We start from the raw sequence: 144,179 nt of genomic DNA on the forward strand, positions 1-144,179 counted from the left end.
TGGGGACTGGTGTTTGTGTCCCCTGTGAAACCAAGTGAACTTTCAGTTATTTTAAGCTGCATCACCACCATGTTTCTACTCCCTAACCTAACCTACATAACTTTACGTTAAATATGTAACATGATGACGCTCAACCATGATTCTTTTCCTAATCCTAACCTTGCTAGTAGGGGCGCTAAATTGTTAATCAGGGTGTTAAGTTGTTAAATATTATGTGAACCACTGTATGAGGATATGTTACTTGGGGAGTACTGTCATATTTCAGTAGCATGTGGTCCTTCACAGTTTCAGTTTCAGTTGTTACCCTGCAGTTGTAACTGTAAAAACATCAATCAATCAATCAATCAATCAATCAATCAATCAATCAGTTTTATTTATAAAGCCCAATATCACAAATCACAGTTTGCTTCACAGGGCTTTACAGCATATCACATCCAATGAAACATGCAATGACTAATGCAAAAGTGCTGCCTACAATCTTTGTTTATGTCCCAAAGAGTGTACTTTTCTTTGCCCGATGGCGGTGTTTATATGTTCGGATATTATTGGCCATCGCCAGAAATGTTCTGGATCTGAGGGGGAAAACTTTACACCGAAGAAATGTTGCCAGATTGGTCAATTTTCTGCCCAATTCAGTGGCTAAGGGTCCTAATCACACCAACATAAGTTGCTAGAAACAGGAAACCACTGAAACCGTGAAACCTTTAGCCCTTTTTACACAAAGATCATGCTGTAGGGCCACTACAAAGTCCCTTCTTTATGCCGTCTTTGCATTTGTAGCAGCATCCTGCCACTGCCTTGTGTGATTTGACCAGCAAAGTTGCAGGTGACACCATCAGCCGGCTTGAGTGGAGCTCAGACCAGCCAGTTCACACTGACGCAACTCTTCTCTGCAACGTTCTACAATGGTTTCGTCCCGTCACAAATCTTTGGTCCGAACTGGGCTTAAGAGATAAATAAACAGAAGTAACCACTGTAAGGTTCTCACTTTCTACTCTTTACTAAGCTGCTTTCTGGCTTGTCCATGACATTGAATGAGACAATGAAAAAAATCTGGTGGGTATATGTTTATATTTTATCAGAACTGCTTAGTTTTCCTGTCTGATCTGAGTTTTCAGAGAGCAAGAGAGAGGAGCGGCTTGTGTCCTCTGTACAAATGAATGTTGTCTTTTCAAAGTCAATATTTATGTGGTTATTAAGTATATTACAAAAAGAAGGCTGAAATAAAATATATATTTAGAGCTAAAAAACAAACTAAACATCTAATCCCAGATCATTTATGTACAGTCCCTTTGTAAAACTGGTGTGAACGATTTGTCTTTGTAAATATTCAAATGCTCAAATGGCACAACTTACAACATCCAAAGCTCTATTTGTGGTTGACTAAACTTTGATTAAAACCTCATAACTCCAAGCTCTCAATTTGGTGTCAATCCATCAGGTGTCATTTATTTGCACCCCACGTTTGCCACATAAAGTGCAATTCAAAGTGTGCTGACAACAAACAGCATGTGAGGCGTGAGGACTTTGACACACCAGATCAGAGGGAACCACATCTGTGCTCCCTCTCACACGGATATGCCTACTCATAAGCTGTCATGCAGCGGAAGGTCTCAAGTGGCTCGCTTCAGTGGCGTCTCATTCCGGGCGGAGCGCGACTCATCCAAGAGAGATCTGAAAGATGATTTTGTCCTTTAGTAGATAGCCTACTTTGGTGCACAGATTGTCTTTGCAGCTTCGCCTCATTAGCCCTCTCATGGCCTGCATGAACAATCAAGGCTGGGCTGCTGAAATATTGATTAGCTCTATAGTGAGCGGGGAGATGTTTTTTGGTGTGGGGCGTTTTGGTGCATATAGACTATTTGTTGAATATAGTTATTTGTCTTCAGTGGCTGTTTACTCCTGAGGGAAAACAATGCCTTCCCTTCAAAGTCTTGCTGGCACATGCAGAGAGGATACACTGATCGCATAATGCTGTGGTTGTGTGCACGTGTGCTGCAGCCTGCCTTCTGTATGTGTGTGTGGAGCCTGTGTACTGTATGAGTGGGTGTGCATGGTGTCCCCTCATATTTTGCGTTGTTTTATATGAGACATGTGCTGTAACGTTCAAAGAGAATTATATAGTATTGTTTATGGAGGGTGACTCCATAAACAGGGGAGCTTTAATGCTCTGTGAGAGAGGAACCGCACCGCCGAGTTTACTGCCAGCTGGACTTGTGTTACCTGTACAATCCTCTTTAGTCACATTAATATAGCCCCGCGCCATGCTCTAAATAGCACTGCGGGGACTTGAAAAAGCACGAAAAAGTCGAGAAATCGAGAGAGAAATGCGAAAAGGTAAGATGGAAGAGGAGTGGGAGAGGAGATAAGAGAGAGGAATTACAAAGTAAGTGAGAGTGGGAGTTCTGTTGCCTATCAAATAGGCAAGTTTAAGAAGCGTTTCCACCTTGGCTGCTAATGCACTCGGTGATTGTCTTGTGTGACTCACAGAGTCTATAAAGTAGGTTAGTGGGTTATTGCTTAAAGTTAAAGAGCTAATAAGCCTTAAAATGTTTTTTTCTTCATGACGGGGAGTAAAGAAGCCTGTCGCAAAGTTTGTCTGTGATGATGAAATGTGTCATTAAAAATAAAGTGCTGTAGACCCACACAGCATAAACACTACTTATTTGTTTGCTAGACTGCAGATGAAAATCTTTGATCTCATCAGGAGCACTTTATGTGTCTGATCAGTATAAAGGAGGCGTTTGAGCAGAGCAGCGCCTTCTGTTGTGACAAATGTAGCAGTTCACAGCCTTTTCAAACGGAGGCTCTGACACCAGAGCAGAAATTCAGCAGAGAGTGAAAGCCTGGTCGCCAGAAGAAAATGTTGGCTTTGTACATTTCTGAAAACCATGTATATATTTTGTATGTTTCAAACATATCATATAAACATTTCTAAGATGATGTAATATATGACATGACTTTGTCATTGGGAGGTGGAGGTGGTGGATGGCATGTCACCTAGACAAGAAGCCTGCCAAGCTGTAGACAGACAACAGATCTGGTTGTTTTTTAGTGAGTCACTGTTGTGTTTCCAGCAGCTTTCAGCCCCCAAACATGGGCATTTTTCAGGGATCCGCCACTGCTTTTCCAACTGCTTTTCAGGCATCAAACATGGACTTTTTGGCAACCTGTCCCTGCTTTTCCACAAGGGATAGTACCATGAAAATCAATTGTTTTTTAGCAGGTCACTGCTGTGTTTCCAGCAGCTTTCAGCCCCCAAACATGGGTGTTTTTCAGGGACCTGTCACTGCTTTTTCAGTCGCTTTTTAGGCACCAAACATGGATTTTTTTGGCAACCTGTCTCTGTTTTTTCACTGGGGACGGTCTTAGGGCTGCTGTGAACCTGTGCCATTAGGGCAACAAAAAAGTTTTTCATGGGTGCGTCGGTACAACGGACAACCAAGAAAGGATGGCCAGAGAAATACCTGCACACAAATTCAACTGGGCTGGACGGCCACAAAAAAAGGTTAATAGGCTAAGATCAATCCCAAAAACATGTCAATTTATTCAGAACATCCTTGCACAAAAAAAGGCTGTTAATGAGCTAACAGGTTACATCCTTTAATTCAGTTGCCTGTGTTGCTTACATTTTGTGAATCTGAGTATTGTTATTCTGATAAAATTTGGTTATACATTATATACAGTCAGACTGTCGTTATGACTCTCGTTTAATTAAACATTTAAAAACATGCCATGTACCTGGCAGGTCAACATCTTCATTTGTGTGTTGCCATGTAATATTGGTCCTGTTTTTGCCCCAGTAATGTTCAAAGTGCATATTCCAAACTACTGGATTACAAAAATGGACAAAATTAGCCGCTCCCCCATGGACACAGGTAGTTTCTGTCAGGTTTCTATCCATCCATAAAGAAATGCACTTCCTTGTGATGGACACTAGAGGTATCATCCATATATTTAAGGATCTATGAACATCAGTCACATACGTAAGTGGAAACGAGGCATAAGCATAAATGAGGCCTTAGTGCTGCTTGTTAGCATGCTAACATTTGATAATTAGTACTAAACACAAGGTATAATCAAAGCTGTCATATGTTTTTCAGGTTTTTGATCATAAGTGACAAATAAAAAATTTGACCTGGTGATGCCGCCGGATGACGCGTTATTACAGTTCTTCCTGAGTCCATCTGTGGAGCTGCAACTCTCCTCCTCAAAGTAGTCTGCTGACATAGAGGGACCACGAGGTGCATGAACTAGACACCTGGTCTCTCTCCAAAGTTATCAAAAACTGGCGTTTGGTTAGTGATTACTAGCGTCAGACACTGACGAAAAAGCCGAGACAACGACAAAAGTTAAGGTGCCGTAAGTCTGAGTAGAGCAGGTGTGTGATGGATGGGTCCAACAATCGACTTTAATGCGAGGGGCCAGTGTTCACTTCACGTATGAATGTAAAGCCAAACCCTGTTTTTTTCCTAAACCCAACCATGTGCATTTGTTGTTGAAGGAAACAACGTCAATTCGCAGTGTTGTACCGACGTAATGCATTTATTCTGACAGAGACTGTGTGCAAACTGTATGTTTCCTGTGAAACAGAAGTGTATTTTGAAAACAGACAGGCTGCATGTAACAGGCTGAAGTTACCACAGCGTCCCAGAACGTCAACAACCAATGCACCCAGGGTACCTTGCACGTCATATCTGGATGTGGAAAGTCCATGACCAAATGTCAATATGTGACGAGGTTGGAGTGAAAATGTGTTTAACAAGAAAGAATACTTTTGTCATATGAATGTTAGCATTACATATATTGGGCTGTTTTACCGGAATTTGTCTCAAATGTGAGGAAAGTGAGCTGCATGTTCAAAATATCACAGCTAGAAAACTTTAATCAGATGAAGCACTCCCAATCTTGTTGTATATTCTTCTTACTATGACAATAAAGCCTTTCTATTAACCACATTTTTACATTTAGAGTCCGATAAACCTGGGACAACACATCTGTTCAAGATCTGATGACTCAACATCCACTAGTTGTTGATATGCATGACTGAAAAACTTTTACTGTTCAGTGACTGCCTCTCACTTGTCAGCTCTAAATAACTGTGTGTGATGGAGCTGATCTGTTTGCGGAGCAGCTGTTAAGAAGTGTTCCTTTAATACTCTTATATAAACACTGATCTGATGCTCACAACTGAGCTGAATATTCATCTTTCATGCAGTGATGCAGAGCGTTACGCCTCTGTTACGGCTGTGTCTACAAGATTACTAATTTCTCATCACCAGGCTGTTAAGTGAGCCATTTGGCCAGGACAAGTCTTCCCTATAGATCCCTGTGAGCCTCACACAATGTCCCATTGATTGATGAATTATCACAGGCTCTTATGGCGACCAACCTGCTTTGGGCTACATCAAATGCAGCTCATCTGCATGCTGGGGGATTTTTTTCTTGTAAGCACATGGAAGCGCATGCAAGTGGAGAGAAGAAGGGGAGACATAACTTCACATGAGTGATATGCAGACGCCTGCCATTCCCTTCCTCCATGCTTCTCTTAACTCATCCACCCCCATCTGTTCATCCAAAGCACGGCACAATCTGGCGCAACCATCAGGTGTGCGCACAGAGCCCCTCCTCCAGCCGTTCCTCACCTCACGCACTAACTTTTACATCCTGTTTGTCTTCACCCCAACGAAATAAGGAGAAACCTCTGCCACACTTGGTAACGTGTAACTCCCCTATATATGGTCCCTTTATTCAGGCCTGATGTGTGAATCTTTATGTGCGCTCCTCCTGACCTCCCCTGAATCGCGCTCCAGAATGCCGGTGATGGAAAACAGCTCCAGACAAAAGCGGATGAGACTCAAAAGCAGTGAAAGGAAGAATGAGAGGGGAGGTGGGAGGAGTTTGGAGGGAAACGATCCTGCGAGCTTTTAAATCATCATTGAAAAGTCATTAGAAAGCTGGCGGGGCCGGGCGGAGACGGCCGCAAAGATTGCGCGCTCCCGAGCACAATACCGGTAATGAAGTGGAAGCTAAGAGGGAGTGTCCCAGCACAGATTTCTTTGCACTGGTTACTCCACTGGCCCTAAAGTTTCCCCACAATCTGTGTGTGGGGTGTAAAAAGCTGCATTCATGAGATGTTAACCGCTTTGTTTGTCGGGAGGAATTTATTCAAAGTGTTGCAGCTATCAGCGACAGATGGGCTGGAGGGTGATGGATCGGAGCAGAAGTTAACTAAAGGAAAAAGAGATGGAGAAAAGAGAATAAATGTTTAATGTAACTGGACGTTATCAATCTGGTGGCGTTCTGGTGCCAGTCCGTGCCTGCTGCTCCATTCAGATCTGCCTCACTGCGGTTCACTGCCTGTTGCACCATTACATGTGCACTATTGGTCCCCTGCTGGCGCAATCAGCATGCAAAGTGCTCTACCAACATGTCTGTTTAATCTGGCATCAACAATTGTGTTGTTTGCCTTAAAACAAGCATATTTACACTGCAGTTTGGTGTGTTTTGTTGTCTTTTTATTCTTCTATTGTGAAAAATTCCATTTAGATATTAAGGTTTAAATTGGGCTGACCAATTCTGTCAATTAAACACTTACACTCACCTGCCACTTTATTAGGTACACCTTGCTAGTACCAGGTTGGACCCCCTTTTAAATTCTTGGTGGCAAAGATTCAACAAGTTGCTGGAAACATTCCTCAGAGATTTTGGTCCATATTGACATGATAGCATCACACAGTTTCTGCAGATTTGTCGGCTGCACATCCATGATGTGAATCTCTCATCCCAAAGGTGCTCTACTGGCTTGAGATCTGGTGACTGTGGAAGCCAGTGGAGTACAGTGAACTCATTGTCATGTTCAAGAAACCAGTTTGAGATGATCTGAGCTTTGTGACATGGTGCGTTATCCTGCTGGAAGTAGCCATCAGAAGATGGGTACACTGTGGTCATAAAGGGATGGACACGGTCAGCAACAATACTCAGGTAGGCTGTGGTGTTTGAACCATGCTCAGTTGGTACTAAGGGGCCCAAAGTGTGCCAAGAAAATATCCCCCACACCATTACACCACCACCAGCAGCCTGAACCGTTGATACTGCTATGCATGCTCACCTTTTTTTCCCCTGATAACTGAAGGTCTGCTCACAATTTTTCAGGTCCAGATGTTGAAGAGGTTTTTACCGGGAGCTTAATTATCTGCAGAGGTCTCTTCCTCTCCAAACAAACGGACCAGGGGATTCAAACCTGTAAAGACACAGAATAAAGCAGCTTCATGTTACAAATCAGTGTTTCTCTGATGCCGTTTGGCACGTCAAAGCCAGGCAGCTAGCCCAGCTCCCGCTAATCTGTGCTCACCTTTTTTCTCTGATAACCTAAGATCAAGATGTTCAGGAAGCTGAATATTCTGCTGAGGCGACACATTCTCACTCCGACCTTGTCAGATATCAACATTTGGTCATGGACTTTTAACATCCAGATGTGATGTGCAAGGTACCCTGGGTGTGTTGGCTGTTGATGTTCTGGGACACCGGGACAAGTTCTGCCTGTTCTTTCAAAATACACTTCAGTTTTCACAGGAAATGTACAGTTTGCATACAGTGTCTTTCAAAATAAACCCACTAGTTCGGTACAACACCGGTTACATTTTACTAACATACACGTGGTTGGGTTTAGGAAAGAAAAACAGGGTTTGATGGTCTGTAATGGTGGTGTTGTGGTAGTGCAGCAGGAAGTGAAACCTTGCGAAATACCAGAAATGATGTAGTTTGAAGGACCAATCATAGCTCTTGCAGTCTGCGCTGGGTCTGTGTTGCCTCGACGCGTGGTTACAATTATTTGGAGATGCACGTTGCGTCTCTGCGTTGGTCACAGAGGGACGCAACGCCTCTGCAAAGCCCTCTGCGTCATAGGTATGCAGAAGCATAAACCTTGCTTTACTCAGACTTTTGCTGCCTTAACTCTTGTCCTTTCCCCCTGGTGCCACCAAGCGCCGTTAAACTATAACAGCGACTGGCTGCACATCATGCCAAGGTTAAAGGAGGCCTTTTGACATCAGAGTCTGATGCCACAAGTCACTGCCCAAGCGCCAGTTTTCGACGACTTCAGAGTGAAACCGGGTTGGCAGAGGTCTCCTCCTCTCCAAAACAAACAGACCCGGTGATTTGAACCAGTAAAAACACTGAATAAAGCAGCTTCACGTTAAAAAAATCAGTGTTTTCTTATCATGAAGCAGCTTCTAATTACGGTGGCAGATGCAAAAATGCAAATGCCCCCCACCCCCCAATCTAAAGCCAGTGTTTGGTTTGTCCATTCTAGGCTACTGTAGAAACATGGCAGTGCAACATGACGATCTCTGTAGAGGAGGACCTGCTCTATGAAGATATACACAGCTCATTCTAAGGTAGCAAAAGCACAGTAATTCTTATTTTCAGGTGATAAAGAAAACACATGTTTCATATTATATATCCCCATAAGTCCCTCACACTGGGTCTTTATTTTCCTGCATTCTGGTGATTTTTTTCTGCATTAACTTATGATGTAAAAGTTTAATGTTTTTATTTGATGCACATGTTAAAATAAAAAATACTGAGGGGATATGCACCTCCTGAAATCTACACATTTGACTCTGGGAATGTTTTTTTTTTTTTTTATACAAGGTGAAAGAAGGTTCAGCCCACTAACCAACTTAATAACTGTCATACAGTCTCTTATAGAGACGCATAGAACCAACGTTTAGCTTTATAAGAAATAACATTATGTGAACAATTCAAGTGGATATTTCACTGTGAAATGACCTTAACAGAAGTGCAGTCCTCTGGGTCTCAGACAACAGCCTTTATGTTTGCTCTAAAGTCCACACAAAGACGTCTAATTAACCTGCACACCACTTTATCATGCTTTCAATTTTCGCCCAGAGTTCAGGAATAATAGGCCTTCAGGTTGAACGCGAGCGTCACGTCTAGTGCGCTCCTCTCTTAAAGACCTCCATACAGGGCTGTGACACAAGTTTCTCAAGTGTTGCACTCCGGAGCTGATGGGCGCATTCACTCCTAATCATTTCCATCAATAGTGTAGAGGATGAGGCCATTACCCAGACGAGCCCTGGAGTGCGGTGCTCCGGTGGAGAGGCGATAATTGGATAATTAGTGCGGGGAACCAATTAGGACTCTGTGCTTGTGATGGCACGCGAGTTAAGCAAAGGTTAGCAGAGAGGGGGGAAGGTGGGGGATGGGGGGTGAATTCAGCGCTCTGATCGATTATCTTAGACACCCCCCTCCTCTCCTATCCCTCCTTTCTCACCCTCCTGCTCCCTCTCCTTCCACCACCGCTTATCTGCTGGACAAAAGACACCAAATCGCCTATTTCCATCTCAATGAGTTAAGCCCCAACGAGAGGCAGGGATCGGGCGACCGGCTTCAGACCCCAAAATACCCGGCGATCACTAGAGCAAATGGGAGCACAATGGAAGAAGAGAAGAAAGAAAGGAGGGGAGGGGGGAGCTCTAAAGATATATTTATATACGTTAAAGAAAATGCTAATAAGTCCCGTGAAGAATAGAAGGGATTTTGGAGACTCTCTCTAATTCTGCTATTGTTGAACTCGCGTGCAGACGGGCGAGATGGACACGGTGGTCACGTGAGAGAATTATTTTTTTTAGGTGTGTGTGTGTGTGTGTGTGTGTGTGTGTCCTTCAAATGACAGCTTTGCTTTAAGGAGTAAGGAGTCTGTGTAATGCACGCGCACACGCACGTGCAGGGGAGTTTAATCCGCGAGGCGAGACTCAACATAGTGTAATTTGCTTTTGATTGCTGTGTCTCTCAGCGTGTGTGTGTGTGTGTGTGTGTGTGTGTGTGTGTGTGTGTGTGAGAGAGAGAGAGAGAGAGAGAGAGAGAGAGAGAGAGAGAGAGAATGCAGAGTGGTGTTAGAGGCCTGTGTGCTCTGAACACATACAGAAATGAGAACAAACAGGACGGTTCTCACACGGCCACACAGTGAGCACATTACGATGTCTGAGGTGCAGAGGCTCTCCGCCTTCAGCTGGGAAACACTGATCTTCTGGATCAGCTGATACAAATTCATCAGTAATATATTACATATCAGTTATAACCTTTAATAAGAGCACAATTTCAGGGTTGACAGGCTGTGAAAAATGTCTGGTGCATATTTCCAAATGCCCATAACACAGTTATAAATGTATATATTTTCGGATCATTTTAAGTGGGGTTGTATGAGGAACTTATCCACAGTTAGTCAGTATGTACATGTAACAGGGTCCATTGTGCAGCAGTAGCAAGGTCAGATATGCATTTGTTATATTAAGTATTGTAATGGCACAAAACTTGTTTCAGTCATTATCACCTGACATGCTCAGGACTCCATAGTCAGTATGTGGAACCTTTGACACTCAGTTTCTGTATCCCTACGTTCACCTTTGGGGGTACCCCACCTATGAAAGGGTGTCTCCCGCCTTATCTCTCCCCTTTCACTAGCCATGTTTCCATCAGCCTGTTTAGATGCGCATCTAGAAGTATGGCATCAGAAAATTATGATGGAAACACCAAAATTCGAATTAAAATCCCGAGTCGCACAAACTAAAATACGCTCGCTTTAGTCGGGTTTTAGTTGATTCGAAAAAATGTTGATTCGCAAAACGGGGGGATGGAAACAGTTATGTTCGAATTAAGTCTGAGGTAGTGCACCTCTCTCCATGGTGATATCCACACTCCAGGTTGGGGAGGCGGTAATGCATTTACAAGCTGGTTGCCAACCGCCAGAAAACGTAGAAGAAGAAGAATGCGAGACTTGTTTTGTTTCCGGTTCTGTGGAAAACTCGCGCGAGTTCGTAGTTTTCACCAAAGTCCGTACATTTAATGGAAACACACAGGATTCATATTTCTTTTAATGCGCATTTCCCAATGATTCTAATCACTTTTGGATGGAAACATAGCTACTGTTGTGCTCCATGGCAGAGGTAAGCCACCTTGCTCTTGTAGTTTGTTTATAAGCTAACATGCTAACATATTCCTGTGTCACTTAATTTGTGTAGGGACTTGAGTTTATATGGTTGTATTTGATGGAGGATTTTATTTTTACCTCTTCCTGTCAGGCATGTTTTTTGTGTTTTATCGTACTTAATTGAATGTAACATGTCCGCCTTTCTGCTGTTGTGCTCTCATGGGAGAGGGGCTTGAGTTTATATGATTGTATTTGACAGATCATTTTGTTTTCATCTCTTGTTGTCAGCTATCAGGAATAAACAGAGATCGGCTCCGAAGATATCCACCGTCTGGGCCTCTTCATACCAACACAACGCAGACAACACTAAAGTCCACCTGTTACATATATGCACAGTTGAGTGGAGCTATGGTTACAGGCCATTTAATTGGACTACTGTCCTTGTCCCAGTATACAAACACGGGCAACACATTCTCACTCCATCCTCATCACATATCAATGTTTGGTCATGGACTTTCCACATTGAGATACGTCATGCAAGGTACCCTGGGTGTGTTGGTTGTTGACGTTCTGGGACACCGTGTCAAGTTCTGCCATGCATTGCCTTCTTTCAAGATACACTTCTGTTTTCACAGGAAATTTAATATTTTCATACTGAGTCTTTCAAAATAAACTCACTACGTCAGTACAATAACACGAATTGACGTCTTTTTCCCTTCAACAACAAACACGTGGTTAGGTTTAGGAAAAAAGAACAGGGTTTGGCTTTAGAATCTTATGGGACGCAAACACCGCTCTCTTGGGTGAAGGTCAGTGTTTGTTGGACACATCCACCTCCTCTACCGCCTGCCCCATTCAGACTTTCACCCCCTTAACTTTCGTCCTTGTCCAGCCATATTTCCCCCTGGCACCGCTAAACTATAAGGGCAACCGGCCACGTATGATGCTGAAGTTAAAGGACGGCTTTTATTCGTCGGTGTGTGATGCCGGAAGCCACTGCCCAAGTGCCGGATTTCGACGGCTGTGGAGTGAGACTGGGCTCCATGGTTACGTTTTGCCACCACTCACACGGTTGGATTGAGGACAAAATAATGGGGTTTGGCTTTACAATCTTACTGGAAGCGAACAACGGCCTCATGAGTTAAAGTCGGTGGTTGTTGGACCCATCCACACCCCTCCTGCCCGCCCTACTCGGACTTTCGCTGCCTTAACTTTACTTCTTATACCATTTCAATGCTGCCCCCATCCACAGCAGTACATTGCTCAAGTTCGGTGTTGATACTCCTGCCTGCTTCTCCAAACTGGGGGCCTGCCGACTGCCATACTGTAGGTAATACACTGATGATGGATAATCACATCAAAAAGACATCACTTCAAAAAGTCCCAACTGTCTCTTTAAAAACGTGGACTGCGGGTAAATTATTAAACTCTCCTCTTGAGTTAGATAGAAACTGCAACATCCTCCAACAACAAAAATGTTTTTAATCGTCAATTTAAACTGTAATGTCTGAACAGGAGTTCTAACACTAATAAAACTTTAATCATCTGTCTTTTAAGTGCAACATAATGAACCATCCTGCAGGTTTTGATGTAACTATTATTGCAAATGAGGGCTGAAATAACATGTAAATGCAGGAGGAGAAAAAGGGACCCTCCCTTTCTCTAATGGATCATAACTGATCTATAAAGTTAGATTTATTAACCATTAATAACCCCATTAGTTATAACATATAAACCCTTGATTAGTGGTACCAATATTTCTGACAGTTCAGCTGTGATGTCTTTAATTAATCACAGGATGGTGTCTCCTTATTGCCGAGGACAGCCCTGACTGTGTCTAACTATGCAAGCTGCCTGACTAGATGTTGTCCATTCAGGTGTCTCCTATTTGACTTTCTGTGGCAGATGGGTTCTTTATAGAACATGCCAACTGATATTAGCTTCTACTGCAAGGCAAGTGTTGCCCCCGAAAGGCTGTGTGTGAGTGTGTGTGTGTGTGTGTGAGGGGGAGGGAGGGGTGAGTGAGGGAGAGAGGGAAAGAGTGAAAGAGAGTCCAATGGGAAGAATGAGAAAATCTCTTAAAGAGCCGTGACGGGGCCCCGGTTGCTCTCTAAATGTATTTTAATAGGAGGGACCCTGATGTCCAGGGCAATTCATCTCCCATCTCCCTCTAATGAAAGGAGTCGTGGCCGGGGCTGGGGCAGGTCTGGGGGAGGAGGGGAGAGGGATGGTACAAAGGCTGCATGTGGCTTTGCCTCATTATGCTGCAGTTAGACGGAGGGCTGCATGGAGGCAGCGGGGGTTAGGGTCCCCACAGACCAGCTCAGGGGCCACAATACCGGCATGGACGGCTGCAAAGGGAGACCCTGCCATGCCATTATCCCGCCGCTGCTAACGAGGGCTTCATACGCCTTTGATATAATCTCACTATTGAAATCCTGATAAATCCCCCCTGCGTTTACAGCCAAATCCCATTTGTAACGGGTTCGTGGAAGACTGTGTGAGTGCGTGCGTGCGTGACCGCCTGTGAGTGTGTGCGTCGACTTCACCTGCGCCTCTCTGTTCTGGCAGGCGAGGCCACGGAGAGTCGCATGTTAAACCGGGGCCGTTACACCGGCTTTAATTAAAAAATCCCCCCCTCTCAGTCTCTCTCTTGCGCACAAGACATCTCGTGAGCCGATCTGAGCTGAGACCGAATTAGAATAAAATCAATGTTTAAGTGGATATAGTCCTCTTCTAGCCTCAGATATGATCTGATAGGCAAACAATTACTGGATTACAACACACTGGGGGGATGAATAATAGAAGACAGAGCAAATTTATGGAATTTATTAATGAGAATAAAATGAGCAATAAAACGACGCTATTACCACCAGTTACACCACATTCTTTGAATCCCCGGCCCAGTCATTATTCAGCATGTTAAGCTGTCTCAGCATTATGGGTCCATCGCAAGTGCATTATATGAAATCTTATCTGTCTGGGTGAGTGGATGAGGGCGCGCTGAGGCTGCACAGAAGGACAAATGGCGTCATATTTGACCATGCATGAAGTTATTTTGCAATCAGAGGTGGAGAGGTCACCTCAGCCTGACTGCTTTTACGCCACAGGACACGCGCGTGGGGATGCAACCGAGCAGTGTTTAAGCATAAATCTCTTTACACTGAGAAGTACGCCTGTATATGGTATCCTGAACAGACACTCCTATTCAAATGCTTTGTCCTCTAGCTCAGGGACACTGCGCATCTCTCCCGGTGCGCAGACTCATTTAACAGCCCGAGGAACATAAACAAGCAACGGAAACTATAGCTGTATTAAATCAAGCCGCGCGTTTAGCCCACATATTGGGTGCCAAGTTTCTCCGCACAGTCCAGGAATCTCTAAACAGGGTTTAGAGGTCTTTCAGAAGTCCCCCTTTTTTCCCCCTCTCAAAGCCCGGATTGGTCACAGTGCGGCTCATTTGCATGCCTCGCCGTATAAACCCTCCTGCAGACACTGCAGCCCTCTTGCGCTGAGAGAGCAGCACACCTCCAGTAGAGAGAGAGAGAGAAAGCGGAGCGCATCCAGAGTGCGCATTGAAAGACATATGGAATATTTATTACTGGCTTTTTATACAAAATAAACAACCCCGGAGAGTCGTGGACAGCCGGGGAGGAGCAGCTTTTTTGTTTTAACTTCAACTCGGACTCTGAGCGGACAGTTTGCTGAATTTCAGATTATTTTGGAGTGAAGGTGTCAAGATGGGAGAAATAGGGTGGAACGGGCTGTTGGTGCTAGTGTGCGTCTCTTTGGCGAGCCTGGCTGCTGTCACACAAGGAAAGACGGTGAAATATCAGACATTTGAGGAAGACGCACCGGGGACAGTGATTGGAAACTTGGCCAAGGACATCTCCTCCTCTGCCTCCTCATCAGGGGGCTCCAGGACCAATTTCAGGATGATGAAACAGTTCAACTCCTCTTTCATCCGGCTGAGGGAGAGCGACGGGCAGCTGACCATCGGGGAGAGGATAGACAGGGAGCGGATCTGCAAACACACCCTGCACTGCCTCATCGCTTTCGACGTGGTCAGCTTCTCCAAAGAGCAGTTCAAACTCATTCACGTCGAGGTGGAGGTCAAGGACATCAACGACAACTCCCCCGAGTTCCCCCGGAAAGAGTCGAGTCTGGAGATCTCCGAGAACACAGCGGTGGGCACGCGGATCCCGCTGGACTTTGCCGTGGATGAGGATGTTGGGGTGAACTACATCCAAAGCTACCAGATCTCCGTCAACAGCCACTTTTCGATTGACGTGCTCAGCAGGGCCGACGGGGTTAAATATGCGGAGCTGGTCCTCATGAAGGAGCTGGACCGGGAGACGCAGGCTTCTTACGCGCTGGAGCTGGTCGCCATGGACGGTGGCAACCCGTCCCGCACCGGAACAACGCGCATCAACGTCAAGGTGAAAGACTATAACGACAACAGCCCGGTGTTCGACAGGAACAGCTTCTCCGTGGACCTGCCCGAGGACGCGCCGGTGGGCTTCCTCCTGCTGGACCTGAACGCGGAGGATCCGGACGAGGGGCTGAACGGTGAGGTGGTGTACGGGTTCGGTAACCAGGTGCCCACAGAAATACGGCAACTCTTCAGAGTGGACAGGAAGACCGGGCGGCTCACACTGGAGAGCCCGATTGACTTTGAAAGTAAGAACACGTACGAGTTTGACGTCCAGGCCACCGATCTGGGTCCGAACCCGAGCCCGGCCATCTGTAAGATCGTAGTGCAGGTGCAGGACGTTAACGACAACGCACCGGAGATCTCCATCACTCCTATGACGTCCATAACGGCGGGGATAGCGTACATCACCGAGGCGGCGGCCAGAGAGAGTTTCGTGGCTCTGGTCAGCACCTCGGACAGAGACTCTGGCGCTAACGGGCAGGTGCACTGCACGCTGTACGGACACGACCACTTCAGACTGCAGCAGGCGTACGAGGACAGCTTCATGATTGTGAGCACCAGCCCGTTAGACCGGGAGAAAATCCCTGAGTATAATCTCACAGTGGTGGCGGAGGATCTGGGCTCCCCTCCCTTCAGGACCATCACTCAGTACACCATCAGACTGACAGATGAGAATGACAACGCTCCGGTGTTCAGTAAACCGGTGTATGAGGTGTCCGTGGTGGAGAACAACGCACCTGGCGCGTACATCACCACCGTGGTGGCGCGGGACATGGACATGGGGTCAAACGGGAAGGTCAGCTACAAACTGGCGGACACATACTTCATGGGCTCCCCCATTTCCACCTTCGTGTCTCTGGACCCTGCCAGCGGCTCACTTTACGCGCTCCGGAGCTTCAACTATGAGGTGGTGAAGCAGCTGGAGCTCCGGATCACGGCCAGTGACGGCGGCTCCCCGCCCCTGTCCGGCAGCGCTAACGTCTATGTGAGGATAGTGGACCAGAATGATAACGCGCCGGTCATCACTCAGCCGCCTCTCAATAACGGCTCCGCTGAAGTGCTCCTGCCCCGGGACGCACCGACCGGCTACGTCATCACCCGGGTGGAGGCGCGGGATGCGGACGAGGGCGTAAACGCAGAGCTGTCCTACGGGCTGGCCACCGGTGAACCCTCCGTGTTCTCCGTTAACAAAGCCACCGGGGAGATCTACCTCAACCAGGTGCTCAGCCACGACGTGGACGAAACTCTGAGCGTGACCGTGACGGTGAGTGACAACGGGAGGCCCGCGCTCACCTCCACCGCCACGCTCCACTTCCTCATCATCGCGGGCTCCCCGCCGAGCGACAGGACAGTGTACCAGTCCGGCAGCGGGGACGAGGTGCACGCGCAGTGGGACCTGTCCGTGGTGATTATCGTTGTCCTGGCGGGGAGCTGCACGCTCCTGCTGCTCGCCATCATCCTCATCGCCACCACCTGCAACCGGCGCAAGCGGGACAAAAGCGGAGAGGACAGCGACTCGTACGGGGAGAAGGGCACGCTGGAGAGGGGCAGGACCCACGTGGCGGACAACCCGCTCCTGCCTCTGCACGGCGCCGGCGCGGGAGCCGGGTTTGACGGACACTCGTACAGCAGCCAGCCCGGCGGGTTCACCTCTGCTCACCCGGGGGGCAGCGACATGTGTTCGGCCTCAGAGGACGGCAGCGAGGTGCCCTGTGTGTATGACTCAGACAGCAACAGCAAGCCTCGAGGGAATAAACACGAGGTGAGCTGCACCTTTGTGCTCGAGAGGGTTGGGGAGGGGAGGCGTGGGGTGACGCACAACAATGAGTAATCTGCGATGAGTTCATCCAGCAGACGCTAACCTCTGTTTTCTTTCTTTCCTCTCTCCTCCTACAGGGATACTCCACTCTGCCTGGCTATGGCAACGGCAAAGAGGCGGTGAGGCCCATCACCATCTGGAAGGGGAACTCATACACCACCATCTCTGCCAGGGATCCAGCCTTCAGTGGCAAAGACAGCGGCAAAGGGGACAGTGACTTCAATGACAGTGACAGTGATGTCAGTGGGGACACTGGGCTGAAGAAAGATGGAGCAGTGGTTCCTCCAATGGGCGGCCAAAATGGTAAGACTAACACATATGAGAATATCAATCAGTGTCATGCTGTGGTTCCAAATCTAACTCTATCCCCTCCTCTATCTACAGCTCTGTGGGCGTGCACCAGTGAATGTAAGGTCCTGGGTCACTCAGATCGCTGCTGGAGCCCCTCAGCAGTAAGAGCTAACGCAGCACCATCTCCGGCCCCCACCCTCTCCTCCTTCAGCAGCCTCTCCAAGACGGCCTCTCTGCCCCGGGACCCCCACCGCAGGGACAACTACTACCAGGCCCACATCCCCAAAACAGTGGGTCTGCAGAGCGTGTACGAGAAGGTGCTGCACAGAGAGTACGACTACGTTCTGGTCACCCCACCCAGGCCTGTGAGGGTGCAGGAGATCAGCGATATAACCATCCCTGTCTACACCCCCACCCCAACACACTGTCCCAACGATGACGTCTAAAACACACGCACACACCTAAAGCTCAAAGAAATGTATAGTGTATTCAAAGTTTTAATTTATGATTAATTGACAATGAGAAAACTGTTGAAGTTATTTGTTGCTGTGGGGAGTGTGCATATATCAGTTTATATCCTAATATTTGTGTGTGTTTTTGTTTTATTGTAAGAGCCACATTTGATGGCCAGTCAATCACTTTGAGACATTTTGTTGGACATGATGTGTAACATATGCAAGTTTTGTACATAGAGAGATTATATATTTTTTATAAAAATAATAATTAAGCAAAGATATGTACATATGAATTGTAATTATTGAAATTTACGCACGCTGACTATTTAAAAATGGCCCCAGAAACTGTGCAGTTGGAGGGCCGGTGACCCACAATGTATCAAGTTGATAACAATGTATGGAGTTATTTGAATGCAATAAGTAATTGTACAGATTTTTTTTAAATCATCACGATATTCTGAGGGAAAATAAACTTTGAAATACTGTTCTGAACATGTGAGTGACGCGTCTGTGCTTTAAGCTTTAAGATCCATCCAGGTGAGGTGAGCAGGGTGTTAAGGTGAAAGCCTTGCAGAACATCAGTCAGGCCAGTCGCTAGTAAAAGCCAACAGGCGTCGCTGTTATTGCAGCAGTGAGCTCCTGTCCTTGCAGCCCACCGTAGAAGGTCAGTTTAGCTTTTTTTTCCCTTTTGTGAATACGATTTTGCTGGTGAGCTGCCAGAGCAGACGCCAAGGTTTTCTAGCAAATCACTCTCACACCTCATGCATATCAAGAGCGAACACTTTCAGAGTTATTCTTTCTCATTTTCATGGACGTAATAAGACCTGCATGTTAATACAGGAATTAAAGATATGCTCAGCAGGTTTCCATTACATAAATCATTACCACCTGAAATGTGCGCACAGTAGAAACATAATGAGATGCGTAAAGGCGCGTTTACTGCTCGTCTCCAAAGCGAGTTTACAAGCATCAGTCTAACAGCCTAACAACCTAAGTTTGATAGACATCCAAACTCAGCTGATTTCTGTCAAAGAACAAGAAGTCCTTGTGAGCAAACCCTCCTGCTATCCTGTCAGGATGTTTTTTTGTCTATCTGCCAAATGCGCACGCTGCGCCCCTTACGTAATCCCCCCCATTATCATTCATGGGTTCAGGGCATTTTTCATAACAGCAAAGCGGCTCTGGACTCGGATAAAGAAGATATGGAGGAATAAGGCCCCAGTCTGTCCAACAAGCTGCCGCGTTTACACACTGTCATGTAAATATAGTGTCTGCGAGCTGGAGAAAACATGCGACATTCCGCCAGAGTCACCTTTGACCTGCAGCAGACTGAGGAGGCATTGAGAGAGAGGAGGGAGGGAGAGGAGGAGGAGGAGGAGGAGGAGGAGGAGGAGGGGTGTGTGCTGGGGTGATCTGAGGAGAGAGCCTCACCTTTCCTTCATCATCTGCTTAATTGCTGTAAAGTCCACACACAGATGTTGCCATAAAGCTTAATCCAATCACTCCTGATGGGCGGACCGTTCTTTTCACAGTATCGGTTCCTTTGAGTTGATTCATGCAAACATATCAAGCCTTTTGAGTTTTGATACTTTTTGCAAGATACAAAATCAGTTTCACCTTGAGCTCTGTTACAGTACATAAACGTTCAACAGCGAGAGCAGCCCGCCCCCACAAAACTTCTCTTCAATGCATTATCAGTCATCATGTATAAACATCCCGCTTGTATGTAGATAGGCTAGTTGAGCTCAGGATGTGTTTTACCACCCCGTTCTCATTTGGAAGTCGTCAAATGCCACCACTTTGTCAGACATTAACGCCAAAAGCCACATTTTGCGGTGGTATGATACGCCAGTGGCAGCATCAGTTTATAACACGGACGGACAGAACCATTCTGGGTGTTAAGATCAGCCTCGTCTCATTACAAAGTTGTCGCATACCGCTGCTTTGTCATTAATTTTGGCGTCAGAAGCCAACGCCAAAAGCCACCTTTTGCAGTGGTATGATACACGGGGGGCGGTGTCAGTTTGTAATGTAGATGGACAGAACCTTTCGGGGTGTTATGATCAGCCCGTTTTCATTCCGACGTCATTGAATACCACTGTTTTGTCAGCAATTTCTGTGTCAGACACCAGTGTCAAAAGCCACCTTTGGCGGCAGTGCGATATGCGACCCAGCGGGTTTGTAACGTGGCCAGACAAAACCTTTCAGGCAGTTATGAACAGCCCATTTTCATTCCAAAGTCATCGAATACTGCTGCTTTGTCATTGATTATGGCGTCAGAAACAAATACCAAAAACCACCTTTTGCGGTGGTATGTTGCCGATGGCGTCAGTTTATAACACAGACAGACCGAGCCTTTCAGGTTGGTATGATCAGCCCAATTTTGTTGCAAAGTCGTCAAATACCACTGCTTTGTCAGCAATTTCGACGTTAGACACCTGATGCATAAAGCCACCTTTTGCAGGGATATGATACGCAGCCAAGCGGTGTCAGTATGTGACGTGGCTGGACTTAACCTTATGCAGCGTTATGATATGCTGCTGGTTGGCCGGACTGCACCTGTCATGGCAGCATGATATGGTGTCAGGTTGAAACGCCGTCAGCCCGTTGGGAACCACTGGTCTAATTTACTAGATTCTCACTTGTTCATTCACTGCCACTGTTACAGCACATTAGGGATTAATGAGCACTCAGGCGTTAGACAGGCTGACACTGTACACACCGTACACTTAAAAGATTCATTCAAAAATACTAGTTCGTCCATTTTCGCCCATCACTCCAAATTACATTCTGAGGATCATAGCAGAAATCAAACTCATGAACTTCAAAGAGAAAACATGATGAAAGAAAGATTAACTTTAACTTTAAATGAGTGGTTTCTCATAATGCGGTGATCTCCACCTGGATTTAACTTTAATTTATCATTTTAAGTCAAAAAACTTGGAAAGGTTCAACAGTTTCAACACTACAGCGTCAAACACGACCCTCCTGTGTGAGAGAGCAGGAGTGACCATCCTCCTCCTCCTCCTCCTCCTCTTCCTCAAAGAGAGGGAGGGAGGGAGGGAGGGAGAGGAGTTAGTGGACTGACTGGGGTTCCCTCAGGTGTTTGGCTCCAGTCATGGCCGGGAGCTCAGAGAAAGTACCGATCGCCTCGGCGGGACCGGAGGACCTGCAGCACTTCATGCCCCCGGTGAGTTTTCATAAAGATCAATATGGAGATCAATATCATAAAACACGGTCTGTGGATGCCAGTCAGAGGCCACCTCCGTTATTGACCTACAAACCACTCCAGTGTGAAGCTGTGTTCATGGACATGTTGTCATGTTCTTTTGGGGGGGTATGTTTGTTTTACCGTGCAGGCCTACTCCGCTGTGGCCGTGAAGCCCGCCGCCACCGGCCGCCTCCTGAAGGCCGGGATCGCGGTGCTCATCGCCGGGGCCCTGCTGCTGCTGCTGGGGGCAGTCGGAGCTTTCTACTTCTGGAACAACAACGAGAAACACGTAGGACACATATTTTACTGTTTCTTTTACTTACACTGCAAAAAAAGTTTTCTTTAGGGACTGTGCGTAAATTATCACGGAGGGAGGAGAGGCTGTCATTTCTCTTTATATTTATTGAAGGGTAGATTGAAAGGCATATAAGCACAGAGCAAAATAACCACAGACAAATGCACATAGCAAGGCATATGAGCAAAAACAAGATATAAGCACTGTTAATAAAACAATGACATTAACCATACAACCAAAAAAAGTACAGCTGAAGATAGGCTGCACTTTTTGGGGGGAGAACTGTGGAGAGTGTTTTTAGTTTAATCTCATCCTAAATTTAGATTTTCTTTCAGCCTTCTTTTGCAATATTAACAGCTACGGTTACATCGAAAAGTCAACAGTCACTTGGTTCATAAAGGTGCCACATGCGGAGGAGAACAGTTCTGACACTGCGTCAGACAAGTTCTGTCAAGATATTGCTAATAAATTATTCACAGGAAACAATAACATCAAGGAAGGCCTTACTTTTTTTTTTTTTTTTTTTAGAAAGTCAAAGATAAGGTTTCAGGACACAGTTTCTCATTTCATTTTGAACCTTATGCTGAGATGCTTCTGTTGGTTGTACATGTGCATCTACTTTTTATAGATTTGTTTTTCTGTCTGTTTTTGAAGGCATATAGATTTTGTGCTTTGTGTTGTTTTTGATGAGTAATAATGTCCTTTTTAAAAATGTATTTAAATAAAGTAAGACTCTAAATGAGGCTTTCAGGCTTGCTTCCTCTCTTGCACTGTAAAAACTATCTTTCTAATGTTCAACAGCTGAATCAACGTCGTACACCACGGCTGAATCGCTGGTGAATTAAGTTTTGATTGTGAAAGATGAATCAGCTTGATTTTGCAGTGTTGTTTCGTGAACTGTAATTGCTTCAAAGTTGATTCGACGCTGAAACAGAGCTGATTTATGAGAGGGTTGCTAACCTTTCTACAACCATCAGAATACAACTGACATAGTCTGAAGGTCGGTTGTGTGCCAGCTGGGTTGTATATTGGGTAAATAAACTAATAACACAGCCCTGCTCAACTACAACAATAACTTTCGTACAGTCCCTTAGCATCTTTCAATCAAAAATCAAATCTAATGCAGGCTGATCTTCTCGATATATACATATACATATATATTTTTTTGTTTCACTTGCAAAACTTTTCCAACAAGAGCGTCACTGCTGCAGCAGAAAACACACTCGCACCTGCTTAAATTAATGAAGAAATCCTTCAAACAAACTGTTTAGTTGTACCATTTTTAACTGTTTTGAATTTAAAGGAGACTCCAGAGTAAAGTAGTTTCTCCAAGATGGGTTTTTTTTTTGCAGTGTAAGCAAACAGTAAAATGTAAATTAAACACCCAGTTCCACGGTGCAGTCTGCTTGGTGAATGGAGGCGTTGTGTGTGTGGTGTGTGTTGGAGGATCCTGGCAGGGTGCAGAGGGGTGGAGGAGGGTGGGTGTGGGGGCTGTTTGGTCCGGCTGATGCTCCAGGGGCAAGAGGTGGAGGAGACGAGAGGGTAAAAGCAGCTTTCTGAGTGTTTTTTTTTTTCCCAATATAAAGTTAGAAAATGCCATTAAGACGTGATGAAACGGCTGTGTAGAGGGGTCATCATCACCTGGAGCTGTACAGATTGTGTTCTTGTGCCCAAGTTTGAATCAAAGTATGTGTCTGAAAGAGAAATCCAGAAAAGAGAGGCTGTATGTGTGAGATTGGAGAGGGAGGGTGAGGAGGAGTGTTGAAAGAGAGGAGGCCGGGGGGTGGGGTGACTCTCAGGGCTCTCATACCTTACATGCCACTCTGAAACTGTGTGTGTGTGCGTGTGTGTTTGCAGGTCTACAATGTCCACTACAGCATGAGCATCAACGGCAAAGTGGAGGAGGGTACAATGGAGATCGACTCGGCCAACAACATGGAGAGATTCAGCATGGGCAGTGGGGCCGACGAGGCCGTGGAGGTCCACGACTTTGAGATTGTGAGTTGAATGTAATAATGTAAAACATCAGGATGGTTCTGGCGAAGGAAGAATCACTCGTCGACGCACTGATCATCGCCATTCAGAACAAGTCAGTCAGATTTGTTGGAACTTTAAAGACCCTTGTGGGAGATTGGCTCGCTGCAGACATCTTATCTTGCTTTGGGCCAATCAGTGTCAAGATGCATCGTCCCTCCAATTTTCATTAAACGCAGACTGGTGGTTTTTGACCTTTAATTAATGCACCCCAATCAGGCCAATCAGACTACTGAAGCAGCAGTTTTGGCCTTTTAACTATTAAAATTTTGACCTTTAATCACAGTGTCCCCTTGAGTGTAATTTTTAAAATCTAGAACATAAGGCAGCAGCGTCGCCCAGAAATGTCTTCAGAATCAGCCGCGATATTACATTTGATGTTCACACCTATAGTCCCAGATACCTGCAGAGTGCTGAGGACAACACCTGGAGCAGCACTGAGTTCTAACCTCCAGTATTTTGTGTCTCCCCGACCTCTCCAGGGGATCACAGGGATCCGGTTTTCAGGAGGAGAGAAGTGCTACATCAAGACCCAAGTGAAGGCTCGACTGCCTGACGTGGAGACTCTCAACAAGGACTCGATGACATTTGACCTGGTGGGTTGGTCCTGTCCTAAATGACTGAGTTGTTTTTTTTCCAACCTGGACCTTTATGCTCTGCCATTTCTCCTCTAATCATCACGCTGTAACCTGTGACAGGCTGTTATAATACCACAACTATCACACATTCACATATATGTAGTTTTTTGTTAAGCCGCGAGCATCACGTAGGTTTACATCACCAAAGGTTTATGACAAAATCACTTGACGACACCGACTCCTGTGTGCTCACGGCGAGAGAGGAGAGGGAGAGGCGTTGTGCTGCTGCCAGAGGAGCCGCTGAATGAGTTCCCTCTGAGCAGTAAGACACTAAAAGAGTCTGAGAAGTCCAGGGCTGTTCATAAAACATTCAGGACGCCACAGTTTATTCCACACTACTGAAGCTGCTCCTCCTTTTGGAACCACCGCGGAGTCAGTAATAATTTCATAATTTCGCCCATGTTTGTCGTTAGCCTGGAAATCCAGACCCTAAATCTAGAAAGATTTAGGGTCTGGCTATGAGTAATGAAAATGGCCCAACTCGAGGGGCGGCACCAAGCATGCATTTGTAGATATCACTGCACGCAATTGGATAACACTACGACCAATCAGAACAATACACAGGGTGACGTATACGCTTAGCTACCAGCGGAGCTAACTGGTAGATTAGACTCTTGCTGTATCCAGTCGGCAAAAGAGCAAAAACATCCTTCTTGCAAAGGAAAGACTCAAGCGCCGTCTTCTGTTCCTCTTTTAGAGAAAAAGCCCAGTCTAAGTTGTTCATTGTAGCGGCCAAAGCTGTTTCAAACAACTGGTGTTCATCCATAGCCATCTTGCAATGTTTGCTGACTGATTCCGGACTTCGCCGTTGCAGCACGGTCGCCATCTGTTTAGCTCGCCTCTGGCTGGTGACTGGTGCAGCTCGGCTCCAAGGACATGGGTAATGAGCATCATTACTGATTGCCAGAGTGACTCACTGAGCAAATTCAAATTGTGCTCTCATAAGAACTCTGGATTTCCAGGGAATTTTTTTTTGTTGCCGTGGGTAACAGTATGACGTCAATACATCAACAAGTCGACATATCGCGAGTAGCACGATATGAATTTTTTATATCATGTGAAAAATTACACCGGTATTATCGTGAACAAGATGATATGGTACATCCCTAATTTTAGAGAGCATAACTATTGGCTGTTGACAACATTCACATCATTTAACTTCAGTTTTTGCACAAACCAAGACTAAAAACTTACCATAATATTAAACATGTTTGATTTTTTGTCAGAACGTCAACGAGAAAGAGACTTAAAGGAACCATGTTTAAGATTTAGGGAGATTTAGTGGCGTCTAGCAATGACGATTACAGATTGTAACCAGCTGAAACTGGTTAGAATTCCTTCAGTGTTCATTGTTCAGGAGGTTTTTACCAGGAGCCAAATCATCCACAGAGGTCTCCTCCTCTCCAAAACAAACGTACAAGTGTTAAAAACTGGTAAAAACACTGAAAAAAGCAGTGTCACTTTACAAATCACTTTTTTTTTACGCTCTTGTTGCAGAGGAGCTTTCAACTATGGTGGTCGACGCAAAAACGCGAATGTCCCTATCTAGAGCCAGTCTTGTGCGTTCACGGTTACTGTAGAAACATGGCAGTGCAACACGACGATCTCTGTAGAAAAGGAGTCGTTCCCTATGTAGCGATAAACAGCTCATTCAAAGACAATGATGACAACACAATGATTCTTATTGTCAGGGGATAATAAACTAAAGAAAACATACTCATTATATTATATTCCATTTCTGTCAATATATCCCCCAAAATCCTACACACTGGACCTTTAAGTAGACAGTGAAATCGCTTGAAAAGTTGTTTGGTGTAAAGCCGGCATAAGCCTAATCAAGAAAATCTAAATATTAACTATACCCTATGTTCACAGTTTATTTTGAAAAGACTAAATTCATGTAACAAGCAGAAACTGACACGCTGTTCCTCGAACGTCCAGAACTGACAGTGTCCTAGTCGGACACGTAGGGCCACTGAGCTCCAGTATTTGAGGAGCTGGGAATGAGAATGTTTTGAGGATATACATCAGGGGATATTTCAAACATGGCAACCCAAACATTATTCTTAAAACTGTCTTATTACTGATAAATCTTTAATAAATAAATCTTTAAAAAGCCCATTTAAAGGCAGCAGCTACAACTTATAAACAGTTTACCCGCCATTTTCCCTCCTCTGATATAAAGCCGGCATGTACTGAGGTATTAGCATGAATCACCCAAGCCAATGATAAACCAGGAACACACGGGTGATTTTTATGTGGGTTCCCACATTGTAACAGCTTGGTGGACTGATGTGTGTGTGTGTGTGTGTGTGTGTGTGTGTATTGTTGTCACAATACACCAACACCACCGCCTGTGATTGTTCAATTGAGGCTGTCTGATAATTAAAATCATTTAGCTCTGCATAAGCCTCACATCCACATAAATCCACATCACCAGAATTACCCTCATGATCGTGCACACGCACACACACGCACACACACACACACAAAATTAATTATCACGCAGGGCTGCTCTTATTGCCTCTCTCTCTGCCTCATAACAGATCATTTATTTCACGTTTGTGCTTTTGTGTGTGTTTGTGTTATTGCCTCTCTTTGCCTCATAAATGATCGTTTGGCTCACACTTGTGTGTGTGTGTGTATGAGTGTGTGTGTAGACAGGGAGATGTTGTTGTAATGGTTGCTGCAGGCTGGTCATTTGCTATAATTTAGAGTGATGGCAAATATGGGTTAGATAAGCGTGCACACACACACACACATATGCGTCGCCATCCAGAGAGAGTGGGTCAGATAAACTCTTATCAGCGGAGCAGTGGAGAAGGACCCCCGCTTTTATTTGTCCCTCCAGCAAATCATTTGAGCTGGGAAAAAAACCCAGCATTTCTGAAAGGTTGGAGGATAACGTTCCCTAAACATAGCTGTGGCTAGTGCGCCGCAGCCCTCAGGAACAAATGCCGCCGGGCAAAATCATCCCTACAGAATTCCCTCTTTTTTTTACCTGCAGGCTGTGGATACACAGGATATATGTTTACACAGTCTGGAAACCTCATTAGTTTATCTGCAGAAACCTGCAAATTTAGGCCATCCAATCTCTTCCTCCCTTCAGATCTTGATGAGTCCTGACACTGAGTGTACAGCTAAATGTTAGAGCAAAGGAAATCTGTATACTCAAGCCTCTAGGGCTTTCTTTTTATGACTTGATTTTATGTTGTTTTAAGGAGCATTAACAGCACGGCATTAATGCAGATTAGACTCGGACAAGATGCAGAGACTATGGGCTATTTAAAAGATCCATAATCAAGTGTGATATTACGCCTTCAGCAGCGTGAGATGTCTCCAGATGCTTTGTTGTGATTGCATCAGCTCTTTTTTGTCATCTAAAGGAGGACGAGGTGATGCCGGCCAAATTTGAGGACGACCTGATCTGGGTGGCGGCTGACACTCCCCTCTCGGACTCCGCCTTCCTCAGCAACAAGATAAAGGACTTGTGTGGAGAGCTGCCAATCTTCTGGCTCCGTCCCACCTACTCAACCAGTAAGCTATCAGCTCATGGTAAAGATAGAAAAATCCAAAGACAAGTGAAAGTAAAACACTCATTTTTCAAGGCTGTGTGAGGTTTTTCTTCCCCCCACAAAACAAAGAGGATATGGGTCAAACGGTCTCTAGAATTTCCATTTAACATCGCAGTTGTTTAAGCCACAGAAAGAAAAACAAGCTTAAAAGAAAAGCAGAAGTCCTTTTGAAGTTTCAGAGCGACTGAGTGTACAATTTTTAGCGTGCTGGGGGTCAAAAGTTCTCAAAACACAATTTTATTCTACTACATTTGAGGACTTCTAAAACGCTGCCAGAGAAACGGCTGTGCAATCGGGAGCTGTGCCACATTAGTGCCACTCCGCTCCTAAATTTGGTCTGCTGTCAAATACTGAGGCTGTGATGTGTGCAGGCGGACAGAGGAAGAGGAGGGCCGCCCCCACCCGCCAGCGCCGCCAAGAAGCCGAGGCCGGGCCCGGAGCCGGGGAGGAGGAAGAGGATGTGGAGGCAGAGTTCAACCCGGAGAACCCTTATCACGTGAGTCACACAGACAAACTCACACACTCTTCTTCACCACGTCCCGCCGCAGCGTTCGCGACTGTCCGTTCAGATCTGAGGGATACCTGAGGAGGAGGAGTGCTTCTCGCAGCTGTGCGAGCAGCAGCAGATGCTGGGGTCATGGCGGAGGGGCCCGGATTGTCACTGCAGATCTGAGTGTATGCGTGGGTGTGTTTTCTGTGCATGGGTTTTCTATGAGAGCCTGTCCAAAGCTTTCCTTTCAGGCTGTATGAATAATTCCACAACATCCACCCCCCTCCCTGTGCGGTGGCCTCTTTGCCCTGCTGAGCACACACAGACTCCCATACATACACACCCCCGTGCCCTCCATCCTCACCCCTCATGTTGGGCCCCATTTTCCCTAATCCCCCCACCTTCCCTCTCTAAGCATCCCCCAACCCCTGCTACACACTCCTGACAACCACAGAGGGGGGTAAACAGCAAGCACTGCATTGAAAAAGAAAATATTTGACAACAAAAACCAACATCTGACAACATCCCCTCCTCCCCATCCCGCCTGTCGGAAATCCATTTTTAATTGGTTTGAAAACGAGCCTTCTCTGCTGCTTCAGTATCATACGGCAGAATCAGAGGCACTTCCAAGAGGGGCCATGGGGTGTCATGACCACCCTGATACACCCTACACTTCCCCCCCGTGGTGACAATAAGCGGAGGCTGACATTACTGCCTTTAAGAAGCTGTGGTGTGCTTACTTTGTCAACCCAGTCTCACTCCGAAGTTGTCAAAATCCGGTGCTTGCGGCGTCAGACACTGACGAAAAAAGACATCCTTCAACATTGACATGATACACGGCCGGTCACTGTTAGAGTTAACACCGGGCGGGACAAGAACAAGCGTTAAGGTGGCAAAAGTCCAAGTAAGGTGGGTGGGTCCAATAAAAATGGACTTTCACCTGGGAGAGCGGTGTTCGTGTCCCATATGATTGTAAAACCAAACCCTGCCATTTTTCCTAAACCCAACCACGTTTGTTGTTGAAGGGAAAAAAGGTCAATTTGTGGTGTTTTACCGACGTAGTGCATATACTTTGAAAGAGTATGTAAACGGTAAATTTCCTGTGGAAACTGAAGTGTATTTTGAAAGAAGACAATGCATGTAACAGGCAGAACTTGACACACCCAGGGTACCTTTCACGTCATATTAGACGTGGAAAGTCCATGACCAAACGTCGATATGTGACGAGGTCGGAGTGAGAATGTGTTGATCTTTTAAGCAAGCGAAGGTAGCAGTATCTTGTGAAACTAGACAACCTTCTAACCTTTCTTCATCAAAATTAGCACATGTATGCAGATTTTTTTATACACTGGTACACCTGCTAGAAAAAGGCAATACTCCTTTACTATTTCCACCGTTGGGCCAGAAAACAGGTTATTAAACAGCAGAAAGCAACATGGAGGCCGGTAAAAATGCTACGTCTTTTCATATGTCTCTTACTTATTCAGTCTATCTCAGTGTCAACTAAATTTGAAACGATGTTTGAGCGCTGCTTGGATGGAGATAGAAGTTATTTTGTGGTGGCTTGTCCTTGCATCACACTGGAGTGGTGTCAAAGTCTGTTTCCCCGTCGATATGCCTTTCCCCCTTTCCAAGGCTTACCCAAACCCTTAACCCTAACCCTGACCACCAAGGGGTCACTACGCATTAACAACGCTACTGGATTCATTGGTAAAGGGGTTATAATAAGCATAACTACCTGGGTTTCAATCACTGCCAATCAGAGCTGATCAAAGCTGACAAATACCTGTGACTAACAGTGAAAGCAGCATGGAGGCCAGTGAAAATGTTATGGTAGTTCTCTTTTACACCTCACCCTTGTTCAGTCTCTCTTTCAGAGTCAGTGCTGACTAAATTTGGGACAATGTTCGAGTGCTGCTTGGACAGAGACTAGCAGTATTTTGGGACAGTCTGCAATTACATCAAACTGGCCAAGGGGCTTAAATTAGCATGTTCACCCAGATGTCGTATTTCCATCACTGCAGATCAGAGCCGATGAGAGCTGGAGCCGATAAATACCTGTGACTACTGCAGAGTCATTGGACACGCGAGTGAATGCTGATCACAACCTTTCCCACTGTATATAAAAAGACAATATTAGCGGGTGTTTGTGGGTTTTTTGTCCCATGAGAAGGGACTTAAGGCATCAGTTGGTACCAACCATGTCATGCTATCTTGTTGGGAAAGAGGTTAAATAAACTCCTCAGTTACACTCAATTTTGGCAAAGGAAAACCTGGCATGCCGATTTTGAAAGATGTCCCTTGAACTCTCACCTCAAGATACCTACAGGTACCCACAAGTCTCGCCTAAACTTGAGTAGGCTTTTTTCCGGTAAATGTTTTGTTCTAGGGCTCTGACTCCAAATTATGCCAGCTGAATCAGATTTGACTGTTCAATACAAATATTCAACTCTTCATAGAGTTTGAGAGTTGGAACATTTAGTGTCATGGTGACATTCATGCTATATAGTAAACAAGCTAACTGCGCTAACAATGCATCGGTAATGTGCAAAACATTTTTTGCCGACACTAGATATCAAACAAAAGCCAGAGACTGAATCGTATTATGTTTCTGTGAGCTGTAAACTCACCACTTCTAAGCAGAAGGCAGAAGGTAACATTATCTCGGAGCCTGACGGGGCAAAGCCTCTCCTCCTCTGGGCAGCTGCCTCTGCATATACAGCTACCTGAACCTGAAGAGTGCTTACACTGCAGCAGAATCTGGGGACTAAAACGCCACACATATTGGCAAAAAAAAAAAACTAGACTTAAAGCAACCTCACTTGAATGAGGGGTCTCCAACTGATGATTCAAATCCCATTTTTTGGGGACAACCCCATTTCCTTCCTTACAATCACTTAACAGAACGCCACACAAACACTGTGCACACTGACCACTGTCCTCTCTGTCTCCTCTCAGAGAGGCCTGGAGGGCGAGCAGGGCAACATGAACATCGACCCCATGCTGGACCACCAGGGTGTTTGCTGCAGCGAGTGCCGCCGCAGCTACACCCACTGCCAGAGGATCTGCGAGCCGCTGGGAGGGTACCACCCCTGGCCATACCACTACCGGGGCTGCAGGGTGGTTTGTAGAGTTATCATGCCCTGCAACTGGTGGGTGGCACGCATTCTGGGTCTGGTGTAAACACCCCTGCTCAGCAGGGAGATGGAGGGGGAGAAACTAGGGAGGGACAGGGTTGAAAAGAAGAAGGGGAGGTGAAGGGAAAGGTTTAGGGAAGGAAAACGGTGGCTTCTTATCATCACCGACTGTAGTTACCTATGGGTCTGAGCAGATTCGTACGAAATGAACGGCGTCGGTAGCTGTGCCCACACATTAGAAATGCATGGTACAGAATCTAGGACAGACATGTTCTCACATGTAAAGGTACGCAGTGGCTGCACACTGCACAGCTTGTCTTATTAATAAAACATACCTGCTATGGATTTAGATCCTTCTGAACTACAGCACAACACGCTGTCAACAGAACAGAGGTTATGATACGCTACACCCATATCAACACACCTGTTTCCACCTGCATTGATTTCAAACATGTAGAACGCCACCTATTTATCTGTAGGAAAAGCAGGTACGCTTGTATTTATAGAGCTGGTTTTTCTTGTCTTTCATTCTTTGCTTGTTGATGTAAATAAATGTATAGGGTGCAACATATTTCAGTAGCTGGCTTAAATAGCACCTGCTGTTTGTTTCACTTGTCGTCACTCTAGTGAGAAATATTTTTGACTCCTGTGTTTTAACTCTTTACTTTTCCTATTTTATCTCCACGAGTAGCTCTCATTAAAACAATGTACTGTACGCACGCTCTCTCACAATCTTTCATCTAGATGTACTTTCATCTGCGTTGAAGAAGCTCTCTCAAAGTGCAATATCACTGAATAAACTTTTTTAAGTAACTTTAAAGTGTCACCCCTCCTTTTTGTGTCACTGACCTGATGACTTTATATCCTGTTTGTAAATACATATTGCTTATTTGGTTTATCTGGGAACAGCCCCTCTTTCTCTCTCGTTCACACTCAAAGACAGTTTTCAGTTTTGAGATGTGTCACATCTGCTAGCTGCTCCAAAGGGATGAGCAGAATGAAGTTTCCAGAGTTCTTTAATGTGAGAGTTGCAGCTCTAGAACTCTTTAATGAGACTAAAGACTCTGTAGCCGTCACGCTCCCAGATCTTACCCACGATGCAAAGCGCTTAGCTCCTTTTGATGTCACAGAGCCGCCTCAGGCGGGGGTAGGGGGTAAGGATGGGGGCGGTGTGTTTGTGTGTGTGTGTCAGGGATAGTGGAGGAGTGTGTGTGTGTGTGTGTGTTATGAAGCTCAGAGTTCCATCCAGAGCCACAAACGGGCGTTTGATCGTCACGAGAGATGAAACGATGTGTGATGAATTTAACACTTAACTCAGTGTGAGAGGCTTGATGATGCGGTTAGGAAGCTGATCCATATTAATGCTCTCTTGCCGCGGCAGGACGCCCCCTCACTGTTACAGCTGCCGCATATATGTGGTTGGAGAGCTGGGAAGGTGGCTGCTCTCCGGCATCTCCGACTGTAAATCACCACTCCACCGCGGGGCTGAATCCTCGCCTGCTGGCCAAACAACTCGGGGCTCTCCGTCTCGATACCAATCGAACCACGATACGTAAACCACATCCTCAAGCTGTCTGCCGTATCTGAACTGCCTGCGCTCGTATCAGTGATGCCACATTTCATTCCCCCCAGCACATAATCACAGAGCACGGCTCTCTGTCATAATATACTGCTGTTTCTGCATCTGGTGGATCCCTTCCTCGACTCTCCAACCTGTCCAAAACAGTTTCCAGAGACAACAAGCCGTAAAACACGAGGCAAAGTTTGTGAGCCAAACAACAAATCTTTTATTTACACTGAAGCTTGAATCACACTGAGGGAACGACCTGTGCTAAGCCACTGGCTGACATGTCACACGCATCCCAGACAAGTCAGTTTGCAGAGTATTGCTGTTGACTTTTTACTGTGTACAGAAAAAAATGCATAAGCCAAGAAATGTAATCATAGATATCATTTAAACATTTCTCACCTGCTTCTTCTTTTTCACAACTTTACAATTTTATACAAGTGTTGATAATAAGTCATAAAAGGCTCCAGAAGACGAAGGCTGTGGGCATTTGAGAGAAAATCAGGAGAGGCAGAGGACAGAGAAGAAGCATTAAAGTTGATTTGGAGCATTTCAGGTCTGTCAGTCTTTTTTTTTAATCCAAACTTCCCTTTGAGTCCTTTGGCCTGTAAAAATCAGATAATGTGCATCAATCTGTTCAACAGATTTTTCAAATTAACGTGGTAGTGAGTTATTGCCGAGAGTGGGCCGTGAGTGGTTTGGTTGAATGAAAGTGGGAACGCTGAGGCTCCCTGCACTTGGTGAAAATAGAAGCAACAGCACAACTGAGGGCCGGGAAGCGGAGGAAGTGGACAACCGCGGAGCCTGCAGGGCATCGAGGACTCCTGTTGGAGTTGAGATGGACAAATGTGCAGAGAGATGATGTCAAACAGAGGAAGGATAGAGAAAGAGAGAGTTGCTCAGTACTTCTTGAACTCTACGTCGTCTGGTGGGTTCATCTCCACTCTTCTCTTGCCCACATCTATCCAGTTGGTGCTCAGGACTGTACCACCGGACTCCATCTGCACAGGGAGGACAGACAGTGCTGTAGTTACACAACATCTACTCTCTGCTTAATAAGGCTAAAAAGACAGTGTCATTGATTTCAGAGGTTTTGATTTTGATTGTTTTTATTATTTCATATTAAAGTAAAAGAATTCTGATTTCCATAGGAACTGAACTTCAGGTATAGTCCACACATACCGGCGTTTATCTAAAAAAAGGTTCTTTCTGGGTTCTTCAATTGCTGCGCTGTTAACCCTATGAAACCTGGAGCGACATCTTTTTTCTTATGCTGCTTTCAGATGCCTTTCACAAGTATCTAAACCTTTGAACCCTGAGCAACTTGGTGCCATTTCTTTCAAAAACATGGGAAAAAAGGTAATGAACAAGTTGGTAGGTCTCGCTCTGGTTGTTTTGGTGCGCACCCGTGTGCGATTGCTGTGTTCACACCTGCCCAAAGGAACCGCATTTAGGGGGCAAACAAACTTGAGTTCCATTGAACCGAACCCAACAGGGCAGGTGTGAAAGCACCTTAGTCAAATAACTCTCCAACAGCTTTTGACGGAAGTGAAAAAATGCAAAAAGTTGAACCCATTCTGAAAATTTTAACGATGGAAGAACGTTTGGGAGTCAATGTTGTGTCAACACAACAAGGTCATTTTTATTTTTAAGTGCGCAAAAATTTTGGATGAAAAAAACAACAACAACAAAAAAAAAAAAACAGACTTAGAGTGCAAAGGCCTTAACTGTACATCTATGTGAAAACATGTTAACTTAGTCCTGATAGCTTGGACCACTGACCAAATTGTCACCTCACAGAAGAAATAAGTGACGTAAAAATGCAGTTTGCGTGCGGACAAAAGGAAGTATAAAAAAAAAGCTACGTTTTCAAATACCCCCGAGTAGGTGTGGACTGTCCTTATTCTCTAGCCTTCTGTTCTGGGTTGTTTAAACCAAATGCATAAATGACATGAATGTTAAAACACCATCAGATTTAGGTTGTATGTTGGAAACAACAAAATCATTTATCTAGTGAACTGTTGTACTCGAGCATCATGAGCTCACATTGCTAGTAACACAGATTGTTGATTCATCCCAATCATCAATCAGCATTTCGTTGCAATCATTACACTCTCATCCTTCAGTGTGCATAAATACACTCTCACGGAAGCTCATTAACTAGATAATCAGTCCACACTACCTGCGTTGGATTCCATCCCTCCATAAAGTGAGCAAGTGTTCACAACTTCCACAAAACAACTGAAGCCTTTCAGGACATTTTTAGCCACGCTAACAGCATAGACAGTCCATCACTGTGGTTCAGACTGAAATATCTCAACAACTTCTAGATGGAGGATGGAGCCTAGTGACTTAACTGATCTTCTGACTTTTGTTCTAGTGTGCCCATGAGGTTGATATGTATGGTTTTGGGTGAAACATCTTCACAACAATTGAATGGACTGCCATGAGATATGGTTTACACATTGGTGCCCCCCTCAAGTGTGTCCTTAGTGAGTGCAGTGCCAGCAAGTGAGAGCGACATTGTTTTCTACTGGAAATGTCCAAACCGGTTCAGAGCGAGTCTTTCGGATGCCCTGTTTCTGTTTATTGCCCCATCTAATTATCACAGCTGATTCATGACTTTAAAATGAGGAGTTATCTACACAACACCTTCTCATTTCACCACAAAAACCAAAATAAGGTGGCAGCTGGCTGGAGGGAGATCGCCATGGAGCTAAAAGTTTTTGTTAAATGTCCGTCGGCTCCATTGTTTGTCATTTCCAGTAAATATCCCAATATAGTGAAAATGTGGGAAGATAACAAGTACTCACCCGTCTTTTGAGTGGTTACGTCTCCAGTCTGATCTCAAACGCACAGCTGATAGGTTCATTTGTTTACATGACGTAACAGAAGTGCATATTTAATGCATTTGTTGCGGACAGAGCGTCGGATGTACAACGATGCAGCACGATAGATTGTAAATCGCTTGCTGTTAGGACACGCTTTCAGGATGACCTCGGGTCAGGTCAAAATTTCATTGTGTCCGACACTTAATGAACAGATACCATCAGCCTCAGCTGTATATTGTGTTTAGTGCTACTTAGCAATTTTAGCATGCTAATACACTGAGCTACAATAGTAATGATGGCATGGATTACACCTGCTTAGCATGAGCATGTTAGCATTGTCCTTGTGAGCATATTAGCATAGCAAATGTTATTAGCATGCTGAAGTTAGCATTTAGCTCAAAATGAATTTTAAGTATTAAATGTTTGTTAGTCCACATGAATAGGTAGTTGGTTAAAGATCAAAGTGAAAAAATAGGAAATTTTTGTTAGGACAGCATTTCATTTGTTAATTAAGAGAAGATGCATCTGTGGAACATGCTGCTGCGCTCAATCTCACTGGATCAGTGTGTGCAAAATACGGCTGGCTGCTGTGGCACTGTGGTTTAAGTGATTACAAGCAAAAAAGACTTGTCACTAAAGTATAGCTCTTAGTAGAGGTGTGAAACAATAACACAATATGATATTAAATAGGGATGCATGATATTGGATTTTTTGACGATATCTAATATGCTCATATATAACATACAGATATCGATTTGTCCATTTTTTCCCCACCCACATTTAGTGATCATCAAGTCTCTTCTGTAGTAGAACTGACATCATATTATACATGCATACTCTTATCGTGACGGCACACCAGCAGATGGAGACATGAAATACAATACTTTTCAATGTATGTGATATTTATCCAATGTGCAAAAAAAAGAGAGAGAGAGAGGGAGGGACATGCAGCAAAGGGCCACCGGCTGGATTCGAACCCGGGCCGCTGCGGCAACAGCCTTGTACATGGGGCGCCTGCTCTACCACCAAGCCACCGACGCCCCTGATAGTTCATTTTAAAGCCAATATCGGCTGATACCGATGACATGCCATTATTATAATGTATTCTTTGGACAACGATACAACAGTTGCTACCAGAATACGATTCCGACTTAATTCAATTCAGGGACCTGCAATCGATATAAGATGATTTCATATGACCATTTAACACAGGTGGTTACAGAAAAAGCTGACACCCCTTTCATTTTTGCTTTTGGCAATAAAAGAAAAAACATAAATAGTTGTAAATAACTAACTGGTTAAGTTCAGTAAAGTTTACTTGTAACTGTCTTCACTAACACACACAGAACTGTCAGGGTTCACAGACAGTCACCATTATTATCTTAAGCTTTTTTACATTGGATAAATTAGCCTAGCAGGCAAGTGGACTTTTCCTCCACTCTTACCTTGACAAATTACCTGTATAATTTATACTTCCTCTTATTTTCAGTTAGTTTAAGGTCACTGCATCGCCTGACAGAACATGCACTTAAAATCGAGAGCAACAAGTTAGCGGAGTGAGATGATCGGCCAGGTTCATTATTTTTCTTGTGTTTTATCTTGTGATGGTATTGTCTACATACAGCATGTGCTTTTTCCGTTGACCTGTATTTTCTCTGAAATCCAAATTATTTCCACACTTCTGATTTATTCCAGAGACGGGAGTAAACATCGTCATCTTCTTTTTTTAGCTACTTGCTATTATCTCTCTAGTGCTAGCACTGTTTGACTGTGACACAGACATGCTTGGGGAATGTAAAAATAATGTCCGACTTACAGATGATATAAGCAGATGTTTTCAATCCGTATCAATGAAACTGGCTCACTGATTAGTGAATAGATACATCAACCGTGATACTTACAAAAGACTTGTTCATGGCTCGCTTGACCTCATCTGAACCATCGCTGTAGATCTGCTGGAAGAGCTTATTGAGCGCTGCGTCTCCCTCCAGCTTCTCATTTTTCTCCTCCTCGCTGATGTCAACCACCATCTTGTCCCATTTGCAGGAGTAGTGAGACGATGTCGGGTACTGATCTGCTGGAGAAGGGAAACTGTGTTAAAAAGGCTTCAGTTTGTAATAGTTTTAGTTCAGACCAAGTCAAAGGGATTTTAATCTCTTCCTCTCTACAGGGACGTTGGCGTTCTCAGCAGACAGCACTGTCTTTCAGAGGCTGTAGTGGGCTAAAGCCAGACTGAAAATGATGGTATCACATGAAAGTAGAAGACGTAAAGAATGCAAGTCATGCTAGCTCCGAAATTAGGCTAAATTTTGGCGAGGGAAAAAAGGGCATGTCCATTTTCACAGGGGTCCATTAACCTCTCACCTCAAGATACCTGAATGGGTTCTGTGGGTACCCAGGAGTCTCCCCTTTGCAGACATGTCCACTTTGTGCCAGTGCCATGAAGTTTGGGGCAAAAACCATGCAGCTTTTTTCACAATGTATTATTTTTGCCTATTGTATTTGAATATTTCTAGTCCCTAAACAGTCTTGGCATTGCAGACATTGACAGTGAATGGAAAGCTGAGACTCAATGGATTCATCTTCAGGATTCAATGAGCCCAACTTTAATGTGTGATGATGTTATCCCCCATAGCAGCCGTTTCATTAATAGCGAGGCCATGTTTTAAAATATGACTTCACTGTATAAACTTACTTATTGTGACCTCCAGGATAATCACAGCCTCGAGAAACTTAATCGTCACAAACAAGAGACCTTGAGCATTCAGAGGACAGATGAAGGTTTTATGTATTTATTTTTTCCAGTTTTCAGAAAAGAAACACTCACAATCCAATTGCCCAAAAGGTCTTCCAGAAATCTTCAAATGTCAAAGGTTTTTGATATCAAATCACAGCATGGATTTTTCTACAGTGGTCCTCAAGGTCTTGGTGTCTTAGTTTGGTATTTTGGAGGGATTTTCGACCATTTTTATAAATTCTCAAATGGTAGAAAAGGCTCAATTTTAGCGCTAAATGTATGTAACAAATGGTATCAACCCAAAACATGCTGCAACAACTTAAGAGACATAATTGAGCATTTAAATGGACATTACATACTTCCATCATAATGTTCTAAGCCCCTATACACTCTAAACTTAAAAGTCTGACAAGACGTCTGACCAAAACACATTTACTACACATCTATGACTAGAAAAACTTGACACACTGAGTTGATCTGCATCTCAAAATACTGTTCAGGTTCCCAGCTCTCAGATGAAGTACACCACTTCTATGGGATCTGAAGACCGAATCAATGTGATCTCGCACAACCAACAACAATCACTTCCGGAGATTTATTTCAATTTTGGGGATATGTTAAATTGGCAATATTGTTAATTCTGTTGTCATTTTAAGCTGTAACTGTAACAATTAAAGATATGTAGTTAAACACAGTGGTCCAACCTATCTGATGTTTCCACTGTGCTTATTTTATGTACTATGTTACTTTGCTGATGTCTTTGATGAACTAAATCCACCAGCACGGAAGCAAAGCAATGTACTGCTGTGGTCGAAACCTATATGTGAATATGTTTACTCCCCTTTACCTTACACACTAACCAATCCAGGCAGCAGTAGACCAGCAGCTTCACTGTCTAAGTAAAATGACCCTTTTGTCAACAGAGTCTGATGGCTCTGGTGGTAAAGCACTGAAAATATTCTAAATAGAGGGTACACTTACACTGATACTGATTTTTTTGGCGGGCCATATTTTTAATGGCTAAAAACTAGGCATGAGCAAGTACACCATTATCTGTATCTGTGTCTGTATCTGTTTAACCAACTAAGTTATCTGTATCTGTATATGTACTGGAAACAGGAAGAGTTTAGATCAGAGGTGGGTGGAGTTTAAATTGAAAGTGGGTGGGACCTAATCTGAATTTGTTCTTATAAGCCTGAAATTGATATGGGTTGATCAGAAGTTGTTATATTTATTATTTATTAGAAAACTATTCACATACAACAATCTCGGAATTGAGCTTTAGGTCATTTTTGATCAAAAGACATTGAACACGGGTACCCAAATGAGGATTTCCCCTCATCAAGAACTCGTATTCATATAAAGTACATTATCTGTACCGGATAATCATTTATTCCGAGTATTCCGCTCAACCCGTCTAAGGACAAAGCAACAGAGGCAGTGATGTTTGATTTTAATCTATGTTAGGCAAGGTTTTTCTACCCAACTTTACTGTACATAAACACTGTGATTAGGTCTATTCTGTTGCTGTTTTCTCCCCTTACAGATCCCCAGTCCCTCCTAAAAAAGACAACAATGGGTCTATGATAGGGAGAGGTGGAGTAGAGGAGGGTGAAGCAGCTGAGAGTCATTTGGAGAGACGGTAAGCAGAGCTCTTTAATCACACTGAAACAAACAGCTCAATGCTTCTGTGAAACAGTACAAATGTTCATAAATGTTTTTCAGTGAGATTTTAATTGAACGCCGTTCATCACCTTGACTTTTATCACCTCATCACACCAAGATGTACTAACTGAATTCACTTCTGCTCCCAGATCATCCGACTCAGACTCTGACGGATCACATTGTGATTTGATTTCTATATTTTCAGGATGAAGTACGCCCACTGTAATCCCAACAAGAGATGGAGAGCGGGGAATGTAATCCAGACGCAGATTTACATAAATACAGCACCAGACGCACAGTAGACATATTCAGGCCAAGTGTGGACATGCGGCAACGTGATCCCATGAAATCAGATGTCAAATATCATGTTTAAATGTAACAGTAGCCCCAGTTATAAGCAGGCACTTATAAACAGGGCGTCCTACAGGCTGAGCTGGTTGCAGGGAAAAGATGGTTTGGCTGCCCACTTAACTTTTACTCCCCCTTCTGCGCACGCACACACACACACACACACACACACACACACACACACACACACACACTTACATAAGTAATTAATCCTGTCAGTAATGGGAATGTGTGGGCTAAAATACTGAGTCATATTTCGCTGTCATACCTTTCCCTCTCTCTGTATACTTTTGCCGTCAGACTAATGAAAGACTCTAGCAGGGCTTGACTGCCCACTCATTTTAGTGCAGAACAGACAAACACAGGAGCTTATATTGATCTTTGCAGAGAGGGAGAGAGAAATAAGAAGAGGGTAAGGGAGACAGAGATGAGAGCAGAGACAGGAGGATAGTTGGGGGGAGAGAGTGTAAATGCAGAAGCTGTGGACTGACTAGGGTTGAAGTGTTTGATGTTGGACTCCTGTCCTTCTCCCTCCAGCTTCTCCCATCTGATGGCATCTGTCTTCTTCATCTTGAACTCCACCTGACAGAAAAGAGGGGCGATAAGAGGGGGGGGAGAAGAAGAGGAGGGAACAAGGGAGATAACAATGTTAAACAAAATGATCTTCTTTGGTGTGTGGGACAAAAATAACGCTTCCATTAGAGTGACATCTTAAAAGTACAGGACATCAGATCATTACTGAGGCCAGAGAGGCTGCCTGTTCAGAGCCGACGTCAACTCAGCCTGCGTGTGTGTGTGTGTGCGCGTGTTTGTGTGTGTGAGAGAGAGACATCAGGGATATGCGGGGGCACAGCTCAATCTCGAACCTCACTGACAGACATACTGCACTAACGAGATGCCTGTCAGCCAGAGGGCCAGTGTGAGAGACGGAGCGAGCGGGAGGGAGGGAGAGGGGGAGATCCTAATTCCACACAGCAGCATCTGATCCAAATCATTACACCAGGAGAACATGGGAGAGGAGGAAAACAATGAGGGGAGATAGGACATGGACACACGCTTTTAACACTGAGCTGCATTGACAGGGCACATACCAGCGAGACACGCGAGCTGCGCCCCCCCCATCACCCACCCTGCCGCCCATTAACGGTGTGTGCGTTTGATATGCGCACACGTGAAAGACAGCGCTAGTTATGTCGGTGCAATTAAGGAACATTTCTGCTCTGCTGGGCGATGTGATGATTCATTTATGAGGGTGCCAGAGGAGAAGAGGGAACCAAGAGGTAGACAAGGTTAGAGGAGAGGAGGCAGAGAGGCTGAAGTGTGAGTGAAAGGAGCAGATTGAGGGGAAGAAGACAGTATGATCGCTGCTACCTCCTCCACCGAGGTGATGAGCTAGTGCGAGTCGCTGTACACTGATAGATCACTTCGGTGTGTGTCAGCGCTTTCTGCCCCACAAAGGGCCTCGTGCACAGCGAGGCATCTGTGCAGTGTCCGAAATTAACTTTTTGGCTCACCTGCGAAGGGCTGTGAAACTAAAAAAAGACGATCTCTGCTGAGAATACAGGTCACTGCCCGAATAATTCATATTCATCCTTCAAAAGAATATGTCTCCGAACTTTCTGCAAGTTTGATCTGATTCTGTGAAAGAAATGGGAGCTGTGTCCGACAATTTTGGTTACTTTCTGGAAGCAACAATCTGACATTCGCACCCACTTCACACTGTGAATAATGAGGTGTGAAGAGGTCAGAAAGTGAGCAGGTTTTGAACTGTACAACTGAGCACAACACTCGGGCCATACATACAATACATTATCATTTTGTGAAAAACTGCAGCTCTTTGAACGGCCATGTGATGCTGGCTCCAATCCCTGCAGACCCCTGTGTTAAAATGCCCAACTTTACAGCAGGAACAAACACGTTTACAGCCTGGTACAAGAAACAGTTTTGGTCTCTAGAGCTAATTTAAACATTCATGACAGTTGTACGGGGGAGAATTTTTATATAACTCACCCGTAGACTTTTCATTAAGGCTTTAAGTTGAGCATAAATAAGGGTGGGACACTTTGAGTGACAGGCTGTCTGCTGACAGTGGCCTTGACCTCTCAGTAAGATCCACAGCTCCAGCCTCTCGCCCAAATATACCAAATACCCAAAAAACCAAGATGGTGACAACTGAAATGCCAAAGTGAGGCTTCAAAATGAGAGTCCACAAACCAGTGGGTGATGTCATGGTAAGTACATCCATCATTTTTACAGTCTATGGTACACGATCATTCACGTAAACTGGGCATGCGTGTGCCGATGTAAACAGGAAGCAGAGAGTGTCTGGCCTGTGGCTAGTTGCTTAGTTACAAAAAATACAAAAGAAGAGGAACAGCAAGTAAGACTTTGCTTGGACCAATGACGATGTGGAAAGCTACTGAAGACATGTAAAAGGCGGTTAAGGCAGCGGAAAACAGGTTTGGAGTCGTTACAAAGGAAATATGGCTACATATCAAATAGCGTGGGGTAAATAAAAATGACACATTTTAACAGTAACCAAATAGAAAAAAAAATGTATAAATCAATACCCAGATGTTGAGTATTGATTGTTTTATTATATATATTAATAAAACTGCAAATACAAATAAAATTTTGGTAGCCTACTAAAATAATAACTACTGCTTTTTCAGTCCACTACACACATTTTGCTGCAGAGTTTCAAACTGACACATGGTCAGCGGCATCTTCAAAAGTCTCCATTCCAGGGGTTCGGAAACACCAGAGTAGTGTGGAGGCTAGGTGTAAATGTAGTAATGGTTGTTGGTTTGACAACATATTAGTGTGGATGTAGCCTTTGAATGCCTTCTAGTCAAGACTACCTGAAAACGTGTGTTGTTATATGCATAGATAAACACATCACGCACCTCATTTTAACTCGGGGTTTTGATCACATGTACACACTGTTGCCTTTCAATGAAGTCAGTCAACATGTGGTAGAGACAAGTTCTTTCGAGCAGAGCCCAGCCTCTATAGTAAGCATATTGTACATATGTTTTGAAGTAACCAAATAATCACTGTAAACACTTACAAAAGTGTGTCTTATTAGTCAATACCTGTAAAGTGTAAGGTGGGAGAAGTTATTTTGGGAGTCCAGGGTTCAGGAGGTAACACTTGTTCATTGAATTCATTTCATGCAGAGACAATGTTAGGCTACTATCTTTTGGAGCACTTCAAAAGCAAAATATCTGGTTCTCTGATAAAAGTTCAAAGGTAAACCTCAGTGTGTATAAAAATGTAAGGTGAGACGTCTCCATGGTGCGCTTTGGTATACAACATCCAACTGCCGAGTTTAAACTTCAGTTGCCTTGTTGCTAACGGTGAGCAGAAAGTCAAGTTTGTGTTCATGAAACATTCAGCAACTTAAATCAGTTCACTTTTGGATTTTGGTTCTATTCGGCAACTATGGTGCTGTTTTTGTTCCCAAATGCAACACTACGGGCAACAGTCACACAACCTAGGTCATGGATCATTTAAATACAGCTTTAAACTAAATAGGAAAGTGCATTTAGGGCATGTCCAACCACTTATGCTAGTTAAACAGAGCATAATCTGAGTGAATTTTTTAGTGCAAACTAAAAACTGAAATTATAAACTTGACAGAGGAAACACAACTTAACTTTCAGCTTAAAATAATCAATGAAGTTACGCTGCCCCTCTTGCGTAAACATGCACAGTGTCTCTCTTAATAGGGAGTCGGACAGCAGCTCTGCTCTGCTCTCTGCTATGTTCACATTTTAGAGATTGTCATTACTATTTTCCTCATGAATGCGGTTTTATTTGACCTACCCCAACCCACCTGCGCCTCCCTGAGTGTGTAACAAGCAGAGTGTATGTGCACTGTGGACCCGCCTATGTAGGCTATCTGAATAATGCGCCCTTTAAATAGCCATAAAATACTGCACCATTCTGACTTAAGACCAAGTTTTTGTCACTTTCTTCTGACCACTTGCACCTGACCACACTTCATTTTATGACTGACACGCCCATGGGCACACAGATGGGTGTACTTACACAACAGAGGGTGCTGTCCGTCAAAACGGCAACTGCATTGGTGTGAAACTAGCATTGACAGCTGAGCTGTGTGCTACTTTGCGCCAGCTCTAACATAGGCCCCTTAAAGTTTAGCTTCTCCCAGTATTGTCTGGTATATTGATAATGAAAATAATTGTTGGTTGCAGCCTTCCTACTGTGGCAGTATAGCGCTAAGGCTCATGGGAAACATAGTATTTAGATCACTATTTACCAACTGGCTCAGCCACGGGGTCCAGATTTCTCCTTACTCATTAGTTTAAGGTCCACACAATTCAATATATTCAGCGTCATACTCACATTTGGCCATGTCATCAAGCTAGTTTGCTGTCTCTGTTAAGTAGCTGTCAGTTAATTGCTCAATCTACAGCAAGAAACAGCGCTTCAAAATAAAAGCTCTGTGCTGGAAATTCACTGTACTTCAAAATAAAGTGTGTCTTTTACAAACATGTTTGCAAATAATTTGCGGCCCATTCAGAATAAACCTGCAAGCCACCTCTGGATCATGACCCACCAGCTGGGAACCACTGATTTAGATCACCTGCCATCACAGACTGATGACAAAACATCTTCTCAGGAATAAAGTTAAACACTGATGCCCACAATACAAACCTATAGTATTGTTGAATTACCCAGAATACATCAGTGTCTGTATGTAGATTTATTAAACCCTGCTCATCAGTTGTGACTGCTGGTGTTTGATTATCTAATTTCAATCGATTTTCTGAGACAGCTCCTCTTGACATGTTAAATAATTGTTGTTTCTCTGACGGATGCACCTGCAGTCTGGGCACAGAGGCTCCTAAGAGCTCTGTAAGAGGTCTCGTGGTGCTTTCAATACTTCAGCGCATATCAAAGTGTTGATTTGCCGACCTTCTCTAATAGCTGACAAATACTGCTAATTGGCGTTCAAACTAATACAGCCTTTGTAGTAGTGCTTGTAATTCTGATTAGAGGAGGCTGATGTCTTTTTTATTATGCATCAGGTTTTTTTTTGTGTGTGTGTGTGTACCCCTGTGGATAAACAGTTACAGATATTAACTAAAATAATACAGCTATTATTAAGCCAGCAGAGTTTTCATTTTTAACAAGGCAGCAACTCAGCAGCCGTTCTGACTGCTTTCAACTGATTAGTTCATCATTAAGTCAGAGGCAAAAGACCCATTTACCCTGCCCATTATTCCACCTACTGTTATTTATAAAAGGCACAATTGCAGAATGGGAGGTCAGAGCTGTCTCACCTTTAAGCCGGGAGCAGAGGTGGTAATAGCACCGAATCAATGTCTGTGTAAAAGGGACAGCTGGCAGGACGGGACGAGTGCGACCCACAGTGGGAGATTTAAAAAAGTAGCTGTTAGTAGCTAACTCAAAGAAGAACAGAGGCTGAAAATGTCCACAAATTGGGGAGACAATGAGGTGCAGGATAGCAGAGGGCGAGATTAGTCGCCATATAACAAGAGACGGTGAACGATTGTTGTCTGTAAAGCGCTGGCGACACATAACTTATATGTCACACTAGAGGCTGACGCTGTTATCATACATGTCATGCCAGTCACACCTCATTTGCTTCCATGATGCCAGCATGCTGTCTAAATTCACACACTGGAGTGACATGATGCTGCCATCATTTGGTTCTGTGTAAAAATGCAAAGCCAGAGTAAAGAAGGGACTTCATAGTGTCCCTATAGCGCGATCTCTGGTCCTCGTCTGTTCTGAGAATGTAGCCCTTTTTACACAAAGACTTCAGACCAAGCAAATTAAATGTTCTCATCTTAAAATCACCATCCAGTCTCGCAGGTGCCGTTAATTCTCTTTAATGTGTCTGTAGTGTGAAGCGCAGCAGGACTCACGCCGCGGCTCTGTGTGTGCGATTGTATGCGTGCTCCTGGGCCATACAACATTAATCTGCTGCCACATCTGTGTTTCCTGGCTTTTAAGGGACATGGCAGGCCAGGCGCCGCATGTGTGTCTCTCTGTGTGCGTTTCTGTGTGTGTGACAGGCGAAGAGATGCCTCGTAAAGGGATGTGACAGCAGAGACACATACAGGGGCCACCACCCACAGGACCCCAGGGGCTGGACTATACAATACTGTGCTACACACACACACAGACACACGTGCACACACACACACACATGCTATTTACAGAGGGGCACAGGGGTCCCATGTCGTTTGTCACATGTGTTTTGAGCCATCATCCTCCCTCCGCCTCGCCACGACTCCTCACCCAGCATCTTTGCCTTCTTTCTCCAGATCCCCGCGGATTTCAAAACAAACTCGGCGAGAAAGACGCATAAATGAAATAAATATAAACATTCTCAGACGTTGACAGGCATGAAAATTAAAGAGCGGAGACGCCACTTTAGCTATTTGCCCAAAAGAGATGAGTTTGGAAGTGAATGAACGGGCGAGCATGGATCCGAAACAGCGTGTAGTGTGTTTGCGTGCACGCATCTGGGTGTGTGTGCGTCAGCCGTCTGTTCTGATCAAACACACTGGTGTGTAATTGGCTCCCCGTTGTCGCGGTGACCCCTGCGGTTGGAATGTCTGTCGTGGTGGAGGACAGGAGGAGGTCGCGCTGACGATAATGTGCTACAGACGACACTCACGCACACACTGCAAATACTTTGTGTAAACGGCACAAGTGTGTTGAAAGATTACTGTTCAGCCTCTGTGTGTGTTTGTGTGTGTGCATGTGCATGTGTGTGTACATGCTTGCACACTCACGCCCGGCTTAGCCTGCCCCTGCTAAGTTGTCTTTAAAGACAGCGAGGAGATGAAGCGTAAACATTGTGGAGCGAAGAGTGCAGGGCAGCCTATTACAGAGACAGACAGACCGACATTGGTTGGGAATCAACAGCTCCAAGGCAATGCCTTTTTTTTTTTTTTTTCCTCAAACGCTCATTAGGGATGCATGCCAATCTGGAGAAACTTGATTTGCTGATGCCGTTGTTCATTTGAATGTTTTTTCCCCCCAGTGGCTCCTTGGCTTCAGGAAAATGAAACGGCTCCAAAATATTTAAATGAGACACGCATTGAGAGCTGCTCAGTTCGCCGGGGTCTCTCACACTGTCGTGCACGTGTGCAGACACATTTCACCTGTAGAGTTTTTAAAGACTTGTTATGCCTTCTTGAACATTTCAATGCTGCAATTACCAGTGAGGGCTCACGAGCTCGTTGTGTGTGAGTGTGTGTGTGTGTGTGTGTGTGTGTAGGGGCCATGTGTACCGGAGGAGCCCAGTGGACCAGGGAACAGTCAGGGCTTTGTGGGAGAGGAGGTGGGTTTGAACACCCTCCCTCGTTATCCTAGACGTAGGTGTGTGTGTGTGTGTGTGTGTGTGTGTGTGTGTGTGTGTGTGTGCAAAACACAGAGACAGACAGAAGGTGTGTGTGAGGGGCCACGGAGAGATTGACCAAACAAAGACAAAGACGATAAATGAGGAAGAAAGAGGAAAAAGACGAGAGACTGTAGAGAGATATGAGAGAGTCTAAGGCCATCTTCAGCTGTGGTCTCTCTAAGACTGAGCCCTTGTTTAAGCTGCAACCCACGTGCACCTCTGGTATGCAGTGTCTGCTGTTGCCATGGAAAAGCGAGAAAGTGAGTGAGAGTGAGAGTTTTTTGAGAGGGGGCAGTTTCTGTGCAGGTCAGTCCACTCGGCACAGTGTAGCCGCTGGATATAATGTACACAATATAGATGTCAGGTTATGTAACGCCACTAATCAAATTTTTGCCACTGTGGCACCATACAGTGGATATTTTCAGCACCTGTGATCATGTGCTGCCCTTTCGTTCCCCCTGTGGCCTTGCTGTAAAAAAAAAAAACTAGAATAAATATCGTCAGTGCTTTCAGAGGCACTGTGGCTCGACTTGTTTGGAGATGTTAACACCATAGGATGTTTTTAGCCACTTGATGTAAACTAATTTTATGCTTTTTCATCCATGTTCCAAAATTATAGATCTAACAGAAAAACATATAGAGCTGGGTATTATTTTGTTTGTTATTAATTCTCCTTATGTGCCGGAGAAACAAAGAAATCTTCATTACCGGTTTTGAAATAAGCCCTTCATTATACTACCTTTGAATTAGGGCTGGGCGATTTAGACAAAAGTTCATATCTCGGTACTATTGTGATCCACGATTTGTATCTCGGTATCTTCTACGAAATGGGCTACATGTTCAGTTGCATGTCAAAGCCACATTTGAGATGTCACAAGCACTTTTAAAAAACAGACTGTGATCAAAATAAAATGAAGAGACAGGGGTTTTAGTTCCCTGTTTGAAAACAGGCAGCTGCACAACAGTTACACCTCCAATACACTAGTCAGCGGCAGGGTTTCTGTGAAGTGCTGTAAAGTTTAGTTGATTCAAAACACACCTAAAACACATTAAACATGCCTTAATAGCAACAATTTCAAACACAAGTACACAAATCAGCTTCACTGTAACTCACAGCATTCACAGACAAAGCACTTCTCTTTATCTGGACACATTTTCCCCACAAATACAACATGCTAATGTTTTTAGCACAAGCCTATGACATTTAACGTAGTATAAATGAGCCTAGCAGCTAGTGGACTTTCCTCTTCTCATATAAAACCAGGGACAACATTTAACAGTGTTAAAATTTTGCACCGGTACAAAATTCGTCTCCATTACAGCTCACAAGGTTCACCGACAAAACACCTGTCTTATACTAAACATGTTTTCCAAACAAATATAACATGCTAACATTACTAGCACATGCCTATGGCATTTAACATTGTATAAATTAGCCTAGCAACGAGCAGAGATTTCCTCTGCTCATATGAAGCCAGGATAAATCACACACAAGACCTAAAATGCTCTTTTAGTGAAGGCTTTATCGTCTCCACAATTTATTGTTTCGCATCTGTGAAATTAAAGTAAATAAAAGCTTCGTTTCCACTGAGGGAAATGGTTTCAGCTTACAAAAATAGACAGGAGGTCTGCGCCGCCGCGACGTGTAATTACATTTCTGAGGTGTTGCACGTTAGGCTACGGCTCAAAGATGTTGCTGGAGAACTTGTGAGTGAGTAGGGCGGAGCTGTGCGGGGTGTGTGAAGGAGGAGAGATGCACACTGGTGTGCGTCATGTAATGCAACTTGACCCTTTATCAATATAAACGCTGTTGTCTAAATTTATATCTTGCTTGAAAATATATCGATATATCGTACAGAGTCCTATCACCCAGCCCTACCTTTGAATGAGCATAGATTTTATAAAATTTAACGAACTTTAATATAACCTTTCACATGAAAAAAAATCTATTATTTAACAAAAAAAAAAGCTTTAAAAGTATTTTTACTACATATTATAATTCCCTCTCTAATATCTTTTTTTTTTTTTTTACACAGATGTGAAATCAACAAATTTCTCCTTCAAACAACTAAATTTATTCAAGCTACTCATCAAAGACTGAATTTTACATTGTACATATGAGCATATGATGGTAATATTATAATTTAACTTGAACAGAACTCAATGCATCATTATGTAACTAAGTGCAACCACCGCCAGGTGTTAGGGGCCGTACACATGACGCGTGTTTTGTACAATGTTAAATGTCAAATGCTGCTGAAACCCATCCAACAATGTTAATATTCTTTTCCTGTATAATTCTAAATTAAATAGTCAATAGGCCATATTCACTGAGGCTTTTGTGGCTGTTTAAAATCACTGCAGGCTGCACTTCTGAAAGGACATTTATATAATGCACAAGACATTAATAATGTATTTGACTGCATTTACGTCAGTATTTGAGAGGCACGTCAGCTGAATCAATACCATCTTCACTCCGCTCTGCTCGTGTAGGTGGCATGTGTGTATTTTATGCGTCTTTTTCATCTCCCATAAAGGTCGTCAGTCTCCTGCTGAATTAATTACACAACTGCCGCTTAAAATTGCCATATTATAATTTTATCACTAATAAACTTTTTTATTTTTTCTACTGTGGAATTCAGCTTTAGTGGAAGTAAACTTTGTGGAGTCAAGATCACTGTATTATCATACTCTGTATTCATAAGCCCCTTTCACACATGCAATCTATTCCTGAAATGTTCAGGGACTTTCCCTGCATGAGTCCATGTGTGAATGGGCGCAGGGATCGATACTCGGGAAAATCTGCCAATTTCCAAGCTCAAGACCATTTTAGGGAAATTCCAGTACAGCTGTGTTGTGAATGACAGCAGAGACATTGCAGGGACAGGCAGGTGAAAGGTTACATCCATCTGACAAAAGAAACAATTACAAGAATCCACTGATTATGTATTTGAATCTGCAACTTGTTTATGGTTCAGCATTTATGACAATGCTTACGTGGGTGATTTGATTTCATTGTTGAATATAAAACACGTTATAAGAATTACGCATCACTGCTGAAACGTTCACTTATAGCCTCTCTTTGGCGTTTGAGCAGCTTTATAAAACTCTTGAACATGTAATGGCTCCTTAATTAGCACGTTGACTGCACATAGACGGCATATCTTTTCAATTTCTCCTGACATTGTGTTGTTTGGTTTGTTCACCGCTCCGCGACATGCGCGTTAAGGCCCAAACATACTCGGGCAGAACATACGCGGAACGGATTCCGCAGAGGATCATCCGATGGATGATCGGATCGCCCATCGGCACAACCCTACTGATAATGCTACATTGTGAACAACAAATCCACGTTGACATCGGGGAGAGCTCATTAATGTTAGCAGCCGAAACTAACAGCTGACGAAGGCTGCATCGAGTTATGTGTTCAAGCTCTCATTGTAACAATAGTATTACACAAAAGGTAAATTATAACATTATCATGATGTGTTCAGTGTAATCTTGTAAAAAGTAGTTCTTCGAGAGAAACTTGAGTGAATACAGTTGTTTAAAGGAGGAATTTGTGGATGTTTTCACAGCAATATAAAATAGAAAAGGAATTATAATATACTATAAAACTCCAATTCATAACCCGGGCTATTATTTGCTTAAATCATATTTGGGACAGGCCTTTAATTCATTTCACACAAAAGTGTTAATCAGCAAAGATCTGTATCTACCCAGAATTTTACAGTGCAAGTGTAATGAAATGCTGCCTTGGTTTAAAACCAGTCAAAGATATGCAGTTAAAACGACAAATTCATTTAAAATTGCAACTCATATTTGCATTTTCTTGGCAAATTTGGCTTAATATTGTCAAAATGTCTGATTTACACGAGGAAACCAAGGAAGTATTTTGCCATGCAGTGGTTATAAAAACACTACATTAGGATTAACTACCTGGTTGAAGTGACAATAAGTGGTTAATAGTGGTAAATTATCATTTTACTAACTGAAATTTTCTATTTAAGAGTTTTTGTTCAGTTACTTATAACAGGATACAGGTACAGATGCTTTGGAAGATTCTGTGTGCCAAAAACTGCAAAGATCACCCCCCACCATCAGAATAATACTTCTTAGGAATTCACAGGATCCCCAGGAACAAAGCAAAGCTTTATGTTGAACTGTACTGGCAAGACCTGAGTGATCGATGGCCAAAAGGACGAATTCCCCCCCCCTTAATGATTAAAAAAACAATCAAAACAACTCACACAAAGACCTGCCTCTTGATCCTCAGGCTAAAACCTGACAGTGGCCTAAACCCTGAATCAGCACACACTCAGCCAGCACACTCATTAGCCAACATCCTCTGTAATACACGCTAATTAGTCTATAGTAAAAAGTGCCCTTCCTACTCATTAGGCCCATAATCACCTTAAATAGTGCTGAGGAACTCTCGGCAAGTACAGCTCTAATACATGCGTGTGTGTAGGAGTGAGGATTTGTGCATATGTGTGAATCTCATGTTAGCTGCTCAGATGAACTTCGCTAACGTCTCCACAGGAGCCACAGTGTACATAGCGAGAGTGGATTTTCTCATTTCCACCGCAGCTACAGTAAGCTTTAGCAGCATTAAGGAATTATAGGTAGTGACAGCCTACTTTACAGTGCTTTAAATTATTGAGGAGATTAAGATGTTAATCTCAGAGTGGTAATGATCAGTCACAATTTCAGTGAGCTGCTTAAACTCGCATCAGCGTGGTTTTCTTTTTTCCCTTTTTTTTACTGTTATCTGACATTTAAGTCAATAACACTTTCAACAAAGACACAAATAATCAGTTACTATTGTGCCTGAATACACAGAGATAAAATCATGTCTTTTGATGCTCTACAGCAAAATTGCAGTTCAGAGATTTGAAGCCCTGTCAGAGAAGAGCCACCATTTCTCCAGTGTGCGACATTACCACATCATATTTTCTTTATGGGGACATAAAAAATGTTCCTTGACATGTTTAATAGTCTGCCACTTTATTGTTGAGAGTAACTACTGGGACAGCAAGGCTACATGTGGTGTTCTCACTGATCCTGAGTGAAAATCTCCTCGACTTTTCATCGACTTTCAAAAACTTAGTTGGAGTACTTCCATGACCCAAAAAAATGCTGTCTCTTCCTTGTTTGTTTATGTTTTTCAGTTCAGAAAAGTTGTAAAGTGGTAAACAGTTTTATATTCCTCTACAGCTGGGCGTGCTGTGAAGAAAAACATCTGAGAGCCACCACTTCACACTACTGTAAGTCTGAAACAGGTTGTGCGGAATAATCTGTAAAATGACCCATTTGTTGAACTCCTTGTTATTTCATGACTCCCCACAGAGGTAGTAACATGTTCCCTGACTCTCCCTCCACTTAAACACACCTCTGAAAACTCAGATATTCCAGAAATTTGACAACTGTGACCGATTGTGTTCTGGCAGTCATGTCATCTGCTTAGTTTGAGGCTGTTTTATCAATTCTAGTTACTATGTGTTGGTCAGTCGTGGTCACTGTGACCTCAGAAAGAGAAAGCAGATTTATTTCACTGTGTGATCCAACATCAGAGAGCGAGCATCACAAAGCTTTGATGTTTCTTTTAGTGCACAATGGACCATTAAACACAAGAGGTGTTGTTGAAAGCATGCAGGTCTGACATGTTTGTTTCTGATTCATGTGCATGTTATCTGTCAGAGTAAAACATCTATTAAAGATGTCAAAAATCATCTTTAATAATGTATGCCAGAATGTAAAATATGCAAAGGTTTAATTGAGGGATGGGTATGAGTACTCAAGCATTCAAATTAGACAGCCCGACCTCCCGCATGTGAATATGACTTTCATATTTTATATTTTTTACCATTTAAATTGGGTAAAATCTTATTTCACCATAGAGCTGCACACATCTTATTGTCTCCTTACCCCGCTGTCGCTCTGACGGTTTATCATGAGACAGCAGGAGACTACTGCTGCGGGTGTGTGAGCTCCTTGTGAGTAACGTGCACACGCACACACATAGGGACAAGGCTAACTGTTAGCATCACACAGTTAACATTGCCTTATGGTTATCAACGGATTAAACAATGGAGCTGAGACTTTTCGATGTCAGTGTGAGTTTACGACTGTAAATGGCTCGGTGTTGGATGGTAACTGCTGCTGCTAGGTTAGCTTGTGCTAACCGGGCAGAAGTTGAACTGACCGGGACGAGAGCGGCTCCGAGATGGTCTTTAAGCACTGGGTCTAGTTAAATTTATGGTTTAATACGTTAATTTAAGCCTGGCTGTTCAAAAATTGAATTTCAAATTATACTTTTTTTTATGTTTTCAGCCAGTTTAGATTACCATTCTTCAGTCTTACATTACATTTTCATTCGTAATTCAATATGAGAAATCAAATATGGAAATTACTTCACATCCCGAGCTAAAATAAATATTTCCTTCCTAAAAAATGGACTCCCTGTTGATTTAGATGTTTCAATAACACATGAAGCCAAAGTGCATTGATACCTTGGTGGTGAGGATCTTGAAGTTACACTGTTCAGGGATCACAGGATGCATGAGGTGGAGGTCGAGGTCGTAAGTCCCCCCTGATGCCAGCTGTATCGTGGCAGAGAGCTGAAAAGACAACACACCAGACATTAGATATCACCCCTCATTGGCTGCTAATAAGCAGTAAGCAACTAGGGAAACATACAAATATGTAACACAGTCTGATTGAAGATGGTGTCATGATTATAAAGTAAATTATCCTTCCAGGCCGGTCATTTTTGTTCTTGTTAAATAATAATTTAACAATCCCTGTGTTGAAATTGTAGCATAAATATTTTAATTTGACTCAAATGTCGTTTTTAGAAAACACAAAAAACAAAGAACGAGATCAGGAGTGAGGAGGGAATGAAGGTGTCAGCCTGTCCCTGAGAATAATCATCTGATGTGGCTGCTTTGTCGGCCAGGAGTATCCTCGCCCTGTCCCCTTCAGCCACAGAGTGACCAGTGATGAAGGAGGGGTCAGACAGCTCCTAACAGCCTGTCACTCACTGGGACTGGGTAGGTGGGTGGGCGGGTGGCTTGTTGGTTTGGAGGGACATGGACTCGGCTGTGGCCCAAATCCTCACACTCCTTACACACTTGTCACTTGGCAAATGCTGCCCTCAAACAGAAATCACTTGTCCAGACCTTGGTGTTGACTCACTCCACTGAGTCTGAGTCGACAAATTTGTCTGGCATTGCAACGTGAGCCAGTAGTTTCTCAACTTAAATAATAAATTGACCAATGAGCTCTGCGGGGGGACTAATGATTAGCGGGACTAACAGCATTGTTAAGTGTCGGCAAGCGATGCCGGAACCAATGAGGAGTAAAAACAACAATTGCAACTGCTATAGACAGGTTAGACGCTGCTATCGAGACTGTCCTAAGTTGACATGTCTCCTTAATATTGTCTGACATCATAGTATGTTAACTTTGCCCTGCTCCACTCTAAAAACCCAACAAAACACGTATGTCAGCATGCCTAACCAATGGTGTGGACTTAAATCAGCATTAAATACAAGCAGATATGTTTGTTTGTAGTGATTTGTTTGCCCATGGAAATCAGTTGCACCTTTTTTCCCCCCAACAAAATTAGCGTGTGTATGCAGGTTTTTTAGACGCAAGAAAACCTCCCCATGAAGTGCGCCAGGCTTTAAAGCCAATTTTCGCCATGGCCAAACAGTATAATTATACCGTCACGTGATGCCCAGCATACATACATTTTACACATTTGTGTGAGCATCACAACCCCCGCAAAATGACTTGTTACACTATCAGGATTTATTCCATTTGGTTTGATAGCATTTTGAAAGTACAGAACAGCTGCATGATTGAATCGTTTTATCCCCATTCAAGTTAACAAAGCACTAAACCGGAAGCAGCTGGCTCTGCCGGTGAAGTCTCTAGTGCGCCTGCTCTATGGGACAAACAGTGCAGAAGCAGCACGGATTATATGGGTAAATTTTATATGTGGCAGTTGAACCATTTTGGCTTCATGCACCAGAGCAACTCTCACAGGAATGAACCGAGTCTCGCCTCCAACATTGTATCCAGTCCTCTTTATACATTCATGGTTACAATAGGTGATAGACTGCTTTTCCACTGATATACAAGTATGCCTTCTTTTTTGCTTTTCAAGTGTGTCATGTTCAACATCACGGATGGGGCAGAAAACAGGTCAGTAAACAGTAAAGCAGCATGGAGGCCAGTGAAAATGTTACGCTGTTTGGACGGAGATGGATGGTATTTTGTGGCAGTCCGTGATTGCATTTTGCAGTAAAATTAGGGTGTCCACCCATGTATCGTATTTTTATCACTGCCGATCGGAGCTGGAGCCGATAAATACCCCTGACTACTGAAGTCATTTGTCCCTGGACTTATTGTAACCTTTCCCGTTAAATACAAAAGCCAGATGTTCGCAGCTGTTAATGTGTTTTTATGCAGTGGAAAAGGGGCTTTAGAGTGGAGGTAATATCAGACTATAGATGGAGTGTAACAAGTTGACAATTCTGTCTGATATCAGGCGAGAGAAGCACTAAAAACTGCCCACATGAAGAATAACTCACTGTTATCATTTCATCATCAGATCTTTTCGCAGAGGAACTTCAACTTGTAATCGTTTGCAATTCAACACCTACCACTTCTCTAAAAGTGGACTTTCTGATTTGGGACCAAATGTATGCAAGAAGTAGTTCACCGGGGATAAAAGCTTAGAAAGTTAGCTAAAGTAGCTTTTGGGCAATTCCACAAAACTATCAAAGCCTTAATATTCATTTCCAGTTGAGTTCCTGTGCCGTCTGTAGGTATACAGCTGCTGCATGCTCAGTCACCAGGGAAAAGAACTGGAACCACTGGCTTTTATCTTTAATTTCTTTTGTATATACTGACCTAGTAAAAAATATATGAACTTATCTGTACTTCGCACCACAGAGGGAGCTTAACAAGTGACTGTGTGATTCGGAGCAAGTGAACTATTTCTTTTGAAATGGGGTAAACTCAGTTTGTTATTCTATTAGGAAAGACAAAGCCGTTCCCTGGGGTGCCCTGCAGTTACCCCTCAGAGAGAGGGAAAGAGGAGTGGAAGGGAGCAAAGGAAAAGAGAAAAAGAAAAAGAAAGAGGGTTGTCCCCGGAGGGCTCTGCAGCTGATCCTAGATCAGTTATGCCTTCTATCTACAGACAATTAGGAGGTTGGAGAAGCTGGGGAGGGTAAATTGTTCTTAGATCTGTACTTTGGGGGCAATGTTAACAAGGCACCACTGGAGGCATAGTTGGGTCCATGGGGAGTGCGTGCGTGTGTGTGTGCATGTATATGTGTGTGTGCGTGTGTGTGAGACCCATCTAATGGGCCCCCCTGAGGAAACACCCGAAAGCCAACCCATCTCTGTTCCACACACACACAAACACACTCTCTTCACTTCAATGCTGCACTTAAGTGTGTGTTTATACCTCTTTTTCCATGAAGTTGACACACACACCATCCTTGGGTACGTTTTTTGCCATGACTGTGACGATGACGTTAGCCTCTGTTTGGTACCAGTCATGTCTGCAAGAAACAAACACAGAACACTGATTAAAAAAGTCTGAAGACATTTTTTTAAACCACCACTACAAATATGAATATCTAAACTTCATGAAACCGAAAACTTCAAATAATAAAACACAGCTCGTCATTATCAAGCCTTGTCTTTGTACATTGTATTCAAAGTTATACAGAATGGGCCGGCTGAGGCTGAGTTAATCATTACGCTGGTATAATAAATAAAATAAACATGAAAACAGGCGCCTGGATACGGCATGTTTACATTTATGCACTTACTTCACAGTTGGAGCTGCTGGTGTCTGCTGGGTCATTCAGTCCCCGAGACGGGATGACAATTAGAGAGGAGGATGTGGTGATGAGGCAGAGGGATGAAACAAAAATAAAAAAAAAACACAACAACAAAAAATAAGCTTAGTAAGACTCTCTTCTTTGAAACAGGAGCACACATGAAGCTGCTGCTCTCTGCTGATGCTGAGAGCAACAATGCCCCCAGGTGGCCATGCAGAGAAACTCACCCTGTTGGCACTGCTGCTCTGTCTCTTCTCTAGAAAGAGAGGAAAAAAATTTAAGCAAGTGGCAGGTGCAAACATTTAATACAGCGCCTTAAGCTCCCTAAATCGATCTCTAGTCTCTAAACTATGATGATGGCAAAGCTAGAAGAACTTAATACGCATTTGTCAGCAAAGAAATGACAGCAGACAGATTCGCCCCCACATAGACAGACAGCCAGACGCTATCCCATCCTCCGCCAGTTTGTTTACTGGTCCATCCACGCCCATTAAAAGCCCTGTGAGCCCAAGCAAGCCTGATCACCGTTTACCAGCATGCTATCATACATTATTCACTGACTTCATTACAGAGAGGGAGAGAGCACAGAGAGGGAAGAGAGATGAGATGACGGGAGGCGTGTTAATGTTGTCTTAATGAGGTCGCATTTGAAATGGTGAGGAGGGGGGTGTTTGGAGAAAAAGACTGTGTGTCAGAGTTTGTGTAATTTTAAACAAGCAGGGTGCCACATGTGATGAAATAACCAGGTGCCGTGTGTGTGTGTGTGTGTGTGTGTGTTGGTTGGTGGTAAACACACTGTCACCGGAAGAAACAACTGCTGCTGGTGTGAGCAAGCGCAAGTAGGGTACTTTCAAGTTTTAGTGGGGGGGGATGGTGGTGATGTGCACCCTGGTGTGCGTTTGTCTGTGTGTGTGCACACGCGCCGTCTGCGAGCACGCCTATGAAGGAGCTGGGTCTCATCGGGGGCTTTCAAACATCAGTAGCGTTAACTCTGATGAATCATACCGCTCCCGGGAGTACGTGTGCATGCGGGTGTGAAGCGTGTTTGTCAAAACTCATGCTCTTGTTTACTTGAGATGATCCAGAGGGCCCAGGCATCACCAGAAAACAGAAACACACCACCCAGACATGGCATGCATCTTTTATTGGACTGAGCAGCTCTGCCTAAACACTCACACTGTAGATTCATGGATGTGTGCTAGCTCATTTGTTTGATCAGATGGCCTGATCAGCTCCCTGACTGAGCCATTTAGCTTAGTGTTTGATAGCACGGGGTAAATAGCATATAGAAGTTAGAGGGTAACTGGTAATGGAGTCTATAGCTCTTTCTTTAAAATAAAAAGGCCACAGGTAATACTGTTGACCAATATTTAATAGCATTGAACATTGTCAATATTTTGAAACAGTAACAGGTTCAGTGTGTAAGATTTAGTGGCGTATAGTGTTGAGGCTTACAGATTGCAACAAGCTGAAATTTCTCCTGCTTAGAATTCCTTCAGTGTTCATCATTCAGGAGGTTTTTTACTGGGGCTGAAATATCTGCAGAGGTCTCTTCCTTCCCAACGTAAACAGACATGGTGATTAAAGCCAGCAAAACCACTGAATAAAGCAGTTTCATGTTACAAATCAGTGTTTCTCTGACGCTGTTTAGCAAGTTGAAGACAAGCCGGTAGCTTAGCACCTGCTTATGTACGCTCGCCTTATTTCTGTGAAAACTTAAGTTCAAGAGATTTTAACCGGGAGCCGAACTTTCTGCGGCGGTCTTGTCCTCTCCAAAACAAAAGAACCAGTGATTTAAACTGCTAATAACTCTCAACTAAGACAGTTTCATGTCCAAAATGTTTTTTTCCCCACACTCTTGTTGCAGAGGGGCTTCCACCCAAAGTGGCTGACATGAAAACGTGAATCATGAATCTATCTAGAGCCAGTGTTTGGTTTGTCTGTGCTGGGCTACTGTAGAAACACTGATCTCCGACAACGAGGACCGGCTTCCTTTGAAGATATAGATGGCTCATTCTAAGGTTACAAAAATACAACTGCTCTTTTATTCAGGGATCATACACCACAGAAAACACTTATGTTCCATCTCTGCCCAAACGTCCCCTCATATCCTACACACTGTACCTTTAAATTAAGGACGTTTAGATCTGATGTGGGTCTATAATTTCAGGTTTATTAGGATACTAAGTACCGCTCTAACCTAAAATAAAGACATTACAAAAGTTTCAGTTTAGCTACTTACCTGGCATCATCTCCTCACATCGCCTGATCCAGAGCTCAAATGATTTGTCAGAAACTGTGGAAATCACAGAAAAGAACATTTGTTGTCTTGTTGTCTTAACGGGACAGTTCACCCCAAACAAACATACATATTTTTCCTCTTACCTGTAGTTCTGTTTATCAGTGTAGATTGTTTTGGTGTGAGCTGCTGAGTGTTGGAGATATCAGCTGTAGAGATGTCTGCCTTCTCTCCAATATAATGGAACTAGATGGTACTCAGCTTGTGGTGCTACTGTCTAATTTATGGTGGACGGACACACTGACCACATCCTTTTCTCGTGCTCCTGATGTTTTCTCAGGAGAAGTAAGATTAAAATCTGTAGTGTAGTTCAGTAGAAAGAAAATAGTTCCTACATGAAACTGCTCACAACAAGGTCTGTGGATTATCTTGAGTAACCAGGTCATGATTTCTGGAAAGAGACACTGCTGTTGAGTTTTTCCAAATGTATTTTTTGGCGCTTTGAGCACCACAAGCTGAGTGCCATCTAGTTCCATTATATTGGAGAGAAGACAGACATCTCTACGGCTGATATCTCCAACACTCTGCAACTCACACCAAAACAATCTAGACTAATAAATTAGCCTGGTTCCAGACCATAGACCCCGCCCACTCAACTGAGTAGGCTTGCATCTCTGGTCTGGCATACTGCAATGAATTTGCGATTTATCTCGTCCAAACGATGGACGGACCAATGAACGCCGGGGGTGGGGGCGGGTCTAGCGATTAGCCAATCAGCGCCACGCTGATGTCAAGCTGTACGCTGGTGGGTAACTGGTGAGGTTAGCAACAATGGCGACTGCTACAGATCCTACAGACCACATTAACGATGCTATCGAGGTATTTCGCCACTACTCGCGTTAATGGAGGACCAAATTAAGGAAGCTGCTAAACTGGATTTAATGGCGATGCAGCTGGGCGTGCACGACGACGGAGACATTTTAAATGGGCAATGCTCGCTTGTTTTCGGCAGCCCTGAGGCATGGATACTAATGACGTCAGATTCTGGGTGAGTCGATCTCTACTGATTGGTTAGGGAAAAAATCAAATTCCCTCCCCTTTGTAAATCGCCTTCAATGGAAGCCATGTCAGACTGAAGGTTCTGGGAGCTTCAGTCTGACACTCAGGCTACTGATAAACAGCTCTACAGGTAAGAGGAAAAATATGCGTTTTTGATTTTGGCATGAACTGTCCCTATAATTAATATATATTGATATAAAAAACAAGCTCAATTACAGAATCTAATACAAACATTTGAAGGTGTCAGTGATGTTAATTAAGTCTGAAGTGGTCTGACTCAGCGCTGGAGAAAGCTGCCGTCATAATTTAAATGAGATTAATTTCCAAGGCAAAAACTGCAGAGGATGTGTTTAATACATTACTGGTGGTTAAATCAGCAGCTCATAGACAATGTACATTTTATAGGCAATCATCTCAAAATGTGTTTAAAAATGGATTCAGGCTCTTTTGACAGCGCTGAGTATTTTAGGACCTTGAAATTTCAAAATCTTTTTCATGCAGTCATTTTGATGATCAGTTTGGAGACACTGTAGCAGCAGTAAAAGAAATTAATAGTTGTTGCCATTCTTACATACAAACACACATGTAAACACGAGGGCAATATTGTATGATGTATGGACATGACCTACATCAGTAATTATCATACCCGGCCTAATGGTGTCTAGACTGACAATGGCTACCATAGTTGTGAACAATGTGTAAAGACACCAGCTTCACTAGTTTGCGTGATCTGCACTTGTACCAAACTCACAGTTACTGGTTTAAAATCTTTAAATCCTTATCTGACTTGGAGGAGGGATCCCTTGAGCCAAACCCAGCTCTGACTATTTTTGGTCTTAAAAGCCCAAAATGCACAACAGCTCTTTTGTAACATCATCATGTGGCCTGATGTTACTTAACTGAAACAAACAAAGACATCAACATATTCAGCCCTGCTGAAGGATGTGTTGCAAAACCTCCAGCTGGAAAAAAGCAACCTTTTGAAATTACTTTAATAAGGCTGCACAAACAACTCTCCCAGAGGACATTTGCAATCTACTTTTAACTTCTTTTCTTGTAGTCTGACATTAATTCACCATTTCTGGACAAAACTATTTCAGAAAATAATCTGCAGATGAACTGATAATGAAGAGAATTGTTAGCTGGAGCCCGACTACAGTATGAAAGACCAACTGAAGCTCAGTGTGAAGAGTGAACTCTGTCATGTCTAAGTACGGCCAATATTCTGGTTCATGTGGATCGACAACATGTGGTCATATGGAGTTAAATGCATTTGCTTTACCTGATTAACTGAATCCATAATGTCATGTGATTATGATGTAAATAAATGCGTAGTCTTAGGGCGCATTCACACCAGGATAGTTGATTGGTTCGATTGAGCGGGGAATGCCAAAAAATTTCACACCTTCATTTGGTTCGGTTCACTTTCACACTGCACAGGAAGAAGAAAACCCGGCTCATTAATTGGCCAGGACTGAAAACGCAAATCACGCCAGGGCCACACCGCCCGCGGAAGCGCCGTGAATAGCCTCGAAGCGCCAAGAAGTGAAGCCAGTTTCCTTTTGGCGCCCATGTTAACCGATTGTGTCATCCACACCTGCCGCGCCGCGCAGCTCCGCCGGCGCTGCAGTGATCATTTTGGCGTCTGGTCTATTTTCTGCGCGAGCCGCAAGTGAATATGTCAAGCCAGGCAGTTACCCATGATGGAAAAACAACAGCTGGGAGCAGAATCGCTTGTTGACCAGCGTGGAGAAATGCACGTCTGATGTGAACAGAGGTGCTCCGGCTCGCGCGAGAATTTCGGTGCGCTGTGCTTGCAGGCAGTGTGGCCCTGGCGTCAGTCGGCAGTCAGCAACTGTGACATATATTCCTCTGACCATCTATCAATAAGCGCCTGCATTTCCTCACTACTCAACATCTGCCCACAAGACATTTTCCAACGTTTTCTTTTTTTATTTCTGCTTTTCCCAGTTTGCGCTGTTTTTTTCCCTACCCAAAATGCACTGCGCTCTACGTCACTTCCTCTCTTTGGTACACTGGATAGTCCGTTTGCATATCCCACAGTAAGCGAACCGCACCCGGGTTCACTTGCAAGTGAACTGAGTCACTCAGTTTTCAAGTGGACCAGGATTCACTCGTTTGGTCTGCACCAGAGTTCGAATGAGAGTTCACACCACTACAAACGAACCGAACTATCCATGGAAGCGGACCAGGGTTAATTTAAAGCGGACCAAATAGCGCCAGTGTGAATGCGTCCTTATTGCAGCAAGATCTGCAGCAAAAAAAGGTGACTGCTAGCATCAACTACGGCATCAAATATAAACAACAAGATCTCCTGTTGTACAAAAATGGACGAGGCAAGATGGAGTCAAAGAATAACTTGAAGAGTCTAGTACCACAACTACAACTTTAATTTCAGATATAAAATGTTTTATAACAAATATTGTATAATATAATATATTGTATTCAATGAGGAGAGTGGAATAGAAGGGAAACTGATGCAAACAGCAGTTGGTGGAGAGCAGGATGATGGAAAGTTTGTACTCGAGGTCGAAACAAGCTGTACTCACCATCCAGTTGGTGTCCCTGAGTGAAAGCTGCCTCAGCTGACTCATAGTGGTTCAGGTGGTATTCTGCTATTCTGCAGTTGGGAGAGAAAAACATGCCACATACACTTAGATCAGGCAGGCCTAGAGTTCTGACACATGAAATTTAGATCATGTACCTTGTTAAAGAAGTTAAGTGACTAAAACAATTCTTGTACAGAGAAAAAAGTTGAACTTCTCATCACAAAACTCTTGACGTTGGTCATAGTGACTCAAAACTTCCCTAACAGGGATAATGTGTTTAACTTTAACAGCAGATGTGATTCTTCCTTATTTATTTATGTTATATTATACACACCCTGTTCGCATGAAAGCAAGGGGAAGGCTAGGTTTTAGCTGCTGGGCTTTTTTGGCATCATCAACAGCACCTGCAGAAGGAAAACAACACTATGTTTATCATCCAGATTCATTTATCCAGCCTGTACCACTTAAAAAATTAAGATTCATGCATTCCCAAGTTCCTTTAGTGACTGATGGCAGATTACTAATTCAAGGATCTTATAGGAAATGTTCTTTTCCACACTCTGTACCACAATCACAGTGTTTAGGGGACAACTATGTTATGTTTGTATATTGTACATTTATATTTCCTGCAAACTAGTGTTGTTAAAAATATCAAGTTATCCATACACATCACTTCTGAATATTTTCCGCAGCATCGATACACTGGCACCAGCTGTGCTCTCTCTCTCTTACTGTTAATGTTTACTACAGTCATTCTGCTGTTCTCTGCTACTAACCAAGAAAATAAAAGCTGTCGTTGTCATGTTGCAGACTTGTTATATTTATCTTGAAATTAAAATAGTATCAAATATTGACCTTTTTTTCAAGGTATTACAATGAAGTTAGAAATTCCAGTATCGTGACAAAACTACTACAAATGAGCACAATCATGCATATTCACTCAAAACGATTGCATTATCACAAATATGTGTCTGTCAACGCAGATGTCTGCAGACTTACAGCGGTAGTTTTTGAGAAGTATGTGGGCATAGGCACGCTGGCAATACCACTCAGCGTTGTCAGGGTCTCCTCGCAAGGCTTTATTAAGTTCCTACAAGAAAAGAGATGGAATTTAGAGTGGACAGCTCAGAGGGCTGTTGTGATTCAGAGAGTTGTGATAATGATGGAAAAGTTACATTAAAAAAAACCTGACATGTCTGTCTCTTCTGTTTCTACACTGTCAACACCAACCATTATTTTAAGAAAATATATTATTATGGAATTTATTAAGAAAACAGTGGTGGGAAGGCTGGTTTCTTTTCTTTTTCTTCTTCCTCCAGAAATAAGATAAGTCTTGTTGCCAAGTAGGCTTCCACTTACAAGTCATTTGCCTTGGTGTTTGGTGCATAAAACACAAACAAAAGCAACAGTCAAGAACATTTATAAGGCTTAAAAATATTACAATAAAAATACACGATGAAAATGCTATAATAACATGTACAAAATAATTGTTCTACAATAATAAAGCTACAGTTTTGTAGAAGATGTGCAAAAGATGAGATATCATCGAGTGTCTACATTACTCACATATGAACTTAGAAAAACTAGAATGAAATATGTTTAGGTATTAACAAGGCAATAAAACTATTACAGAGAATTTATTAGAGAATAGTTGAATCTATTGAAGATTACAGTGTACGCTAAATACATGCTGTTAGTCCTAAAAAAACAATTATCACTAATGTTATATCATATTAACACATTATGAGTAAGAAAAAGATGTGAACTGTAATGAAGTGATAATACTTAATTACAATACTTTAGTATTTTTGGGAGTATATGTACATTACCTAAGTTCTTATACCTCTCTCAACTTTCACATAGATTCAACTACATTTCCTAAGCAAAATATATACTTTTAGTCAGATAATTTTTTTTAGTTACTTACTATACAAAACAGGGAAGAAAGGGAGGATGGCACAGACAAATTAAATAATTTGAAAAATTTGCTTTTACATTCTCTTTGGATACGTAGACCCCGTTTGCATTTGTAACTATTTAGATATTCACCCTCTGTTAGCATTTCGTATCTAACCTTCTGTGCTTTTATATTTCATATTTTCCAGCATTCCTTATTTAATACAGTCTTTACTTTTAAGCACCTTCTACAAGAAAAATCTGTACCTGCACTGGTATCTGTACATACATTTATCTTCAACTGCATTCATATCATTGATAGCAAAGTATTAATTACTCCTGAACTGAACATTACAATAGCTGCAGTGTCAACCACAAATTGGCACGACCATCGTAAGCATATCTACTGTCGTGACAGCTCTCTGTAGTCGTCCTGGGACTCATTTCACTGCTGTGTTTTAATTCTTTTTACCTATTACTTCTATCCATGTGTGTATCTGTGTCTGTGTCTGTGTATGTGTTGTGTAAAAAGCTACTGGGTGCCTTAATTTCCCTCTGGATTAATACAGTATCTATCTATCTATCTATCTATCTATCTATCTGGACAAAACTGGATTTCATTCTTTAAAGCTTTTAAGTTGTGAAGAAGATCTACTTTTTCTCCAAGTGTAAGGTAGGCTCCATTTTTAGTAAGTGTACATGTAAGGATGAAATAAAATTCTGATCACTTGCTGTTCCAATAAGAGCACTTACTTGTACTTTCAATACTTAATTACATTCAATAGAACACTACTTTTGATACTTAAGCACAGTAAATATCAGACACTCGACGACTTTTACTAAAGTATCATTCGTCATTCAACATAGTTGACTTTTACTTCTATCAAAGTCATTTTCTTTTAAAATATCTTTACTTTTACACAAGTGTGACTTCCAGGTTCTTCATCCACCACTGTTAAGAAATGTGGCTTGTATAATGGTGGTAAAGAACAACAAAATAAATGTGCTGCTAAAGTAAAAACTGTATTGATAGACTGTTAATAATAATATAATGTACAATAAGTTTTGACGCTGTTCTTGCAGAGTAAGGCTAACAGGAAACGTTAGCTAACTCGGCTAGCTAGTCACAGTGTCAAAGTCGGTTGCTAACATCGGAAACGTTAACACCACCGAGCAGCTAGTCAGAATAAGTTTAGGCTATTGTGATAAAACAGAGTTACGTGATAATAAGTGTGTGTTCACGGCTAGCTAGCGCTAATGTTTACCTCCAGAGCTGTCTGTGGATCCTCGTCAATGACGCTATCGAGGAAGCTGCTGTAGCGAGGGAACAGAGCGACAGTTAAGAAGCTGCTCACACACACAAATGAATGAAACTTTAATAAAAGCTCGTGTATATGTTGCGGTAAACTTGCCGTTCGGCTGCCATGGCTTTGCTGCGGACGTGGATGCTGTTTCTGGAGTGGCAGGAAAGTTCTAGCAAGATGTGGAGACTTCTGGAAACGTGATAGCAGCAGCAGCCACAGCTCGAGCCCAGCAGCAGGCCTGTCAACATCCGGCTGCACACAGCGCTCGCAGCGCCGCAGCGCCATCCGGCGGCCTGGAGGAGTCATGACACGGCAGCCTTATAACACAACACCGCTGAGCTCTCTGGCATGAAAACACACGTGGGTAAAACAGGATTGCCAATGTTGTTGCTAGGCCTGGGCGTCCAAGGCTTCAGCCCCAGATGATTAATGACTAGGCTGGGGTCTAAATAGGCTGTATATAAAAATAATAATGATAAAAATCCCCGGATCTAATCATGTGCCATATTTCATGCATGCACTAAAGTTTTGGGTCCTCTGTGTCATACAAGACAGAGAGTGCACCAGTAAACATTTTAATGTTGCAGCTGGTAAAGGTGGAGCTCATTTTAAAGAGTAACTGTAAACCACCCAAACCACCTTTTTTGAAAAGCAATGTATTTTGGTATTTAGTACTGTTTTTGACAATTCAGGTTTCAAATCTTGACATTTGAGTGTAAAGAATTTGAATTCTACTCAATGTGTTAAAAATATGCATAGTGACTTCCCTCTACAGGTTGAAATCTGGCTATAGGCTGTTCTGATGCCAAGTGACGTATAAGGAGGCAGCTTTGTCAGCAACGAAGCCCCCGTCACCACCCCATCATAAAAGAGCAAAGTCTTCTGACTCTGCAGACTGTAGCAAGTAGTGGATTGAGCGGACTAAGAGTCGTGATTGTGTTCCTTGATTTAGCTATAATGCTTATTAGTCAGTTAATATTTATGAGTTAGTTTTGCAGAATGGGCGGGCACTGTTGCTTTCCCGGCTGCAGAAACATCTCCAGACTACACAGCTTTCCAGTAGACCTAGCATTTAGGCACCAATGGTTGCACGCTTTGTGGCAATCAGACTGTGATCTCTCACCTAGAGCCAGAGTTTGCAATGATCATTTTTCCAGGGACTGATTTTCAAGTCTCATGGAGGTGGATGTGGGTTTTACCAAAGCACTCATGCTGAAAAGCAAAGCAGTCAGTGTCTAGCGTTGCTCTCCCAGTGTCTACAACACTTTCTATAGGCTACTGCTGGATAGTTTAAACTAGCCCATAACTACACAAATATTTTTAGTTGATTACATGATGTATTAATAATCTAAGTTTTAAAGTAACTGTAGCAGAGTCAACTGTACAATATTTTCCTCTGAGATGTAGAGTAAAAGTATAAAGTAGCATAAAATGGTAATACTCAAGTGCAAGCATTGCAAAATTCTTTAAATTTTAATGATGGCAGTTGCAAAGTATTCTGTTTCCACTTAATTCTAATTACTAACAACTACTAATATTTTTAACATGACAATTCATATTTAGTCTGGAAAATAAAATATTTTAAAATAACAGTTTTTAAGTGTAAATAAGATGCCAGAGTGTATTAAAAGGCAATAAAATAGAGCTTATTCATTAAAAAATAAATAAATAAATAAAAAATTCCAGTGGAGGATCTCTCAGACCCCCCTTCAGAGGCCCACACTTAGGCCCTAATATCTTCAAATCCTAGAAACACCTCTGAGGACTGCCATTCCTTAAATACCACATTTCTTGAACATACATCAATTATTATTATTAATCATTAATTATTTTGGGTATGGGTGATTCTTCATCTATTGAGATATTTGCGTCCCTGTCAGAAATAAGAAAAACAAAAGCACAGTTCTTTCTTTTTTTTATTTCTTGCACACTTACTTGGCACCAAAAGTTAAAATTAAACAAAAATTAAATGATTATATAGTCATTATTTTTATTATGTACAAAGTGGGCTCTCATTTGTGGCTTTTGTTATATGACCTTTGTCCCTTAGCCAGATTTTAGACATTCGACCCTACTTAATTTTGAACTTAATATTGATCTAATATTAACGTCAAATACAAATGACACATAAATACCAATTTTAATTACATTTATCAGGTGCTGTAAAATACATTGGTATTTTACGTTGTGTTCAGTACCTCCCAAACATGCATTTTCACTTAAAAAAAAACACAAACAAACAAAAAAAAACTTAGCATGTGAGTCTGACTCTGAGCATAGATGAGTTTCATATCAAGTTTTGGTGAAAATGCATTTGTTTGGGAAGTACTGAGCATAAACCTGGATAAATGAGACAAGGATTATACTGCTTAAATTCGAGTCTGCAAACGGATGTTTTGATAGTTTTTCTGTTGTCAAATGCTGTCTTCAGTCAATTAATAAATCAGTATATTGGCATTTTCTGTGGAGGCATGAGAGAAAAACAAAGTTTTCTTCACAAATTCAAGGTAACAAGGCATGAGTAATTTATTTATAAATGGTACTTCTGTGGGTGAAGCATTCCTTTTTAGAAAAGTAAAAGTATTGGTGATAATAACGTAAAAAATCCTCCAAAAAGTGCAACTACACTCTCACAAAAAAAAACCCTTTGTCACATTTACGAGGGTGTTTCCACTCCTGCTACTTCACCCACTGACGATGGTAAACTGTGTGCTGTCAAGTAAATGAGTGACGACAGTTTTCACAGAGACAATGACAAAATTAAGTTTATTTCATATAATAGACCATCATCTTTTCAACACCTCTGGACTGCGTGAAAGCAAACACACCAAAATAAGGCAACAGAAACTCCAGCTCTCCCTCTGCTACAAGCTTTCATATCAATATCAGTAAAACTTACAGCATCAACAGACCTCCAGATAAAGCAAAGAGAGGGGATTCCAAATAAATGCTTTACTCATTCATAAAGTGAAATCAGTTTTGCATAGGGCTCCCTGTTGGGGGCGAAGGCACAGAAGCATCTCCTAAACCAAGTTTAGCCTCACAGAAGCCGGCCTAAATCTTACAAACTCAGTTTTCATTTGGAGCGACGTGTGTGAGGCTGAACTAAGATCAACTGAAGAGAAAACACTGAACTCAACATTACTTCATTATAAAAGGGCCAGACGCTTTACTCCTTGCATAGAGTACACAGTCTGTGTGGTAAAACTAATTTTGTGCGAAACCTGAGGGAGAAAATGGCAACAAGGCACAGAGTCAAGCATGTTCACAGACATACAGTATATAACACACAATACATAAAGATATAAAGGCTTCAGAGGTCCATATATGCATTTATATATGTGTAATACATAAACAGAGTGAGTGCATAGCAAAGAGGCTAAATAGTAGCAGTGTGAAGACGAGGCAGCTAAATAAAAAAGGCCGTTTCACTGGTGATTGTCGACAAAAGGAAAATCCACCGTGCGGATACATACAACTACAAACAGCAGCAGTGCTCAATTACTATTCTAGAAATGACAGTGATCCCTTGTTTTCAATATTTCACAATACAAACATAATTCAGTAATCTTAAAAAAACAACAATAATAATATGGAATGTTTTCCCTTAATAACCTCATGATTACCAAGAACACAGGAAGCAGGGACAGGATGGACTGAGATCGTCAGGCGCTGAGAGAAGAAACGTACAGCAGGCGTAAACATTAGTGCAAAGCCATTTTCAAGGAATGATTCAGCATGTGATAGTACATAAAAATAAAGAGCGAGAGTGAAGGCAGAGAAGGAGGGCACAGTGTGCTGATCGGATCATCTGCTCCGTGACGCTGGAGGTGAAGTGTGTCGGCAGAAGGTGCAGAAAGGCTGTGGATTCCAGTGCATGTCTGTCTTGGTTGTCTTGTATGATTACAGGCCAGAGAGAGGCCCTGTTCACACCTGGTGTTAGTATGCATCCTGGGTGATCGGATCACAAGTGGACAGCTCTGAGTGCAGGTGTGAATGCATCCAATGCGTCCTCAATGCGTCTTAAGAATGAACGACCACACTGAAGGAGGGCCATCTCAGCTGACGTCTGTTTATCTGAGCAGTTTCCCACACATTCGTGTAATTGTGGCCACGATAACAATATCTGCCGCCATCTACTGATGTTCTATTTTTGGAGCTGGACTGCTCATTAGGAGGGCTGCTGGAATATATACATGCTTCTATTATTCACTGCAGCACACTCTCTGACTGCAGAGCGACTCAGACGGAGCAGCAGAACACCAGGCACAGTTAAGTGAAACTTAACCATGCACAGCACTGGGTCTAAAAGTTTGCTTTCACTCGCCTCTGCAGCAGCTGCTCCTCTCATCCATCGATTTGATCTGCTACGATTGGAGCAACTGACTGATAATCAACCCTGCAATTCAAAAGAAAGATCTCATGAAGAGTTCAGTCTGTGCTGCGTTCACATACCCCACAGAATTTAGAGAGGGGACACAGAATAATACAAAATGACCCGAGCTCTGATTCTCTGTTCGAGCCCGACTGGGCCTGACTCGATCCGCGGCGTGGGGCCCATCACTGCAAGGCAACTTGGTTGGCAGTGTAGAGCCGTGATCATCTGTTCGCCGCACTGCCATGAAACACTGCACACTAGACACACCAGGGGGCGCAAACCAAACCTGCCCAACCTGTCACACAGCTGTCACAACACAGACTACTGAAATAACAGCAGGAGGCGAATTTGGAGAAGTGGTACAAGGAAACATGTCACCCTTAGCTTTTAACAAATGTTTTAACTTAAAAAAAAAAACGTTATATAAAATATATTTTTACAGTAGAAACTCAGGGTTTTAAACTGCTGCCATGAGCTGGGCTCGGGTCACGCTTGAACAGGGGCCAGATCAGAGCTCTATAACAAAAACGCAGTGCTAAAGGACCGTCTCTGGAGCTGCTTTCCTCCTGCCACTGAACAGCCACTTCAGTGTCTGCCCAGTTAGCACAAGCTGACATAGCAGCAGTTGTTCAACAGTCCCAACAAACTGACACTGACACCCAAACAACTCAGCCCTGTCATAAACCTGTTAATAACCGGTATGTAACGTTAGCTGTGTGACGCTAACAGTTAGCCCTATCACTGTGCGTGCAGCTATGTGGACTCTCAGCAACTGTAGAGGGAAAGGATTCACGTCTTTTCTTATAGAGCGAGGAGGAGAGATCCGATCATAAGGTGTCACTCTAGACGCATGTGCACTTGTCCACTTGTGCTCTGATCACCCAACATGCACGTTAACACCAGGTGTAAACAGGAGAGTGGCAGAAGGCAAAGCACAGGAGCTTTTAAAGTCTCTTGGAAAGTAAACTGCTAAATGCGGTGAGTTTTTGGTTCCTGCCAGTTTCCTGCCAGCTCAGGTGTCGGGGAGGAAGCAGTGATCTAGAATTACTGTTGTTACAAATTCACAATATCATCTAAAATACAAAAATAATCCCAGATCAATACTCCCACTCTGACACACTTGAGAAATGAAGGCCCTGGTGCACAGAGATTGCCACAGCAATGTGCAGCTCTGTAACTGGTCCTGAGTCGCTGGAGTGTGTGTGTGTGTGTGTGTGTGTGTGTGTGTGTTTGGGGTTGATTGGTCCTTTTCTATTGGTCAGAGCCAGTTAGGGGGACCAGCTGCGGAGTCTCCACTTGTGAAGTTTTGTGTCCTGGGTGTGACTTTACATCAGGTGTCTCCCGTGCACCCTCACTGTCCACAGCCACCTGAGCGGCGGCCTGCCGCTCACACAGACTCCCCAGCAGCTGAGCTGTTTTGAAGACAGAGGCGTGACCGGCGGGCTGCAGGGACTGGACCTTCTGCAGGTTCTGGAGGGTCCGCAGCATCTCGGCGGACACGATAGGCAAATGCTGCTCCTGGATCAAGCTGGTGCTGGCAGGTCGCAGGACGGTGTCACGCTGGCCTGAGGGCCTGGGCGCCGGCCTGGTCCGCTGGGTCGTTGAAGCTCGGACAGAGCTGAATGACATTTTCTTCTGTGGTGGGTGTGACTCTTCCTCCTCCACTGATTGGTCACTAGAAGGTATTGTGCTGTCATCGGAGTCATCACTCACGCCCTCATCGTTGTCGTCGTGATCATCATCGTCCTCCTCTTTGGTGCCATCTCCGTCTGTGATATAGATCATGTCTTTGGGCAGAGAGGTGAACTGGTAGACCAGACGCTGGCCTTCCACCTTATTCAGTATGCCTCTCTGGTAGTAGTACCTGCAAGGACACAGAGGTTAACAAACCACACATCTACACACAGATATTGTTCTCAAACACATGAACACATTATGACGGCATTTGCGGTTAGCCTTAGCCGACTCTTTGTTTTGTACCTGAGTGCTCTCCCCATCGTCTCATAATTCATATCTGGCTTGTTCTTGTGTTTGCCCCACAGTCTGGCCACTGCCTTAGAGTTGACCAACTTGAAGATTCCTGCTTGGGGATTAGTCCATTTAATGTAGCGGGGGCAGACCTGTCGGTCTTGCAACAACTCCATCAGGAACTGCCACAGGTACAGTGTGTTTCCTCCTGAAGCACAAACACAGGAAATGTGATGGAAAAGAAATGAAACAACGTGGAAAATGACTTCTGTAAAAAGTGATCCCCTGTGATTGATACTGGTCTGTGCTGCTGCAGCCTTTACGTCAAGGCTGATTAAAAGTTGTACGTGGGCTCTACATAGCGTCGAGCAGATGCTACTTTACTGTGTTATAGTTACTTCGGGGGCTTTCACATCAAGGACCCGAGTCCGGATCACTTGACCCCAAAGTCCAGTTTCTTTGATTGGTGTGAACACTGGGTACCCTACACCAACACGGTATGCTCACAAACAATATGCTATGGCTCACAAACATGCCAAGTTTGTAAAAAACACACTTTATTTTTAAGCACAGTAAATTTACGGCACAGAGTTGTTATTTTAGAAGTGCCATTTCCTGCTGTAGAGTGAATAACAGACAGCTAGTTGACAGAGACAGCAAACCAGCTTGACAACATGGCGAAACAAGTACAATGCTGAGTATATTAAACTGTGTAGACCTTGAACTAATGACTAAGGAGAAATCTCGACCCTGTGGCTGGACCAGTTGGGAACCACTGCTCTAAAAGGAGTTCTTAAACAAATATAAAGTCTTAATTTAATACTGATGCCTCTATGTCAGACAGCAATGCAGCCTGCTGCAGACACACACAGATCTGTCTTCTCTGTCGCCTTCGACCTGCATGCAGAGCTTCAGCAGGAGGCGGGGAGCTCCACACACGACATTATTGTGCATCCCTAGTCTGCAGCGTCCTTTTCTACACTGTAGCACAACAAAAATGTCACATAGATGAAGGTGCAAGTGTACTTGGGTACGTAACATTACTAATGTGAAAGCTGTGCAATACTACTTCTTGTTGTTATATCAGATTTAATGTAACATTGATTAGCAGGCGCAGTCTGCTTCTCTTTCACCATTTCAGTTCATTTTTAAAAACTCTTGTACTTATATTACTCCTATTGTTACTGTATTAGGTACTGGTTTTTACTTTTGCTCCTAGAAAACACCTTTATCTTGTACGTTTGTATATTCTGTCAGATATTTAATACTGTATTGTTATAAAACTGGGCCCAGTGAGTGACCCTGACTCGGGGAACCCATTGGTTGTCTGGTAGGGAATTGTTAAAATTGAGGTTACTCCACCTATTGTTACTGTAATTTGAAGCATTCTCTGGCACAAGAATTTCCTACAGGATACATAAAGTTGTATTGAACTGAAGTGAACTGAGTGGCAGGTGAATGGAGGGGCAGTAATCGTACTCAGACACGGTACAAAATCAATCACACCTAATATGAACACCCTTACTACTCTCTTTGATTTGGTTCATCTTGTCGTAGAAGAAGGAGCAGCCATAAATGTGTATGACGAAATGCAATGCTATCAAATGGACTAATCACAGGTGTTGCAGTCTGCATTGCCGCAACGTGTGGTTCCATTTCATGCCCGTTAGGCTGCGCCGTAGGATACGCACCTACGGAGGCCTTACAACACAGATTCAATGCAGAAAAATAAGCCGGCCTTTATTCTGGGGGCTTTAAATTCAGACTTGTGCCGTACTGAGAGTGTAACTAGGTCTGACCTAGTGAGATCGCTGACTTTCAGCGCTTCTTCAGCCATGAGACCACCGCATAAAGTTGCCATTACAGTGACGTACGATGCCTGTCTCAAGGGAAGGGGCTGAACTAATTTTGTAATGTGTGAAATTACCTTTGTTGTATTTGTCCTTCTTCACTATAATATCTGGGGTGGGAGACTCTGCCCGTCTGTGTCGAGGTTTTCTCCCTGAGTGGTTAAAATTCAAAGCAGGTAATTTAAAAAGATATTTAACATAATCACTCAATTATTTACAATTACCCATAATTCAGTTTGAGACGAGCTGATAACCCAGAAAGTGACTGACCTCTCTTTTTGGACTGCAGCTGTGCCGCGGGCTTCTTTGTGTGCAGCGAGTGCCACTGTGGCTGGTCGACAGCTCCCACGATGCCCTCCGCTGACACAGTCACCTGGGTAACAGGAGTAGTGATGACATCACCCAGTGATGGCAAGAAGGTCTGGGCTGCAGAAGGGGGGGGGGGGGGGGGCATAAACAGATTTAATGAAAGAGAACAGTGCTGTGACCACCATGTCTAAAAATAACATCTCGCAGTCAGACGTGTCCTACATCAAAAAGCGGCGGGGAGGTTTTATCAGGGCATCTTCGCTCTGTTCGCGGGCATGTGAGTGGTGTTAGCTCAGGTGAGTGTGCTTACAGTAGTGTTCCAGCGAGAGGGTGTCAGGACAGTCCATGTTGAGGAGCGAGTCAGCAGCAACAAGTGTCTCCATGGTCTCCTCCTCGCCGCTTTCACATTGTTCCACTGCAGACGAGAAGGTAACATACAGGACAGTTTCAGCAGGTGGAGGAGGAGGAAAATCAAACACTCATTGTGAGCACCATAAATGAAAGTGACAACACCTGCCTCTGAATGGCAGATATTTAAGGGACAGAGGGCAGTGGAATAAACTTTTGTATCTGACATGCCCCCACAGCCGAATCAGACGGGTTCATGTACCCCCCAAATAGATAGGCTGGGACAGAGTTACTGCTCCAAGTGAAGGAGTTCAAGTATTTGGGTCAAGTTGTTGGAGTCCAAGTAAATGGAGCGTGAGATGGACAGGTGGTTTGGTGCAGCATCAGCAGTGATGTGGGTGTTGAGCCGGAAGGCAAAGCTCTCGATGCACCAGTCAATCTACATGCAGACCCTCACCTACGGTCATGAGCTGTAGGTAGTGACCCAAGAGAACGAGAATGTGGATACAAGAGGCTGACGGTGTGCGTCAATTAGGGCTGTCAACGAATATTCTAAATTCGAATTTAAATTAGAATTTGAAAAAAAAAAATGGACCTTCGAATGTGAAAATTGATATTCGATTGTGGAGAAAAAAAAACACACCACTTTGCGAGCAGGTGTTGGCCTGGGCCGCTGCACTGAACGCACTGGTGCAGCCGGTGTGGATGACACAATCGGTTAACATGGGCGCCGAAAGGAAACTGGCTTTGCTTCTTGGCGCTTCGAGGCTATTCGCAGCACTTCCGTGGGTGGTGTGGCCTGACGGTGAGAGGGAGGGCGAGTGAGAGGTCCACGGCCGTTTATAACGTAATGTTATAAACAATGTGTTTTAATGTGTAGGTATGTAAATGTTTCCAAAGACGTTTATGTTGAAATAAAAATACCTACAAGTAGTTCTGTTTCCTTGTATTAATACATATACAAGTATGTTTCTTTAGTAGTTTGCCCTCTTGTGGACATAATGCAAAAAAAAAAAAAAAATCAAGCAGTTTGAACCTATGAGTTATTTTTAGAAGGAATATTCGAACGCCATTTTTGAGCAATATTGACAGCCCTAGTGTCAATTGATTTTGAGATCCTTTTATTGGTTTATAAAGCTCATAATGGTCTTAGTCCTACGTATTTATCGGATTTGCTTTTATTGTATGAGCCCTCTAGAACCCTCAGGTCTTCTGGTCGCGGCCTTTTAATCATCCCCAATGTTAGAACAAAAACCCACGGTGAGACATCATTTCATGACAATGGTCCACGTATGTCGAACAGCTTTCCTGAGGACCTGAGGGCCGCAGAGTGTTGATGTTTTTAAAAGCAAACTCAAGACCTACCTTTTTAGCTTGGCTTTTAATTGAAATTGTCTTTTATTTTTAATTTTTATTTTATTTATCTATTTTTTTTAAAATGTCATTATCTTTTTAATTATTTTCTTTGTTTTTTTATTATTATTTTTGCATATTTATTTTTATTAATCTGTTTTTCTAGCTGGCATATTCTTCTGTTTTGTTACATATTTATTTTAACTTATTTATTGACTGATCTAAAATTGTTTTCTATACTGAGTTTTTATCCTGCCTCTGGTGTTTCCTCTCTCCTCGGTTCCCAGTTTTTTATGAGTTATAATTTTAGTCTTTCCGATTACAGTCTTTGTTTTATGTGTGTGTGTGTGTGTGTGTGTGTGTGTGTGTGTGTGTGTGTGTTGGGGCAGTGGGTGGGGGTATTGTTTAATTGTTTTCATTGTGTGAAGCACTTTGTGTTGTATTCTGTTTGTATGAAAGGTGCTATATAAATTAAATTTGATTGATTGACAGATGTGAGTTTCCTCCGTAGGGTGACTGGGCTCATGTGGAGGGAAATCTGAGTAGAGCCACTGCTCCTACATGTTTGAGGTGGTTCTGGCATCTGATCAGGATGTCTCCTGGGTGCCTCCTGCCCCGGCTCATCCGACTGGTAGGAGGCCCCGGGGCAGACCCAGAACACGCTGGAGGGATTACATATCTCATCTAAGATTTGACAGTGGTCTGGTAATTGTCAATGTTTAGTCTCAGGCTTTTTTTCGTGGTGTGTTCGGTCAACTCTGCATTCATACCACAACCAGCTGGAGAGGCTGGACGCTATCTACGCTTATCTATTTCAAATTTTCCACTTCACACGCTCTCATCTGCCAAATAAGCAAAATGAGTTTCATTATTTTTTGTTCCAGTAAAAATTCAAAAAATGTTGAACATGTTTGTATCAGAATAAATTATGAAATTAGTGAGAGTATGACTCCAACCAAATTCCTGGGGATACATACTGATGAATCTTTAAGCTTCAAGTGTCATACTGATGAACTGACAAAGATATTGTCCAAATATGTTGCCTTATTTTTCAAGCTGAGGCTTTTCCTTCCACTTAAAGCACTTTTAACCTTATACAAGTCTTTATTTGAGCCTCATATATATTACTGTGATTTTATATGGTGCAATAGCTCTCGATTTATCTGATGAAATTACAGATTCTACAGAAAAAAAGTTACATGCACCTTATCCTGGTCCAAGGTAAATGCTCCTACTGACCCTCCTTCTCACAGGTACAGTCTTCTGGAGCTCACTGAATGTAACATCTTTTATAATGCTTGTATAATGTATAACATTGTATTTATGCTCAACAGCAGACTCTGACCTTGTTCCAGCTGAGTTTTCCTCTTATACAACTGACACTATAAAAAAGCATCTTATAAAAGGGTAAAAAACGTAAACTTAAAAGTACAAGCTGCAGTGTGGCTTGCAGAGACTGATAACACTGTAAAAAATGTCATTATCTGTTTCTGATTTCAAAAATATGTTAAAGCATGAACACCCTAAACAGCTGGGAAATTCTTAACTTGTCACACTCATATCCTTTTACACTGTACTGTTATTACCACCTTCCATGTGTCTCTATTTATGTTATCTTACATATGAAACCAGTGTTTAGACTGATGGAATAAATGTCTCCAGTAGTTAACATTAGGGTAGTTAAGTCACAAGGTTTTTGGTTAGTCTTAGGTTTTTTTAGGTAATACATTTTACTGTGTATTACATGCATTTTCTTTTCTTAAATGGAAATAGACAACGTGTTTCTAATAGGGATGCACCGATCAGATATCTGGATCGAATATCAGCCCGATATCATCAAAATAGATGGATCAGGTAACGGAAAGTGCAACCTATACCTGAGGCGATCCTTTCCCTTTAAATCTATTGCGACGCGAACTACATCATACGTCATGGAGCGAAGAAGAGAATCTGCTGTGTGGAGGTATTTCACACTATTTCAACTGCTGTTGCACAATTGTTTATGTTAAAAATAAATAGTTCATCACTGCATTAATCTGTTTCATCTTGTTTCATTTTATCTTAGGAAAGAACTGTGTCGTAATCAATGCATGATGCCTCTAGTCTGTTCTACATGTAAAGGTATTTAGCTTCTTAGGCCAACCATGGTATGGGATCGGTATCGCATATCGGCTGATAGTCAAAGCCACAGCATCGGGATCGGTATCGAAACTGAAAAAGCTGGATCAGTGCATCTCCAGTTCGTAACCACATTTGTAAAATACAATCTGTTTCATGTCCCTATTTTCAAGCTTTGGATTGCTTATCAGCGTGTCCCATTTCACATTGCCACTATTTCCTATGAACTGTGCTTTTTAAAAATCTGTTTTTGTGAATAAAACTGTAGATTGATTTGAGTCTGTGGTGCCACAACTGACTCATATTGGTAAGACAGTGAGGTGTGGAGGGGACACAGTTAGTACAGGTACATAGCCTCAACAGGGCGTGGAAGAAAAGGTAGAACAAAACACAACCATGTTTTTTCATAATCCCCTGTAATGGATGGTCGTAACAAAACTACTTCATACAGCAAAAAGTGATTAAAAAGTTAAAGAAAGGACAGTGCCCTAATTTCTGCCTTCCACCTCAAAGCAATGTGAATATTATAATATGTATTTATTGTAAAACTAGAGCCTAGAGGGTTTTATATACACAGTTATCACAGAGAAACACCTTTTTTTTTTTTTTTTTTTTTTTAAAAAGGCTACTTTAACTTAAAGATATACTCTGCAGGATATTCCTATATTCCTATGTATAGACTCGTAATCCCTCTTAATCATCACTTTTTACTCACTACGAGTGTGTGACGGTGTATTTATCTGCAGAGCCTCTGCCTATATTTTCTGTGTTCTGCATGTTTATGAGTGTGTACCCCCACAGCGCTCAGGTGAGGTCGAGGCTTTATAAAAAGGCAGCAACCAGGTGCCAGACTACAACCAGCAGGCTTCCAAGAGACACAGTGCCAAAACAAAATGCAAATATAGCGAGGCAGAACGCCAAAATGGGTGACTAGGAGTGAATACAGGGCTGGCTTTTATTTTCACACTCACTAGTGAGCGTGTTTATAGACTGTGAGCTCAGTATTTCAAAATGTATCTCCTCTCAGGTTTAAACTCGACTTTCCAAGCTCCAGTGAAACAGATACTGTTACAGTGTTGCGGCGATACACCGGTTTCAAGGTATCCCATGATATGAAAATGAATGGTTATCGCACTGTGTACATTTGCTTATCTGTGATATTGAAAAAAGAAATGCAACTGAACAGATAATCTGAACTGTATTTTAATTTTTTTTAAAAGAGAGACTTTTTACACATACTTCCATTATTGGTTTCAAGTTTTAATTACAGTAATACAGTAATGAAACATTTGTTTAACCAAAAATAACCCTTCAATTTTCATTCCTTTAGAGTCATTCTGACTGATAGTGTAATAATAATTCTGTAATGCCGTGATACCAAGAAACTGCGATATTTTCTGAGATGGTTATCGTACCATGAAAATATCATACCACCGTGACCCTTCACTGTTACCACTTTGAAAGATTTAACACAGCTCTTCTAAATTAGTTCTGATGTTAATCTCATTTCCATTACACTCCATCTGCTACAATGACATCATTCTGAACTCCATGCAAGGGATGATAATGATCAATCAACGATACGAACGTAATGTAAAATTTAATCAATGAAATACATACAGAAATAAATAATAAACACAATTTGCAGTCTCCTTTTACGGTATAGTGGTGTATTTTGAAAGCACGTTTCACTGACTAATATTGGCAAACACAGAGTGCACATATTTGATGACACGGCGGGCATCTTGGGGTTTAGAAGAACGCAGCACTGACATAGTAAAATCAAGCAGGCAAAGTAAAGCATTGTTCAGTTATATTTTATGTTTCATTTGTCTGGGCCTCTACATCATTATATGTTTCACAGGTTATGTAATGCTCTCAGAGAATATGCAAGATGTTGCTGTGAGCTTTGGTTGAAGAAAAAAAAACACTTTTGGTATAAACAAAGTGTGGTTTTTTTTTTAAATCACAAGTAATAGATTGATCATTAATGTTGCCAATGATTGTTTAAGGAATGTTCTGACAATTTGTAATTCTATTCCATACTTTGGATGTACACACATTACGCTTTGCATCGACATAGAGCCTACGCCGTAACCTACGCCAAAGCCTGCCATGCACCTCCCCAGAAATGTAACTACATGTAGCGGCGATACAGACCTCCTGTCTATTTCTGTAAGCTGAAACCATTTCCCTCAGTGGAAACTAAGCTTTTATTTACTTTAATGTAACAGATAAAAAACAATAAATTGCGAAGACAGTAAAGCCTCCACAAAAATAGCATTTCAAGTCTTATGTGTGATTTATCCTGGCTTCATATGAGCAGAGGAAATCTGTGGTTGTTGCTAGGTTAATTTATACAATGTAAAATGCCATTGGCTTGTGCTAATAACGTTAACGTGTTGTATTTGTAAAACGTGTTTAGTATAAGACAGTTGTTTTGTCAGTGAACCTTGTGAGTTGTAATGGAGGCAAATTATGTACCGTTACCTTTGTTAAATGTTGCTGTTGTCCCGGGTTTTATATGAGAAAAGGAAAAATCCGCTAGCCGCTAGGCTAATTCATATAATGTGGAATGCCATAGGCCTGTGCTAAAAACATTAGCTTGTTGAATTTGTGGGGAAAATGTGTCCAGCAAAAGACAAATGCTTTGTCTGCGAATGCTGTGAGTTACAGTGAAGCTGATTTGTGTACTTGTGTCTGAAACTGTCTCTACTAAACCATGTTTAATGTTTAATGTGTGTTTTCAACTAAACTTGGAGGTGTAACTGCAGAGTGACACAGACACACCACCACACAAGTATAAATGCTCACAACGGCCACATGTGTAGGCTACGGCGTAGGGTCTGCGGCACAAGTCTAAAAATCACTTAGGACTCAAGGAGTTCTCAAAGAAATATTTGACATGCCTCCACCTTTCTGCACCACACCCTCTCCTCTCATAAATACCAAACAGTCCCTAAGAGAGACTTGTCTGTAGTTTGGGTGAACTGGCCCTTTAATGATCTAAACAGATGATCACATAGGCAAAGTTTTTTTTAAATATTGGTCTTCACTTCCAAACAGCTAAGATTAAACTACATTTTTTTTCACTTCCCTACAGTGCACAGTCAGATAGATAATATCAGTGATGGTTCACTGCTGCCTCCACACAAACAATATAAGCAGCTGTGGGCTTCTGTAATTGATCACATCCATCAGCATACATCTTACCACATGTTTGTCCCCGAGGCCAAATATTATCAGAGGGAAATCTATTGTTTTGTGCCCATTTATTTGTGTGACGTGAGTAGTCTGTGCAGCAGTGAGCTAGTAAACATCTGCTAGCTAACAGCTGTTTGTTCTGGGCTCAAACACTTTGTGCCGCCGAGCAAAGCAGCGAAGCACCTGTCCAAACAAACAGCCCCGTCTAAAGAAACACCGCAGGTAGTCTGCTGTCTCCACAACTGTTGTTAGTCTGGAGTAAATTGTCCATGACTGTCCGGGAGCGCTGTCAGTCACCGTTAACGTTAGCTAAGTTAACCGAGCCTCGCCATGCCCAACTTCAAACTGCTCGCTCCAACTGGGACACAGTGGGAAAAACAACCCGGAAACAGAAACATAACTTACTTTTAACTCGCAGCACTGGTGAGGAACAAGCCATAGCACATGTGCTGTAGCCCCGAGTGACCACGTCTACATCCTAATATGATTCATTAACGGTCTTTCCCAGGCACAAGCCAGAAATGTTTTGTTTCACTTCCTGAATTTTTGCAGAGGGTGGTCCATGTGCTCGTGCGAGCGGTGCGACTGCGCATGTGCAGTCCTAGGCCTCTGATTCTGGTGGGACTTTGAATTTACTAAAACTGAAATTATATGGAGGACGAAAAATTACATAAGTATCAATAAATAGATACTACATTAAAGTTAAATAAATAAATAGCAAATAAATAAATAAATAAATAAATGAATAGAGTAAATAAATGCTGAAATAAATTTTAAGAAATAAATAAGAATTTATTTATTTATTTCCTGTTTAAATATCAACTTTTATTAATTAATTTGTTTAATTATTTATGCATTTATTTGTTTATTCCTATGGTCACTGATACATTTATTTATTTATCCACGTATGTATTTATTCCTGGAACTACTTATATATTTATTAATTAATTTCCATATTCATATTTTTCCTGTATGTGAACATTTGTTATTTATTTAAATATTTATTCATTTATACATGTATTTAATTGTTCCAGTATTTATCAATTTATTTATTATTTTCTATATTTATTTACTTATTTATTCATACAGTTTATTTATTCAGTGATACTTGTCATGTCATTTTTCATCCTCCATAAAATAAAACCTTCACAGAACAAAGGTTAGACTATTTACTTATCATTTGATTGGACTATTGGATGACAGGTGGGCTTCAGTCATGACATGTGAATGGAGCAGGTAAAGAAAGGCTGAAGCGTTTGTGTGCGTGTGCGTGCGTGTGCGTGTGCGTGTGTGTGTGTGTGTGTGTATCTCTGCATGTGTTGTACACACTGACCTTTGAGCAGCTGCTGGTTATGCTCTGTCTGTGACTGTTCACACGCTAGGCCTGCATAGGAGAGCAGGTGTGGATGTGGAACCTGCTCCACAATCACTGCAGGATACTCTGAGTATCCCCCCAACTGCAAAGAAAATCAGATTAAATCAGGTCAGAATTTCTCTGATTGAAATTTGTTTCACCACACACAACAAAATCCATCACTGCTTGACATTCACTTACCTGTGACATGCTGACGTGGTCACTGGCAAAGTCAAAGATGAGCTCTGACTGTTGCAGCATGGCTGAATATCCCAAACCCACACACAACCTTTAACTGTGTGAAAACAGCATTGCAGCTTTCCTCTGAAGACTATCAATAACTGAAGAGGTCAGATGTGTTTTTTTTCTTTTTGTCCTGACAGATCCAGTTTTTGGAGACAATCCTCAGATGAACAGCACTTGACTGTCAGTGTGAATCAACCAGACAGCTCCCCCCAGGATACGACGAGGCCAGTCTCTGTCCATGCAGCGCAATTCAACAGTGGAAGAGTGATGCGAGTAAACTAATTGACCAGAGACACAGAGGCGTCACAGGAAACCCGTGTTCACTTGCTCTGCTTCAACTCTCGATGAGGAAGTGGGGGCTGCTAAACTGTCCTGTGGTCTGACTGAACCTGCCAGATAAGAACACAGAGAAACAAGAGCAAATGTGTTAGAGGCAAAACACAAAGTGTTAGTCTCACACCTACTGCAAATATCAGATGGTAACCAGCTGGATTTTTAAATAAAAATGTCCAAATAAAGTAAAATGTTGTCACTCTGTTTCGACAGGCAGAGAAAGCAGCACAGCCTGCTTCCCCCTTTCATATATCTTGCTCTTTTGCTCTTATCTTGCTTCTAAAAGAGGCCAAACCAGCAACAGGAAGGAAGCGTTTGCACTGCAATGTGTGCCTGGGCGTGTGTGTGTGGTATGAGTTGGGGGGAGGCAGCTGGCATTGAACTCGAAACATCATGTCTTTGCACAACGTTCAAGGTTTCAGGGGCGTTACGCTCACATTCCTAACAACATGACTGTGAAAGGGACATTCAGAACAAAACTACAAAACCTACTCCTCTTCTGGACTCCCCCTTATTCTCTCCTCGCTTGTTTTTCTTTGCCTCCTCTCTCTTGTCCTCTGGCCATGTTCGTTCCTTTTAATCGCTCGGCCCCATTCCCCTGATCATCCCTGCTCCTCTGTTTAAGTAATCCTGAGGTTAAAGTCAAGCATTTTGTGAATTCAGTCTCTTTTGTTGCTGCTTTACACCGGCCTCCCTCTCACAATCGTCAGATTAAAGTTGTAAACACTGTTGGCACACCTGCACTTACCTTCAGCCCTCCTCTGTCGAAGATCACGCCAGCATTAAGGTTTTGTGCACAATAGATCTCCCACAGTGAACAAATCGCCTCCAAGGAAATAAATATAATCACTGAGCTCCTACATTTTAATCCCATTAATCCTCAGTTTGCTAGTCTCACAGTTCCTGAGCGCGCTTCTTTGTCTTTATATGTTTGTGTGTATGTGTGTGTATGTGTAATAGAGGCACAACATGTTTGGGTCAGTTATCACACAGGAAGCACAGCTCAGTTAGGAGGCACCGCTTCCTGAGTTCCTGCGCCAAACCGCTGCCAACATCATCTGCCAGCAATGGCCTTCTCATTTTCGACTTCCCTCTGATGTGCACAGTTGTTTGGTGCTCGATGATTCACATAGGACGTGAGTGAAAATGGCGGATAGTTACTTTCTCTGAGCTGTGTTTTAAAGCTAGTGAGGAGAAATGTTCTGCCTTTAAAAAACCATGCTCTGTATGCAGTGTGCAATGCTCAGTTAGAGGAGACATTAGAGCTGAAACTGAAAAATGAGCAGCATCTGTAACAGTTTTCATAATTGATTCATTGTTTGAGTAAGTTTTAAGAATTAATATAAAGAATTCTCTGGTCCCAGCTTTTTAAAACGTGAATATCTGCTGGTTTTCTTAGTCTGCTTTGATGGTATGCTGAATATCTTTAGGTCTAGACTGTTGGTTGAACAAATACATTTGAAGATGTCACCTTGGGCGCTTGGAAAATGTGACCATGGAAGAATTACACAGGCTCAAAGTGTAAGGGAGCCCCTCTGGGTCTCACCTGCAAAACGTCATTCAAGTCGGTTAAAACGTACTGATCAGGAAGAGATTCAAAATGACCACAATGGAAATACCTCAGAGAAACACTACCATCCACAAAGAGACACAAAAAAACAAAGAAGATACAAAATTACCTGTAAGAGACACAAAACCAAAAAAAGATGCACAACTAAAAAGCAGTGCAAAACAATGTCACAAAAAAGGCCAAATAACTAAAGAGTGTGCGTCTCTTGCTTCTCTGTGGGGGTGGGTGGGGGCTTTTGTATTGCTGTCTCCAGGGCCCCATTGTCTGATAATCCACCCCTAAATGTGATGGGCAGTTTTACTATTTCATGAGAAAATAACAAGTCTAGGCCAAAACCCACTGGCCTTTACAGCTGGACTGTGTATTAAACACGAGAAGTCTTTTAATTTGAAACAGGGGGCGGCAGCTTTGATCGGCTGTTGTGGTCCAGCCCAAAAATTCATACAAATACTTCTTGAAGTGAAAAACAAGACAGTGAGACACAGTCACACAGCAGAGGGGAGCTGCTTCCTCTCTGCAGCTGTACCCACTGATCATTTAACACAACCTTCGTCTCTTTAGCTCCACTCAGTACATCCCCACGGGACTAGTGGAGGCTGCAAAGCCATCGCCCACTATCAGAGCCAAGTTCTGCCAATAACGATAGTTTGTAAAATGTCCTGTCGGTGCAGATTAATTGGCCACACCAATTATTTGGTCAACCTCACATTATGGGTTGTTGGTAAGGTGGCACACCCGTCTGCCTCATGCAGGATTTATACTTCTGCGTCGAATTGATGCCGTACCTACAGTGTAGGCTCTGCGTCGACTCCTTTGGCGAGTCCGGGATTTAACCAGCTTCGGGAAATCTCTGCTCGTAGGCTAATTTATGCAATGTAAAATGCCATAGGCTTGTGCTAATAACGGTAGCATGTTCTATTTGTTTGGAAAACATGTTCAGTGTAAGACAGTTGTTTTATCAGTGAATCTTGTGAGCTGTAATGGAGCCAAATTTAGTGCCGTTACCTTTATTAATTGTTGTTGTCCTTGGTTTCATATGAGTAGAAGAAATCTCCGCTAGCTGCTAGGCTAATTTATACAATGTAAAATGCCATAAGCTTGTGCTAAAAACATTAGCATGTTGTATTTGTGGGGAAAATGTGTCCAGATAAAGACAAGTGCTTTGTCTGTGAATGCTGCGAGTTACAGTGAAGCTGATTTGTGTAATTGTGTTTGAAATTGTCTCTAATAAGCCATGTTTAGTGTGTGTTTAATGTGTGTTTTGGGTGTGTTTTGAATCAACTAAACTTTACAGCACTTCACAGAAACCTCCGCCGCTGACTACTGTTTTGGAGGTGTAACTGCAGAGTGACAAAGACACACCACCGCACAAGTAAATGCTCACAATAGTGTAGGCCACGTGCGTAGGCTATGGCGTAGGGTCTGCATAGAGCTATGTAAATCCTGCTTTAGGCTTACTGTGTAGGCGTAGGAAAGGCAGAGGTCCCGAAACAGAGCCAGAGCCAAATTGGAATAAAGTTTTCTTAGACTACATTGGTCCTGACTGAAATATATGTAGACAGGTTGAAACATAACTAACAGCTACTCTCCACTTAACCTGAAAACCCAGTTCTGGATCTACAGAATGGGAATCATGCCATGATTTTTTTTTTTTTTGGAATCAACAAATGTAGCACAGAAGACAAAGACTGCTGCATTTGGTGCTTTTTTTTTTCTTTCTTTGAGTGGTAGCTGCCGCTGCCTGCCATTGTGCCATGTGTACATATTGTATGTTCATTGTTAGTGTGCCCTGCAGCCTGCTGCTTCTATAGAGTAACAGCACAGAGCCTTTGTTCATCAGTACTCTGGTCACATAGGTTTGTCTCTGTGGCCTCGGCGCTGGGATCTGAGTCTGTGAAGTGGTTGCCAGGCCCCTGAGGACACTGATAAGCCCCCATAACATTCATTCCCCAGTTTGTGTATGTGTGTGTGTGTGTGTGTGTGTGTGTGAGGGAGAGAGCGACCGAGATAGAAAGAGTGCGGCTGTGTTTGACAGAAAGGGGCAGAGAGTGTGTATGTGTGTGTGAACTAGGCCAGGCTGATAACAGTATGGCAAGTGAGGGAGCAGCGATAAGCTCCTCTTGTTGCTTGCGGTAACCGGGCCTTGTTAAATGAACACAGTAAAATGTGGTGTGTGTGTGTGTGTGTGTGTGTGTGTGGAGAGAGGAGCAGATTGGGAATCGGGGAATGGTGGAGGTGGTCAGAACACACACCTCTGTTTTTACAGCCCCCCTGCTGTGCACATGTATTTGTACTTTAGCTGCCATTAATAGTAAATCATATATTTTTTTACGTAACATTTCTGGCAGTGTGTTTAAACTGTGTAAAACTGTCGCACACACACTCTGAAAAACACTTTCACTTTCTCTTCAGCACATGTCAAGCAACATACAGTCACCCGGAGAGCTTCTGACACTTTCTTCTGCTGTATGGAGTACTTGTCATGAGACAGAGCAGTGGGCCTGTCCTGTGGAATAATAAGCAGTGGGCTTACCTTGTGTTTACAGCTTGTGTCTGTATGTGGCAGAGCAGCAGCTGCCTGGAGGATCCAGAAGAGGAACGGAAATTGTTCTCATCCCTTTTGGCAAACACAGAACCTTCATCTGCTCACAGACCTGGGATCAGTTTCCCCTCGTGAATCCCCAGTCACCAAGGAAAGTGCCACACGGGCTTTAGATCACTGTTGATTTTTTTTCTTCTTCCCTTCAGCCCTTGCCAGTTATTGCTTCCTCTTTTTTTTCCAGAGAACTGCCCCCCCTGTGAGTCCTGATTGGTTACCTGTGTTGTGAGTCAAGGTAACCCATAGTGACCATTGTCAGTGTGGAGCAAATGTAAACACGGGCGTATTTGCAATGTAAAGCAGCAGAGAGCCAAGCAACCGGTCTGCAAACAGCCCAGTGGGTTAGATGAGGGTGGACAGACTGGATGATGATCTCACTAAATATCAGATTAAATCAGCAGGTCAGCTTCAAGTAAACAACAATGGACTTTCAATGTATGACGTTAATATTAACATATGTGAAAAATGTAGACATAGGCTTATATGGACAAACAGGCTGACACACAGGAAGATAGATGCACAAAGTTAAAAAAAAGGCATCAGTCTTTCTCCAGTCCCTGATGCTCCCTAGTGGCAAAACTCTGCACCAGCACCTCAAAACAAGTTTGATCAGTCTTCTCATGTCCTGTCTCTTTTTTTAAATAAATGACAAATGGAAAATCTTACGTGAAAATCCATCCCATAGTCACAGTGCAGCTCAGCGATACTCGGGGGTCTGTTAAAGGCTATGTGATCGCTGTCTCCTCTGTTTCATCAGCTCTCTCATGAGAACGGGGCCCTCTGCAGCCAGCCATGCTGTCTCTGTATACTGTCACTGCTGCATTGCATAACCACTCTGTTTGTGAGCTTTATATAAGAGGAACAAGCTCACTGTGAATAACTGTCATGTTCACAGAGGCAGGGATGGAAATGGAACATGTAGTGATATAAGTTCTTTGACAAAACTCATTATTAAATATGTTGTTTGCTGTGGTTCAACCTTTATATTTAGCCACACTGAAGAGTGTGAGGTGATCTACTGATGGGTTAAAGGGACACCTCAAATCAAAAATGCACATTGTTCCTCTTACCTGTAGAGCTGTTTATCAGTCTAGATTGTTTTGGTGTGAGTTGCAGAGTGTTGGAGATATCGGCCGTAGAGATGTCTGCCTTCTCTCCAATATAATGGAACTAGATGGCACTCAGCTTGTGGTGCTCAAAGCCCCAAAAATAAAAATACAGCGATGTGTCTTTCCAGGAAGCATGACCCGATTACTCAAGATAAACCACAGACCTTGTTAGGAACAGTTTCATGTAGGCAGGGCTGCTGCTGGCCATTTGGGTGCCCCAAGCAGGGGCGTAGATATAGACAGGGTGCACTGGGGCCCCTGGGGTGAGGGTGGGGCCCTTGCAAATGATTCAGACTGCCACCTTGGAGATACACTTGTGTTCAAAGTAGAACTTACACTGAATTAAAATGGTGCCATTTATTATAGGCTACATGCCCTCAAATATGTAAACCCATCTCCATCATGATTTTGTCTTTTCTATAGTAGCAATCTATAAAAAACTATATGCTTATTCTACATGAAAAACTAATATATACAGCTATGCAATGATGATTGTTGGGTAACATGTATGTGGATGTTGCCTCATGTAAAGTCTCAAAATGATCATGTTACAGGACGATACGATACTGTAGCTAGTTCACGCACACAATCTGTCAAGACTGACAAGCTGATGGGTAACAGGAAAGCGGCAGTAAGAAAGGACAAGAGACAAATGAAAAGGAGGACAAAGTAGTAGGGAGCATGCAGCGGGAAAAGCATTCACAGGGACACGTGGTAACTACCTTATGCCACTGGCCCTGAGCATGAAAAATTGGGGGCTCCCAAGTATTTGTGTTTTTTTTTTTCCAAAGCTGGGAGTGCAATCCTCTGAAATAAACTAAGCCAAAAAAATGTTTTTCATTATCAATGTCGCAGCACCTCACAACAAGAGAATCCCTGGTTTGAACCTTGGGATGAGGGAGCCCTTCTGTGTGGAGTTTGCATGTTCTCCCTGTGTCAATGTGTGGGTTTTCTCCAGGTACTCCAGCTTCCTCCCACAGTCCAAAGACATGCAGGTTAACTGGTCACTCTAAATTGCCCGTAGGTGTGAATGTGAGTGTGAATGGTTGTCTGTGTCAGCCCTGTGATAGTCTGGTGACCTGTAAAAACCAGAACTATACAATAACAGTATATATTACACTATAGAGCAGTCATGTCTAAAATCTGGCCCACGTACCAATTTTAAAAATATACTATATGTGGCACATTTTGTTGCTTCACCTCAAAATGGCAGGACTATCGCATTGTTTGTAGACACACATCAAGAAGGAATAAAACAGCTTGAACCAATGTGTTTCCATACACAGACGGTAAACAAGCAAACAAAATGGTGACTTAACAGCAGATATTTCCTGCGAAGTAGCAACCAAAGCCACGGCAAAGAAGCGTAGCGAAGGCCGCTGATTTTAGGAGAGGAGGAACGTTGAATACATTTTTACTGGAAGATGAAACAGCTGCGTTTGTTTGTTTGTTTGTGATTCTTCCTTTTAATAATAAATTTGATGCGAGGAAGCAGCTACCCACCATTCAAAAAAAGTTTGGACACCCCTGCTATAGAGCAAACACACAAACACACACAGAGTCATATGTGTACAATCTTCTTTGATAAACCTAAAAGAAGAATGATATTTTCATTACCAATGTTACCAATATTGTTAAAATAAATACAAATAAATAAGAAAACAGAACTCAGAACATTACTCACATTACAGAGTACCTAGCACACAGATCTGGTACTAAAAGGTGGAGCTGTGAACACTGCAGTCTGTTGACTGGTCAGTAGAGGACGTCACTGCGCTCAGGGCAGTTGTGACAGGTTTTGAGGCTCATGAAACTACTGTTCACACCATGGAGATTTTCACTAGTAGACTGTAACTATAAAATGAAAGGATGTTTTGCTGCCTCTTGCAGCAGCTGGAGTCTGAGAAAAAAATAACTTAATTCACTGGGTCAAGTGCCGGCGACTTTTAAGGTGGAACGTTTACTTGTAATGTTACTCAACGCATGAGTTGACAAGATGAATCCATCAGCACACCTTAAATATTCCACATGACAACTTTGACTATTACTTTAGTTTTTATATGACATACACTTTTAGTAATGAGTGAACCTTTAAGCGTTTATATATTAATTACGACCAGGTTATGTGAACTGCATATATTCTAATCCACACTCTGAGAAAAAAAAAAAAGCGTTGCAGAGCGTAGTTCCTGTGGGCTACGGCAACACTAAACCCCCGAGCTTGCCTGAGAAGGACTAAATGCACAAACCTGCTATTTTTAAATATCCCAATGGAGAGAGACTCTCACCGCAGCCTATTGTATTTTGTTCTGAAAATGTCAGCGTGCAGCCTCGTTCTGTGGACGATAAACGAGGTGCAGACTCATAAAAGAGGAAATACAGTGAGTGCTGGACGGAGCAGTGAGTGACAGCAACCCCGCCCACATTAAGAATACTATTTGTGGTGGAAACGCTAAACAGACCAAGGGTCCAGGTACCATGTCTGAAGGGTTACTTTTGGTTCCGAAGGTACCATACTGAAAGTGTTTGGTGGAAACGGGGCTTAAGTTTAATATGATACCTTTGTCTTCACTGTAGCTTTAAAACTGAGCCTGATGCAGCAGGTTTTTTTTATATGCTAAAAATGAGTCTGTCCCATTTCTCACCTTCAGCTCTGCTGTCATACCTGCTGCTTCTTCACACTGACATGTGTTTTAATGATAAAAATACATCATGTAAATACATGTAACTGGTATTATCAGTGATATAAGTCAGTAAGTAAACTGTTGTGCCAATTTAAAGGTCAACCACAGACTGTGACCTGTTGATGGGTGTAGTTCAGGAAAAAGGTTCCTACATGAAACTGCTCACAACAAGTTCTGTGGATTATCTTGAATACTGAGTGCCATCTAGTTCCATTATATTGGAGAGAAGGCAGACATCTCTAACGCTGATATCTCCAACACTCTGCAACTCACACCAAAACTAGACTGATAAACAGCTCTACAGGTAAGAGGAAAAATATATATTTTTGATTTTGGGGTGAACACGTGCAAACAACATGCAAATGCATTCATGTACAATGGAAAGTCCGCACTCATCATTATATGGTTTATGCCAGGCCATCTTTGACCTCTCGAAGTCTCAGTTACTGGTATTTGTTTATTTATAAAGCCATACTGGGTAAACTCTCTTCATACATCTGTACTCTGATTGAACAGAGATCTGACTGCAGCTACAGTCTGAGATCTAAAGACTTAGTTGTGTTGTCTGTTCCTGTTCCTGCTCGGACTGAGCTGGGAGAAAAAGCTTTAATGTGCTCTGCTCCTCTCACCTGGAATAACCTTCAGAAAGAGTTGAAACTATGTGTTGGTCTCTCTGTTTGATTTTAAAGCTCTCATAAGTACAATGATGAATGAATCTGATGGTTCTTGTCATTGTGCGTAGGTGTCCTAATATTTCTACATGTTACTGTGTGTCTTTTGTTTTTTATTGTGTTGTTGTTTGGCTGCAACGTTTTCGTGTGCTGTTGGCTTGGCCTGGTCAACCTTGTAAAAGAGACTGTTGATCTCAACAGGACTTACCTGGTTAAATAAATAATGAATAAATAAAAATTCTATAGTCACTTATTTATTACAAAATTAGGTTTTGAGAAACTTAACACCTGCATCTTTCAAATATGTGCAAGGAACAGCGTTTCTGAAAAGATTATTCCACCTTTAATCTGATTCATATACATCCCATATCTGTGGGTGGAGATGAGCTGATAAAGCCGAATAAATCAAACCTTCATTCCTTCTCTTCTTTTTGTCGTTTTCCCCCCGTTTCTGCAACAGCAGGCAGCTTCAGGAATATGCTGGTTTGGCTCAAAATAAGGTTTACTCCCATAATGTTCTGATAAAGTAGCAGAGGGCAGGGTTTTATTTCTACAATATGTTTATGGTGCTCTGCGTGTGTGTGTGTGTGTGAGAGAGAGAGAGAATGAGAGTTATTGTTACAGAGGAATTATTGATTACTTGCGAGTAATCCAATGGACCCCAAATTCACAGTCATTATTTCAGTTTATGTGTGTTAGGCCCCGCCCTTTGGCAGTCCCATGGGACCAATAACACACAACTGACCCAAATCAACCACAGAAAAAAAAAACTCTATGAACTTTATCAACATAATTAACATAAAAACTTACCAACAGAGGCAGCTGTGAGGCAGAAAGGCCGGCAGTTCCCACGTCAGAGTCCTCCCTCCTCTGCTGCAGGCACAGACGCTTCTACGCACTTCCTCCCCAGACCAGGTACACCTCACTGGGCAGAGCAACAGGAGATGGAAGAGGGACAACACCTGGAGAACCTACAGCCTTAACAATGTGATAGCATTTGAAATTCATGTACACTCTGTCACCTGTTTTACAGATGTTTGTCTTCTTTCCTTCAACACGGAGATCACAAAGAGCATCATTCAAACACCAAATGTGTCATTTAAATTTGATTTAGTTTGGACCCCAAATTAAGGAGAATCAAATGATTCAAACTTCTGTTTACTTGATGTCCCCACACTGCTGCATGACAGTGAATACTGTCCATGTTACTGACCATTCTCCCCTCAAATATCCTTTGATTGTGAGTTTGTTTTCCAGACCAGACAAGTGTAACTAAACCTCGATCATTACTGAACCACAGCCGTGCCATTGGGCTGTAAAACATTTTGGGACTTTTTCGTTGGGTTCTCTGCAGTCTACTCAGTGGTTAGTGTTCAGCTGATATTCCAATATTACTAACCTTAGACAAACCTTCTGCTTCTATTGTTCTATTGAAGAAGAGTTTTGCTAAAGTGACACGCTGCCTGTTAATCCCGGCTTGTTTTAGACATAATTATGCACTTGACAGTGAAACAGGACCCTGTTCGTATTCAAACCTGCACACATTTTGATACTAAGCTTCCAGTTTCTTTTACCAGTGACTGCTGAGCTTTTCTTTCTAATTCAACTGTTGGTCAGAGGGATCTTTGTCTCTCAGTTGTCAGTCTGGTTGTGCAGCATTTTGTTCTCCATGTACAACACAAAACTTCATACAACATAACATCTATTTGTTAAGAAGACTTTCTACAACCTAAAAGCATAAAAGATCATTCAAACATATAGTGTCACCTCTCGGACATCTGACTGGACCAAATCAAGCTTTTGTGACCGGAGATTACAAACTTTAAACCACAGTGTACATTAAAATGACAACTTGCACTTTGACCATGGTTCATAAAGGGGAAATCCTCTGTATGCAGGAGACAACAGTTCTGTCTCTGTATCAGGATTTTATTAATATGAACAGTGGCGATGCACATTAAGAGTTCCATTAAGATATTTAAGTTTATACTGAGGTTCACGAGATGTATTCATTAAAAGAAGCAATGTCTAAGATTTTTGGGGATTTAGTGCCATCTAGTGGTGAGGACTGCAGATTGCAGCCAGCTGAAACTTCTCCTGGTTAGAATTCCTTCGGTGTTCAGTGTTCAGGAGGTTTTTTACCAGGAGCCAAATTATCCGCAGAGGTCTCTTCCTCTCCAAAACTAAGAGACATGGTGATTTAAACCAGCAAAAACACTGAACAAAGCAGTTTCATGCGAAAACACAAAAACAAATGGCCCTCTGAGTCAGTACGTTTACATGACATCAGAGAAAATCAATTTATTGTGCTACTCTGACTAAAAACCAGACTTTAAAGAAACATGTAAACATGTTAGTCTGACTGAAATCGTACTTAAGTCGAACTAACGCACCCTGATAATGCGATTGGGAGTTGAATTCCTCCTGCATATATACAGTAAATCAGACGTAAACTGGCCGAGGTGCTCTGAGCATGCTCCACAGGTTCCGCCCCGGGCTTTGACCTGGAAGGGCGAAATCTAAATCAAGAGCTGTGCACTTTTGGACGGACTATATGTACAGAGCTGTAAAGTTGTCCACCATGGTACCCGTTTGCTGCTAGCTAACCATAGCTAACTTGTTTGCCGATTGTTTGGTCTGTGACGTAATAGGTCCACAGGAAAAAGGGCCAATACTAACAAGCTGAAAGGCATACTTCGGTTGATAAATTGATTCACCTCTTGTGCTTGAATACTGGGACAAGGACAGTAGTCCAATTAAATGGCCTAGTCGAGCTATAAGTGTAGCTCTTCTTAACTGTGCATGTAAACGTACGGGTGATTACACACAAAAAAAACATACTCATTATATCATATTCCTTTTCTATATTTAATATCCCTTTAAATCCTACACACTGGACCTTTAAACAAGTTGTACAAATTTAAGACATTTGACATGTTGTGGGGACAATAAACAAGAGAACTGAAAGAAAACATCAACTACAGTGAGCGGGGCTTTGCTGTTTTACAAAGGTCAACATAAAGTTCGGCCCCCCTTCACCACCCAAATAGTTTTCATATAGCCCCTCAATCAATTCATTGACAGAAAATTTATTGGCAACAATTTTGATTACTTGTCATTTTTTATGAGCAAATGTTAAAAGTTCTCTGGTTTTAGCTTATCAAATGTAAATATCTGGTTGTTTCTTTTAGTCTTCTGTGATAGGAAACTGAATATCTTTGGGTTTCGGTCAAATAAAACATGCAGTTTGAAAACGTCGCTGTGGGCTTTGGGAAACTATGACGGGCATTTTCACTTCTTTCTGAGATTTTGTGGCGTAAACAGTGAACCATAAAAATAATTGGCAGATTGACTGACACTGAAAATAATCGTTATAATACTATGTGTGCTTGGAGTATGGCTGTCACACGTTTGACATCACTAACAAACACCTGCACACCTGATGTAAACTTCATGTTGATAGTCATCACATTGCAGTTTTTGGCTCTGACCGCTCAGTGGACTCCGGCCCTGTAGATTTGTCGTCACATTGTTAGTCAAGCAGTAAAGAAGAGGTACAGTAACAGGCCTGAAGGAAAGAAATGCTCCAGAGTCCATGGTACGTCAGTCTGATGAATTCCTTCTGTTGGCTGCGTCTGCTCACCTTCTGCTGCTTCTCCTGCCACACCGTGTGTGTGTGTGTGTGTGTGTGTGTGTGTGTGTGTGTGTGTGTACGGTGTGTGTTGTCTCTGCATTTGTTCAACTGTGAGACATTTGTACATCTGTGAAAATGAGTGATGAGTCGCACAGTCACATATAATAAAAGCATGTTTTCTTTGCTCTTCCCAGATGTAAGTGGAAGCTTTGCCCAACTGAAAGCTCTCCTCCTTGTGCTATCAATCCAGAAAACATTTTCTAAAACAAAGCAGGAAGCCAGCAAATCTTGCACATCAAGAACTGTGCGAATGCTTTTGAATTATTTCATTCCTGTCAGATGGAGCGCATTCAGATGAGATAAAAAGAAAGGAGTGAAACTGTAATCTGGATAACAGATAAGCTATATGTGTCTAAGGTTTATATTTATGTACCTACGCCTGCCATAAAAAAAAATAATAATTACATATGCACCTTAAAGGAGACAGTGCTGCCTGTCAAATATTTGGAAGTAAATTGAAACATCATGTTCGTACAACTGCTGCTAATTGTTCTGAATTCAGTTTACTGGCAAAAATCTGTTGAACAGGCTGTGTAAATATGCAATATGGTGGATTGTTGGAGTAGAAAAACATGAAAGAATGTTTGGAAATAGAGCAGAGAGGCCAAATCAGGTCTGTTCAGCAGTGGTGCAGCCAAGAGGAGGCCTAGGGGGCCACGGCCTCCCTAACACAATCTGTGTGGGGCTTTTAATCTTGAGTAGACTTGTTCCCAGTGAGTGTTTTGTACCTTAAGTCCAGTTCAGACCCAAGATTCATGACAAGATGAAATCGTTTTAGAACACTGCAGAGAAAAGTTGCAGTGGTGTGAACTGGCTGGTCACGTAGTTTCCAACACACATGAGACCTGTGACTGCAAAATAAGAAACAGCAGTATAACAGTATGTGAATCTTCAACTCTCATATTGACATAGGTATCAACTAGCCTAAATACATGTTCTACACCATCCATCCATCCATCTTCATCCACTTACTTGGGGCTGGGTTGCGGGGACGGCAGACTAAGCAAGATACCGGTATTTCAGATGTCCCTTTCCACAGTAGCGTTTTCCAGCTCCTCCTGGGGGGTCGCGAGGTGGGATATACATCTGGCCTGGGATCTGGCCATCATATGTACATATACATGGGTATGCTACCTTTGGATCCGAAAGTAATCCTTCAGACATGGTACCTAGACCCTAAGTCCGTTTAGTGTTTCCACCATAAACAGTACTCTTAAATGTGGGCGGGGTTGTTGTCACTCACTGCTCCATCTAGCACTCATTGTATTTCCTCATCATGGACCAGCCACAACTCAGCCCTAAGCAGAGTGACCGTCCTCTATTGACCAATCAACAGACTGCAGTGTTCACAGCTCCACCTTTTAGTACCAGATCTGTGTGCTAGGTACCCCAACAGAGGGGGGACCAAAAATGGGGACGGTACTGAACAGTTCCACTGGTACCATCCACAACTTTTCATAGTGGAAACAGAAAAAAAAAAAAAAAAACGTACCGAACTGAAATGAACTGAACCGGACTGCTCGGTGGAAACAGGGCTTATGCCCAAGCCTCAAGGCTGAGCCCTGTGCTACGGAGGAAACTCATTTTGGCCGCGTGTATCTGCAATGTCATTCTTTCAGTCACTACCCAAAGCTCATGACCACAGGCGACGGTTGAGATGTAGATGGGCCGATAAATCAAGAGCTTTGTCTTCTGGCTCAGCTCTCTCTTCACCATGAAGGTCCGACGCAACACCCACATCTGCTAATGCCGCACCAAACTTCCTGTCGATCTCATGCGTAATTTTACCCTCAGTCATGAACAAGGCCCTGATAAACTTGAACTCCTTTGCTTGGGGCAGTAAATCAATTATGGCTTTTGGTTTTGGGGTGCCATCCCACAATTTTCAGTGGCCCTCTCCAGTCACCCCTACGAAAAATATCTGGGGGCGCCACTGCTGTTCACACCCCAACCCTTGAGACCCTCAACCCAAACACTATCAGCCCTCCAGTCCTGCCATGTTCCAGCACTTTATGCTGGCGTCTAAAACTGTGGGGAGGAGAAAACAAACTGTGTGCACTGGTATGTGGTCTATTTGAGCATATGTGGTGTCCAAATGTACTGCACATGTTGTATTTGGAGAGACAGTGAGTGTGTGTGTGTGTGTGTTTGTGTGTGTGTGTGTGTGTGCGCGCGCGCGTGCGTGCGTGCGTGTGCACGTGCGTGCGTGTGTATGGGCTGTGAAGGACATGCAGTCTTGGTGTTGTAACAAAGGAAAAGTCCTCGATGAAGCTCTCAGCCGAGCTAACATGATAAGTCTATTAAAAGTTTACAGTGGTTTTTATTGTTAAACGAGGCGCTTTCACTCATTAACCTTTTGGCATCAATCTGCTGCAGGTTTTCATCTCTAATTTCTGGATCCTAATAGCAATAAAACTGACATTAACTCTCTATAATGGACTGCTGTAGCATTACGTTAGCTTTGGCAGAACTGTGGGGAGTTTTCCTCCATTAACTGTGCTGAAGTCTAGAAAGAAAGTCAAAGCTGCATGTAAGAAGGAAAAGGATGAATGACGGTAAAACTGAATCTGGTCACAGTAAAGAAGGGATAAACTAATAAAAAGATGAACTATCCATTTAAAGCAATAGTTTGACATTTGGGGAAAATGCTTAATTTCTTTCTACCCAAGAATTAGATCAGAAGACTGATAACAAACAATCTGCCCCCCAGCACCTCTAAAGCTTCCAAATTAACGAATTACATCTAGTTATTTAATCCCCACAAACAATGAAATAAACAAATAAAAAGGGGTCGGCCCTATAATCCCTCATGTTCCCTCTACATTTTGCAAACCTATTCCAATTTGTAATCCCACCCTCCCTTAACTTTTTCTCAGCAGCTGGGAAGCAAAACATGGGACCTTCTTGGGTAACGGTGAGCTGCAGTGTTTATTCACGGACAAACTCTAACCTACACCGCACAGATAGTTTAATTGGTCCTTCACTTTACGCCTTGAAAATCGCAGACAAGATGGAGCCGGTACAGACAGTCGCTTCAGTGTCAGTGAAAGTGTTCTAGTTACGTGAGCACAATGCTGACGTGATGTTTGCGGTCTAAACTCGGGGTGAGTCAAACTAAACAAGAGAATGAAAGAAAACTGAGAGCAAACCGAGAAAATAACTTCTGAACAAATCAGAAGGTCAGCCATAACGTGGTTGCCCATTTCATTACAGGGGCGAAAACATTACCTCATTAGCAATAAGGTCATAAGGGCTGAGTTGAGGAAACATTGAGCTGAGGGGAAAAAAAGGGTTACGGGATCATTGGGCAGAGGGAACAATGGATGAAGAAAACATAGCAATGAGGGAACATTGGGCTGAGGGAACACAGGGTTGAAGAAACGTAGGGTTGAGGGAACACTGGGCTGGGGGAACATAAGGCTGAGAGAACGTAAGGTTGAGGGAACATTGTACTGAGGAAAAAAGGATTAAGGGAACATTGGGCTCAGGGAAAACAGGGTTGAGTGAGCACTGGGTTGAGGGAACAGAGTGTTGAGGGAACACAGAGCTGAGGGAACATAGGGCTGAAGGAACACTGGGCTGAGGGAACAAAGGGTTAAGGAAACATTGTACTGAGGGAACACGATGCAAAAGGAACATAGAGTTGAGAAAACAGGGTTGAGGGAATATTCTGCTAAGGGAACATAGGGCTGAGGGAACAGTGGCTTGAGGGAACATAGAGTTGAAGGAATAATGTGCTGAGGGAACATAGGGTTGAGGGAACATAGGGCTAAGGGAACATTGTGCTAACAACACAAGGCTGAGGGAACACAGGGTTGAGTGAACATTGGGATGAGGGAACATAGAGTTGAGGGAACACTGGTCTAAGGGAACATAGTGCAGAGAGAACATAAGGCTGGCTGCTTGCATTGGTGCAGTTATTGTGCATACATTGCATGGTTTTAATTTTTTCAGGTAATTTCTTGCAGAAAGCACTTGCCCAAAGTTTTGAACTATTCCTTTAATGCCAGTTGACCTACTGAGTCTCTAAGGTGTCAGTGTAAACTCTGTAATATATAGATTACTGCTATTTCCTAACCTAACATAAATCAAGGCTGCCTGGGCCAATAAATGATTTTAATTTCAAACACAAGCTTTGTAGAGCAAAATAAGATATTCTAAATTGACCCTGAGCTAATTACACTTTGATTTATAGACTGTTCAGTATGTAGCTCACTGCACATTAACTTTCTTTGCAACTTTCTATGCCTGTTTCTTTTTGTAGCTGAAGATGTGATCTTAGAAGACAATCGGTCTGATGCCAGTATCCACAAGCAGATGCATCAATCCTGTTGGGAGTAGGCAAGGAGGTAATTTAGGAAGGAATGCACTGAATGTGATTCTTTTCACTTAAGTCTGCTTACAGCACTGGGTTTAATTTAATTTCAAACCACACTGAATTGTTTGAAACCATAATGGATGAACAGAGGCAGAGGGGGTTTACTGCGAGGAGTGGAATGCAGGGAGGGAGACGAGGGTAGAGGACGGGGACGAGGTACAGAAACAAGGATAAACAGGCAGATGAAGAGGAGAGAGTGAAGGCGAAGGGGTGCGGATGAAGAGATGAGTTGAGGAGGGGTGGTGAGAGATCACAGGACAGAGAGCTTCTTTGACAGCTAAAGTGACATGCGTGACACTGGTTTAGCTGGAAGGAACATTCCCAGGTCAGAGCTGTGTGTGTTTGGAGTGAAGAAGCGAGGAGAAAAATAAAGAGATCACAGTGATGTTCTGTTAGCATTCGCCATCACATGATGCCGCCTGCTGTCACACTTAAATCAAACACACACACACACACACACAGTCAGACCACGATGACAGGCAAAGCTAGAACATTTACAGACATAAATGATTATGACCGTGTGTCTGAACACATAATTGCTTGAAAATGTGTGATTTTCTTTAAAAAAAAACAGACACAACTGACCACTTTGTTATTTATTATACTTATTTTTATTATTTATTGCAAAAACAAACTCCTACCTCTTGTCATACCTGCTCAGGTAAGGAGTGAGATTAAGATAATGTGGAGCAACAACAGGTTCTCATCCCAACTTGTCAAATCTGCCAGTTTGTCAGTGGATTTAAATGTCAAAATATGACAAGCTACGTGGCCTCCTGCGTCAGTTTTGGACGCTCAGTGACGCCGTGTCAATTTATGCATGTTATATATATTGCGTCTTTTCAAAATACACTTCCATTTTCACAGGAAATTTACAGTTTCTGCTCGTTACATGAACGCAGTCTTTTTCAAACTCAACTTACTATGCAGGTAAAAGACTTTGTTTAGTGAATAAGGGAACAAAAGTCCCTGGTTAGGTTTAGAAAAAACATCATGGCTTGGCCTGAAATAAATATGGTTCTTACTAACATCATGTCACATTACATACATCATGAAACATAAGGCCCATTTCCACCAAACACTTTTGGTATGGTACCTTAAACAAAAAGTAACCCTTCAGATATGGTACCCTAGGTACAGACCCTAGGTAGGTGTTTAGTGATCCACCGTAAACAGAACTCTTAAATGTGGGCGGGGTTGCTGTCACTCACTGCTCTGTCCAGCACTTGCTGTGTTTCCCAACTCTTCAGCAGTGACACAGATGGAAGTCTGCACCTCATTTATTGTCCACAAAACAAGGTTGCACGCCAACATTTTCAGAACAAAACAGAACAGGCTGCAGTGAGAGTCTCTCTCCATGGGATATTTAAAAATAGTAGGTTTGTGCATTTAGTCCTTCTCAGACAAGCTCAGGGGTTTAGTGTTGCCGTAGCCACAGGATTGACGCTCCACCATGCTTTTTACTCTCCAAGTGAAACTTAAGGTGTGCTGATGGATTCACGTTGTCAGCTCATGCATTGAGTAACATTACAAGTTAACATTCCACCTTAAAAGTTATTATATTCTCAGACTCCAGCTGCTGTGAGAGGCAGCAAAACATCCTTTCATTTTAAAGATACAGTCTAATAAAGCTCTCCACGGTATGAACAGTGGTTACATGAGCCTCAGAATCAGCCACAGCTCAGCCCTGAGCAGAGTGACTGTCCGCTATTGACCAATCAACAGACTGCAGTGTTCACAGCTCCACCTTTTAGTACCAGATCTGTGTGCTAGGTACCCCAGCAGGGGTCCATGTCATTGGTTCGACATCCCATTAGTCCGACTGTCCGCGGTGCTGAACGACTCGCGACGGGTGTATGGTGCGCCGCGACCGGCTTGAGGTGAAGCAGGCTCACGGCTTATGTGTTTGTCACTTTCTTTTTCATTTTAACCCACACCATGATCTTTTCCTGACCCTAACCAAGTGGTTTTTGTGCCTAAACCTAACCAGACCTTAACCACAGGGCATCATGATGATTTCGGAATGGACTTCAGAACAATGAGTTTAATATGGTCAGAACAATGGGATGTCGAAACAATGGGATGTCGAACCAATGGGCAGTTCCCCCCCAACGGAGAGGGGACCAAAAACAGGGACAACTTTTCACAGTGGAAAGAGAAAAAATGTGTACCGAACTGTACCGTACTGCTTGGTGGAAACAGGGTTATACGTTACCAATGTAGCATGCTAAACATTCTAGCACTCTACCTTGTTATTGAAATAACTTTACTGACCTAATGTTTCGCACAGGAAATGAACAGTGGGCTCCTTGGTGAACTCCACCTCCCCTTTCACCCATCTTATACGGGCTTTCTTACACCTCATACTATGGTAGTTGACAGAGGCATCAGAACTAGCTGCTGCCCTTTGCGTATCACACTGTCTTAAATAGTGTTTCGGTGTGTTGGTAGCTGAGGCCAAGATCCACTGACAAATTGGATGAGTTCCGTTGTCAGAAATAGCTGTATCATACCACTGTGAAAGCTATCTCAGTATCTGACGCCGAAATCAATGACAAAGCAGTGATATTTGATGAGCTGGGAGTGAGAACGAGTTTGGAGCAGACACAGTCACAAAATGTATGCCCAACAGGCCCAATACTGAACAATATAATACAATATAGTCACACAGCTGAAATCACACAACATCAGTAGTTCATTAAGTAGTGTGAAAATAACACAGAGACGATACATTTAAAGGGACAGTTCACCCCAAAATCAAGAACACATATTTTTTTTCTCCCACCTGTCTTCTATTTATCGGTCAAGATAGTGAGCTGAGTGTTGGAGATCGTATCACCTCCTACTCAGTAATACGGTCTGCAGATGTAGTTCAGAAGAAAGGAAACAGTTCCTGCATGAAACTGCTCACAACAAGGTCTGTGGATTATCTTGAGTAACCAGGGCATGATTTCTGGAAAGAGACAATGATGTTGAGTTTTTTAAATTTATTTTTTTTAACGCTTTGAGCACCACATGCTGAGTGCCATCCAGTTCCATTATACTGGAGAGAAGGCAGACATCTCTACGGCCGATATCGCCAACACACTCTGCAGCTCACACCAGATCTAGACTGATAAACAGCTCTACAGGTAAGAGGAAAAATATGTACTTTTGATTTGGGGGTGAACTGTCCCTTTAAAGGCTCTAATGTAACAAATCGATACATACATATATATAATAAAGTAAATATGTAACAAAATAACGTAAACAATATCAAACAAGAGCATTAGATTCACTGTTTAAACTCATCTAGGCTGCTGCAGTGCGTGGCAGCAACCTGTGACACAGCGTCACGCTTTTAATATAGTCCGTACAAATCAGAACTTATTGCAGAAATCATTCAAAGTAACATTCAGTATCCAGGCTGCGAGCCTGATGAGCTGTCTTTGCTAATCGACCCTTGACCCCCAATTTTAGAAATAATACTTTCTCTGAACTTCGCCCCTGCTCGGTTCTCTCTGTCTCTGGCTGCTTCACACACACCTCACACTTGTTATCCAAGGATACAGCTTTACAACAACAACTGGTGCGTATTTCTTCTGTGACAGGGAGAGTGTGCAGCAGTCCGTTATGGCAAGTGCTCAAAGTTTTAGGTTAGAAGGAGTTTCATCTCACTGATTTCCAAAAAGACGTCTGGTAAAAGTTGAAGAAGACTTCATATTATGTTGAAGATAAGGCAAGAAAGGGCATTTATCCTCATTCAGTCATCCATACTTCAATATTTATGTTTCTTTGGCATCATAACTCCTCCTCTCTCACCTCTACGCCCCTCCTCAGGCTGTGGTGGACTTGTTGGTCATGCGGGAGTTGCTCTGGTCGGAGGCCCGTTCGGTGACTTTGAGCTTCATGCACGACTGCTTCTCATCCATCAACATCTCAGCCGGCAGGCACCAGCAGCACAGGCACGACTGGAGGAGGGAGAAAAATGGTGAGACAGATTGTGAAGTGTAGAGGCTGAGAGAAATTCATAAGTGTGTGTGCAGTATTTACAGCTAAAAGACAGAAGCAAGTGCTTCCTTCTTCTCTTTTTTGTTGCCTAAAAGATAGTCAGATATCTTTTTCACCACCTGGCTGAGAGATGGATAAAAAGATTAATACCACTCTCATGTTTGTCTGTTATGAAGTACGAAGTTGGAGCCAGCATCGGTTAAGCAAAGTTTATGCTTGCATAGTGTCTTCCATGCAAGGTTCATGCACCAAAAATGACCACATCTGATGATATTTTTCATGTTGAGTGCGGATGCTCCAGTTGTGCACCTCCTAGTTTTTGTAACTAGGCACCTACTGTGCACGTTCACTTTTCAGTTCAACATGAAAGACAGGCCAAGCAGATTTATAATTATATTCTACATTTTGCCAACAGGTGAATGTTAAGTATGACATAAAATGACTGAATTACAGGTTTGTTTTTTTTAAAGATTTGTAACATTAGAAATGTGGACTATTACACAGAAAGGCTTCACTCATTTTCACAAAAATAAATTAAAACATGTATAAATGCAATTAAACAAAATGTCTATAGTAGTTAAGACCTCACAAATTCAAGTTTAAGACTATTTAATGACTCCTAAGGCCTTATTGTTAAAAATGAATTACAGACATTTTAAGACTTTTTAAGGACCTGTAGACACCCTGGGGTTTTGAAGTATTTATCATCTTTATCATCAACAGCTGCTACCGGTTGTGCTAACTAACTGGAGCTAGCAGCTAACAGCTAACTAGGTTTACAGTACAAGAGATAGCTGGAATCAAGTGACGTGACCACGGTAAACATGGAGGCTCTGTGCTCTGAACCAGCGTGAACCAAGTTAGCAACAATCTTTATTATTTTTCACATTGACATTACTGCTTCACTCCCTCCACTGTTTACTTTGCACAATAACAGAATGACTTAAATTACTCAGAGCATAATGCTACAAAGCAACTCAACAAAATAGCTTACACAAGTCCAAAATTCATACTTTAAGGATTTACCATGTGAGCTTCACTCACTAATCTTCGAGCCCTCTCCTTTTTTGTTTCGTCTCCATGCAGATCTGATGTTGAGTCGTAGAGCTCCAGGTGCACACAGACAGCAACACTGTTTGTCATCACATCATCACATGAATAAGGCCTACTCGCTAAATTTCCAAAACTTTCAACTTGCAAATAACAAATAGAAGAAATTTCGTTTCTTAGTGTCACTCGCGTTGCATCATGCACGTCGCACAGCACAAATTTGCATCTATTTGTGTCTTTGCGTGTAGTGTCGCTGTCGGTGTGTGAACACACCATTAGTCAGCGAGCTTTAGCCCGACAGCGAGCTTTAGCCCGACAGATTCTGATAGGTCTGTTGGGCCGGCCAGTTGATAAATGACGTCAGCAACTCATCGGATGTCACTTCTGAAGAAGACTGGAGTCACAGTCGAAACTATCAAGCAGGTAAAAGAAACATCTACACTTTTTTTGTCTGAAGATAAGAAAATATTGAACAAGTATGGAAATCAGAGCGGTATCAATCCTCTCATTTAACTCTTGGCACAAATAAGTGCATTTCCCACAATGTCAAACTATTCTTACAGATATTTTCACTCTGCACGTGGCATACTGTATGTTAGGCCTTACCCTGAAGCAGTTCTTGAAGCGCTTGCTGACCATGTAGAGGGCGATTGGGTTGATGCAGGAGTTAACAGAAGCCATGTTGATGCCGATGTAGTCCAACACCAAAAAGAAACTAAAAGGGTTACAGAGACACGTTAGTCTTCTACCTCTCCCTTCCTGGTGGGCGATTCATTCTTTTACTAAATCATCTCTAGTCTAGTCTGACATCAAGTTTTTTCTTGTGCAATGTGAAACATGTGTTTTCTCCCATACCTGAGCAGTTCGCAGCGGTTCGGATCTTTCTCGTCGTAGATGGTGAGCTTCAGGATACGGCTGAGGTGCAGAGGAAGCCAGCACAGAGCGAAGACCAGAACCAGACAGAACACTGTCTTCGCCACCTCCCTTCGCTGAACACACACAAACACACATAAATCACTGCATGGTTTCTCGTGACAGATTTTGGCTCAGATAGGGACATGGTGAAATCTGAATCACAAAGAAGTCTTACATCATCGGAAACTCTTGGTCTGAAAGTTTTTTTTCAAAAATCAAAACGAATTAAGTAACACTGAAGAGTGTCAAGCTGGGCTGGTGTTAAGTTTGTGGCACAAAGGCTCAACAGTATTTTTATAGCTTTGATTGGACACACTTGTGGATGTATAAATAGTCTAATGTCAAGAAAATAAATGATTCCTTTAGGTCAGATTTGTTTTTTGCACTTCCTCGTTAATTAAGAAAAATATAATGTTAATTCCAAACACTTGATATGAAGACACTAACACTAAGAGATGAAAGCCTTTAGCGAACCTGTTTGAGGTGGTCACTGAGAGCGATTTGGACTCCATTTTTCTTCCTCAGCATCTCACAGGTCATCAGGGTGTAGAAAATAGCAGTGCAGACCAACGGCAGGCAGAAATATGCACTGAATAGCCACCAGTCCTTCGCTGATTTATAGAACTACATAGAGGAAAAAAATGAGAACAGCACTGAGTTACGCACAAGCATCTGCTCCAGAGAGCTTAAAGTTAAAGGTGAAACATTTCAATAGTAAATTTAATGGAGTGTATCCCCAGTCTGACCTGGACCGGAGTGAGGGACTCTGGGGTGTGTCTCAAATTCAGACTCGTTGACTTGCATTTAAAAATCAATTCATCAAAGCACCTCAGTGGAGTTAAAATGTTATTTTAAGGTTGATGCAAGACATGTGAACACACTCGCAGGCGCTGCAGTGTTTTCTTTCAGCCCAGAGAGCGATTACTCCTGTGATACACCTTTTTTTTTTTCCTATATGGCAATTTCTGTAAACTCTGTCCAACCCCGATCTAGCCAGGAAGTCTCTCACAGTATGTTAAGTATGCACATATATTCATACTCGAGTCAGCATGTGCCAACATCTGCATCTCCTTGTGTTTCTGTACGTGTCAGTATGTATTATATGAGTGCAGGTTTGCAGCGTGCACAGCTGTGTCAACACACAGTTTTTCTCCACATTGATTTATCTGCCTCTGACGGTCTGTGTGTCACAGCTCACCTTCATAAAGTCGCCTTTCTGCATGGGGTGCAGCAAACAGATCCTCAAGTGTTCTCCTTTGTAGTCCATGGTGATCATGTCGAAGGCAATTGCCTCTGGCACAGCCAGGATGATGGATAATATCCAGATGAGCGCTATCTCAATGGCCATCCACTTTGGAACTCCGATCCCTTTGATGCGGCTCCACGAGGCCACGGCACGATACCTGGAAGATCCAACTTGTGCACTCAGTCAACCAACAAATAAACATTAAATAAAGGAATAGTTTGTTGTTTTGGGAAATACAGATATTCACTTTCTTGCTGAGGGTTGGCTGAGAAGATTGATACCACTTTCATGTCTAAATATGTCTAAAGCCAGCAGCCTATTAGCTTAGCTTAGCAAACCAGCACCTCTAAAGCTCACTGAATCCACAACGTGCTGTTTTTACACTTTGTTTTCTTTCTGATTAAACAAACAAGATGTAATGTCTGAATTATTACGCTTTAGAAGTGCTGACAGGCAGATTTTTTACCTTTGGACAGAGCCAAGCAAACTGTTTCGCCCTGCCTCCTGTGTTGGTGCTAAGCTTAGCTAACCCTCTAATGGCTGCAGCTTCATATTGGCCGCACGGACATGATGAGAGTGGTGTCAATCTTCTCATTTAATTCTCAGCAAGAAAGCAAATGAGTGTATTTTCAAAAAAATGTCACATTATAATTTAATTATTATCATTCTTGAGTGTTTAATGCTGTTTGTCTGACTGTCAGAAACCTTAGCAGGGTCTATCTTGGTTTAAAGCAGAGATATTGAGTATCACACATCCCTCTCTTATCCCAACAAAACAGAAACATACATCCTAGCTTTTTAAAGGCTAAAAAGAAAAACCATACACCATGCATCTATATAAAGTAACATTTGAATATTGTTAATATAAATTATTTCAATAAATTAAATTGAATATAGCTCCATTTCAAAAGAAAATATTCGATTTAACATCCTTATTCCAAATTCACAATGTAGTTGACAGTCGTATCCATACTCATCTCTATAAACAGATATCTGCATATCTATGTGAGAACTGTAAGAACAGTACAAAAGTTTTGTATTGGAAGTGTTTTGGTTTCTGAGGTCCAAGTAGTATTGACCAATCATGTTTGAGAGGCAGATTGACAGTCTGTGCGGAGAGGCGAAACACATTGGAAACTCTGAACCTACTGGCTATCGTCTGTTGAGGCTTTTATTACATGTATCTATCTGTATTCATATGAAGATAACGGTTTGTAAAGGAGTCAAAATGACCGGCACACAGAAGAGGAAGTCTTGGCCCAGATATACAAAGAGGCGAAGTCCCTTCCCGACTGGTGGATCACAACAGGACCTTTTTTTTCATAAAAAATACGTCAAGTAGAGAAAGAATTAATTATTTTTTATCCCCTTTACACCGTGCCATGAATTACACATATGATGTTTATAAATTTAAAAGATTAAAATTTTGTGAGTCGAAAATGCCTAATTAGAATGACTACAAACTATTATTACTATATATATCTATTATCATAATACTTAAGTCACAATACAATATTATTGTGATTTTAAATATGCTGCGATATGCTGAGTATTGCGATAAAACATATTGCCATTTATTCCCTTTTTTAAACTGTAAATTACGTCCCCAAAGAAAAACTTTGTCAACATCTGTTTTATCTAATAAGGTAAAGTTTTCAGTCTGTCTCACTTCAGCCATTTTTTTTTTTTTTAGCATCAGCAGCATATCTAGTGCACTAAAAAAGCAATTGATTATATTATTGTCGCAGGCTACCTAAAGCTGAATTAGTATTTGTAATATTACTAACTTGTAGGATAAAAAAAATCAATACTTGGCACTGTGAGATGATACGATATTACCGCAAAAAAATATTGCGATACTATGCTGTATCGACTTGAAACCCGAAAGTCGCATAGGTGACCTCATAGATTTTTTTCTTGCTGAAACTGCGATGCCTGTGTGTTTCATATCAGGATGTACTCACACAAACAACGGCTGCTCATTCTTTCACCTCCCAGCTGATAAAAACAAAGAAGTCACTGGCTATAACAAATCAGGTCAGACACATTACATCTGTGCGTGGAGCAAAGCTAAGTTACCTGGCTAGTTAGCTGGTGTTGGTGACGTATATCATAAAAGACAAGACATGTAGTTCACTGAGCAGTCTGAACAGACTGCAACTTTCTTGACTTGAACTAAGGTAATAGTCAATGTACTGATCAGAGTTAAAAGCAGCCAGTAGCAGAGATGTCAAAACTCTCCGCTCTGACAATGTTTCTGTGATCTCTGACTGTTAATGTAACCTTAGGAAATGAAAACAGCACCAAAGTTGAGAGGGAGGGTGAGTTTGTGTTGTCTGCTGGTTGTGGCCATGACTACCTGTCAATACTCAAAGCACACAGGCTCAGCACTGTGATCCCCACTGAGGCCTTCTGGACAAACGGGACCAGCTTGCACAGCGTCACTCCAAAGGGCCAGTCTTCTGCCAGGAGCTGGAGGGAGAGACAGACAAGAGTCGATGACGGAGTTAAACCATGAGAGAGAGTGAAGCAAATCGTCTGGCTCCACACTGTTCTCCCCAGCCTCAGGCATTCAGTGTTGACCAGATATGCGTGAACCTGAACTTATCGGTTTCTGTGACTGTCCAGAGCCTTTTCCCCCCCTCCTCCTCCTTCTTGTCAGGTTTTATGTTTTGGTCTTGAAAACATAGCGAGGCCTCTGTTTGGCCTCAAGGCATGTCGACCCAGACAGGTACGGTAGCTCCTGAATAACAACAAAACTCTAAACTAAACCTGTACAGTATTAAGACTTTTCATGTCTGCTTTGGATGAGTGACTGGAATGTGAGTGCAGATCAACTGGAATCGTATGGAGCCCCGTATCTCTCCATACCACCCTGTATCTCCTGTGTCCGCTCTGGTATGCAACAGCAACCAGTTGTTTTAACATGCTTGCCCCCTTACCCAAATATACAGACTTTGGTCCTCTCTTTCTCTTCCTACACACAGACACACACACACACACACACACACACACACACACACACACACACACACACACACACAACGAGCCCAACAGATAATAACATGCCAGAGACATAAGGGGATATAGAGGGGCTCAGGATCCAGTAAAGTAATAACACGGAAAAAGCCCCCTTTCAAGAGTGTGTGTATGTGTGAGCTCCTGAGTTCGTGTGTGTTAGGAGGGTGTGTGTGTGTGTGTGTGTGTGTGTGTGTGTAAAGGATTTAAACTCCAATAAGCAACATAATATTTGCATATGACCTTAAAAAACATTGTATTAAACTTTACAACATACACAACATCACAAGAGTGCAACAAAAATCAGTAAAAAGTTAAAGGGGTTTTGAAGTGACTGGAAACACACAAAAACCAGCCTGTTTTTATTACCAACTCGTCAAATGCTGCCATTTTGTCAGTGATCTCAGCGTCACACAGAGGCACCTTTTGCGTCAGTATGATAGGCATCAGTTGTTGATACGGCAGTCAGTGACTAAACTCATCAAATACTGTTGCTTTGTCAATCATCATCCACATCCATGTGAGATACCGATGCAAAAAGGCACCTTCGTGGCATTATGAAGCGCACCATCCGGCGGCAGCTTGTAACGCCACTGGCAACTACGTGGTGTAAGGAGAGAGAATGTCTCTACAGGGTGGGTGGGAGGGGAGGTGAATGGGCCAAACAAGGCAAGGCAAGGCAAGTTTATTTGTAGAGCACAATTCGTACACAAAGTAATTCAAAGTGCTTTACAACAAACTCCAGACTTTGACACGAGAGCCTGTTGTTCGTTTCCTGTGTGAAACCAAAAGTCAGTGGAGTTATTTCACCAACAAAGTGTGTTATGTGTCGCATACAATGGTAGTTTCATATGTCACCTGACGTTACATGACGTTTGTAACAACCGTACTTATTTTAAGACAAACCATGATTCTAGCTAAACCTGACCATGTGCTTTTGTTGCCTAAACTTAAGGAAATAAATGTAAAAACAAGGTGCTTACCTGCAGTATTTTGAAAAATTGAAAAAGTGTATGCATGTAACGAGCAGAAACTGCATTTCCTGTGAAAACTGAAGTGTGTTTTGAAAAGACACAATGCATGCAACAAGTGCAAATTGACACGCCATCACTGACTGTCCAAAACTGATGCAGGAGGGTACGTACTACGTCATATTTTGATGTTTAGTCCACTGAAAAAGCACTGATTTTTGATGAGCTGGGATGAGAATGTGTAGAAAATGCTGTTAAGGCCAAGATTATCACTATATGGTCTAACTCACCTTGTAAACATTAATAGGAATGCCGATGATGATGTGCAGCAGGTCTCCGAGCGCCAGGCTGCCGATCAGGATGTTGGGTCCGTTACGCATGCACTTATTCTTATAGATGATTCTCAGCAGAGTGGAGTTACCGATAATACCCACGACAAACACCAGGCAGGACACCACCGTGTTGATGTACTTAAAGGTGTCTCGGATTTCTGTGGGCCCAGTGCACATGGGAGGTAGCCGACGGCGGGGCTTAGTGATGTTAGGCCTCACCGGACCCTGCACATCTCTCTCTACAAGGCCAAGTCTCTGGGTGACAGCGAGAAGATCCTGGGGCGTTTGTTTCTTAGGCTCCAGCTGCCCGTCGGCCACAAGGATGTAACCGGCCAAGAGGAGTAACTCCAAGCAGAGGAGATTAACCTTCATCCTGGAGTTAGTTACTCTGGAGTTTGTTACCCAACAACTGATCCTCTTCGAGTGTGCCTGGAACACAAACACCAAGAACGTATTCAGGTCTGTTATCTGACCATGGGAATATTATTATTCTTTGAAAAAACAACCTCAGAGTAGAGCAGGGATATTAAACTCCTGGGTTTATTATGTGACTTTGGCTCCCTCAGCTTTCATGTCTACATAAACTCACAAAAAACTGCCAACTGAAACCTCAGACACACCCTGCTGAAACATTTTAGTCATTTTAACTTAAGGGACCGTACAAAAGTTATGAGGGGAAGAGAAAAGGGAAAAGATATTATAATTTTAAGGGACTATATTTTATTTTCATTATGTCAACCTTCCTTTGCAACTTCATAGTTACATAAATATTACTAGCAAAAAGACACTTGCACTTGTGACGTGTTTCATAAAGGATTCCATAAGCAAAGGACGGCAGCTGTCTCTGTATCATGGAGTTCTTCGTATGTGCATTGGGGATGCACATTAATGCAAATTTATTTATTATAAGCCCCTTGAGATCTCATTATTCGAGGGTTTCCAACACATAATATAAAGTAACAACATTAACATGGAAACAAACAAACAGATAGATAAACATGCAGACAAAAGAAAAACTGACTACACAAACATAGTGAATAAAAAAGTTGCCAAGGACATACATATGACCATTAATGTTTCTTAAAACATAGAGATCGGAGCATTCTTAAACATGCCAAATGATGTCACAGATAAAATGTTACATGTAAAATATTTCCATCAGAGGGAGCCTAACACATAAAAGCTTGTTTTCCAGTTGCTGTTGAAATACAGAAGTTATATAAAGGTTATACGGTTTAATAAGAGGTGCATGATAAAACTTGTAAAACTTATTTTTAACATGCATAGAGGATTGTATTGCAGTCGAGAGGAGTTTAAAGTGAACAATAATTAGGAGAGCCTTGTTTGTTGTTAACAATATGAACCCTACCTCACCACCCAAATAAATTTTATACAGTCCCTAAACTTGTCAATTAATGTTCCAAAGTCACTGCTTTTCAAACTCTTACTTACCAAACTCCAAACTGAGGCAGAAATCCTGCCAATATTTGTGCCTCTGAGATCAAACTTCCCCAGTAACTCTCAAGCTCTCAGGACAGAGAAAAGTTCCCAAATTGGAGGGATGCTGCTCCTGCAGTGACAGTCCAGGCATCTCCAACAGCAGCTGTCCTCTCTGTCACTGGTGTCAAAGTGAAAAAGCTCCAGCTCTGTGCTCCAGACGTTCCTGGCAGTAGTTCTCTCCTCTCCAGTACTGGCCGCTCAGTCTCAGTGTTCACAGTCTTAAGAGTCTGCTGAGTTTGATCCCTGCCCTCCAACCCCTCCTCTTCTAATGTGGAGGAGGGGGTGGAGGAAGACAGGGGAAGTTTTTCAGTGTTCATCAAAGTGCCCTCAGTTAAATGGAGGGAACGGTGAAATTATAAATCAGTTCATAAGGAGTGTGTTGTTGGTACTCAGTGGTGACTTTATAGTGCTTGCTCTATTTTTGTATTTTATCCCCAAATGGCTTCATCCAATAATAATCCCACAAACACTAATCATAGCTATTTTATTTGTCCTATTAAAATGTTTCAGTGCTATGCTCCCAATTTTCAAATGGTGAAACAAAAGCCATATTTGATTTCATTCAACCTGCATCATTTACATCGACATTTTTAAACAAAATATTTATTGTCCACTACTTTTTCATATAAAGCTGCAGATGCAAACATTGGTGCATCTTGAACCCTTAAAGTTAAGATAAATCTAAAAAAGGCTCTTTATCCCTTTTAGATCACATCCCAGGTCACATTGTGCACCAATTTAACAATATGTGCCAAAATAGCACAAAAAAATCTAATCATATTTTCTTCCTGTAAAACAGAATATGATGTGTGCTTATGTCAGTTAGTAACAACCAATGTAAACCAATAATATCATGACATCCACTGTCAGTCAATCTGTAACTTTTAGCTACAGACATAAGGTTAAGTTAGCTAGCTAGCAACAGCAAGCAACATCAGTGTGTCTTCATTTCCCCCCCAAAAACTGGTTACAAGTCCGTTGGCTGGAGGTAACTGACTTGGGGAAAGTGGTATTTGCGACAGCTCCAGATTATGAGCGAGGCATTTTACAGTACCTCAGCAAATAATGTTACATGGAGCATGAGATGCTTTGTCTTACTATCCAATCAGCCTTACACAGTCAGGGCCTTTCTGTTATGAAACGCCCACCCAAATTAAATTCCTCCAAACCGCCTGCCTATCCTGTTCCAGATACTCTCGAAATGCCATTTCATCTGGACTTGAAACAAGAGTCTACACTAGCTGTGACATCAGCACAGCAGTGCTAAAGCTAAATGCTAACAGCATTTTAACATGGTCACGATGGGGATGCTAACATGCTGTTAAGCAGGTTCAATGTTAACCATCTTCACCACCTTAGTTTAGTGTGTTAGCATGCTAACACATGCTGATTAGAACTCAACATAAAGTAAAGCAAAGTCCTGTCCAAATACCCGCACTTCCCTGAAGTGCACTTGCTGAAAGTACAGTTAGGGGCGTAAGTGTGCAAGGGACCGACGCTGTTTAAAAAGGAGAATTGGGACAGCTGTGTACACATCACTTCCATTTGGGTCCAGCTGGTCCATTTCCTAGGAGACGAAAGATGGCGTTAGAGGAAATAACATTGTTTGCAGCACTGCTGCTGCAAATGATGAATAGATACAATCAGCAAATGATGAGGAGGATTAGGAGCCACAGGATAAGGCGGCATCTACATCAGATCCAAGTATTGATGGTGATGCCCAGCCAACTGGTAAATTAAATTTTACTCTTGAATTTACCTGTTAATAATGTGTATATTAGCTGTAACGTCTTTTTTTACTCTACCGTTAACGTAGCCTAGATTACCGTTATTCCTATTAAAACGTTTTTTTTTGCTTGGATAAATTGTGGTAAATTGTGATATAAAATAATAATAATTAAAGACATAATCAAAACTGTAAAGTGATGTGGACTGTCATACAAACCTCCAGTCAACTGTAAACTGTATATTATTTCATTATTAACGCCCTGTCATGTATTATTAAGTCCACACAGCGTGTTGTTTGACGTCTTCTAACTGCTGTCAGTCGGAGTTAACGGCTCACAGACACGTCAGTTACCGTTTGAAGATGGTGAGTTGTACCGGCCAGCTGTGCAGTGTCAGGGCGTCACAACACTATGGAGGATTCTAGGTAAAATCCTTCAGTGAAGTGAGGTCTGATGCGCACTTTCAGAAGGGGTGCATTAAGGGCACTGGTTTTCACCCCTTGATAACAACAGAAGACAATTGGGACACCCTACGCACTTGCGCCCCTTAGCGGGAGTGCGCAATTAAGGGGCACAAGGGTGCAAGTGCGGGTATTTGGGCAGGGCCCAAATCTGGCAGCACGGTGGTACAGTGGTTAACATGGTCACCTCACAGCAAGAGGGTTCCTGGTTCGAGAGTCAACAACCTCTCTCTGTGTGTTGTAATATGAGCTTCTCTGTCTGATGTCGTCGCAGAAGGTCCAGCTCTCATATGGTGGTTACCACTGATACTGAGATGGCATCCTTGCAGAAGTGTAGTGTCTCCCTCCGGTTTTCCCACCAGGTTAACAATGATAGCTCTATCAGCACTGTTAGCTGCTAGCCCCTAGCTCTGTGTACTACAGTTTGAGAACTGTGTGCTAACTATCACGATCCAGACTCTGAATAATAAAAATGCTCTGATTGGCCCATATCCACTCCTCTGAAGTCAGGGTATCCCCAAAGACAGTAGGATTCATCATCTGAGGACCATGAATGTCTGTACAAATGTTATGGCAATCCAATTTAAATTGTTCGAGATATTTCAGTCTGGATCAGTCTGGATCAGTCTGGATCAAGACAGATTCTGCAATTTACATTGTAGAATCTGTCGGCAGCCCTGTGTGAAAGACGACTGGGGGGGGCTTTGAGTTTGAACAATGCTGCGCTTTAGCCAATCACAATGGAGGGGGCGTGGCCGAGATGTGAAAAAAAAATATTTTTCCAGCGGATGTCTTAGTTACAACATGATTGAGCTAACTGGAGTAGTTTCATGTCGTATCCGACAACGGGAGGCTTTTAACAGATGACGTCCTGATGTTAGCTTTGCTAACTGTCCCTGTCAGCTGCAGCCACTGATGCTTTCTAGACATCGTGATTTCCCACAACTGAAAAAATACCACACATAGCAACACAAAACTGCTTTGCTTTGCTATGATAACCATTACAAAATGTGCACACAGAAATAGTAACGTTTGTTCAATCATTGTGTTTATAGACTTAACAAACATCAGATTAGTCTACACGGTGATATAGTGACGTGAAAAATGTGACATATAGCTAAACTCTGCTGGTTTTCTACCCGAAGTATTTGTAAACAACACGGCGATTCCCTGGGGGCACTGCCGGAAGTGAAGGGCTTGAGCGATCGCCGAGGCCCCTGCACTTCCGTTAGTCGAAAAACTCCGGGCTGTGCCTCCAGAGGTAAAGGAAGAAAAAAAAAAAAATATTATTATTATTATGTTTTTTTTAATTACCGATGGATTCCCAGATTGGGACCAAAGTGGTGGACGGACTGACACTGGCATCTCTACAGCTGATAGCATTGCTAAAACCACTGTATCTCCCTATATGTCAGTATTTCCTTTATTCTTTATCAAACACTATCCGAGTTTTTCTAAAGTGAGAAAACTTCAAACATTTTGTACTCTGAGCATGTTAGAGTTATTTAATGTCACATTTTTAGGCAACACATAAACTACCTTGGGACTTTGATTTAATTGACAAATAGGACAGTGGTCAGAGATGAACATCTAGCTTCTATTTTGAACCAGTTTTCCCATGAAAATGTTTGACTCCTGTCAGAGACGGGGTGGTTCTCCTTTCCCATCCCTCCTTTCACACTGGTGTCACTTCATGTGCGTTTCTTTTCTATCTTCGGCTCCACTGACAAGGTTAAACATGTTGGAGGGGATTTTTCTGTCACCCTTTCACTTGCGTCGTAAACCAATTTTTCCGGTCATATATAGATCCAGCGAAATGCTGTAAAATGCATTTAACATGAAAGAAAGCGCTAACTGTGCTTTGGTTGGTTTGCGTTATGATTTAGACAACCATAAAATCAACGTGGTAATAGCTTTTATTACTGTACATTAATGACCTGGGATGTGTCTCATGTACTGTCTAGGCCACACTTCTTTTGGCCCTGTGTTGATTCTCCCTGTGAGGCTTGGAGTATTACTCAAAGGCCAGACAGCCATCAGCACCAGATGTTTTCTCTGTTGATAGATTACCATCTAGGTGGAGCCTTAAGACTTGTATTAGATAGACTGCATGTTTTTCTACTGCTTGACTGCCGCATGTGCACTTCAGCAACAGAGTTCAAGGGAAAGAGATGCTTATCTTTGTTAAGGTGTTCTGCTACTCACTAAAACTACATAGTCTGCTTTACCTTTTTCCTCTTCTTCAGATAATGTGATACATACTGTATGAAAAGTAGTTGGAGGGGGTCAGAAAAAGGGAAGGGTATTTTAATAATGATGACATCGAATCATCAGAGTGCAATTTTATGAGGTACTTATCCACAGTCAGTGTGTTATCTTAAGTGGATGGCAGTTGGCATGCTCACATTTTGGAGTAGGAGGAAGGAATACTGTCATGGAAGCCAAGCAATGTACTGCTGTGGACAGGGGCAGCAGCAAAACGTATTTCAGAGACCTAAAAAAAATCAACATCAATTTAAGTGTAGGCTACATTTGGAAAATATTCACAGCTTTACCTTGTGGTCAGACAGGACTTTCCGACAGAGAACTGAAGAAGTTATCTCTGCTCTTTTCATAGGCACCAGACTCCTTTGATTAAAACAGTACTTTTACCTTTCAGAACTCTCGGTGTTTTAAAGAACTAGTTTGGATCCACCAAAGTCACACAATAACACAAACTAACGGATCGAGGTAGTGGTAGACCAGCAGCTACTATATTCAGCAAGATAAAATTACTATTTTTGTCGATGGAGTTTGGTGACTTTGATGAGGAAATTGACGTCCCCATCTCAAAGGGCTGTCTGAAGGCAAGGTGTAGCAGTTGAAATATTCCAAATATAGCATACACTTATATCCCTTTTCCACCGAAATAAGTGCATTTGCATTTTTTTTAATTTTTTTTTTAACACACGGGAAAACCCTCTTAATAGGCTTTAGACTCATTTCCCATTGCCAGTCCTCTTACAACTTGAGTTTGGTAACAGATTGTTAGGTGACTGCTTTCTTTGCCTTATCATTCTGTCACTAGAGCACTGTTTTTGCAATGCAACATTATATAAGTTATGTTAAAAGGTGATTTTACCATAAACTTGGTCTCTTAAATGTGTATTTATAAGTACTATAAACTGAGTGCAAATTATTTCCACTCTATCCCATGTTATTTATATTGTTAGTCTATCTATCCGCCCAGTTTTTAAGATTTGTAAAATATCTATATCCCACAGATAACTATAAACTTTCCCTTGTGCCCTTTTGTCCTTTAACAACATTATCACCATTTGTCCATTGACCACATGCGTGCTTCTCTCCCGTTTGCCGCTGCTTGGAGCTATGTTCATGTTTAAAACTGTGAAATGTGCTACATGCCATGTGATGGCAAAGCTATCACAATATCACGCCTGAGATGCGAGGAGCAGTGGGCGAGCCTTGTGAGTAGGGAGACAGTGCTCTGGCTCAGGTTCAAACACCCCGAGGCAACAAGCATCGAACACTGAAACCCTACATGACTCTGAAACTTTGGACTGTTACAAAGACTAAAATGTTCTCTCTTGGGGTCATTTACATACATTTTAAAAAGCCCCCAAATTCCACAAAAACACGGAGTGTTTACAAGACTTTGAGCGAGAGGGGTTTAATAGAGTTTGGCCAAACTTAACAGTACAATGATACCCAACGGCACAACATCCCCCAATGTTGACAACTTAAAATACATTTTGCTAATAATAAATAACCCCATACTATGAATACACAAAGACAGCTAACACTCAGCATCTCCTTAACAGCTATTTAAAGCAGCCCTGGCTTTATGGCCGTTATCAGTTGTTGTCAGCCCCACAGATTTGGGTTAGAAACCTACTAGTGCTACACCTACTTGTACGTTCAGAAGGTCATTGTCAGCTGTCATGGGAAGCATAGACGATAACTATAGTAATTATGGGAAGAGCAAACATGAAACTATTTGGTCTATTTTGTCAGGTTTACGCATTTAAATTATATCTAAAATTTCCATCCAACTGAGTCAAGTAATTCTAATATAACCCAAAAATACCATTTATGTAGGCTAATTAAAACAAATTAAAACTGAGATTGATAGAAATGAGAATTTACATGACTATAGCTCTTAGAATTTTCCTATTTTACTTTAATTAAGTTTATGTAATCACTAATAAAATCTATGTAATTTAAATATGTATCAATATATTTAAAGTAGTGTGTCATAGTGGCATCTAGTGGTGAGGTTGCAGATTGCAACCAACTGAAACTTCTCCAGTGTGCCAAGTATGTAGGAAGACAATGGTGGGCAACATGAAAATACAAACACGCAAACAACCGTATCTAGAGGAATTGTTCGGTTAGTCCCTTCTGGGCTACTATAAAACAACACGGTGGACTCCGTGGAAGAGGACCCGCTAGATATAAACTGCTCATTCTAAGGTCATATTCACACTACAATTCTTATTTTCAAGTAAAATAAACTAATGAAAACATAAATAAATAAATAAAATATTCCATTTCTGCCAACAGATGCAGCCAAATCCTATACACTGGACCTTTAAGTAAAGTTATTAAAATTTATCTGTATTGCTCTTTTCACAGACATAGGTCATACAGTAATTTAAAAGGCAATATACACCATACAAAAAAGAAAGTGTATAAGATAAAGCTACTACCCAGTCTATGTAAAAGTGCAAAACTACACAATGGAAAAGAAATCAGAAAACAAAAAATACACAAAATACATATAAAATCCAGGAAATGTGAGACTATTACCTAATAAATAGTCTTGAAGCAGCATTCTGGATTGCCAGCAGACGGTAAAGAGCAGACACACTAAGTAAGGAGGAAAGTGTATTGCATGAGTCAATGCGCGGTGAAATTAAGGCATCTCTAGTTCAGCAGCTGAAACTGCAGATCTCAGTTTATTAACATTTCTTAAGTGGAAAAAACAAGATCTGGTCAGATGCTTAACATGGGTGTCTATGAGGAATGATCAGATATTACAACTAAATTACGCACATTTAAGTGGGCAGCAGAGAAAAGAGGCCCAATATGTTGCATGATCGGGGGGGGGGGGGGGGGGGCCCTTTTCTGGAGCAACAACCAGAACCTCTGTCTTATAGGCACTGAGCTGTAAAGAGCTTTCTGTCATTCTTGATAACCTATGAGGCTGACTAGGTTTGAAAGAGAAGTGTAGTTGGATGTCATTTGCACATAAATGATATGCAATATTATATTTGTTTATGATCCGTCCAAATGGCGGTAAATTTAAGAATCCCAGAGGCCCCAGAAACTATCCCTGCGGGACACCACAAGACAGTGAAGAGGAATCAGACACAAGTCTCCAACAGAGAAACTTTTCATTATATCTCAGTGAGATATGATGAGAGTTGCCTTTGCACACTTTCACACTTATTTACATCTGTCATCTAGATTAAAAAAGCGCTACGCAGAGAAACCTTGAAACCTTGTTGTGAAATTCACAATGAGACAGAATAAACAGACACAGTTCCTCCCTTGCTTCTCTCCACTGAAGTTACTCATCTGGCTTTCACCACTCCCTCCCTGTGTGTTGCATTTGGAACAAAGGCTGAGGTGGCTGAGCTGTTTTCCCTCTCTGTCTTCACACTTTTGCACTCTCTCTCTGTCTGTGTGTGGGCCACCACCTCCTCCTTGTCTCGGGGTGGGCGATACATGGAATACACTCCATGTATTGTGGCTTGTTCCACACGACATGTAAAATGATTATATCAGGATTATCGAGTATAAATGGTTGTGTCATTTTCTTAAAGTCACCGGCATGAGACTCGCTTCAGCATTTTGGTTCTCTGGCTTTCTCCTTTGTCTCTCCCCCTCTCACAGACAAACACATACATTAAGAAAGACACACAAATATGATGATACATCACACACACTCCACCCTTCCTGATCATTTTCTCCTGAGCAACAGCGTGTCTTTGTATCTCATATTTCCTTGCTTACAGTGAGTAAATCATCATGTTTAATCGTGTCGCAATAACAGTTTCACTTAATGAGATTAACGATAGTGTGAACAGACGGAGCGAGTGTATTTATACGTGTAGTGCTCCAGACCGTGACTACTTTGTCACATTTTGCAACCATGGAGCACTAATACGACCTGCAAATACTATTAATATATGAACTGGGGAGCTGTAAGTTTGTTTCCAGCTCACAGTGAATAAATCCTCAAGCTTAATGGCACCTTGGTAACGGTTTAACTTTATGTCAACTGCTAAAACCAACTGTTGATCTAGCCCATGATGAGCTGGGTGTTTCAAAATAAAACAGCGATTTATTTAACTGTTATAACAATACTTTATTATGACAGTAGCTACTTTATTTAACTTTATTACAACAGTACTTTAACTGTTTAACGGTACTATAACAATGTTTTATTTAACTCTACTATAACAATACTTGACAGTAGGTACCTTATTTAAAGTGATAGTTCAGGTTATTGGACATAAAGTTGTGTGAAACGCTGACCATCTGTAGCTCTGATGTGACGTGTCACTAGCCTCCTGCATCCGAGAAATCGCCGGTAGCTTACCGGAGAAAAAGTAGTTCTGAAGATATAAGGGGGACATCTGTAACAGGAAACCGATGGAATTGGGAGCCGGCGATGTTTTTATTCCCACAGCTGGGGAAATCACAAGTTCGCACCATTTTGGTATTCCTCTGTTTACCTACAGCAGCTGACGAGGGTGTGTCGTGAGCCTGAGCCAGTGTTTGCTTTGTAGTAGTAGGTATATATAGGGCTAGTACATCTTTTTCCTCACTAATAATAGCCTACTGGTTCTCTGTTGGAAACAGCTGATGAAGTTTTTGTTAGCCGTTGCCATCCTGCACACCTGCACGGCGTGGAGATGAACTGTCTAATTGATTTCTGTTCGCGTGCTGTCTTGCGGGCCTGCATGGCGGAGTGACACTGGCCAGAAAATAGTCCGAATTGACAGCAAGGTCTGACATAATGCGGGGATGTTTTAAAATTATTGAAACAGTCTAACAAAACACATGCATACTTTTTTGTAGCTTAAAACCTTTTGGTTACGTGTCCCCCTTATATCTTCAGAACTACTTTTTCTCCGGTAAGCTACGGGCCATTTCTCAGAGCAGGAGGCTCGTTGACAGTAGTGACACCGTCACATCAGAGCTACAGATGGTCAGTGTTTCACACAACTTCATGTCCAAAAACCTCAACTATCACTTTAACTTTGTTATGACAGCAATTTTAGAGGAGATTTCAAAATATTGAGATATCTATCATGTATCACGATATAGCCTAAAATTAGTCATCACATTCACCTGTTAAAAAAGGTGACATGAGTTATGAAATGATACTGTGACCAAAGTTCCTCTCTCTTGTTGCAAATATGTCCCACTGCCACATTTTCTTCACCGCGTCTTGGTCAAACAGCTCTCTAAAGGCTTTTGACAGATGCAGAAAATCAAACCTGTTACAAAAACTTTAATGACTTGTGAAACTTTTGGAGTCAGTGTGAAAACGTGACAGACACAACATGAGATTGAATTTGTTTTCAGACGTGCGACAACTTGGAACAAAAAAAAAAAACGGACTCAGTGAATACCTTGCCTATTATGCCCATCCAATGACGTAACCTCTTACAGGTTATGATGGTGTACTGTGTTGAATGCAGAACTGAGGTCAAGAAGTACCAACACAGAACAATCAACTGCACCAGAGGACATTACAATATCATTTAAAACTCTCAGAAGAGCAGTTTCAGTAGAGTGCTGTTTCCAAAACCCTGATTGAAACTCATAAATATTTTGCTTCTCCAACATAGCAGTGAGTTGACAAGATGTATTTGAAATACACAAGTAAATGAATAAAAATTTGAAATACATAAAATTTATCACCAGTAAATGTTAATATGATTTGTATGAAATGTATAACTGTAATGTATTCATGGTTTGGAAAAATCTTCTGGTGGCTTGGCTGAAGCAGAGGACCAGGTTTGATTTTAACCTTCAGCCCTGTGCTGCATACCACCCCCATCCTGTCTATCTCCAGCTGTGCATCTAAGAAAGGAAAAACAAGAAGCACCTTATATAAGTAACTTGCTCAACACTGCTGAGGAATCTTTTAAGTGCTAAAACAGTCTATGTGACTCCAGTAGTTTACTACTTTCAAAGAAGCCCTGACATCAGTGGGTTAGCTGTCACTCAAACTCACGTTTTACCATCTCCCATATTAGCAACAGACTTTTACCGCTGTCATTCTGACACTGACTGATGTCCCAATAAACGGATTTACAATCTTAAAGCGGGGCTCACTCTTTCTTCTCAGCCTTGTCTGAACGTTTTTTACGACAGCGATTCACCTGCGTTGGTTAATATGTAGAAAGCCCTCCTTCATCTCTCAGAGCCGTTTTTTTTAAAGCAGAAAATCGTCCTCAGATATAGCAGATCCAACAAGGACAAAGGGCTGACTTGTTTTGAGCAAGCAGGGATTCATCCCCCTCAGTGTCAACAAGAGGGCACCTTAGCTAACACACAATACTTCCTCTGAGCTCACTCTGCAGGACATACTCACTTTACAGCCGCATTATGCCTGCCGGTGTGTCATCTTGTGTGTGGCGCTGTCCCCAAGAGTCAGAACAGACTGGCCTTTGCCCTGCAGCGTTGTGATCTGGGTGGTGGGTTAATAGAGAGTAATTAGCTGCCACTTTATTAGATCTATAAAAGAAGCATCCCTGGCAGAGTCCTTTGTTCCCTCTGCTCGGCCCTCAGGTGCCTTTGTCCTTTCATTTCCACTGGTGCCTTCTGAAAAAATTTATTTGCATATCCAAGTTTCATTCAGAATGAAGCATCTGTTTCTGACAACTAAATATTTTCTTTTTTGGAAAATGAACCCTGGATTCCCTTTGATCTTGGACTTTGTGGAAAACCACAGAGAGTTATGTTTTTTCTATGAGCATCACATCTGTTGACTCCAAGTGGCTGATTAGTAATTCTGGCAATAGACAAAAAGTGCATGAAAACAAGAAACTACAATAATAAAAAAGCAATTTCAAAAATAAATGTCTTCAAGGTGTTTACAATCTGCATCAAGGCCAGAGGACATGTTTTCATCTCCTGCGATATTGCCAGAGGTGAGACATGTTGAATTTGAACCCATAGAGAGCAGTGCACAGTTTTCTGTGTGTAATTTACTGTTAAAGATCCCCTCCACTCAACAAATGTGTTTTTTCTTATGTTAATGTCCCTGAAAATGTCTTACCTTGAATATGCTGACTTTTATCAGTGCAAAGTTTGTCACTAGAGAAGTGTTTTCACATTCTTCTACTGAGGTTGGGCGATGTCTGTGTCCTCCCCTAAAATCTGAGATTCCAAAGTACGCCAGGCAAACTAGATAAGGTACATCACTAATATGAAAGCCTGTCACTGGGAAACATATTGACAGCGGAACAGATTTTGACACAACACTGGCAAGGAAACCTGAAACCACCAGAGCAGAGCAGACCTGTCAGTACTGAGGGTACAGTTTACATGAGCATCAGGGATGTCAGTTTGGGTTAATTTTGCTTTCAATATCCTGACTGCCATTAGCTAATAACATGGTGGCCATACGCAACTCTCGCCTCAGGTAGTCCCGGTGAGTAAATCACTTTATTTTGAGCTGCTAGCCCTAGTGGCTAGCGGTGCTAACAGAGCTACAGTGACATTATTGAAAATAGGGTCTGCCGCTCAAAATTGCATCACTTATACTGTGTTAACACTACAAGTGGCAACTAGGGGTCATATCATCTTGTTCACAATAATACCGATACAATTTAACATCATATGAAAAATTCATATTGTGATACTCGGATATTTAGACCTGTTGACGTGTGACATAATGCTGTCACCTATGACAACAACAAGCATGGCTTAAAGCGAAATTATTACTGACTCCGTGGTGGTTCCAAAGAGGAGCAGCTTCAATAGTGTGGAATAAACTGTGGCGTCCTGAATGTTTAATGAACAGCCCTGGACTTCTCAGACTCTTTTAGTGTCTTACTGCTCAGAGGGAACTCATTCAGCGGCTCCTCTGGCAGCAGCACAGCGTCTCTCCCTCTCCTCTCTCGCCGTGCGCACACGGGAGTCGGTGTCGTCAAGTGATTTTGTCATAAACCTTTGGTAATGTAAACCTATGTGACGCCCGCGGCTCGACAAAAAACTACATATATGTGAATGTGTGATAGTTGTGGTATCATAACAGCCTGTCACAGGTTACAGCGTGATGATTAGAGGAGAAATGGCAGAGCATAAAGGTCCAGGTGGAAAAAAAACAATCATTTGGGATTTTACTAAAAGAAGGAAATCACCTGTTGATTTATATATATAGATCCCAGGGGACAATTTTTGTGTTTGGGAGCTGTTTAAATGTGTAATTTGTGGTAGATTTGATTTTCTTGACCTATTAATATTGTATACAGAATCTGAGTTACTGTTGTTGTTCACAAACTAAAGAAATGAGAGATCATTTTAGTTTTTACTGAATATTTGAAGGCAAACTGTTAGGTTGACATGAACACTACATCACATATTTTCTAGCAATTCTATTTTCCTAAATAAATAATGTTGTTTTGTTTTTTTTTACTAATGTGTTATATCGTCAAGAATATCGTTATCGCAAAAATACCCTGAAATATCGTGAGAGTCGCCACTGCAGTGTTGCTCAAGCGCTTGTTAACATAGTTACATTGTCACAGGCCTGTGTGTAGGCTACTTGCGTCAAAGCACCTCAACTTCACTTCATTTAAACTTTGTATTTGTTCAAAAATATATGTGTTTCATCAATGTCTGAGGCTCAAGTTAAGGTCACATTTTGCCACCCCATTGCGAGTTGAAGCCAGCTCAACTTTGATTTGTAATGACTGTGGTTTTATACCGACTGTATCTATGAGGTCCCTTTGCAGAGATTTTTATGTGGGAAAACAAACAAAATCTTAATCATAGTAGAGCATTTTACATACTTTATAATGGGTCTGAAGGGGAACTTTAATTTTCCTTTTGAGAGGAGGACCTACTTCATCACTTTCAGACATTTGGACGGAAGTGAAAGGCATTCAAGGTGCTGCACCCAGCAGTCAAAGTGCCAGAAATAGTTTTGTAAAGACAGAAAACAGGGCTTGAAGAAAAGGTCACACCCTGCCTACTTTTCACCACCTACTCAGTCATGAAGTAGCTGAGAATGTCGGATTGTCTCTTTTGGAAAGTTGCAGACATTGTTCACCAATTCTGCCGTTTGAAAGAGGATTTCAGACACTGTTTGACCGACCAACAAGCACTTCAGCTGAAGCATGCACATCTTTCCATAGGAATGCTCAACCAACTTGTCACGATGTGTGTACTGATAAATACGTCACAGTCACAGCGGGGGCCCATCCTCCTCTCTAAATGAACCCTGATTTAACTTGAAAGGCTAGCAGACATATTGTAATTACAAGGCTGTTCCACAATGATAGGTGCTGCTGCGGTTGTCATTACAGAACAGCCTTGTTACACAGCCTGTAAAATGTGTCCTTTACCCCTTCTAACCATCTCCAGGGTCTAACTTTTTCCTGTGTTGAGAGACAAAAAGGAAAAGATGTGCCCTTCTGATGCTCCTCACATCCACATGAAATGACTAAACCGCCGCCCTCGGGCTTCCCCTGCACTCAGGATGCAGCGTATGTTTGTCACTGTGCGTGTTTATTCCCCCTTAGGCCATCCTCTTCTCTCCCTTTCCCTCTTCTTTCTGGCCGTCCTCCTGTGATAATGGCCCATTAACACTGAGCCATTCTTGACATCAGCACAATACACTCTTATGTGCGTCGCCACTGTCTAAAGGTCTTCCCAATTTTTCAAAAGAGCAAATATGCACAAGTACCAGAACAACGCAGCTAATGGGGAGAAAACCTGCTGATGTTTCACAAGCGCCACACAGAGAGAAGAAAAGAAGCTTCTCTAAAGAGTGTCACATGTATCTGCGCTGTTGCTTGGATACATGTGTATTTTTTTATGGCGCCAAGCTGGAGATATTCCACATGACACTACACATGAAAGGAGGCTGTTGGTTGGCATCTGTGAGCACACACATGCAAAGGTTACACAGAAGCAGAAAAACACGAGAAGACTCAAACTAAAGAAAAATGTAGACTATGATAGAAAGATGTGATAAGTTATCAGCTTTCACATGATGTGTGTTTTGCATGCATGGGTATTAAATAGGGGTGTAACGGTACACAAAAATCTCGGTTCGGTACGTACCTCGGTACACAAGTCACGGTTTGGTTTTTTTTCGGTACAGTAATGAAAAAAATAGACAACGATTAAATATCTTTTACTTGTTGGTAACCTTATTAAAACATACCACCACAGCAGTTAACTCTTTTTACACAATTTTTGAATGAAACAAATATATATAAAATCCTGCTTTTTCACATTATTTGAATGAAAATAGAAATATAAAAGTGAAAAATAAAATCCTGCTGTTTTTTAACACATTTGTTGAAAGAAAAATATAAATTTCTGCTTTAACAATTTTACTCAATTAAAATTAAAAGTATAGTGCAGCTGGTGAGCTTTAAAGCCTGCTCAGATTCAGTTTTACTAGGAACTTACTTAGCTTTCCCACTTTGTTAAAGTGCAGTAAACAAAACATGCTTATATCTCAAGTGCAGCTTAAACAATTTTACTCAACTCCAATGGCGTTGGTTATTTCTTTAGCGCGATGGTCAGGGAAACGCTCTTTCTTTTTAAACGACGACGATATCGTAGTGTGCACCAGATTGCTTTTTCTAGTCGTGCCGGTTAACGTTCAAACTCGGGTGGTGTCGCTTTAGACGCGTTAGCATGTTAGACGTGTTTCCAAGTACATACCCGACCGCTGTTCTGCAGTGTCGGCACACTGCTTTTGTCTTGTCAACTTTTTTTATTTTTATTATTATTTCCATCTTCGTATTTTACCCCGAAACCAAAGTGTTCCCAAACGGAGGACTTAAGGTTTGCGGGTGGGTCTTCAGGTTCGTCAGGCTCACTTGCCATGTTGTCCAAATAAGAACTGCCCATTGGTTCGACAGCCCATTGGTCCGACATCCCATTGTTCCGACCATATTAAACTCAATGTTCCGAAGTCCGTTTCGAAATCATCATGATGCCCTGTGGTTAAGATCTGGTTAGGTTTAGGCACAAAAACCACTTGGTTAGGGTCAGATCATGGTGTGGGTTATAATGAAAAAAAAAGTGGCAAACTCATAAGCCGTGAGCCTGCTCCGCCTCAAGCCGGTTGCGGCGCACCATACGCCCGCCGCGAGTCGTTCAGCACCGCGGACAGTCGGACTAATGGGATGTCGAACCAATGACATGGACCCCTCCAAATGCGAGAATGCGCTGCACAAAGTGAAAGCGGAGATTTACGGGACTCGGTCCGTCACTCAATTATGTCCGTCGGGGAACTAGATATTTTAAATGGTCCGACTCGCAAAAACGGAATTAAAATAAAATAAAATAATATCCTGCACCCAATAATTCAGTACAGGGTCATGCCGAACCGAAAGTCGCGTACCGAACGGTTCGACACAAATACATGTACCGTTACGGCCCTAGTATTAAATCTTAAATGTCCATGTGACCGTCTAAACAGAACCTGTCTGCAATGGTTCTCCTCCTTCCCCTGTTATTTCTCTCCTCCACACATGAACTCCTGCACTCGTGCATTTCTTTGACCAGCCTTTGGACTCTCTCCCCATAAAGCTATCAAACCACCTGCCTCCCTTCTGCGTATATTATTTCTTCTTCAGTCCCTCCCTTCTGAAAGGAAAGATTAATCTTTACTGTCTCCGTTGCTCTCCTTCCGCCTCCCCGGAAAGCTGCTGTGTTTATTTGACATGTGGCCTCTCGCACACACACAACAGCAAATCGATTAAAGATACGCTTTCACCTTGGACGGGGTCAGCATTACCACAGCTGCCGTGCTTATCTTTGCGAAAGACAACAACGTCGTCTCATGCGGTGGGATGAAAGCGGTAAAACAACAGTTTTGCTTCAGTGTCAGTCTCCTCAGGACTGTGCAGGGAAGAGCAGCATAAAGGATTCACTGTGGGGGAATGTGACTTTTCCTAATTCAATTTTCTCCCTCCATCTCCCTCTCTGTCTCTTGTCCCTCAGTAAAACCCTCACAGTAATTAAACTGGTTCAGAAATAATTATTACACCATTCATCCCTCTAGCAGTGAAACTTAACGCATGATAGTCTTCACATGGTGCAAGCAGTGATAGAGCAGCTTAGTGCATGCAATATGCCACAAAGGAGGCTCTCTCTCTCTGTCTTCTTTCAGTTACTCACACACATGGCGCACACTCAGTTGTCAGGCTATCACCTTCGTTTGCAGAGAAACACACAACATATTTATTGGTTTTTCAGACAAACAGCGCAGCTTTCTCTCTGTCTCATGACTGAGCCACTCTCTTCATCTTTTAATTATTTATGGTGTTTTGAAAATGTTGGAGAAAATCCCACATAATTAGTCCATTATTTGCTTCTGCTATGAAATGAATAACCATTGTAAATCAAACGGAGTACATTAATTAAAAAAAAGTTCTTATGCTAGGATGCGCTCGACACGTGGGTAGTCAGAGTGTAGTGTAGTTTAAACTACTCTGCCCACTGTAGCTAATGACCAAGAGCTCTATTTAAATGATCTATAAAGCATGGTCTACAGTGCATGGCACAACTGCATTTAGGGCGTTTCCAACTCCACTTTTGTTTGTTAAACGGTGCATAACCTGGTCACAAAGAGAGGCTGAAAAAGGCTAAGGGGTTGTATTTAGTCCCTCAGTTAATCATAGGTATATTTTGGGTGTGACAAGAATTCAACCAATTAGTGTGTCACTTTCCATTTCTTTTAAAAGCCAGGTGTGCCTGCACTTGGGGCACGTTCAATCTGATAACAGTGAGCCTTGTTTGCTATGGTTTCCAGGTGGAACGACATATTTAATCATAACAGTGTGCAACAGGCTTTCAGGTATGTTTTCTTGTGTTTGGTGGGTGTGTCAACGGTGCGCCCAAGTAGAAGCAACATGTGTATAAGCTGAGTTCTAGCAGATCTTTACCTATTGTACATACAATTTTTGTTTTTATCTCATATTTGCTTTGGCAATGCAAATGTAAGTGAGTACGTTTTCCCAAGCCAGCAAAGCTCTTTGAATTGAACTTAATTAAACCCCACAGCACTGAAAGGCAGTGCACCTGCGCAACAAACCATAGTGCTGAACTCACCACCATCTCCATTTAAAGAACATTTTGCCATGTTCTGTCGGGGCTAAACACAGCCCTGGTGCAAAGCTCCTATTTATACATGTTTTTATTTTTTTATTTGCATGTGTGGGCTCAGTGCTGCTTGATATATGTGCTCTGATGTTTTTCTTATATCTTTATTCTATAAATATTCTAATCTGAAAAGCACTTTGTGCTTAAGCTTGAAAAGTGCTATATAAATAAAGTTATTATTATTTTGCTGAGAGTGATGCAGTAAAAGCAGTGATGTTACTGCAGCAAATATGGTGGGACACTTAAAGGGATAGTTCGACATTTTGGCAAATTTGCCTTTTGCTGTAATCCCTATAGTCATATGAGCAGGTACATTACCTTTAATTGTCAGTGTGTGCTGTTCTGAGATTGGTGGGGCAGAGCTGCCCGCTGAAATGGAGGTGAACGGTACAGGTCCCTCTCTCCCTCAAAACTAATCAAATGCACCATCAAATGACTCCAAAACGCTCTTGTGGACAACTTGTAGCTTACAAGTTGTCCACGCTATGAAATAATAATGTAATATTACGAGACAGAGTTGTTTTGAAGCCAAATGCAGAGCCGGAACTACATTCCAGACATACAGTAACTGCTGGGCGGAGTGATTTCAAACAGCGTATGTTTAGTGCAGTTACTCCCGTCATCAAAACAACAAGTTTGTTGAGAAGAAGCCAGAATATACAGAGGAAGAGTTACAGGTTTTGGAATAAGAGAGAGCAAGAAGAGAGGTTGAGGCTGCCGAACAACCAGGGGCTGAGGGGAGACAGTCACTTCGCTATATGCTCTGGGCAAGCACTTATCCATAACATAACCACAACAACATTTGCATTTTAGCCTTATTAACCATGCTTGGGTTGTAGGCTAATGTTACTCAACATGGAGGTTAAGTTATAGCAGAGGGATTGCTAAGCAAATACACAACGATCACTTACCACGTCTGGTATGACAGTATCTTTCAAGAAAAGCGTTTGAACCATTCCTGAGCTTCTGCGCTCCATTCTTTTACTGTAGTCCTCCGGTAAAAAATGGCAGGGGCACACAAACATTTTCCAAATCATTTCCACAGGCGTGTTGGGGTCGATGTCCAGCACAAATAGCCATTGTTTCATCCTGTCCATATTACTGGTTGGAACTACATAAAACTTCACTTTGCTCCACATTTGGAGGCTTATTACTCCAACCTTTTACAATACATGTGTAAACCATGATTTACAACAACACTTGCAAGCTTTCCTCAAACTTTCTGGTGCATCCAGCTGACGATACCGCAAATGGCTACAAGCAATAACAACGGCACTGTCCCAGCTGCGCACTGTGTCACTCCGCCCAGTGGTTTACTCAAGAAAGTAGTTCCGAGTATTTGCTTCATGTGTCGTAAAGTTACTTAATTATACATTATTATTTCATAGCGTGGGGAATGCGCAAGTCATGTGTTTTCCACAAGACCGTTCTGGAGTCATTTGATGGTGTATTTGATTAGTTTTGAGGGAGAGAGGGACCTGTACCGTTCACCTCCATTTCAGCGGGCAGCTCTGCCCCACCGATCTCTGAACAGCACGCACTGACAATTAAAGGTAATGTACCTACTCATATGACTATAGGGATTACGGCAATAGGCGAATTTGCCAAAATGTTGAACTATCCCTTTAAGCAGGAAAACAAAAACTTCTCGCTGCTTCTCGTGCATTAATGTGCACAGTGTCTCTCTTAATGAGGAGTCAGACAGCAGCTCTGCTCTGCTCTCTGCTACGTTCACATTTTACAGAATGTCATTATTTTCCTCATTAATGATGTATTATATCACCCACCAGCACCTTCCATATGTTTTTTAAGTGAGAGTATGCTGTTGTGAACCCACGTACGTAGGTGCATCTGAATAATGGCCTTTAAATAGCCAGAAAATACTGTGCCATACTGAGTCAGATCAGGTTTTCATTGGCCAATGATGCATCACTTTCTGCTAATTCAAAACAGTAATATGCCAACAATGCACCTGACCACACTTCTTTTAAGACCTACAAGCCCATAGGTGCACAGATGGGTGCAAGTACATTTGCTACTTACAAAACTTGGCTGCACTAAAACACAAGACTGTTGATGTCATCATGCTTACATGCTCACAACTACAATGCTAACATCCTGATGTTTATTAGAATGTGTTTACCATGCTCACCATCTTTTTAGGGCATGTTATCTTAGATGATGAGAATGCCTTTAGTTTTGCACATCATAACTGTTGAACAAGTAAAAAAATTGACACAATGACAGCGCTAGAGGAAAAGTTAAGCCCATCAAAGCTTTTACAACTCATCCTGAGGTGAACATAAATGTTTGCACTAAATCTTATGGCAATCCAACTGTTTTTCAGACATTTCACTCAAAACCACAAATGTCAACATCAAGGTGCAGGGGATCTGTTCCCAGTCAGTTTTTAGTATCCCAATGTCTACAACATATAGTGTGTTGCTTCGGGTACTTCAAGCCTGGGTGAAAAGCATAAGAGATAGTGGGACTGAGACAAACCCACAGATGGTAATCATGTGGGACTGAAGAAATACGAACCAAATGTGCACTTTCTGCATTCCTTTTGGGGGAGTTTAATATGCTGAATGCATAAAGTATCAGTAACATCCTTCTGATATTGATTATTTGCTTGTGCAAAAGCAGATGCATCTCCTTGATTTAAAATATCTCTCTTTGACCAGTGTGGTTCTCTTTTTATGCCTCTCTTCCTTTGGGATTCTTTTAGATTGATGTGGTGAAATCATTACGAGGAAGTTGCTTTCATCTTTGCTGATCTACTCACAACTGTGTATCCATAATATGATGTTGTATGATCAGGTTAAACAGGATAATCATTGGGGTTGGATTGAATTGGGAATGTGGTGGGTGTATTGGACAGGCTGATTGTCCATGGAGAGGACTACATGTACGTAAGTATGTTTCCGATGAGATGGAAATGAAGTGAGTTATTTTGCGCTCGTAGCCGGAGTCTGCATATATACCTCCAACATAGAGGAAATTCTTACACAAATTTCGTTATACCCAAACAATGGTAAGAAATAAATATATCATTGATGGGATTATTTGCATTTCATATATATCTCTTTACATTGTCCAAAGTTGTAGGTAGGTGTGGGAACCAAAACTTATCGTCCTGCTTATCGGTTCCTAAACGTGACATAAAAATTAATTTGTGAAAACGAAGACTATGTATATAGACTATGTGCAAGGCTGTGGCTCATCTAGCTACCTCCCATGACCTTCCGTCATCTACCAGGGGTCAGGACTTATTACATCATGCATCAACACAACTGCAAGCTGGAGAACTAGTGTGCCACAGTGCAAAAGATGGACAGCGAAGAACAGTCACAGTGTGGCTTCACTTTGTGAAAGAAAAAGATGACAAAGCAAAATGCAATGCATGTGGTAGGTTCATTGGCTGCAGGTAGATGTGTGTAAACTTTTGTTTGCCACAGGGTTTAGTTTTTGCAATAATCCAAAATCCAATGAAAAAATCCCACTGGCTTTTGGGTTGGCCTACAAAAACACCCTGCAGGCACAAAAAAACACTTGGTTATGGTTAGGAAAAGATCAGGTTTTGGCTAAAAACACCCAATTCTGGGGCCAAACTCCCAGCAGGAAACACAGCAATGCCTCTAAAAATCAACCCACCTTTCATAGCACAATCCCCACTGTAAAAACAGTGATGGGTCTCCACAAAACACCCACATTTGGTGCCTAAAAAAATGCAGGAAACAGCAATGACTCTTTAAATTGTTTGCTGGTTCTCTAACAGTGTTCTGCAGCTTGGCAGGCATATTGCCTAGGTGTCACACCATCCACAATCTCATCCACCTCCTGATGACATTCAGCATATATAATACGTCACTTTATGTATGACACGTGCAAATGTGGCATATTTGAGGTTTGCAGGAACGTACAATGGCAACATTTTCTCCCGGCGACTAGGTTGCATCATCAGTTAAAGACAAGCCCGGGAGCCCTATTGATAGAAATCCCCGCAGTGATAGGCTGACAGGCCAAGACAAACTGAGTCAAGCCAAGCCAGCACACGGAAAAAGGCCATTTGTCTTGCTTTAATACGGTGACCACATCTAAAGTATTTACTTTTATTGAAATATGACATGGCCTTAAAGCTGCTCATGCTCAACTGACCAATTCTTTGTGTCTTAATTCCTGAGTATCGGTACTATTTTTACATGAGAAACATGACTCAGCGTCACTGTGGCTGTAACAGGCTGGGAGGAGAGAGTGATGGACAGGGCAGTGATAAAGACAAACACACTGTAAGTAGGTTAACACTGGAATGTCTTAATACCAAGATTGGTGATGCATGCCTCCTATTACAGCTTCGCTCCAGGAGGATAAAAATCCACCATGGCAATGACTCTGTGTGTATATCTGTGTGTGCACTGATACTGCAAATTAGCTCCAGTCTGAGAATGATAGAAACAAACAGTGAGTATATACTCATGTGCACTGCACATCTGCAGGACTAGTGAGAAAAGGAGACACAGCAGTGCAGGTAAAGAGTGTCCATCAATAACAGTTATCCAATCTACCTGTGTTTGTATCTGTGTGTTGAATGCACACCAGTGGTAGGATGGAAAAACAAACAAACTAGATGCTGACCTTTACGATACAATAACAGGCTATTTTTTAACTCAATAATGTTGTCTTTCCTGGACATTGTTTCCATTAGCACTTGTTTTTTTTTTCTTTTGTTAATTTTTGAGAGGTCAGGTTTAAAACCTGCACACACATTACATATAACCCAGGGTTCATACAAAAGGACACTGCCCGAAAAAATTAAGGGAACACTTAAATCACACATTTGATCCTGATAAACCAATTATTCAATTTGGAAATCTTTACTGATGCACATTGTATAATTTGTTGATAACAAAATAACGTAACAAAGGTCAGTGGAAACCAAAACCATCAACCCACTGAGGGCTGGATTTAAAATCACACCAAAAAAAATTGAAAACACAGGCTGATCCAACTTGTCTGAATTTCATCAACTCATAATGTGACTCAGTAGTGTGTATGGTAACCACATGTCTGTATGCACTCCAGACATTGTCTGGGCATGCTCCTGATGAGTGGGTGGATGGTATCCTGGGGGATCTCCTCCAAAACCTGGATCAGGGCATCAGTGAGCTCCTTGGCAGCGTTGGATGCACTGATACATAACATCCCACAGGTGCTCAACTGGACTTAGGCCAGGAGAATAAGCGGGCCAGTCAATGGCATCAATGCCTTTGTCATCAAGGAACTGCCGACACATTCTGGACACATGAGGCCGGGCATTATCCTGCACCAGGAGGAATCCAAGGCCTGCTGCACCAGGAAGAACCCAGGGCCCATTACACCAGGAGAAACCCAGAGCCCGCTGTACCAGGAGGAACCCAGGGCCCACTGCACCAGCATAAGGTCTGACAGTCACTCTGAGGATTTCATCCTGGTACCTAACAGCAGTCAGAGTACCGTTGGCTATGACATGAAGGTCTGTACAACTCTCCAAAGATCTTCTTCCCCAGACAATCAGTGACCCACCATCAAATCGGTCATGCTGGATGATGTCACAGGCAGCATAATGTTCACCACAATGTCTTCAGACACTTTCACGCCTGTAACATGTGCTCAGTGTGAACCTGCTTTCATCTGTGAAGAGAACTGGACACCAAGGGTGGGCCTGCCAGTTCTGGTGTTCTGTGGTCAATGCCAATCGAACTGCATGGTGCTGGGCTGTGAGCACGGGTCCCACTAGAGGATGCTGGGCCCTCATGCCACCCTCATGGAGTCTGTTTCTGACAGTTTGGTCAGAAACATGCACCGCTTCATGCTGCCAGTCGTGACAAGGACACTAGCAGAACACAAAACTAGAGAAGAATCAGTCAGGAGGGATAAGGAGAGAGCAACTGTCTGTGGCCACCACATGTAAAACCATTCCCTTTTTGGGGGTTGTCTTGCTTTTGCCTCTCCATTGCACCCGTTGTCACTTTGATTTGAACCAAAGCAGCTGAAACTGATTCACAATTACTTGTGCTTCATAAATGGACACATTGATATCGCTGAAGTTTAACTGACTTGGCGTTATACTTTGACGATAAAGTGTTCCCTTCATTTCATTTTATCTTTGGTCAAAAGGATTAAGTCCAAGTGAAGTCATGAGTCATTAGTGTTAAAGTCCAAGTTGAATTTTTCAGTCTTTTTTGCTTTAGTTGAGTCTAAAGTCATCAAATTTGTGACCAAGTCATGAGACTTCGAGTCCTCTGCTTCCTATTAATCAGCACAAATCTGATCTTGTCTTCTATTGTCACATTATTAGTAATATTTTCTTAGTTTTACATGACTGCTGGTATTTACTCAGATGTGTCTCCATAACACACATAGTCTGAATGGAATAAATAATTTATCTAGGGCGTGATCAGGAGACAGTTTGCCAAGATCACATTTTGGCATGTTCTTTGAAATGTGAGTTTCCTGCTGCACAGGCAATGATTGTGTCAGACTGCACCTGTGGAGCAGAGTGTGTGTCTTTTAATAAAGAGAGAGAAGAAGAGAGCTGTGATAGGCTTCATCTCACCTCTGACAGTCTGCAGCAACAGTGGTACGATTGTTCCCTCAGCAGATTACTGCGTGATATGAAGCCTCATGCCTTCACGAGACATGTGACTCTTATTTGGTTGAGATAGGAAAGAGTTATACTGTGTGTATCTCTCTTTCTCCTTCAATGTGTACGCTGTTTGTGTGTGTGTGTGTGTGTGTGTGTGTGTGTGTGTGTGTGTGTGTGTATTATTGATCTGTGAACCCCTTCAGTGCCTGGCCTACTTGGCTAATTTGCCACGGTGGGGTTGAACTCATGGTGGAACCTACGAAGCCTCTCACTGTGAAAATGTCTTCTTGACTGCAAGGAGACTGTGAAAGTGGCACAAATATACTCCTAATTTTAGCAGTAAGGAGACTGAAATGTTTCTTGAGAATATGCTTTCAACTCCGCCATTATTTAAGAGTGTTTGAGAGGTAACTCGGCAGGCAGGTGGCTGCTTATCCACTCAGAGACGGTGAGTCCACACACTGTTTGTGGGTGTTTAACTCTCAGATGACATGGGGCTCAGAGAGATTTAGTGAGGAATTCTTAAATATGTCAAGTACAGTAAAGAATCTGACTCTCACTGGAGCATTAAGGCTGCAAAAGTAGTAGCACAAGGATGAACCGGGTCTTCGCAAACAGCAGCAAACAGTTAAATAACCTTTCAATAATCAATCTATCTGATATAGTGTATAATGCCTAAAATTTGTGAAGGAAAGGTGTGGAATTACATATGTTATAGAAATGAAAGGAAATCTATAAACTCTAATTTATATGAGTGTTGTGACGTGTTTGGAAACTGAGATTCTCTAAGCCCTCAGTTCAGTTCAGTACATTAAAATGGTTATTGCTGCATTTCTATTGTCAAAAGTTGTGAATGGTACCCATGGAACCACTCCACCTGTTTCTTTTTTTTGTTTTTTTTTGTCACCCTTCTGTTGAGGTACCTCATTTGATCCTAAAAGGTAGAGCTATAAACCCTGCAGTCAGTTGATTGGTTGAGAGAGAATTGTCACTTTTGCTTTACAAGGACTCACAAATCTGCTATTTTTAAAAATGTCCCATCAATTGCAACAGAGACTGTAAACGCACCAGCCTCTTTTTTCTTGAAATTGTCGGCATGCAACCCTGTTCCATGGACAACCAACGAAGTGAGGATATTCCTCTGCAATGCCCATAAAGAGGGCCTACAGCAAGAGCTGGATGGAGCCCAAATTTTAAAGTACTGTACTGTCTGCAATGGAAATAGATCCAGGGTTTAGGTACATGTGTGTATACCAGTTGTAAGGATACCATACATCGTCAAATACCACCCATCTACATCTGATAGGGAGTCACAGAGCACCCCTTAGCATCTCTACTTGACGCTAGGGCTACCCCCTAATAGTCAACCAAACGTTCATCAACCAGAAAGGTCATTATTTGGATAGATTTCATTGGTTGCTTAGTCGCAGAAAAACAAAAAAAAAACCAAACAAACAAAGATGAAACTCTATTAGGAGCTGCACCTTGTCAATATAAATCCAAACCTATATGACCGGACCATGTGGGAATTTAATTTGAAAGGACAGACACAGGAAGTGACCACACTCAGCAGTCAGGCAGGAGTCAGGTTAATTTCCAGGGCTGGTACCTTCAGTTATTCCACAGGCTAGTTAATAACATGCCGGGCAGGAAATCCAAAGTGTGTGATCATTTTGAGAAGGTGAAGGATGAACCCAAGGTGATATGTAAACTCATCTTCATTGGTCGACTACAAACATGACGTATCATCTGAAACATGGAAGTAGCTACATGCCCATTAGCCACTTAGCACAATCATTACTGCTTTGCCGACAGCGTCATTAACAGGCGGCTCGCTCAGTGTGTGACGTGCACTTGTAGATAAAATATAGGCCTATATTAATGAAGGCTCATTAGTACGGTTTTGTATTTCTCTGTAATGTAGCACAGTGTTAACAATGTTACTGATACTATTCTTTCTCACACCTTCAACTCAAACCATTGTGTTGCCCGCCCAAAATATGTAATTTAACAGTTAAATTAATATCGTAAACATGCAGGCGACTAGTCGACTAATGGCCCTCGACTATTGGTCGACTAGTAAAATTCGGCCCTACGTGACACACAGCTGAAAGACACTGTAACATGTTGTTAATGTTGTGAAATGGTTGCAGTTAGGTTTTGGCAACAAAACAACTTTGTTAGGTGTAGAGAAAAGATCATGTTTTGGATTAAAGTAAGTATGTTTCTTGCTCTTTATATTACGTCAGTTGCTCGCAGCGTGAAGTTTTGCATCGGGTGGATTTACATCCGAGTTAGCTGAAAGCCCAGTGTGTCTCATAAGGTGGCTTATGGGTGCCTTTGATATCACATGTCGAGGGGCGTGACAAAGCATCGGCATTTGACGCACTGAGAATGAGAATGGGCTGAAATCTCCCATAGGTGTTTAACTGGATTTAAATCTGGCGACAGCGGAGGCCAAGCCATGTGATTTGCATTATTCTTATCCTCTTCAGACCACTGAATTGTCTAAGGAGGATAAAAATGATACAGATGTGATCCTCCTGAATGGAAGCATCTGTATTCGTTTTATTTCTCCATCATTCTTTTGACAACACAATCCCATCTCCATCTGAGCAGTGGCCCTTGTGTTGAGACTGTAAGTACTATTTCCAAGGTCTTGGTGAAGATTCCCAGTCATCCACATTTTCAAGGTCAAGAGTTTAGAGGGGTACTCTGAGAGACACATTAAAACAGAACATTCAGAACTGAAGCTGCAGAGGCAGAGATGTACTGACTTTGAGTTCCTAGTATGAGTCAAACTCCTAAAATGCTTGAGCCTGTATTTCCCATCATGCAACCAAAACCTTTCCTCCGTTAGACCTGTTAAACCCTCATGTCTTACAAACTCCAAATCCCTGGTTTAAAAATCAGTGGAGTTATTTTCTCAGGCGTGACAAAGTTCCTTCTGAGTAGTTTTCAAATGTTTCCATGGCTATAGTAGTATTCCTCATGACTAAGGGCCTGCTTCAACACGTTTTATCAGAGAGTATGTGGCCACATGCGGCTGCCTCTAAAAGCCCTCACACCCAGCGACCTTTTTTAAAAGTGCACCACATTTTTCGTGCAGCCACTCTGAACACTTCTAGATGAAAATCTCTGAGCTTCTCAGAAAGATGCTGGTGTCGTCACTGTCCCTCCTCAGGCAACCAATCATATGCGCCAAGACTCATCACCCTGGTAACCAAGAAAATGGAGGAGAAGCTTGGTCCGACCATGTCTATCCAAGCTATATGATTCGTCAGACAAAAACTGCAAAGACAGAAATGCGCATTTGTGGAAGCAGATCCGCTGGAAATGAAATGTTGCTAGTGAGATTCACCGTACCGATACAGTGATATCTTGTCCGAGCTTGTTAGCTGTGTATTCAGCCCTCTGTTAATGTAACCCCTTCAAAAAGGACACTGGGGGGTTATTTTTATTGAGTGCTAGGATGAGGCACTCCCCAGAGCCCTGCCACCGCTTTTCTGCTAAAGGAAAGTACTATGTGGACACAGGTCCTTAGTAAACTGACCTTGATGAGTAAAACTGGCAGACTTCCCCTTTTATGCTCTACCCTGTTTTCTCTGTACATTGTAATCTTGTATAATAAGAAATCATTAGTTTAGGTCTTATAGGGACAGTTCAACCCAAAAATAATCTGCTGCTAGCGCACCTAGCACCACTAAGATAGCTAACGTTAGAGCTCAGCCGAAGATGACGCCATTTTTGTTTACTTCATTACATTTATATCAGTAGCAGGCCCCCAGGAAGTGCACCAGGCTAGAAGCCAAATTTTCTTATTGGTCAAAATGTGTAATTACACTATCACGTGTTGGCCTGCAGCCCCAAAAGACTTCTTCCCATAGACTTACATGGTGAGAGAGATGTCTGTAAATCAGTGGATACATATTTTGAGCATCACAAAACGACTCCTTTCACTACCTGGATTTATACCATTTGGTACAATTATATTTGTAAAGTGTAAAAGATCCATTCAATTAAATAATGTTACCCCAATTCAAGTTAATGGAGCCTAATATGGCCAATGAAAGTCTCCAATGTGCCTCCTCTATGGGGTCCACCTCAAACACTGTATCCAGCTCTCTTAATACTAGGCCATATCCAAAAGTCCAAATCGCCCAAGCAGTTGCTGAAATATAGTCTATACAAGGTGATTATGCTAATCAATGCTAATTATGCTTTTTTCCAACATATGCAAGTTTGCATCCAGCAGTTTCTAAATACTGGGGACTCATACTGTACATTTCTAACATAAAACTCTGTGGAACATTTCCAGGGTCATATTGCTGGCAAGTTTTCTCTGATTTGAGGTATAGTAACAAATTTAGGCCAAAGCAAGTGTCATTTTCAAAACAGAAAGGACAACTTCAGCTCAAATTGAAGCATATCAACTTGGGAAGTTTTTGATGTGCAAGGGAAGCAGTGCTATAATTACAAAGTGATGAAAAATAATCATTTTTGTTGAGTATTTGTCAAACGGACAGCAATTTCGTTGTTTTTTGGGGATGTTGTGTGTGATATTTTGAAACAGAATGGCAGCAAGCACCAGAATCATATTTTGCTACTTTGCCAATTGTGTCAGGATACTCCTTGCCAAATGTCATACTTGTATGACTATTTATGCCATCGTAGTACCCTAATATTTGCATTCACATAATTTTGCCAGAAACATGTCCCAAAAAAGGGGTCATGATTTTTGGAAAGAGACATTGCTGTTGAGTTTTTCAAATGCATTTTTTAGCCGAGTGCCATCTATCCAGCCAATACCACCAACATTTGGCAACTCACACCAAAATAATCTAGACTGATAAACAGCACAACATTAGCATCAACAGCATTTTTAAATTTGAGGTGAACTTTCCCTTTAATGCTTCCCCACATAAGCCAAGCTCACCATTTCACTATAGAAACATCTTCACATTCACTGTTAGGATCTGCTTGTGAGTCAGATTCTGGTTTTAATTTGAGTGACTGAGAGTAAAACTTGCACTGGCTAATGTTTGCTGGTATCTGGCATCACAAAAACCCCAATCATTCCAGCGTTACCTTCTTCTTAGACTGTTTTCAAGTCAAGAAAATGTCAGGGCCAATAACCCTTTGTCTCGCAGCGCATTTGTGTCTTGACTTCCTGGCACAGCGGTTGACAACTACTGTCTTAGAGGCTTCATATGGATGCTAATTGGAGCGCAGCAGAGAATCAGGACATGTGTTGCATCCTCTCCTCTCTCCTACCGATCCCTTCTCTTCTCGTCATCTTCTATTCTCTTTCTTCAGGCACTCAACCCCGGTTCCCAGTTCCAATAAAGTTTTCTCCATATCTCCCCGTTAACTCCATCTAACATCTCTTTCCATCAGTTCATTTTTACCCCGACTCTCTACCTCAGTCTTTCACCTCATCCCACTTTATCCTCCATCCTTCTCCCTTTCTTTAAAAAATGGTTGAGAGCGGGAGATAAACAGAAGTGGAGAACAGCAGCTTCTGACTGTAGTGGATATGTGGGAGGGCTCCGGTGTCAGTGAGCAATCCCACAAACGCCACCAACACACATCAGAGGCCCCGTGTGCTTGTGTGTGTGTGTGTGTGTGTGTGTGTGTGTGTGTGTGTGTGTGTGTTTGTATGGATTGCGCATGCTGTGTCTGCTGTGCCTGAGGGCAGGGAATTTTAAATCAGGCGTCCAAGGAAACTGATACCGCTGAATATTTGAATATTTATTCCTTATCAGAAGCTGGGATATTAATGAGGGTAGCTGTGACTGAGCGGGTTATGGAGAGAGAGGCAGAGTGTGGCGGTTGGGGACATGCAGATGGTGTGTTTACTCCTCTGTTTTCATGTCTTTGCTGGGAGAAAGCACATGAGCTCTGCCTAGTGTTTATCCTCTGGAATTACATAAGAGTGAACACGTCTAACAAGGACGCTGTGATGTTATGATGGCAGTATTC

At 42.4% G+C, this 144,179-nt stretch overlaps 5 protein-coding genes across 11 annotated transcripts; 2 read left to right on the top strand and 3 right to left on the bottom strand.

Moving 5' to 3' along the window:
- The first annotated feature begins 14,315 nt into the window (after positions 1-14,315).
- Positions 14,316-18,410, top strand: LOC125902021 (protocadherin-8-like). Its single transcript, XM_049598108.1, has 3 exons — positions 14,316-17,151; positions 17,286-17,511; positions 17,593-18,410. The coding sequence occupies exons 1-3, from the start codon at positions 14,695-14,697 to the stop codon at positions 17,943-17,945; spliced, it is 3,036 nt and encodes a 1,011-aa protein (XP_049454065.1). The 5' UTR covers positions 14,316-14,694; the 3' UTR covers positions 17,946-18,410.
- A 2,563-nt stretch (positions 18,411-20,973) lies between these two features.
- Positions 20,974-32,109, top strand: LOC125902040 (leukocyte cell-derived chemotaxin 1-like). The gene is made up of 7 exons (XM_049598129.1): positions 20,974-21,144; positions 21,314-21,454; positions 23,318-23,458; positions 23,977-24,090; positions 27,519-27,669; positions 28,079-28,203; positions 31,156-32,109. The coding sequence occupies exons 1-7, from the start codon at positions 21,073-21,075 to the stop codon at positions 31,378-31,380; spliced, it is 969 nt and encodes a 322-aa protein (XP_049454086.1). The 5' UTR covers positions 20,974-21,072; the 3' UTR covers positions 31,381-32,109.
- A 988-nt stretch (positions 32,110-33,097) lies between these two features.
- On the bottom strand, positions 33,098-67,092 carry sugt1 (SGT1 homolog, MIS12 kinetochore complex assembly cochaperone). Of its 5 annotated transcripts, none has more exons than XM_049598351.1 (13): positions 66,930-67,092; positions 66,783-66,828; positions 64,621-64,711; positions 63,956-64,025; positions 63,622-63,692; positions 59,996-60,049; positions 57,981-58,009; positions 57,742-57,767; positions 57,372-57,468; positions 54,403-54,510; positions 40,974-41,064; positions 37,634-37,809; positions 33,098-33,902 (listed from the first exon to the last, which is right to left on the bottom strand). In XM_049598351.1, the coding sequence occupies exons 1-13, from the start codon at positions 67,067-67,069 to the stop codon at positions 33,801-33,803; spliced, it is 1,101 nt and encodes a 366-aa protein (XP_049454308.1). In that variant the 5' UTR covers positions 67,070-67,092; the 3' UTR covers positions 33,098-33,800. The 5 variants fall into 5 exon arrangements, with proteins under 5 accessions (XP_049454308.1, XP_049454309.1, XP_049454307.1 ...); XM_049598352.1 differs by having other exon boundaries at positions 37,634-37,806; positions 57,742-57,764; positions 66,783-66,831; XM_049598350.1 differs by having other exon boundaries at positions 57,742-57,764; positions 66,783-66,831.
- Positions 67,093-69,541: 2,449 nt separating this feature from the next.
- LOC125902010 (ETS-related transcription factor Elf-1-like) lies at positions 69,542-88,622 on the bottom strand. 3 transcript variants are annotated; one of them, XM_049598093.1, is made up of 8 exons: positions 88,386-88,622; positions 83,905-84,338; positions 83,683-83,806; positions 75,637-75,741; positions 75,288-75,443; positions 75,095-75,169; positions 73,180-73,375; positions 69,542-73,063 (listed from the first exon to the last, which is right to left on the bottom strand). In XM_049598093.1, exons 2-8 carry the CDS (start codon positions 83,962-83,964, stop codon positions 72,451-72,453), a joined length of 1,329 nt encoding a protein of 442 aa, XP_049454050.1. In that variant the 5' UTR covers positions 83,965-84,338; positions 88,386-88,622; the 3' UTR covers positions 69,542-72,450. The 3 variants fall into 3 exon arrangements, with proteins under 3 accessions (XP_049454050.1, XP_049454051.1, XP_049454053.1); XM_049598094.1 differs by lacking the exon at positions 88,386-88,622 and adding an exon at positions 85,031-85,235; XM_049598096.1 differs by lacking the exons at positions 83,683-83,806; positions 83,905-84,338; positions 88,386-88,622 and adding an exon at positions 82,755-82,925.
- A 12,978-nt stretch (positions 88,623-101,600) lies between these two features.
- On the bottom strand, positions 101,601-114,223 carry ednrba (endothelin receptor Ba). Its single transcript, XM_049597314.1, has 8 exons — positions 113,962-114,223; positions 112,468-112,938; positions 110,548-110,660; positions 108,141-108,345; positions 107,417-107,566; positions 106,883-107,016; positions 106,634-106,742; positions 101,601-104,937 (listed from the first exon to the last, which is right to left on the bottom strand). Exons 2-8 carry the CDS (start codon positions 112,879-112,881, stop codon positions 104,803-104,805), a joined length of 1,260 nt encoding a protein of 419 aa, XP_049453271.1. The 5' UTR covers positions 112,882-112,938; positions 113,962-114,223; the 3' UTR covers positions 101,601-104,802.
- Between the last annotated feature and the right edge of the window lie 29,956 nt (positions 114,224-144,179).

The sequence above is a fragment of the Epinephelus fuscoguttatus genome, linkage group LG15 (genome assembly GCF_011397635.1).
Source record: "Epinephelus fuscoguttatus linkage group LG15, E.fuscoguttatus.final_Chr_v1".
Taxonomy (NCBI): Eukaryota; Metazoa; Chordata; class Actinopteri; order Perciformes; family Serranidae; genus Epinephelus; species Epinephelus fuscoguttatus.

What these genes read in the sequence shown, in the direction of transcription:
- LOC125902021 (XM_049598108.1), top strand. Translation starts at nt 14,695, where the DNA reads ATGGGAGAAATAGGGTGGAACGGGCTGTTGGTGCTAGTGTGCGTCTCT. An exon ending in CTCGAGGGAATAAACACGAG is followed by an intron (nt 17,152 to 17,285) that starts GTGAGCTGCACC and finishes CTCCTCCTACAG; the next exon opens with GGATACTCCACTCTGCCTGG. An exon ending in TCCAATGGGCGGCCAAAATG is followed by an intron (nt 17,512 to 17,592) that starts GTAAGACTAACA and finishes CTCTATCTACAG; the next exon opens with CTCTGTGGGCGTGCACCAGT.
- LOC125902040 (XM_049598129.1), top strand. Translation starts at nt 21,073, where the DNA reads ATGGCCGGGAGCTCAGAGAAAGTACCGATCGCCTCGGCGGGACCGGAG. An exon ending in TGCAGCACTTCATGCCCCCG is followed by an intron (nt 21,145 to 21,313) that starts GTGAGTTTTCAT and finishes TTTACCGTGCAG; the next exon opens with GCCTACTCCGCTGTGGCCGT. An exon ending in CCGTCCCACCTACTCAACCA is followed by an intron (nt 27,670 to 28,078) that starts GTAAGCTATCAG and finishes TGATGTGTGCAG; the next exon opens with GCGGACAGAGGAAGAGGAGG.
- sugt1 (XM_049598348.1), bottom strand. Translation starts at nt 67,069, where the DNA reads ATGTTGACAGGCCTGCTGCTGGGCTCGAGCTGTGGCTGCTGCTGCTAT. An exon ending in AGAGCAGCAGTGCCAACAGG is followed by an intron (nt 57,768 to 57,980) that starts GTGAGTTTCTCT and finishes TGAATGACCCAG; the next exon opens with CAGACACCAGCAGCTCCAAC. An exon ending in CATCAAACACTTCAACCCTA is followed by an intron (nt 37,810 to 40,973) that starts GTCAGTCCACAG and finishes TCCCTTCTCCAG; the next exon opens with CAGATCAGTACCCGACATCG.
- ednrba (XM_049597314.1), bottom strand. Translation starts at nt 112,881, where the DNA reads ATGAAGGTTAATCTCCTCTGCTTGGAGTTACTCCTCTTGGCCGGTTAC. An exon ending in TTCCTATTAATGTTTACAAG is followed by an intron (nt 110,661 to 112,467) that starts GTGAGTTAGACC and finishes CTCTCCCTCCAG; the next exon opens with CTCCTGGCAGAAGACTGGCC. An exon ending in TGTGCTTTGAGTATTGACAG is followed by an intron (nt 108,346 to 110,547) that starts GTAGTCATGGCC and finishes TGGATCTTCCAG; the next exon opens with GTATCGTGCCGTGGCCTCGT.
- LOC125902010 (XM_049598093.1), bottom strand. Translation starts at nt 83,964, where the DNA reads ATGCTGCAACAGTCAGAGCTCATCTTTGACTTTGCCAGTGACCACGTC. An exon ending in CCTCTCGCTGGAACACTACT is followed by an intron (nt 75,444 to 75,636) that starts GTAAGCACACTC and finishes CCCCTTCTGCAG; the next exon opens with CCCAGACCTTCTTGCCATCA. An exon ending in GAAGGACAAATACAACAAAG is followed by an intron (nt 73,376 to 75,094) that starts GTAATTTCACAC and finishes TTTGTGCTTCAG; the next exon opens with GAGGAAACACACTGTACCTG.